We start from the raw sequence: 144,179 nt of genomic DNA, 5'->3' as shown, positions 1-144,179 counted from the left end.
AGGATTTGAAAGAACGTCAAGAAAAGCTTGGTTGAAAGAATCAAGTCATACATTAGATTGAAAGTTTCATTGGATGCAACATCAACACATATGAGGAATTAGCAACAGTAAATAACTCAATAAATCCTTTTGGCTTGTATTTGGGGATGCATTATAGAAATCCAAACAAAGGCTTCTAAAAAAAGATCACTAAACATTGATGCAACACTTGGAAAAGCCAGGACTACTTATTCTAAGTCTCAAAAAACAAATGGCAACATAGGAGGTGAGGGACATATCCTAAAGCAAAAGTCACATGCATCTTATTCTCACGTTGAGAACTACCATGTAATGTTATTTCTGACAGAAAAGAAGATAATAAAGGGAGATAAGCTTTGTGTTGGTTCATACGAGAATGCTTACAAAGTTGAAATTATAGTGCTATTAGTATTAGTAGCTGCACGCATTGAAAAAATTAAGCTAAGGTTAAAGCCAATTAAGTCCTTAATATTAGATATACTAAGATAGTGGCACAAGTGGTGCATTCAACAACTTATGTTCAAGAATCTTCCTATCGGCCCTTGAGTGACTAGCATTCTAGAACCTTCTTGACTACCCCCAAGAAACTATATAGAAGGAAGGGAGGGAATATCTTTGAGCGAGAAAGAGAGACAGAGAGAGAGAGAGGGGTTCTCTAAGTGGTGGGGAGAGGGAGGAAGGCTGGAGAGAAGTGAGAGGTTGCACAGTATCAAAGGAGGAAGATTAGGAGAGGGTTGTGCAGTAGGAAGACTGAAGAGCGAGAGAGATGAGAGGGAGTGAGGTGGAGGAGAGTGATTGAGGGAGGGAGAGGGGGAGGGAGGGAGGGAGAGGCTGAGATAAATCTAGTGGTGAGGTAGCGAGGGAGGGGAGAGGCAGAGTGGTAGGGAGAGGTAGAGCAAGGAAGAAATTAAAGTGATAGTATAGGTTGATTAAGGTTGAGAGGGTGTTAATCTAAGCCCATCAATCCTCCACCTCTCTTCCTCCCATCTCTCCCTCATAATATCTAAGCCCACTGGGAATTTTGTATATTAAAGTAGGAATCCTTTTTCAGGTTGAGAATCGCTAGCAATTGCTAGCTATGAATTTTTGAAGATGGGTGACCCACTATGTCCCCCCATACATTGATAAATGTATGGGCCTAGGGGACATAATATCAATGTATGGGGGGACATTGTAAGAAAACAATACAACGTCTGTGCTCAACAGATAACAGGATCTCGTATGCAAGAGAGAAAAGTAGATAATATGGAGAATCAAAATTTTGATTACTGTAAAACTGATACAATAGATGGCGCTACCTCCCAACCATGCGGTCCTGTGTGAGAAGCTTCGATGGCATGCTGGAAATAGTCATAGTCAGTTAGACCCAATTGGGTGACCGACCCAGTCTGCCCACAATGGCCGACTGGGGGTCGGTCCCATGGTCTCGAAATAGGCCACCGACCACACAATAGAACCGTGGTGCAAAATAGAGCAACTCACCTATGGTTTCCATTTGGCCTAGAGCCATTCGGGATCATTTGGGGCTCCAAACAGGCCCCGCAACCTGAGAGTGGGCTACCTCGAGAAATGCTCCATCTACCTCAGCGAGGTCATTCATGGGATGCCTTCCCGCACTTGCATGTAGCCTAGTTGGTAGTGTGCCAACTCTATTTGAAGCTGTCCAGCCATCAGGCCACACATGGCCCCCATCTAGTGTCCAAACCAGGACCTACCGGATAATCGAGCTACTCAAATGCCTTCTCCTCATATGGGGGCTTACAAGTAGAGTTAGATGGTTCCCGCGTAGTTACACAAGAGTGGAGCATTGATATTGATATTTAACACCCCCCCTCAATGTCCACCCGCAAGTGAACTTACTTTTTCGGCCCAATGCCAAGTCGATGAAGATGCCTCTCCAGCAAGTCTCTTCCAAGAGCCTTCGTGAAGATGTCCACAGCATTCTCTGTAGTCAGACAGTACACCAAGTCGACCTCTCCATCCATGATGAGGTCGCGTACAAAGTGATATTGAATCTCAATGTGTTTTGTACGAGCGTGGAACACATGGTTCTTTGCAATTACCATGCAACTCTGATTGTCACATGATAACTCCGTAGGCTTGTTTTGCACTGCACCCATGCCCCCTAAAATCCTCCTCAACCACACTACCTCACAAGAAGCAAAACATGCTGATTTGTACTCAGCCTCGGTAGAAGAAAGAGCAATTGTGGGTTGCTTCTTGCTGACCCATGACACAGCTCCAGATCCAAGTGAGAAACAGTAACCTGTCACTGATCTCCTGCCGGCCACATCTCCTACCCAATCCGAGTCACAGAATCCAGTCAAGATGTTGCCCTTGGTATGGGTGATGCCATAATCAAGTGTGCCTTTGATGTATTTCAACACCTGCATCCTTGCCCTCCAATGGTTCTCTCGGGGCTTATTGGAAAACCTGCTTAGTACACCAATCACAAAACTGATATCTGACCTTGTGTTGCGCAAGTAAATCAAACTGCCCACAAGCCTTTTGTACTTCGCTTCGTCCACCAGTGGTGATGAATCCTCATTTGAGAGCTTCACGTCAACCTCCATAGGGGTGCCAACTGTCTTGCACTCAGCCATGCCAAATGCCTTCAGTATCTGTCCAGCATACTTCAGCTGTGAGATGATCTATTTTGGCTCTTGCCAAACTTCAATCCCCAAATAGAAATGAGTCCGACTGTCATTTCAAATTCTCTTCCTAGCAACTGCTTTGTCTACGAGATCTTCTCTTCATGGTTCCCTGTTATGACAAGGTCGTCCACATAAAGGATCATGATCATACACCTGCCTCCTTTTCTATGGATATACAAATTTGCATTAGATGGGCTCCTCCTGAACCTGTTTTGCAAAAAGTAGGCATCAATTCACTGGTACCATGGTCGTGGGGCCTGTTTCAGCCCGTAAAATGCCTTCTTTAGTTTACAGACTTTACCTTCTAAACCAGCGATCACAAAACCTAGTGGTTGTTCCACGTATACCTCCTCCTTGATATCTCCATTCAGAAAGGTGAAATTTACATCCATCTAAAACATGGGCCAACTTTCCTGTGCTGCTAAAGCCAAAACACTACGAATTGTGGTTAGTCGAGCTATGGGAGCAAAAGTATCCTGATAATCAAAACCATGTACCTATGCGAATCCTTTTGCCACGAGCCTCCCACGAGCCGAGCCTTGTACTTATCCAACATGCCGTCAGACTTGTACTTGGTCTTGTACACCCACTTGATGCCAATTACCTTGTGTTTTGGTGGTCAATCCACAAGGTCCCAAGTGTTGTTCTTCATTATGGAGCCATACTCTAACTACATAGCCTCCATCCACCTATCATCACCCTGTGCCTCTTCAACACACTTGGGTTCTTCAGCACAAATCACCTCTGTCCATCAAAGCGTAGTTGACCAAGTGTTCCTGCACCCTTCTTTGCTCCTCTAATCTCTTGGACCGGTGGTGTTCGAATGGTTCCTCCTCAATGGCTGGAGGTTCTTTGCCATCCAAAAGCTGCTTTACCCACTTCGGGAATGGCCGTTGCCATTGTGGTTCTACAGGCTCTTCTTCCTCTTCTTTATCTTGAATCCTCCAAAGCACTGTTGGGGGAGTTCGGTCTATTGTTGGTGGTTGTAGTAGATGGATATCCTAGTCCTGGTTGTCTGGGAAGGAAGCATCCTCCATTTAATAGTTTTGGAAAAGAATTATAGATTTGTACAGAAAAAGGGTACATTTTATTTAGGAAAAATTTACAGATATCGGATTTTGCAAATAGCTGTCCTTCAACACACATGATATAGAAGGTTTATACAAAGTCACCCCCACCTCCCCCCCCTGACGATTTCAAATGCTGCCAAATCTCCCATGGCTACCATCCTCAAAACTAAAACAGTCCTACATGCAAAATCTGCACCCAAGATGGCTATCTTCTCCTCACAAGAACCAAATTCTAGGGTTCCTGATACTATTCAGATTGGTTATCTCTTACTCCCATTGATTCACTACCTAAAGCCTCACCAATTCAATTGCATTTCTTGGATATATAAGTTGATCGATTCCACATAATGGATGTTCTCTACACCTAACCGGATATTATAGCTCTTAGATTGCATATTATGGCTACCATGTCAGAGACTTTGATGGCATGCCCTCATGTCGCTGGGATAGCTATTAGCAATACTCATAAAACCCAAGTACCCCATCATGGAGCTCGATGTCTATCAAGTTAGAAATCATGAGGTCCGATAACATTCGTCAGTTTGGAAGGCAAACGTAGTGTTTCAACTTTGCACAAGTTGATGTGGATTAGATTGCTAGGCTTGAAAAAGCTGTTGGAACTGACTAGATTTGCCAAAGCTTGTTGCATGTGCTATAGCACCAATTTTGAAGAAGAATATATTAATCACAAGATAATTACTTGTTGATTGATAGCTATTGTGAAGGACAACTTTGGTAATTTAATCTCCAAATCACCTAAAGATATTCTAGCAAGACCTTTTGATTTTGGAGCGAGACACTTAAACTCAATGGATGCACTCGATCCACGAGCCTTGTATGATTGAAATTTACATCCATTGCAAGGTATTCATGGTTGCAAACACAAAGGGAATGTTTGATATTAATGCTTCAATGAGTTACTTTCTCAAAACATGCCTAAAAGCTAGTTTGTTGTACATCTCAAGATTTTACTCGATCTTTGTAATTACAACAATCATGGGCGGCACCAAAATTCCCTTAACTCTTAAAAATCTTTGCTATTTTAGACTTTCTTTCACCTTCCAAATGATTTTATTCAAACAATCACCAATAAGAAGGGTGTCGTCCTTACATTGGTGAAGCATGAAAGAGTTACCTTGTCTAAAAGAAGTAGATGTGCAACTTTGATCATCAAAATCTTGAAATTCACTTTTCACAAAAAAAAATTACATCATTAGAGGGAAAAATAAAATGCATCCTCAAAGCTAGTAGGAGGGGTTCTCAATACCCATCAAAGGAGTGTGATAGAACGGGCCAAAATTAAGAGGGTTTTTAGGGCTACCACATGGGCAGCATATATGAATAATTAAAAAATACCACCATAATGGCTGAGGCAGATTTTCGAAGGCTATCTACTAAAGTTTGAAGGCTTCATCAAGCATTAAAGTTTGCCAAGCCTTCATAAGAAGTAGGAGAAAATTTTTGGCTTGCAGATGAAACTCAAACTTAAATTTCAACCTTCATGGATAGAATGCCACCTCAATGGAACAAATTGCAAAAGAAGGTCGTCTCTTGTGAAAAGCCTTCAAAAATATTTAGTATAAAAGAATCGAAACATGCCTCGACCCTCACGCTTCCAACTCCCCACAAGTCGAGGCCTTTCAACCCACTATTCTAATTTCTAAGTTATAACCAAGTTGATAGACTAACTCCTGCCTACTTAGTCTCGACTCTCACTGAGCCGGTCTATTTAACAAGGCGATTCAAATCTTACATTACAACATACCTTCAAGTTTAGACTCAAGAGTCATTCACAAACTTAAAACATTCAAAGTTCAAATGATACTATAAAGCAACACATTCAAACTTCGGCACTGTTTCCGAGACATATGACAATACAATCATTTATAGTAAGTCCTCAAATTTGAAGCTCTTCCATTGTATATAAATGGGCATAAAGTTCTCCTTCCATTAATTTCCAATAAGCTTGCATTCCTCAGGGCACCTCAATCATTGAATGAAGTCGATTGGGAGAAGATTTATGAGGTGTGGTTGAATATGAAAAAGCACAAGCCTCACTGGCTTGATGCGTAAAGGCCTTATGATGTATTGAAATGTTGAAATGTGTAGGGGCCTCAATTTGTATAAAGGCCTGTTGATGTGATGAATATTTTAGAAACATTAAAAGCTTATTTGATTTTAAATAATTGGATGCCTTAAGCATGTCTGTTGTAATATGAATTTGAGTGAGTTGAATGCCTTAAAGGGGAGGAAAACTTCAAAATAATGCCATGGAGGTCGAATTCTATTGCAAGGCCTCATACAATGAATGGCCTTTCATAGAGAAACCAAAATTTTCAACTTGGCCTTCAAATGTAACCTTCCAAAAGAATGCTAGGGCAGGCCTTCAAATTTCAGCCTGATTGGTGCACGTTCATTGTTGGTTGCCTTTTTGTTTTGTAGTTATGAGGCCGGTTGGGCCTTCTTCATCCTGAATTATGGGTTTGTTTTGCATTGCATTAGCAAGGGGGAAGATCGCTTGGTGGTGGAGGTAACGTCTGGGAACGTCCCACGCCATTTAGGGTGATGAAGGCCATATCCATCCCCCATGCTTGGTGTATGTCGAGATGACAGTGCACAAACCACACTCCTGCAAACATCCATCGTGTTTCTGAGCCATACGTATGAAATGAAATGATAATTGTTATTTCTTCCTTAGAAAGCTTGATAGTTATTCAGACGCATACCTGGATTGGTAGCTATAAATCGGACTGCAGCCCAGCCTCCGGCTGGAATAGAAATGGTGTTCCTTGACACGGGATTGACTAGATTGAACTTAGCAGGATCTGTGCTCGAATTGTAGTTCCCGTTCCCGCTGCCCACAACGTAGAAGTTATGCCCGTGAAGATGGATAGGATGTGACTCAAAGAGAACGTTTGCGGTATTTTGATAAACTATTTGGATGCTGGAGTTGAACGGAAGGACCTCCACGCGTGTACCCGCCATACCAAACTTGTCGGTAGGGTTCACACCTGTGTAGTTGTATTTGAAGAGAGGAACACTGGGAAAATCTGTCGTGTAGACGCCACTAATATTGTAGTGGTACGCCTGAAAGGACACATTGAATCAGATGTTGCTTGAGTGATTATTGACGATCATGTACCCACTTTACCATATGCCCAAGAGTCTTACCTGAAGCAAGGAAATGTTTGGCGACACGAAAGTAACGTTGTTCAGGGCCGTTCTGAGTAGGGTACCAGGGAAGGGGAATCTACATGTTATGTTCGCAGGGCAAGGCTGCAAGGCGTAACCCACAGTATGGAGGAGATCCTTATTGATGGTCTTAGGGAGATCTTGGTAGTTATTGCCTTTCCATCCTTCCAGAGTCTCGGTGAAATTAGCTTGGAAAGCAGTGTCATTATATACTGGAAAGGTCGGTAGAGTCAAGTGCGAAGAACCAACGGCCCCGTGGTACTTCAGTTTAGCTGTTCCAGGTGTTGCAGGAAATGGAACGAAGGCAGCATTTGGCGGGGAATAGATGGAAGCTGCCATATAGTATTCTCGGATTTCTTGGTTAGCCGTCAACAAAACGTTTGTAGTCTGCCCGGGAGCGAGAAGAATGACATCGGTGGTGTACTGTTCCGTATACGTGGCATCAACCTCTACGACTGTCAGACTGTGATTAGCCACTGAAAAGAACATATGGAAGTTGAGGGCAGCATTGATTATCCGCAGGAGAACAGTTTCTCCCTTCTTGATATGGTAGATGACTGTGCCTGCATCACAACGACAAAAGAGATCTACCATTAGCACCCAAAAAGATTGGAATACTGCGTTCCCTTTTTGTTCCCTCCATAGTTTGGATTTCGTTCGTGTTAATTTAGGAGTATCGGTCCCCGGAGCTCTGAGCTGAGTTACCGTTACCGTTTCTCGAGCAATTGTATAGATCGCCAGACTGACCATTGATTGTAATGGCATTCGAGGCGTTATAACCTGAGTTTGGGGGTGTCAGTGCCTGCGCTATGACGTCCTCCACCTTTGCATTCCACCATTCACCTGAAGGAAGCAGATTCAATTTGCGAATGATCAAACATATCACATTATCGACTCTCCAAGCTGTAATCCAGAGTCCAGAGTCCAGTATCCTGAATTATGGGTTTGTTTTGAGAGAGTGAGATACGCCTATGTACAAGAGAGACAGAGAGAACTTCTGACCTATAAGAATAGGATGTGGCTCCTGGTGAGGCGTGGGGAATGGATACGAGGTGTGGGGCTTTTTGCGTATGATGAAAGCTCCATAGACAGTGGCTCTCAACCAGCTGAAATGAGCGTGCCAGAACAGAGTGCCCGTTTGTACAACGATTCGAAACCTATGGACGTAAGAATGGTTTGTTTGAAGCGGACATTGGGTAATGTAGGCCGGCCCATCGGCCCAGCCGGAGAGTAGCTGACGGACTCCATGCCTGAAAGAGTGATCAAATAGAATGTTAAACGAGGGTGATCCCTTAAACGCGATCGAGTGTCTGGCAGAAAAAAATGGCAAGCTGCAGCATGAGCCTCTAACTTGATGTGGATGTCGATTCATAGCGTAGAGTCTGTCTTACCAGTGAATGGTTACGTTGGACGAAACCAGGTTAGTAACCTTTACAATCACCCGATCTCCTTCCGTCACGTAACTTGTTGGACCGGGGAACTGTCCGTTGACAGACACGATACACTTGGTGTGGCAAAGGCGAGTTACGTTGGTGTATTGTATCTTCAAGCGACAAAATGACGATCGTAAGATACAAAGTGGAACTTATAGCAATGCCGGACCTAAGATTAGTTTTGGCCTGCGGGTTTGCGAACTGACCTCAAAGTTGAAATGGCGATTCTTGGCTGAGGCTACATGGGAGAGGGTCATTGCAACGCCCAAGAAAGCTAAGATCTGCAAGAAGCTAAAGTGACCTCGGGGTAGCATCGTCACGATGGAAAGTAGGAATCAAAGTATTGAGGGTGAGATTGGATTGCTTCAGTGGGTGCTGAAGCTCAAATATCCGAGAAGCAGGATGTAGGCCGTAGACAATGATATGAAAGGAAAAAAGTTCTCGAAGGGGAAGCAGCTAGCTAGTACTAATGTGATATTAGCAGGGGGATGGAGGGAACTCAGTCGATGAGGGAGCTAACTGAGTGTCGAGTACTTTTGTAGGAGCAGGCTGCAGCCGACCTCGACGGTTCGAGATGAACGTACATCGATAATAATCAATTGTAATGGCGGATTCTTCTTCCAACTAGCGCCAAGGTTCCGGCAATGGATGAATAAATATTAGGAAACATGGATCCGTTGATCAATACGACAAATATGCGGGCTGGAAAACTTGAAAGGAGAACTCGCTAAAATGATCCTTTGTCTCACATTCACTTGGAGGATTCTTATTCTTGGAGACTAGAGGAGTAAGGGCCATGCTGATTTTCCATATCTGGAAATTCTGAAGCATGGCGAATTTTAAGAAGTATTCATGAGATGGCTTGAGCAGGACTGTCAAGTACCTTGGGAAAAAAACATTTGCATTCGTTATTTGCTAAAAAGTGTGATGGTCTATGCACCTCTTTTTCCTTCCTTTTTGTACTTCCCATTTTGTTTCTTTATAATAGAAAACAAGATGAATGCTCATAAATCATTCATAAGGCCTCCCTGAGATGTGGAGGGTGTAAAAGAGGGAGGGGGAAAGCTGAGAGATGAGAGAGGGGGGGGAGAGAGAGAGAGAGAGGGAGAGAGGGAGAGAGAGAGAGAGAGAGGGGAGAAAAAATAGGAGGATTTCTAGGGAAAAGAGAGAGCGAGGGGATAGTTAGACTCTAGTTGCATAAGAATATGTCCAAATTTGGGAGAGAGAATTTTTGGAAACAAAAATTGTAATTTCACTTCTTGAAAAAGAGTTTCATTACTAAGGCTACCTTTAAGGAAGGCCAATAATCCTATTTAAACTCATTCCATAAATGCAAATGATCTATTACTTAAGTATTAGAATTTGGCTTTAGACATTCTCCAAACACTCCATAAGATCCTAATTATAACATGCAGGCTTGTTAACTTGCACCACTTGTCTCGTTTTCAATACCATTCAAATATAGTATAGATTTGCACCCTTTTATTCAAGGTGCATTCAAAAATAGTATATGCTAGAGGTACCTCAAGGATCAAAATACATGCCCCATCCGCCATGTGTTGCTTGACAACATCTAGTTTGCTTTAACAAGTAGGCGAGTCTATTTGCATCCCTTAGAAGGCCATCATTCAATAATATAAAAGAAAAGAAATGTGAGATGGAGGACCAAGCGCCCATAGCATTTCAAAAAACCTCATACTCATTAAAGTTCAAGAGCAGTTGTATGCAAGGACAAAGAGTGGAGTGCTTTCATCCAAAGTCAAACCAAGCTTTCGAAAGCTTGGCTCCACCATCTTTACCAATATGAGCGTTGGGGAGTAGATCTAGAATATATCATGTCTCTTCCACTGCTTCTCGAAGAAGTGCACTTGCAAATTGTCTCTCGGAATGCCTAGCGCATATTCATTCATGCTTTTAGTAATGGAAATCTTCTGACCTTGACAGACTATTTACCCCTCCTTCACATTCACCTCCTATACCAACCTAGTGAAGTTACTAAGAGCATCCAAATTGGGCTTTTCAAGAGCGAGTCAAGAGCTCCTAGATGTCATGATTTCAAGATCAATGGAGGAGAGGCTCTCACACTGTGCTACAGAGGGGAGAAAAGATTGTGTGAGGAGCTCCCAGAGTGTGCAAGGGGGGAGGAAAGATCATGTGAGGAGCTTTCAAACTGTACAGACACGTTTGGGAGCTTAGTGTGTCTAGGGGAATCCATTATGAGAGGGGATAGAAGTTGCAGGAATAGTGCAAGGGAGAAAGAAACACTGAAGAGGGATAGAAGACGAAACAGTGAAGGAAATGAAACAGCGGAGATTTAATTTTGCAGTCAGAGTGCAAGGGAGAAAGAACCGATCGAGAGGGATAGAAGATAAAACAGTGAAGGAATTGGAATAGCGGAGGCTTAAAAGTTAGTAGCTCGACTACAAGGAACTGTCAAGGTGAGAGCCACCACAATGATTGGCCTAAATTTTGATTAATTGAAGGCGGCAATACTACCTTGCACAACAACACAAAGCAACTATAGACGCGCTTGATAGACACACAAAATAGTGGGCATGTCTATAGGCGTTGCTTGAATAGAGAAATTACGGGTGCGTCTAACAGCGCGTCTATTTGCACATGTATTGACATGTCTATTAGCGCATCTACACTGAGAAAATAAGGGCGCATCTAACACTGCGTCTAATAGTGCGTCTATTTGCGTGTGTATAAGCACGTCTATTAGTGCGTCTACACTCAGAATTAGACGCATATTTAGATGCAAAATAGAGAATACAAAAAGTGAGATTTTGATATAGGTTGGTAAATGTATATCACTACTTTCCAAACATTGCCCATGATTACCAAAGCACATAATTTTAACAAAAACATCAATGCTTTTTTGCAAACCCACATATACAAAAATTAAGTGAGGTGAAAAGAAAGAGACAATATGTAAAATAGTTTTGCTAATATCAATGATGGGCTAGGATTCAATCTCATCCTCAATGAGATCAACCCTTGCCAAACTATCTACTTCAAAATCCAAACAAGTGTTTAGATCTACAAATACATTCAACCCACTACTACTTGTGCTACTCATGTGCTCATCGAAATCAGCATCACCAATGGTAGGTTCTTCCTCATGGGTAATGGCCTCAATATCTATATCTCCTATCTCATGATCATCCTCCTCTCTCGTATCATGGTCATCATCACCTCCATGGCCATGATCATCCTCCATATGCTCCATATTAGTAAATGTACTATACATCACTTTGGAACGTGGCATAATAGGTATGATATGCCACCATCTATTATTATCCACCATTGGTTGATAGACAACCTAATTCAAACACAAATACAATCATGTTATTTTTCTTGCATTGAAGGTATCAAATATTTAAAAGTTAGTATTTTTATATGTGTGTACAGTATATGTTCACATTGTTGCGGTAGTACTAGTGTGTCCTTCTTACTTTGCCAAAACTGTGGAGTCAATAGTTACAAAGCCACTTGCATGGCATTTAATTGTTGCATTAGGGCCTCTTTCCACCACGTCCTTAAACCACTTTACATTCAAAACATACACAAAGAAGCGTCGAAAGTCAAGCTTAATAATATCTTGGATTATGCCACAATAATCATCCATGGCTCCATTGGCACTACTACACACGCATCCTATTGCGACGTTTACGTACTGACGATTAGCGCCCGCTTAGCGTTAATCGTCGGTATAAAAATCAGGTGTCGTAAATCGTCACTATATAGCGACTTTTAATAAGCGTCGCTATATAGCGACGTTAGTACAAGTCGCTATATAGCGACTTTTAAAGGTCGCTATATAGCGACCTTAGTAAAAGTCGCTATATAGCGACTTTTACTAAGGTCGCTATATAGCGACACTGAGGCTATATTATAGCGACGTTTTACAGAGAGGTTTTTTTTTTTTTTTTAGCCTTAAAATTTATTTTCTTCCAATGACAAAATTTTTTAAATTTTCATACATGTTTCAGCTCATAGAGAAATAAAAAATGAGAGCATGTACATCAAGCCTTTGAAGCTCATATATTCATGTCCAAGTTGGAGATGAGAAAAATCAAATTAAATAAGAGCATTTACATCAACTGTTTCATCTTGAGCCAAGTCTAAGGCGCCAAGCAAGTCTATCTCCAACTCTATACCGAGTTGATCTCCTATATCATCATCGTACTCTAGCATCGTACGTTCACCTAAAAGTATTTGATCATCTTCTTCAATTAAGCTTAAGTGTGGTGATTGATCTTGACGATTGTTGTCTTCCTCGTCGATATCGTGATCTCCATCCTCCTCCCATGCGATGTCATTATGCGCATCTTCCTCTTGCCTCATATGGTGATCTATATCTTCTTCGCTAGATTCATCAATTGGATCCGGATTTGGTAGTGGCATCTCCATATCCACATCTCGATCTTCAAAAATTTGCTTACTTCGTGGTGCAACTTGGATCACGTACCACCATCTTGGATCAGAACGATCCGGATGAAAAACCACCTATATTGAAGATGAAAAATCACGTGCCAAATGTCGTCAATTATATATATATCAATGGACTTAAAAAACGAAAGCTTCGACTAATTAAATCATTAGTATGCACCTGCTCACAGTGCTCGGGAAGAACAAAAGTATCACTTTCATCGGTCCAATGTTTGGTGGAGTCTATTGCAAAGAGACCGCTACCATCTTTTCTCACAGTTGCATGGGGACCGTTGTAAGTAGTTCTAAACCATTTTACATCAAGAATGAAAATAGTAAATCGTCTGAAATCAATTTCATAGATGTCGCGTATGGTTCCACAATAATCCAACTGTGAGGAGAGAAGATTGGTATCCGAAGCACTTGCTCGGCTATCTTGTGTGAAGTTAGCCATGACTCCACAATCATACGTGACTCTCTTTGAATCGATGCGTTCTATGCGAAAATGTCGTCCATATGACCATAATGCACTGTACTTTTGTACTGTAAAAGAGCATCATTAAAACAATGAAGATGCACCTATTTTATAGCATATATTGCCACAAATAATTACTTAATTACATCAAGAGATAAGAAACTTACATGCACCATACATCCAGATGATAACTCCCGCTCGCGCTCGTTTATTGTCTCTCCATCACGTTCGGCTTTACGTATAGCTAGTTGTAGCCAATCAAGTGACATGTGAGTAGGGAGAAGAGCCAGATCTCGTGGATATGGTTGTGATCGCCTGTACATTACTCTGAATCTCGTCCTTGCATTTATTCTTTCTGCTTTGGCCACTTCATATCTCTCAATCCACTTCTGCATCTCAGGGCTATTGAGGATACAAAACTTATTGAATTTCTCCATTTGCTCTTCGCTCATCTTTCTTTCAATCCCTTTTCCTTGGGGGACCTCGCCAATGATGCGATCATCATCCTTGTTGTGCCAAGCTTGCGGCATATCAGGATCCGTGGATGCAAGAAACTCTGTGATATATACTAATGACTCTTGCACAAGCCATCCCTCTGCCATGCTTGCTTCTGGTCTTGCTCTTTTTCTTACAAACCCCTTTAAAGTTTTCATAAACCGCTCGAGAAAAAACATCCATCGATTATGAACGGTACCTGCTATAGCCACCTCATCAACTATGTGCACAAGCAAGTGGACTTGAGTTGTCATAATGCTTGAGGGAAAGTGCTTCTCAAGCAAGCATACGGCTTCGATGGATTCCACCCTAGCCTTCTCGATGCTCGATATAGAGATCTCTTTTTGAGATATCCACCTATTTCACATGTCCATGCATATGTAAGATATTTGAGATATCCACCTATTTCACATGTCCATGAAGAAAATAGATAATGCGAATTGATAGTAAGCATACCTCACAATACCACAGATCTTGAATATAGCATTTCTAACATCTTCTTGTAAGCACCCTTTTATTGTAATTGGAAGGATGAACTATCAAAGCAACAATGAAATCATGTCAACAATATAACATAATAATAATTACGCTAATGCATCACTATTATCGGTACACTAATTCTACTTAGAATACCTGTAAGACCTTGTGCCAATCATGGGACTTGAGGCCACTAAGCTTATTGTCCTTTGAAAATGCTCCTTTCAAGCAACGCATGTACCCTGTCGGTGTTTGAAAAGAGGCAATGTCTGCCTTGATCGCTGCCTCCTCCCTCGTAGAGAGGATCCACGTTGCTTTCGGGAGGACAACTTTTCCTGAAGCATGCACTTGGGGCCACAAACGAGACATCCTATTCATAGCACGCAAGTCTTCTCGCACTCCTCTCGAGTCCTTGGAACCAACCAAGTGTGCCCAAATGGTAGCCCCCACATTCTTAAAGATATGCATGGGATCCAAGAGATGATTGATTTGTAACTGACCCCAATAAGGAAGCTCGTGAAAGATCGATAGCCTCTTCATACCAGGAGGAGGTTCCTCTCCATTCTCCCTCCAAGCTTGAATCCAATCACTTGCTTTTAAATATGATGGTGGTGGATCAAGCTGACCTCCACGTGCGAGATGGTCGAGCGGAAGGTATCGAGCATGACCTTCATAAACATTTTTCCTCATGTGTTTGGAGTAGCGTGCAAGCGATTTCAGAGCGGGTCCACAAACAGGACAAGCATGGTACCCACTTGTAGCAAGCCCTGCACGCGTGCATGAATATGTTAGTACAAGACATGCGTGCAAAAGAGAGTAAAAAAAGCATAATCCCTCATTGTACATGTAAAGACATAACCACGTACCTGCGCACTCTCCATATCCTGGGTAGTCATGCATGGTCCACATCAAGATACCCCTGACGGAAATATCATTGGTATGCCTAGGAGCTCTGGAAATATCAAAGACCTGCACTCCTCTCCATAATATCTGTAACTCCTCTATCAAAGGTGCCATGTACACGTCCATGTTTCTTGCCTTGTACTTTCCTGGCACAAGTAGTGCAAGCATGAGGTGTCCCTTTTTTATTGTTAGCCATGGTGGGATATTGTAATTCACCACGACTATGGGCCATGTCGACCAAGATGTCGAGCGTAACCCGAAAGGATTCACGCCGTCCATGGCTAGCCCAAGATGTAGGTTGCGTGGCTCTCTCGCAAAGTCCGGCCACTGATTATCTATGTGCTTCCAAGCCGCACAATCTGCGGGAATCCTCAATGTGTGATCAGTGGACCGATGAGATGCATGCCATGTCATCAACTCCGCTATGGATTTGCATCGAAACATGTGTTGTATTCTTGCAATGATGGGAAAGTGTCTTAAGACCTTTACCGGTATCCTCTCACCCTGCAAGTCATCTCTATATCGTTGTTCCCCACACTTTGGACAACTAGCCAAATCTCCATGCTCACGACGAAAGAGAATACAATCATTACGGCAAGCATGGATGGTATCATAATCCATACCCACCATTGTTAGCATCTTTTTCGCTTCATCTCTTGATGCGGGCATGGTATTTGGTGCAGGCAACATCTTTTGGAGCAACCTATGACAAAGACACTATCCAAATGATGATTCTCAAAACAAACAATATCCAAATAATGAGTCAATCAAATTAATGCAAGGGCTAACCTCATTAAGGCCGAGACACTTGTATCCGACCACCCATACTGTACTTGTAGATTCAAGATTGAGAGACAAGCATGTAGTTTAGACATCCTGGCACCCTCGTACAATTGTGTTGATTGCAACTCTCGCATTTTCACCTCAGACTCTGACATCACGTGTACGTGGGATGTAGTGCCCCTAAAAATGGAATCCATCATGTCGACCATACCCTCGTCGTCATCTGGGAGACTATAGTCTTGTTGAAAGTGAGAAGGTATATGTGTACCCTCGTCACCCTCGTCATCCTGTCATAAGCTCATTCGTGTAAATAGAAGATCTTCTAATTCCGGGTATACAATAAGATTGCGAACTTAAATAGCTTTGACTTACCGATGATCCATCAACATGTGCAACACCAACGGGGGGTACTGGTTCCGGCTCCTCCCCATACATCCGCAAGTGGCGCATGATAATACGACGTTGATGTCGTACTTCTCGCTTGCAATGAGTGCAATGACAATATAACCTCTCCGTAAGCCACTTCGTGCTCCCGGGCGTTGGCGCATCATCGGATGAGCTTCCACTCGTCCCTTCCATCTACACTTATAAAACCAAAACATAAGCATGAAGAGGAGATGTACACAATTATGAGCATAGCATGTTTAATTTGAGCTTCTCTTGAGGCTATATAAAAAGAATGACATCGCTATATAGTAAGGATTGAAACAAAAAATCCTATATAGTAAGGCTGTGTAGTAAGAGGAGATATTGACAATTATAGGCATAGCATGTTTGAGTCACAAGAGGCCTCATTAAAAAACAAACAGTAAGCGTCGCTATATAGCGACGCTCTATTCCGTCGCTATATAGCGACGATTTTAATTGAAAGCGTCGCTATATAGCGACGTTTTCAATTAAAAACGTCGCTATATAGCGACGCTGTGGGTTAAAACCCGAAACGTCGAAACCCGCGGCGTTTTGCTCAAAGCTTTCCTAATCTCTAAACTAAGCTCTCCAAAATCTCCTCCCACCTATTTTCACTGACCTCCCATCTATTCCAAGCAACCTCCTACCCTATTTCCCACTCCTCACCCTCCTCCTACCTCTTGTGCACCCTCTCTCTCCTTTTTCCCTCTTTGGTTTCCAGAAAGAAAGTTCTTCAAAAGGTGAGTTTTTTTCAACAATGTAGGTTGTTTGTTTGTTAGCTTTGGTTTTGTGAGTGTTTCTACTTGTATTGCTAAAGTTTTAAACTAGTTTTCATGCTTGATTAGAAAGGATTCAAACAAAAAACGAAATTTCAAGAAAGAAAGAAAGAAACTCACCTCTTCTTTATGTATTTCTCTTCCTTCTCTTCTCCTCAATCTCCTCCTTTCCTTGTCTCCTCAATCTTCTCTTTCCTTGTCTCCTTTCAAGAAGTTGCTTTTGTGATCTCCTCTTTCCACTAACATCTTATTTGAAAAAATGGGTTGTTTTCTCTCTTTTGTAGGGCCAGTCCACTACACCGAGCGGGACATAGTCTCTCTTTTGTGGGCCCAGTCCACTACACCGAGCGGGACATACTTTTACAGGTAAGTGCTTCCTCTTCTTTCCATTTAAGCTTTTTGTTATTTGCATTTGCCTGCAGCTAGCGCCTTAAGCGCTAGCTGCAGTGATGGGCGTAGGAACCCTCTCTTCCCCCTTCTCTTTTTCTCATTTTCCCCCTTCTCTTTTTTCCCTCTTCTCTTATTCTCTCTTTCCCCCTCTCTCTTTTCCCTTCTCTCTTTCCTTTCCCCCTTATTCTCTATTTCCGCATCCCTCTTATTCTCTTATGCTTATGCTTCTCTCATTCCGCATAAGCTCCTCCTCTATTTCCGCATGAGCATAAGCATGAGCTTATGCTTATGCTTATGCATAAGCATAAGCATAAGCTCATGCTTATGCTCATTCATGAGCATGAGCTTATGCGTAAGTTTCCGCAAGAGCTTATGCGGAAATAGAGAATGAGAGAAGCATATGCTTCTCTCATTCTCTTTTTCCGCATAAGCTCCTTCTCTCATTCCGCATAAGCTCCTTCTCTTTTTCCGCATGAGCATAAGCATGAGCTTATGCTTATGCTTATGCTTATGCTTACGCTTATGCATAAGCATAAGCATAAGCTCATGCTTATGCTCATTCATCCGCAAGAGCTTATGCGTAAGTTTCTGCAAGAGCTTATGCGTAAGTTTCCGCAAGAGCTTATCCGCAAGTTTCCGCAAGTGCTCCTTCTCTTTTTCCGCATGAGCATAAGCATGAGCTTATGCTTATGCTTATGCATAAGCATAAGCATAAGCTCATGCTTATGCTCATTCATCCGCAAGAGCTTATGCGTAAGTTTCCGCAAGAGCTTATGCGTAAGTTTTCGCAAGAGCTTATCCGCAAGTTTCCGCAAGAGCTTATCCGCAAGTTTCCGCAAGTGCTCCTTCTCTTTTTCCGCATAAGCTCCTTCTCTTTTTCCGCATGAGCATAAGCATGAGCTTATGCTTATGCTTATGCATAAGCATAAGCATAAGCTCATGCTTATGCTCATTCTTCCGCATGAGCTTATGCGTAAGTTTCCGCAAGAGCTTATGCGGAAATAGAGAATGAGAGAAGCATACGCTTCTCTCATTCTCTTTTTCCGCATAAGCTCCTTCTCTCATTCCGCATAAGCTCCTTCTCTATTTCCGCATGAGCATAAGCATGAGCTTATGCTTATGCTTATGCTTATGCATAAGCATAAGCATAAGCTCATGCTTATGCTCATGCTTCCGCAAGAGCTTATGCGTAAGTTTCCGCAAGAGCTTATCCGCAAGTTTCCGCAAGTGCTCCTTCTCTTTTTCCGCATAAGCTCCCTCTCTTTTTCCGCATGAGCATAAGCATGAGCTTATGCTTATGCTTATGCATAAGCATAAGCATAAGCTCATGCTTATGCTCATTCTTCCGCATGAGCTTATGCGTAAGTTTCCGCAAGAGCTTATGCGGAAATAGAGAATGAGAGAAGCATATGCTTCTCTCATTCTCTTTTTCCGCATAAGCTCCTTCTCTCATTCCGCATAAGCTCCTTCTCTATTTCCGCATGAGCATAAGCATGAGCTTATGCTTATGCTTATGCTTATGCTTATGCATAAGCATAAGCATAAGCTCATGCTTATGCTCATGCGGAAATAGAGAAGGAGCTTATGCGGAATGAGAGAAGGAGCTTGTCATGAGCTTATGCGCAAGTTTCCGCAAGAGCTTATGCGCAAGTTTCCGCAAGTGCTCCTTCTCTTTTTCCGCATAAGCTCCTTCTCTTTTTGCGCATAAGCTCCTTCTCTCATTCCGCATAAGCTCCTTCGCAAGTTTCCGCATGAGCATAAGCATGAGCTTATGCATGAGCTTATGCTTATGCTTATGCATAAGCATAAGCATAAGCTCATGCTTATGCTCATTCATGCTTATGCTTATGCTTATGCTTATGCTCATGCTTATGCTCCTTCTCTATTTCCGCATGAGCATAAGCATGAGTTTCCGCAAGTTTCCGCAAGTTTCCGCAAGCATAAGCATAAGCATAAGCATAAGCTATCCGCAAGTTTCCGCAAGAGCTTATCCGCAAGTTTCCGCAAGTGCTCCTTCTCTCTTTCTGCATAAGCTCCTTCTCTTTTTCCGCATGAGCATAAGCATGAGCTTATGCTTATGCTTATGCATGAGCATAAGCATAAGCTCATGCTTATGCTCATTCATGTCCATGAGCTTATGCGTAAGTTTCCGCAAGAGCTTATGCGGAAATAGAGAATGAGAGAAGCATATGCTTCTCTCATTCTCTTTTTCCGCATAAGCTCCTTCTCTTATTCCGCATGCAAGTTTCCGCAAGTTTCCGCATGAGCTCCTTCTCTTATTCCGCATAAGCTCCTTCTCTTTTTCCGCATAAGCTCCTTCTCTATTTCTGCATGAGCATAAGCATGAGCTTATGCTTATTCATGAGCATGAGCTTATGCGAAAGTTTCCGCAGGAGCTTATGCGGAAATAGAGAATGAGAGAAGCATATGCAGATCTCATTCTCTTTTTCCGCATAAGCTCTTTCTCTTTTTCCGCATAAGCTCTTTCTCTTTCTCTTTTGCGTGAGCATATGCGGAAATAGAGAATGAGAGAAGCTTATGCTTCTCTCCTCCTCTATTTTCGCATATGCGGAAACATGAGCATAAGCTCATGCTCACCCATGAGCATAAGCATAAGCTCATGCGGAAAAAGAGAAGGAGCTTATGCGGAAATAGAGAATGAGAGATGCTTCTCTCCTTCTCTTTTTCTGCATAAGCTCCTTCTCTTTTTCCGCATGAGCATAAGCATGCGGAAACTCATCCTTCTCATGCTTATGCTCATGCATGTGCATGAGCTTATGCTTAAGTTTCCGCATAAGCTCATGCACATGCGTGAGCTTATGCGGAAATAGAGAATGAGAGAAGCATAAGCTCATTCTCTATTTCTGCATAAGCTCATTCTCTATTTCCCACTCTATTTCCCCCTTCTCTCATTTCCCCCTTCTCTCATTCTCTATTTTCCCTCATCTCTTTCCCTTTCTCTCATTCTCTATTTCCTCGTTCTCATTCTTTTCTTTCCTTTACATCTTCTTTCCCTCTTATCTTTCCCTCTTCTTTCCCTCTTTCCTTTCCCTCTTCTTTCCTTTCCCTCTTCTTTCTTCTTGCCTATGCCTATGCCTATGAGAATGCTCATGTTTGTTTATTTGTTTTCTGTTTTCGTGTTTGTGTCTATGTTAGACATGGGATCACGTCGCTCATCGGACGAGTACGGACAGCCTCGCAGGAGGAGAGCTCACGATCTATATGCTCCAGAGGACTTTGATTCCTCTCAGGCGACTACCCCGAGGACTACCCCTGGTCTGACTCCTCTCGGTCCTAGCACTGTGACTACCCCTGGTCCGACCCCTCTTCCACGTAGCACTGCGACTACCCCTCAGGGGACTCCTTTGCTAGCCGCGCATGGCTTTGTTGGGACTCCCGACGAGTTTGTAGCGCAGATGAGCGATGAGGAGGCAGCGAGATTCTTCTCTCTGCTCTCTCAGAGGACCTCCGCAATTCCTTCCCCTACACCGACGGGTGGACGTACAGCCCAGCCATCCCCTCGCGCCCCTTCGACTGCGCATGCCTCCTGCAAGGGAAGGAAGAGTAGGATGGGCGGCTCATGTTGTGCTGACTCAGGAGATGTAGACGAGTCAGCACACTCACGCTCCTTTAGGTCTCCACTTGGTCCGGAGACACAATATCAGTCAGGTCCCTTTCCCTCTCCTACTCCCACAGCTACTCCTCGGAAGCGGTCGCGCAGCTTCCACTCCTTCAGACTCTGCTACCGTCAGTCCCTCTTACTCATCAGGGGATCTCTCCTATCAAATCACATCTGCCGGAGAGATAATAGAAGACAAAAGGGCAAAGCAGTGATGGCCGCCATGAGGCGGTTGATGAGTCATCACTTCAAGAGCGGCATAAATATCGATTGGCGGTATCAAGATGGCCAAAAGAAGCAGGCGGTGATCGATGAGTTAAAACTCAGATTTCCTAATCCGCCAAATGTGGAGTTTAATAACAGTTATATGCTCGAGCGCATGGGTTTGGTCCTAAAGCATCGCAGATCAACCATGCGTACTTCCATTACAAAGGGGTTGTCTAAACCCAGCTGGGCAGACAAAGCTGATTGGAAGTACTTCAAGAAGCAACATAGGGACCATCCTGAAATGTTCGAGGGTCAGAGGAGGGCTGCGAAGAGACAGCTGGATGTCGTAGGTACTTCGCACTTTGGTGCAGGTGGACGGTATGCGTTCGAGGCAACCGTGGTAAGTTTACTTCTTTCCATTTAATGTATTGTTCTATTTGTTTTACTTACATATTACATGCACTTTAGCTAACTCTAACTCTCGTAAATTGGATCCACAGCAAGCTGCGATGGGTCGTCTTCCTACGGATGCAGAGACGCGGCGCGCATTTCGGATAGGAACCAAGCCGTGGTTCATTGAGCAAGAGGCAATGGGAGCGACAGTCGATTGGGCTGAGGTGGCTGCTCGCACGATATAAGTTTACTCCTGCTTGTAATCTCACTTTTTAATTTAAGTTCCAATCTAATTTTCGATTTATATGGTTCACTCTCAGGGTCAAAGCTCAAGCGTCCCATCATCAGAGACGAGCGATCAACAGGGGCAAGGATCGGACGCAAGTGCCGATGACGAAGGAGAAGACGGAGGTGTCGGGGACGAGGGAGAAGATGCAGGTGCCGAGGACCAGGGAACAGCCCAACAAGACGATTCGGATTCGGATTCGGATTAGTAGTGGTAGTAGCATTTTTCATATCCGCTCGTTAGAGCCATTTTGTATCGCCCTTTCACAGGGTAATTTTGTTTCAAACACAGTTGTATATGTATATGCATTTCTTCCTCATCGTTCACAAGAACAATTTTGTATCACCCTGCAAGCAAGGGAAATTTTGTTATAAAAAACTTTCTTTTGTGATTACAAAAAAAAAAAAATGGTTAGTGGGGCTAAACAGGGCTTCCTTTTGGCCCTGTTTAGCCCCACTAACCATTTTTTTTACCTTCTGTTAATCGTCGCTATATAGCGACGTTTACCAGTGTCGCTATATAGTGACGATTAACAGAGTCGCTATATAGCGACGTTTACATCGTCGCTATATAGCGACGTTTATATCGTCGCTATATAGCGACGTTTACATCGTCGCTATATAGCGACGATTAACAGCATCGCTATATAGCGACGGTATATAGCGACGCTCCTTTTCCGACGATTTAACGACTTTTATAGCGACCTTTGCGCCCGTGAAAAAAAAAATTTTAATGTAAAAAGCGTCGGTATTTCCGTCGGAAAATGGCCTATGCCTTGTAGTGTGGCTCCCTCAAAGCTAGCAATGACGCCGCAGTCTTGTGTGTTTCTCTTATCATCAATCCGTTGTGTTCGAAAATGCTTGCCCTTACACCATATAGCATTGAAGATAGTGCACTTCACCAAGACAAAATCAATTAAATAAGCAATCTAAATTATTGAAAGCTCCTAACTTATGCATAACATTCTATATACCGACCTTGCTCATGCATCCCCTAGCGTACTCCCATTCTTCCATTGTGATATGCATCCCCTCGCCTTTCTCTGCTTTCTCCATTTCGTCAAGTAGCCAATCCACATGAATATCCTTTGGAAGTGCTCTTAGATACTGAGGGTATGGCACATGAGATCCATGGTGTGTACGAAAGAGGGCCCTTTCTTCTTGTCTTCTTGCCTTTGCATCCTCGTATCTTGTCACCCATCTTTTCATCACATCACTATTAAGCACGCAATAGAGGTTGATATTATTAAGCAACTCCGTGTCTATTACTTTGTTGTGTCCTTTCCCTTGAGACACAATAGAGGTCATTCTTAGGTCTTCATCATCTTTCCATAGTCGTGGGAGAGAGCTATCCACATCAACAAGAAACTTAGAAATATATACAAGTGACTCTTGTACCAACCAACCCTCGGCCATGCTACCTTCGGGTCTTGCATTTTGTCTCATGAAACCCTTCAAGGTCTTCATGAAGTGCTTGAGGAAGAACAACCATCGTGCATGTATAGTACCGCATATAGCAATCTCATCCACCAAATGCACTTTGAGATATAATTGGCTTGTGAGAATAGCACATGGAAATGTCTCCTCCACTAAACAAACCACCTCCACTGATATAACTCGAGCATTCTCAAGTGTGGTGGGATCTATTTCCTTTGAGCTTACATACCTAGAAATGAAAAAGTACACCATATTAGCAATATGAACACCTTGCATGGAGCATTGATACGCATCACATTTTGTATCATGTAAAGTACCTCACAAGCTTGCATTCAAACTTGCATTGCTCCATCCATAGATGGTTTGCAAGTTTAGTAACTCAAGGGAGGCACGTAGAACAGAGAATGTGCACCCCTCAAACAGTGGAGTTGATGCTGCGGTAAAAAGATTGTCCTGCTCCATGCTATCGTCCCTCCCTTCGGATTGATGGACATATAAATCCCGCACCATATCATCAAACACCTCCTCCTCCATGGCTTCATGAGGTAATGGTAGAGAGCTACTATCACCATCACTCCATGCATTTATAACGGTCCCTCCTGAAGATCCCACCTCGTATCGTCGATGCTTCACCTCCTCATGATGAGCATAGGGCAACATATGCGGGCGTGGCACTGCATCCTGTATCAAATTAAAACGGGATCATAACTCAAACATATGAACACCCATAGGTATCTCAATCAACCTTAACTTTTTAACACTTACCATGTTTATGGTCGCATCCCATTCTCCATACTTTGAGATGTGATTGAGTGTAATCTTGCGTGCACAATACATGTTTCCTCGACATCGATCACACATACATTTGATTTTTTGCTCCAACCACATTTTGTGATGGTGGATATGGAGGGATTCATCCTCACTGGAGCTACTTGTTGAAGATGAAGATATCCTATAAATAAATAACCCAAAAAATTTGCTCTTGTATCAAATATTTAATCTTAAAACTATGTCGCGTGTCTTATAATACCGCGTCTAAAACCGTGTCTAAACCGTTCTATGGTGTGCATCTATAGGCGCATCTATTTGATTTGCTCTGTTCTATGGTGCACATCTATAGGCGTGTCTAAACCATGTTGTAGACGTGCAATTAGATGCGCTTATAGACACAATTTTCAAACCTACTTTTAGCGCGCTTGCTTTTCTTCACATACTTTCAGCATCGTGCGGCTTACTTTACTATTAATAGACATAGTTCCGAGCATCCACACTTATCTCCAAGCACCCACACTTATCTCCAGGCTTACACAATCATCTCCAAGCACACAAGAGAAGAGGGTGAACAAGGAAGAGAAGAAAGAGAAGCAAAGGGTGAACAAGGAAGAGAAGAAAGAGAAACAGCTTTGAAGAAGGACAAGAAGCTTCCATACCTCTATCCAAGGTAAGTCTCTTAACAGTTGATCTTCTTTGAAAGTTGCTCTCTTTGGATTCGTCCTTTGTTGTATCCAAGAAACGAATGTTTTTGGTACTAGTGTTGTGCTTTTGTGTCGGGCGCATGTCCTTTTTGAGTTTTTAGAATAGTCCGTCTGTCGGAGTGCATCTATAGATGCATCTAAGAGCACATCTAAGAGTGCGTCTATAGACATGTCTACTCTGTTTTTGGAAACAAATAGCCGTGTTTATAGATGCATGCTGTTATACGTGAAGATAGATGCGCTTTGTTACTTTTCCCTGACATGGCCTTCCCTTCCCTTCCCTTCCCTTCCCTTCCCTTTCCTTTCCTTTCTCTTTCCTCTTCCCTTTCCCTTTCCACTTCCACTTCCAAGAAAAGGATTGCATATTGAATGATGGAAATAAGTGATTGCATGAATAAAGAAAGGGATTGCATGAATGATGGAAAGGGATTGCATGAATGATGGAAAGGGAAAGCATGATTGAAAAAAAGGATTGCACTCTATATTTTCCTCTCTTTTTCCTTCTCTCTTTTATCCTCTCTTTCCTTCTCTTTTTGTCTCTCTTTTTCTCTCTTATCTCCTCTCTTTTTCTCTCTTTTTTTCTCCTCTCTTTTCCTCTATTTTCCTCTCTTTCCTTCTCTCTGTTATCCTCTCTTTCCTTCTCTTTTCGTGGTAATTTTTCTCTCTTATCTCCTCTCTTTTTCTCTCTTTTTTTCTCCTCTCTTTTCCTCTCTTTTCCTCTCCTTTCTCCTCTCTTTTATCCCCACTTTTTCTCTCTTTTTCTCCTCTCTTTTCCTGTCCTTTCTCCTCTCTTTTATCTCTCTTTTTCTCCTCTCTTTTCCTCTCTTTTCCACTTTTCCTCTCTTTTCTACTCCTCGGGGGGGTCATTCATCATATGTAACCCTATCACATGAGTTCAACAGAAGGATATTTTTAATATTTAAAATTTACAGAAATTAATATACATAAGGCAGTTTTTAAAATGAATTTGGAAAAAATTTACAGATTTGTATAGAAAAAGGGTACATTTTATTAATGGAAAAATTACAAATAAGGGATTTTACAAATAGGCCTTGAACGCACGTGATATTGAGGGTTTATACATAGTGAACCCCCTGAGTTCTACTCTCTTTCCTTCTCTCTTTTTCTCTCTTTTTCTCTTCTTTTTCTCTTCTCAGTTCATCAGTAATCTTCTTTTTCTCTTTTCTCCAGTTCATCATGTGGCCAGGAAGCTCTTCAAGCTCACCTGATCTTCGAGAGACCATCTTTCGGAGTTATATAACCTTTTGGGGCACCCTCCCAGTCTTGGGGAGTTATACGGCTACATGAGGGTACTCTAAACACCCCCCAAGAGTCGGCACTATAGACTCCAAACCACCCCAACCCCACACCAGTTGAGATTACCCTAGCAGAGTCAATAGACCTCAGTCGGCTACAGAGCCGAGCCCCTTCCCCCATGTCATCTTATGCCCCTTCCCCCATGATGTCAGAAGGCCCTTCTGTCTCACAGAGCTATCGACATACTCCCGTGTAGTCGACCCTCGGTTCTCTAGCTGCGAGTGGTCCACGTAGTCCCGTGCAGTTGAGAGTCGCTTCTCCAGCTACGAGTGGCCAACGTACTAGCTCGACACGACACAGTAGCAGGCGTAGTAACAGGGAGAGCGATGGAAGATGCATGGCACAATGCTTTGGGAGGGGTGGTGGTGGGGATGAGGATGATTCAGATGATTTAGACGTGCCTCCGGGTGATGGTATGATCTACTATGACATCACTTAGACAGGAGGCATCTTGATGGATGCACGGGGGAAGGACATCATGGCCTTCATGCGCTCTGTAATTGCTAACAATTACAGAGATTTCTTTATTCACTACAAAGACCATTCAAAGAGGTTGGCTGATGAGACCCTCGCTGCTGTTCGCTCTAGGTATCCTAACCCCCCAAATGTTCAGTTCACAGATAAATGGGCCAAGTTAAAGATTGTTATGATACTTAGCAATAAAAGATCTTCGCTTAAGAGGCAGGCACTAGCGGAGCTTGCCAGGCTCGAGGGAGGTCAACCACCAAGGGGCCTACCCCACACCACTCACAAGCATGAGTGGAAGAAAGCAATGAAGTCAGCGAAGGAGGAACCCAGTCTATAGCACATGGAGGCACGAAGGATCCAAATGGAGTAATGTAGAAGCGTGCATTTTGGAGCAGGGGGTGTTGAATCATAGGAGGCCCAATTTCTAAGTATCGATCTCAAATTATATTGTTTATGTAGTTTATTAGGAAGTTGTTTCTTTGTACTAACCTCTCCGCAAATTGTGTCATTATGCAGCTTGATATTGTGGGCAGGTACCCTACTCCTGTCGAGACAGCCTACCACTTCCACCATCGCAGAGGAGATACATGGAGGCACTTCTATAATGACGGGTTGATTACTAAGGAGCAGTATATCTAGGCTACTGGAGTGCCCCTCGAGGTATTTGAAAGTAATTAAATAATTTCAATATTATAAGTAAAGATTTGATTTTTCATACATTGATATATGTTGTCCCTTGTTTATAGGACCCTACACAAGAAGATGAGGAAGAAGACAAGGAAGAAGGAGGCAGAGAAGGGAGCGCAGAAGGGAGCGTAGAAGGGAGCGAGAGCATGGAGAACTTAGATTAGTCGTAGAAGTAGTGCTAGCTACACTTTTTTATACTTAAAGCCACTAGCTTGGCTTCGTCCCTCTTGTATATACACTCCTCTTATTTTTGGTACTTGAAGCCACAGGACGTGGCTTAGCTTTGTGCTATATGTACATACGAGCACTTTTTGAGCTATGAGTTAATATACACTCTTTTTATTTTTTTGGCTTTCAATTTTCTTGTGCAACGTTCTATCAATTAATGCCTTGTGAACTAAACATTTTGGAGTTGTAATGTTTTATTTGGAATTGTAAATGTCGGCTATAGACATGCTTGCAAGAGTGCTAATTAAAATGCGATTGGTTGTAAGAATTGAATTACACAATGTGGAAATGGGATTCTTGTAACTATATAGCATACATAACATACACAGCATTTTGTTGAAGCACACAAAATTTTAAAAATATTATGTAGCGCATCTATCAGGGCATCTATAAATGTGTCTATATACGCGTCTGTCTATTCGAGGACGTCTATTTGCGCATTTATAGATGCGTCTATAAATGCATCTATAAACGTGTTTATGGATGCGTCTGTCTATTTTTTAAAATTTCTAGTAGAACATCTATTTATGCATCTATATGCGTGTCTATAGGCACGTCTGTCTGCTATGTAGATGTGCCTTTAGACGTGGGTCTGTAGATGCATTAATAGACGTGCAAATAGATGCGCCCATAAGTTTTTTTTTAAGTCGAGTAAACAAATCTGTGTGTGCATCTGTAGGTGCTTTGTCTTGTTGTGTTGCATGGTAATGAGATAAGTAATTAGGCTTCATAATTTATGTCTGTGGTAATTACTGCCATCTTTCATCGCTGGTGGCGTCTAAGATTACCAGCCACGTTTATGGTGGCAGCTAAGATTCCATCGATCTAGCAGTTAATTACCAACCAATGTAGTGGCCCGCAATTACTCACCTACCAATTACCACCACTGGGCTAGTTACCACTACCAGGCTTGCATGCACAATTACTATGAGTGTAGTAAATTACTAGCCAATCACCGGGCTTACATGCTCAGTAGAGTACATGGTAATGAGTGATTAGATTTGATTAGGCTTCATGATTTACTTTTGTGCTAATTATTTCCCGATGGTGGTGGCTCTCATCAGCCATGTCTGTGGTGGTTAAGATTCCAACAGGCTGGAAATTAATTACCAGCCACTGCAATGGCCCACAATTACTCACCTACCAGCTACCACCACCGGGCTTGCATGATCAGTAGAGTGCAGTTAATTACTAGTCACCAGGTGTGCATGCTCAATAGAGTACTAAAGAGGTACTAAAATGCATGGTAATGAGTGATTAGAGGTTATTAGGCTTCATGATTTATGTTTGTGGTAATTACTACCCAGTGGTGGTGACTCTCATCAGCCACATCTATCGTGGCTAAGATTCATTACCAGCCACCGTAAGTGGCTTGCAATTACTCACCTTCCAGTTACCACCACCAGTTCATGGTTACCAGCCACGTCATACTTAATTGCCGTTGCCATTAGTCAGCACCTAAGACCATTCCATCAAGCTGGCAGTTAATTACTAGCCACCGTGGTGGCCTGTAATTAATATGGATGGACACCGAGCGTCCAAGCCTCCAACCACTACGGTGGCTCAAACTTTATAATATATAAGATCTGTGGCATTTGGCATTTTGCTACGTTGCTCTCATCTACCCCTATTTTGCTACTTTGCACACTCTGCTACTTTGCTCCACACACCCTCCTCTAGCTCTCTTCCACCTCATCTTCACCATGCCTATTGTAATTACTACCATCCCTCAATGCAACATGATCCCAATGTTATCTAGCTTCTCATATAAGGTGATTGTGTCGCACTCGATAGGATTGAAAAATCTGGCTCTTTTGGACACCCTTCATTCCCTCGGTCGATTCCCCCTACATCTGCATGTCACCAGCTTGGATTACATGTGCATAGAGGGACTCTATATGGCTTTATTGTATGGGTTCCCCCTAGATGTTAATGAGGCACTCAGGATTTTCATAGCAAAGTACTCTCATCTTGTTGGGAGGGCTGTAATCTGAGTCCTTGCAAGGTGCATGGTCTTTAGCCCTGCCATCGTCTCCTCCATTGGCTCCTCAATAGCCCAGGGGATTCGCATGGGGGAACTTGTGATATCACGTGAGTGTACAATAGGGGGTTTTTTGAAATGAGGAATAAGCTTATACATTAGGGGTGGGGGCCCATTTTATTTTTTCCCAATATTGAATTTAAGTTAGGGGGCCCATGGCATATTTAAGAGGGGGGGACATAGTATAGGCTACCTTGGGTAACTAGTTTGAACAAGTTTGGTTTTGTGTATGGTTTTAAATAGTGACAAGGAAAGTAATCTAAATTTTCTTATTGTGTATTCTAAATTCTTGAGAAAGAATGTAGATTTAAGGAAAGGGGGGGACATAATAGAATTTTGGTGGTATCTTATAAGCTTAAATAGGGGTGTTTTATCATCCTACATGGATCTTAAATAGGGGGTTTTCTTGAAGTTCATGCACGCAGGTGACGTCCCCCTTTAATGAAGAGTGAATCCCCCGGGCTCAACAGCAATATCATAAATTGCATTTTCCTTGGTTCCATAAGGAAATACATTTTCATTGGTACACTTTATTTATATAACTCCAAGAACCAGCGTGGTGGTTGTCATAGATCTCCTTCTGTTTGCCATCATGATGGTCATCATAGATCTCCTCCTATAATACGTAAAAATAGATAATAGAGCCATAACTCCAAGAACCAACAATGCGATGGTCACTCCAAGACAAGCTTGAATTTTCTTGATCAACATGGGCGTGCTACCCAATGATAGGTGGTAAAGCTACTGCAAAAGGTTGGGCAATGACACCGTACACGTGGTCAAGCTGCACTGCAACGGTGTTTAGAATGATTGATTATGTCTCATTATTACGCCAAGAACCAACACAGTAGTCTCTCCAAGTATATAGTAATTAATATAATATTTTAAGCATAGAGTATGGGCGATACAGAAAAAAATGTGATATATAGCATGCTCTAACAAAGCTCTGTAGCATAATAGCATGTGCCAACACAATCTATGTAGTTTATATATACTTATTTTTAAAAAAATTGGACTTCGTTTGGATTTTTTTTGGGAATTGGTCACCTCCACTCAATATCACTTGGGGAACTCCAAAATTGATTTTTTTGGAGCACTAGAAGTGGGTCATTTTGACACAAAAATTTCTTAATAAATCTCAAAATTCTCCATATTTATAAGTGGTGACCTCCATTCAATACATCATGATGGGTAAATTTGCAACAAAATGGTCACCTCCACACAAATATGGAGTACTAGGCGGTGTATAGATACACCATTTGATTGGAAAGAGTTTGTTGAATTCAACATAGGTGTATAGATACACCATTTGATTGCATAACATATTGTGGATGCACATGTGCTCTACGTCGATACCACATAAGATACGCGATGTTTCTTACGTGGATGCCACACATAATATACACTATTTTTTTGGAACAAGGCATACAATATGTTATCCTATGCAATGTTGTCTATTGGGGGGAGCGAGAGGTTAGGAGGTGGAGGGAGAGGACGTGGAAGGGGGGAGGAGGGGCGGAGGTGGTGGAGGGGTGGAGGAGGGGGGAGGGGTGGAGGAGAGGAGGGGGAGGGGAGGGGGGAGGGGTATGGGAGGGAATACATATGTTGCACAAATCAAGAAAATTTGATGATTTGTGCAACAAGTTGGGTACACCCCCACTAACCTGTTACTTATGCAACAAGTTGGGGATGCACACAACCTATTACACATTCAACACTTTGGAGGTGATTACAACCTGTTGCACAAATCATCAAATTTTCTTGATTGATGCAACATGATGATATGACCCTAACCTGTTGTACATGTAATAGGTTGGGGGTACACTCAACCTATTGCACCTGCCACCACATGTTGCAGGTGCACACAAACTATTGTGCAAATCATCAAATTTTCTTAATTTGTGTCATAGGTTGGGACATTCTAGTAGGTGTTTGTTAACACTATCAAAAAAATACTTTGAGAAATTAGTAGTTCCTTACTCTCCCTTTCATGTATAAGATGTTATGTTAAGTTTTCACAATCATTCCTTATACAAGAGGTTATGTTAAATTTCACAATTGTCCTTTGGTGTATAAGATGTTATGTTAAATTTTACAATTTCTATTAATTTTTACTTTCAAAACCTTGAAAATTTGTCTTAATTTTTTATCCTTATTTCCTGGAAAATATGTATAAAAATGATTTGAAGAGTGCACTTTTTCAATTTACTTACAAAAAAGAATTTGGAGAGTGATTGGTCCAAAATTAATGAAATGTTTGTAAATTTATGCTTGCTTTGTTTTGGTTTTTAAATAGGTTTAGTTTTAATAGTTTTAGATTTTAGGGTAATTGTTTACTAACATTTTTGTATTTCTAGTTTGAGTTTTTAAATAGTCTTAGAATTTCAAATAAGTTTTCAATAGTTGCTAGTTTAGCTTTAGCTTGTTCAGCCTCCATTTAAAGCCTTGTGGTAGAGGCTCGAAGGTTCACCTCTAAAGATTTAGTGTACCATATACATTCAAAAGAAGGGGTATTTTAATTCCACTTTTGGGAAAATTTTAACAAGATTACAATATCAAGAGGTGTTTTTTAATTCAACTTTAGAAAGAAATATGTTAGTTCATAAGTAAAGTGGGGTGGCTTTATTGGGGGAGAATTTTTAGTTGAGGGGTTTTTTTAATACCCCTTGAACCCTTGTGATAAATAGGACTTCTTAGTAGTGCATCCCCCAAGGGTGGAGGATAGAGCTTTGATCCTATGAACCCCAGTGAAGGGCCACGTGGACTCCAACTAATCACACTACTTTAAAGAGAGAATGCATACCCATTAGTAGATCTCCTACCATCAACACTACCAGCCCAATCTGCATCGACTGTATACCCATGCAAGCATATTCCTCCTTCCCTTGCATAGAACAAGACAACATTCATTATGTCTTTCACATATCTAAGTATCCTCCTCACTGCATCAAAGTGACTCTTACAGGGCTTTTGTATGAACTGACTCACCACACCTAATGCATAAGTCAAGTCTAGCCTAGTGATGGTGAGATATATTAGGCTTGGAACAACCATCTTCCTAAACATAGTGACATCCTATAAGTAGTTACCATCTTCGCCTTTTACTCAAGAGGAGTTTCAGTCAGTTTGCATGTTGTCATACCAGATTTTTCCAAAATATCCAAAGCATATTTTTTGAATCATCCAAATTCCATGAGTATCAATTACCTTAATACCTAAGCTGTCGTAGGTCTTTCATGTCAAATTCCCTTGTAATTGCTTCTTTATGGCTATAATTCCTACATCATAGTTTCCCATGATGATCAAGTCATCAATAGATATGATTATGATCGCCATTTTAGACTCTTTTAGACTCCTCTTGTTGCACATACTAGGAATAATCAGCTTTGGAATGCCCAAAATTTCATTTCAGTAAAAGAGTCTTCGCACTCACTTAGATCCTTTTGTATTTTGGTTTTGGAGGTGTTCCAAGGAGACATGGGCTGATAAGGTATTTTGTGAGCTTTTATTATCCTTTTCTATATAGATGTTTTTTTTTTCTATTGGATCGGGCATAGTGTTAAAGTTTGCAATATCTTATCTGTACTATAGGCTAGTTATGGTACAGAATACAATGCTGGTAGGGGTTACAATTGTGCTAATTTCTTGGATTTAGATCTATGTTGTATGGATTCCTAACCTAAAAAGGAGACTGAGGACTCATTTACATGTTGAAGGGCCTTTGAGTTTTGGTTTTGCAAGTGTTTTGAGGAGACAAAAGCTTCAAGTAGAAGTACCTGTCATTTATACTAGTTTTCGCACATGTTATCCATGTATTTTGGGTGCAAATAAAGGCATTGATAATTTTGGAAACTAGATATGCTAGCCTCATAGTGCTAATGTTGTCACATTATATCAAAATTGGACCATAAATGCATACAACCAACTCATCAAGAAGTAATCTCAGCCTAGTTTCTTCACATGCATTAGCTCCGTGCTAGACAATGCGACTGTGGGTTGCTTTCTTCTACTCCAACTAATCACACCACTTCCAAGGGAGAATGCATACCCATTATTATATCTCCTATCATCAACACTACCAGCCCAATCTGCATATGTATAACAATGCAAACATATTCCTCCTTCCTTTTCTTCGAAAAACAAAATTGACTGTGGCTTTCACATATCTAAGTATCCTCCTCAGTGAATCAAGGTGACTCTTGCAGAGCATTGTCATGAACTGACTCACCACACCTAATCCATATCTCAAGTCTAGCCTAATGATGGTGAGATATATTAGGCTTTAAACCATCTTCTTGAAGATAGTGACATCCTGCAAGTAGTTACCATCATCAACCATTTTTGCATTTTGATCAAGAGGAGTTTCAACCAGTTTGTGTATCGTCATACCATATTTTCCCAACATATCCAAAGCATATTTCCTTTGAAGCATCCAAATGCCATGAGGAGTATCAATGATCTCAATACCAAGAAAGTACCTAAGCTATCCTAGGTTAATGTTTGTAATGCACTTTGCATCGAACTAATCTAACTTCTCATCAGATCGAGTTAGTGTGGATCCACACTATCCACCGTGAGTGCCATGTATTAAGGAATTAATAGTCTGTAGAGTTATCGCAGAGGTAACACGGATTCCTAGAGGTGCAAGTACCCACAACCCTTCCGTTGCAACCGCATGTTGTATATCCATGAGACCAAGTGTCTCTTGATCATTCTATGCATATTTTTGTATTTGGATTACATAGAGTTGTCTCTTCTTTTGTAGTATTATATCTTCGTGTGTGTTTTGTGTGCACCTGAGTATGTACACAATGTATTCCATAGTGCCTTTCGCTTAAGGCATTACAATTGTCTGAGTCATTGGCTTCACCCTAAAATACTCTAAGTTATGCTTGTATTGGTTGCCTGACCTTTTCTTTACAACCTTAATGCTTGGTAGTCATGCTTCCTTTTACAAATTGCGACTAAGTCTTCTTTCACATATCACGTTGCCAAACCCTTGTGAACTACCAAAGTTCCAACTGACCCAAAAGTCTACCTTCAAAGATTTTATTATTTACAACTAGCCCCCTCTTCACAACTCTTCCTTTGCTTCCCTTACACTCACTATTAATGGAGCCAAAGGACTTTTTGAGCCCTCATAACCTGACTAGCTCTATAATTATATATTAATATTTTAATCCCTTTAGCCCAAAGAATCAATAAATAAGCAAAAATTTAGTTCCAGTTACTTTCTTTTTCGATAATTTGCTTTAGATATATTTGTGTCTTCTTTAAGTTAATGCATTTCTTTCATTTATTCATTTCAAGTTTTAAAGGATTTTTTTCTTGTCAAATTTGTCCAATAAATTCATGTAGTTTTTGCTCTTAGTTCCCCTATTTAGTAAATCGATGCATTCAATTTAATTATACAATTAATTACCTTAGTCAACTCATTATAACTTTCATTTATTCATTTTCCCTACTAATAGTAATTTATTATTGTTAATTTTTTAAGAAATTCCTTTAAAGGAGTGTATTTTCCTTTAGTCTTATCATTTTAGGTTTGGGCTTGATTGATAGGTTGTTTGGGATTGATTTTTTTTTTTTACATTTATAAATTTCATTTATTCACTTAGCCTCATATTATATTACTTAAGTACCTTGCCCATCTTTTATTCTTCTCTCTCTCCTTCCTTGGGAATAAACTAATTAACTAATTACTTACAAGTTTTTTTAAAGTTTGGAGCTTTCATTTAGTTTCTCCTTGTTAATTATTAATTTTATTCCTTCTAGATGCCAATCATGGGTGTGGATTACACCCCTTTGTTATTCCAAAAATTGCCAATCATAGGCATGGATTACCCCCCTTGACTAATGTATTTTTTTAAACAAAGGGGGAAGAAAGTTATAGCTTCTTTTCACAAGGGCGTGGAAGCAAGGGGTGACATTGAATGGAGGCTAGAGAGCTGGATGTTCGAGAGTGAATGCAAAAGACAAATAATGCAAATTGTAGAGGTTCATGCATCTAGATTGCTCTCCTTAGCTTGCATGTTGCAACAGCTCATGTTGAGACTGGCGTCGTAATTAAATCAAAGATACCATGTTGAAGTTATCCAGTTGCTTTGAGCAGAGCCTCCACTCCATGGACCTATAATATAGCTACACTCATAATATTGGCTTGATATTATCTACATTATGCTCAATCTAGGAGCAAGGTAATGAGGGTTTAAAGAAGCCTCTAAGTGGTGTCAATGATTTTGCAAGGCTTGGGATGCAATTCCTTTCAATACTCTTGTGGATAGAGGACTCTACTAATTGTGAAGTCCACTGTATTGGCTCTTGGGACTTGCTCCAAGGTTTCTTTAGGTAGTGAAATGGAATTAATCTCTATTTCTTATTAGCACCCTACTGATAGCTTATCTTCAATCAATTTTCAAAGCATAGTTTATAAAGATCTTTTTCCTAAAAGAAAACATCCAAATTATTTTGAAATTTGACACTATTTTATTTAGCATAATCTATCCACCACTAATTAATCCCACCATTATGGAAACAACATCACTTCCCCACCATGTAGGAGCACATTGCTTGACTTGCCCCACCCTTTCACTCAAATTCTCTATTCTTCATTGTACTAAACAAAGGAATTATACCAAATAATAATTATTTATATCCATAAAATTTTCTCTTGAAGAAGGGCTAATTATCCTAGACAATACTAAAGCCCTTGACTGCAAATTTTGCAAATAGTGCAAGGTCGACAAGCACACCATAATTCTAGCATCAAGAGCCTCCAGGACTAGAATGCCTTGCTATTTCATCATATTATGGTACCGCCCCCTTGCCCCCCCCTAACCCCCTTCCTTTTTCTAGTCCTCCCAATTGGCAAACTAGCAACACTTTGAATCATATTCCCAAGTTGCTCTCTGCTTTCTCGCTTAAGTGCCTAGCAAAAATGTAAAAGCAGCTTAGCAATGATAATAACGAAGGCATGCTCATTAGCAAAGACAAATCCAAGCCTATAATGAAAAAGAAAACCCCCATAAAAGAACATGGAAAAAAGATGTATCAAGTTGCTAGGCATAGATTCATGCTCATTCAGGCACCAAATGCCCTTAGATCATGGCCTCATTTAGAAGAGATTTAATAATGTAGCAGAGGTGCACCTCTCTCAAGTTGTTAGCATAGATAAATAGGCCTCTTAATCCCTACTAGACTCCTATCCCTCATTTTGTCACTATAGGGGGCTCCACCCACATAATTGGCTAGTCATCTTGCTCCCTCAAACAAATGATCCACAAAAGGACTTCTGATACAACTGACCAATGTCACCAAAAATGTTTCGAGATTTATAAGAGGTTTTGTGTAGAATTATGTAAGATCTTGTATGTAATATAAGGTATTATTAATGTATATAATTTTATGGAGACTCTCTCTCTCTCTCTCTCTCTCTCTCTCTCTCTCTCTCTCTCTCTCTCTCTCTCTCTCTCACACACACACACACACACCCTTAAACACACACACATGTGCACACACAAGTATGCACGCATGCATGCATCTCTCTCATGCATGCACACACACACACACACACACACATGCAATTCTTTCTCCTCCTTTTGTTCTCAACACAATGCCCCATCCCCCCCCCCAAAAAACAAAAAGTGTCTTCCCCTTTCCCCCTTTTTTGCTCTACTTTTTCCCTATAACGCCCTTTTTTCCCCTTTTCCCCCTATCTTTCCCCTATTCACCCCTACTTTCCCTATTTTCCCCTTACTTCTCTCCTATTTTTTCAAAATTTTCCCCTATTTTTCTCTAACTTTTCCTTTTTTTTCTCTAGCCCCCTATTTTTCTCTTAATTCCCCCTATTTTTTCTCTATTTTTCCATATTTTTCTCTAAATTTTCTCTACCCCCTTATTTTTCTCTTTCCCCCTTATTCTCCTCTACTTTTCCCTATTTCCCTCTCTCCCCCCTATTTTCCCCAAATTTCACCTATTTTTCTCCTAAAATGTGCCCCCTATTTTTCTCTACTTCTTCCCTATTTCCCCCCCCCCCTTTTCCCCCTATCCTTCCCTAATTTTCTCCTATTTTTTCCCTATTTTTCCTATTTTTCTACTATTTTTCCATATTGTCCCCTAAATTTCCTATATTCTCTCTCTCTCTCTCTCTCTCTCTCTCTCTCTCTCTCTCTCTCTCTCTCTCTCTCTCTCTCTCTCTCTCTCTCCCCTCTCTCTCTCTCTCTCTCTCTCTCTCTCTCTCTCTCTCTATCTATCTATCTATCTATCTATCTATCTATCTCTCTCTCTCTCTCTCTCTCTCTCTCTCTCTCTCTCTCTCTCTCTCTCTCCCCTCCCCCCTTTTTTTCCCTTTATTTTTTCCTTTTTTCCTGTTTTCTCTCATTTCTCCTAATTTCCCCTATTTTTCTCCCACTTTTCAATCTCCCAAATCCCTAATTAAATCACCCCCAAACCCCACCCCTAACTAGTCACGTCCTTTTCGCTCCCCCTAACTACTCTCTCCATCTAACCATCTAACTACTAGTTATCTCTCTAACTTACCCCCCCCCCCCCCGGCTGCTCTTCTTCCTTCTGTCTATGCCCTCTAAGTACTCGCCCCCAACCACTTGCTTTTTGTCTACACCCACACCCTCTGGCTACCAATTGACTGCACCTCATGCACTATAAGGCATACTTCTCCCTCTCAGCGCTTCCTACACCATTGCCTCTCCAAGACCCACCCAAGCTCCCCACGGCCTTCCTTGCTCTAATGCCTGAGTTCCCAGTTCTACAACCCACGGAAAAACTACCCACTATGGCCCTCACTGCCTTGTTTTCTAACTACACTACCAGTATCTCTTGCTCACTTTTTGCCCTACAAGCACCCGGTCTTGTTCCATTGCTCCTCTCGGATCTGCCCCCAAGCATTCCACAGTCTACTCCTTCCACGCTGGAACATGGTCACCCCAAACTCTTTACTCAGTTTGCTACTTTGCTCAGTCCATGCTGCCCTCATCGACCTCAGTGCCACAAGCTTCCACTCAATTCGCCATCATTGACTATGGATTCACAGTTTTTTCCCTTTTTTTAAAAAAAATTATTTTATATTGTGATCTTTTATTAAAGCACTCCCCTAGGGTAATCTGATTATTTCCAACCCCTCTCTTCTCTTAATTATTTGCCCTCTTTACTCACCCCCATCCCACTTCTTTCTTGCCCCCTAATCCTAAATGACCTTCTTTGCTCACCCCTTTTACTCACCTCCCTTTACTTATATTCTCCCCTCTTACCTATATAATTTCCCTCCCTCCTTTCCTTTATAAATTAAATCCTTTATAACCTACCCCCCTCCTTTCCCCTCCTTTCTTTTATTATTTCCCCTCCCTTGAAATCTCCCACCCCTTCTATGTATATGATTTCCCTTTAAAAGCCTATTTTAGTTAATTTCCTCCTTCTATTACCTTACCTTTTATTCTCCTTGCCTTTGCATTCATTCTCTTTTTTCTTTTCTTTTTTCTCTTGCACTAGTCCTTATTGTATTTTGTTTATTTCCTTACCTCTTTTCTTCTAAACTAATTTCTCTAACCCTTAGTCCCCTTATCTCTTTCTTTTCTCCTCATTGATTTTCTCTTATGACTAATATTGATTTTTTCCTATGACAAATTGGTTCTCCTTAGTCCCCCTTTCTTTCTTTGTTCTTATCACTAAATTTGGTTTTTCCCTCCTTTAAATATTACTCCCCTTTACCTTATGAAATGCCTATGTTTAAGGTCCTCTTCAAGACCCTCTTTTTCCTATTTGTCAAAACTCTCCTTACACATGCACATCTAATTCATAACCCCCTTTTTTTCCTTACACCTACAGTTAAATATACCATTCATATTTATTTCATATTAACTCAATTCCTAAAAACCTCATCTTTTTTTGCACTTATAAGTATACATCGAGGTGTATAAGTTTGTGGCTAAGCTTCTATTTTTATTGTGACACACACACACAAGTGCATGTGTGCATGCACTCACACACACACATGCACAAAGAGGCAAGAGTTAAGACTCTCTCATACACATAGGTAGTCGAGAGTCAAGGCTCCTCTGTGTGTGTGTGTGTGTGTGTGTGTGTGTGTGTGTGTGTGTGTGTGTGTGTGTGTGTGTGTGTGCATGTGTGTGTATGTGTGTATGGGTATGTGTGTGCATGCTCCGTGCATGCACGCATGCGTGCATGCATGCACGCATGCGTGCATGTCAAAAGTTCATGAGTCATCATAAAATATAATACATGTCTTATAGGTAACACTGAGTAGCTACTAGCATAGCTTACTAGAGCCTAGAAACCAAGCTTCAACGTCCTACATGTAGCATAGTACACTCTAGAGCTAGCTGCTCAGGCCCACTCCAAGATCTATTGTAATATCTTGTACCTCTTCAATGTGATTAGCAAATGATGTGTCCTTTGAAGAGCAAGAAGAGGAATCATCCTCAAACCAATCCATGGTTTTGACTCCTCTAAGTTTGTAGGGCCCACTCTAAGATCTCCAAAGATCTATTGTAATATCTTGTGCCTCATTACAGTAATTATCAAATGATATGTCCTCTAAAGACAAAGAAGTATCACCCTTGAATTAGTCCATGGATTTGACTCCTCTGAGTCCATCATGGATTTGACTCATTTGAGTCTGTCATGTTAGTCTTCTTCTCCTACTTTATGGGCTACTCTAGCTCTATCCCATGAGACTCATATCTGCCTCCATGTGATCAGGATGCCGATGCTCGAACCGATACTTGTTGTGATCCTCATTCTCGAGGATGCTAATTGCGAATCGAGGGAGGAGTCTCTAATAATCCTAAGTCCATGGCAACTGTATGTGTATCCTTTGTAGCATCAACAATGTACTTGTGGTACATGAGCTCTTGATCCGTCAAACATGTTCAAGTTTTAGAATGGATCATATCATCTTGCAAGAAGTTATAAGCATCATCTTTCTCTCAATTTCATTGAATGATAGACATATCAAGAGGTTTCATCTTCTTCTTGACAGAAGTGACTTGCTTTGGCCTCCACTCAATGCTACAAGAATATGTACTTCTCAAGCAGAGGTTGGTGTTTAAATATACCAATCTATGAGATGCTCTGTGCTCAACTTGATACAATTTACAAAGTATAGAGAATTCAATTCTGAAAACTTAAGGGAATTTTTCAAGATGTTATTAACTATATTTATTAATTAAGAACTTATTTGTTTAATTTTTTATGTGTATGTAAGCATATATGCACATATACTCTCAGCTGGACCCTGAGTGCAAGCTTGTGAGAGGATGTAAAGAGCTACATTCTACAATGAGAGATTCCAAAATTTCTCCCACCAACTCAAAACAAACACTTTGTTGTCTCTTTCATTGGCAATTACATAAGAGGAATGTCCCATGTTATTGCAATGATCTATAATGTCCCCTTTAATGCCATTCCAATACAAATAAGACAATATAAATAATTAAATTAGTATTGAGCATACCATGTGTCATGTCACATGATGCATCATGATTTAAGAATTCAGATTTATACATGTGGCCACTTAGAAATTAGCACTAGCATGCTAATCTTAAATCACCTCACTTGTTTTGAGCTATTGGGTGCATACTTTCTTGAAGTATTGAGTCCATCCATCTCATCACAAGCACTAATCATTCATTTTAGCAAGATCCATCCATAAGGGATGGAGCATATATGAAACAGTGTGGATTAGCCTATGGAACCAATCCCACCTCTTCCTCCAAATCCCTAAGTCCTCAGAATTTAGAAATAGGAATCTGGATTCAAGAACTAAACTTTAAGCATTAGAGCTAGGAGAACTTAGTATTACAAGTTGCAATCTATAAAAATTCTTTGTATATATTCTTTGGTTGAGGATAGGGCAATTCTCTAATGCCTTTTGAAGCTTGTGCATGGAATTGTATTAAATGCCCATCGTACAACCCTTATGGTCGAAGAGACAAATCATGAAGTACATGAACAATGGAGTGAAAAGTTCTTCCTAGCAAAAATGATTATTGAAAAACATCCCCTCAACATTCTGTCCACCAACATGCAATCTCGAGTCCCTTCAATCCGGCCACTTTGGACTAGTGATCATAACAAACCTATGAAAATTGATCCCTTTGTAAGTTAACAATAAATTGAGCTCCTTGTAAGTTAATAATAATAAATAAATAAAAATATGGATTCTATAGAAGACTATACTAACTACCCTAGAGACCATACTGTACAGTCTACACTCTATTCCAAATTCCTGCAAAAACATCCTTGTATTAGTAAACATGCATCTGACAACAACCATGCATGGATCTTCCTCAATTCTTAGATTAAGCTCCTACATTGGTTTTGGGATCAACTACTTCGAACCCAATCGAGTGATTGTCATTGGTGGTTCTTTCGATTCCCGTTCACTAACTACAACCTCTATTAAATTTTTGGGATAAGAATTTTGGTGCTCGACCAAATTCTCAGCCTTCATCTTTTCCTGGAGCTCGGTGACAACTTGGAACACATCAATTCTACCAACAGACAATCATTGCAATTCCATTAGTTATGAATCCACATCCTGTGGGAATTGATATTTGACTTCCAAGTCTTTAAATTAATAGCTCCTTGGGAATTTTCTTGGATTGGTGGGAATTTGAGATTTGGTGTCCCTACATCAGTACTTACCTAGTCGATGACCTCAATAAGTACAACTTAGCATCCTAGATCTACTTCCCATCAGGGACATTCGACATTGGTGTGATTTTCCTCATAAAAGAAACATCTAATTGGCCTTTTTTTCTTATTATTATTGCTTTTCCCTTTGTCATTAATGTGCTAGGGCCTTGGCGGCTTCCCATCTTTAGGCTTGGTATCAATCGACGCCTAGTTCACATCTAGAATCTGATTTTTGGCATATCAGTCATTGTGAGCACACTTCCCATCTTTAGGCATGGTATCAGCCGATGCCTAGTTCACATCTACAGTCCGCTTTTTGGCATATCAGTCATTGTGAGCATACTTGGTACATGCCTTGTACTTTGTTCAGCATTCCTCTTCATTGTACCCATTCTTGGTGCACTTATGGCACCATTTTTCATTTGAGTCAAGCTTCTCTTAGCAACCCATTCCCTTCACAACCTCTTAAGGGTGGACTTCAACTTGTCCTACTTCGGTGGCATTGTCTCGCTAGCACTTGCACTTCTCTTCTTTTTAATTTTAAACTTGGCTCCACCACTTTTCTCTAGGGCTACTACTTGATTCAACATGTCTTTGTAAGTTTTAGTCAGATTGACTATTGCTGGTTTCTGTATATCCACCTAGGTAAAACCCATTAAGAGCCAAACACATAATGATTTATCATCTAGAGGCATACTAAGCTAATTGATGAGAGCTTGTATCCTTAGAAAAAATGTTGGATTGACTCGCCTTCCTCCTATTTGTGCTCGCTTACCTTGGTACAAACATCCTCCTCATTGATTTCTTGCCTGAAGCATTTCAAAAAGGCATTAGTCATATGCTTTCAATCTCTAAAATAGCCAATGGGGAAATGATTGTACCATCTTTGAGAAAATTTTACCAAGATGCAGGGAAAGTAATTCATATACTACTCCTTGGTCGTGGCCGCTTTGAATGTGACAAACCTGTAAAAGAACTCTAGAGATGACTGTACAGATCTTCATTGTCAGCTCCTTTGAAATCTTGAAATTGTCCCTTGATTGGAGGATGTCTCTTCAGCTTGGTGGCTACCGGCTTAGGATCCATTGGGTATTCTTCATCAAGGTTACCATAGTACAGTCAAAAATTTAGCCTGCCATGTCGACAAGCACGAGTATGTATATGCTCCTAGCATCGTCTTAGAATAGGCAGCTCAAAAATAGGTCTGTGGGTCAACCACATCGACCTCCCATAGGTACTCATCATTCCTCGATCTGATCTCTGTGGTTCTTCTTTTTCTTGGCTACATGCATTTGAGACTTGATACTCAGTAACTTGGCAATGAAGCAGAATGACTTGGCACCTGATGCCCTAGTACTATTATCTATTGTGTGCCTTGGCTTCTCGATCTGAGCCTCGGCCTTGGCCATGGTTTCATTCTTGCTCCACCTCTATCTCATGGGTATGAAGCATGCCTTGCTTCTGTTTCAGATAAGTGTCCTTCTTATGACCCATGTACATGATTCAACTTAGGGACTAGTTCGTCAAATTCTTCAAAATCCTGACTCTCTGTGGATGGCTTATCAGATTCTTCTAGCCAACACTTGAAGTGTGTATCTCGATCAAAGCCTCCAAGTGGATTCGGACACCTTTGTGATACACCATTCACTCATGGTGTCGGTGTAGTAATTAGAAGTTGCCTGTGGCCAGGTCTTTTTCCTCGAGCTCTTCAATGTACGTGGCTCTCTTCTACATCCTCCTGATTTTCATGGTTGTTCATCTCTGGCTCATACTTCATTATAACTCTTTGGATTTGTTCCTACCAACCTTCTTTGTCTTGGACACAGGTGCTCTTCTCTCCTAGCTGCTATCTTTGTCTTCACTCCCATTTTATATCAAAAGTCTCTTAAATACTTGGATGATATGAAGGTTGTCTAGGAACACTCTTCAACATAGACACCAGTCGTCAAATAGGTTTGTAGGATTCTAAAATGAATAGATGATATATCATGGAAATATTGTGCGTGACCAAGTAATTGTCGTAGCTCGTCACTTGTCTACAGGAACTATTGCTTGGACTTGCATGTGCAATCAGTCCAATCCTTCTTCACTCAATCCACAGATCACCAAATGTTGACACTCAGCTCTACTCAAAGACTGGTGACTCAGTGCTTGGTGCCCAGTGTGTGCTCGGTGCCTCGTATGAAGATGCCCTCTCTTGCACTCTAGTGATTTCCTGGCAAACGTCTTACTCGGTGCTTAGTTGCAGAATTGCGTCGAGGATAACAGGATTTGTGCTAAGTGGGAGAAACCATATGAAGAGGGTGAAAGAGCGTGCAATCAACCACTACAAGCATTACTTATAGTTCACCAGTTCCCCTCTAATAGATGATTCTATCGATCACCATCCTAATTCCTTCCCAAAAACTTTGCTAGACCGCTCACTCCTATTAGACCATCTACTTGGCATCCTCGTGACCATCCTTGCCATTTGGAATCATGCCACTTGGTGATTCCTGTCATCAGGTTTCTTGTTAGACTAACCAAGGTGCCTGGTTTCCTACTGCATGGATTGGATCTTGGTTGACTAGGGATCAACATGCCTTTTTTAGCACTGCCCCACCAAGGGCAGACTAAAGCAACCACAAACTTGCCATTTTGGATACGCGTCTAAAGCGGATGTCTTAAAGTGATGTTAACCTTGCCCTCTCTCGCTCCACTCAGTCTGCCTTGCCTCTTGTCTCCCTCTCCTCTCCCTTTGTGATAGGAAACGCTCATGGAACCTGCAAATCCTTGAAAGCCATGGCAACACTCTTCGAAAATATGCACAAACTCTCAAAACTCACAAACGGAAGAGACAGAACAAGCGTGCTGGGTACAATCTCCCTCCATAGGTGTGGTTCTCTCCTTCCACCTCCTATGTATTTTTGTATTAATGAGCCACCACTTCAAGAGCGGCATTGTACTGATTCGCGGTATCAAGATGACCAAAAGAAGCAGGCGATCATCGATGAATTAAAACAAAAATACCCTAACCCGCCAAATTGGAAGTTTAATGAGAATTATATCCAAGAGTGCATGGGTTTGGTCTTGAAGCATCATAGATCAACCTTGCATACTTCCATCGCAAAGGGGATGGCTAAACCCAGCTGGGCAGGCAAAGCTGATTGGAAGTTCTTCAAGAAGCAGAATAGGGACCATCCCGAAATGTTCGAGGTTGAGAGGAGGGCTGCGAGGAGATGGTTTGACGCTGTAGGTACTTCGCACTTTGGTGCAAGCGGACGGTTGGCATTCGAGGCAACCGTGGTAAGTCTACTTCTTCTCATTTAATGTATTGTTCTATTTGTTTTACTACATATTACATGCACTTTATCTAACTCTCATAAATTGGATCCACATCAAGCTGTGATGGGTCATCTTCCTACAGATGCAGAGACAACGATGCACGTTTTGCATGGGAATAAAGATGTGGTTTATTGAGCAGGAGGCAATGGGAGCAATGATTGATTGGACTGAGGTGGCTGCTCACACGGTATAAGTCTACTCCTACTTATAATCTCACTTTTTAAATTGTTTTATTCTTTAAGTTCCAATCTAATTTTCAATTAATATGGTTTCACTCTTAGGGTCAAAGCTCGAGCATCCCATCACCAGAGGCGAGCGATCACGAGGGCCAAGGATCAGTGCACCTGATGAGGGTCAAGGAGTAGGCGCAGCTCACGAGGACCAAGGATTAGGCCAACAAAACGAGGACGAGGACGAGGATGACGACGATTCAAATGAGTAGTAGTAGTAGTAGTAGTGGTAGTGGTAGTGGTAGTGGTAGTGGTAGTGGTAGTGGTAGTGGTAGTGGTAGTGGTAGTGGTAGTGGTAGTAGTAATAGTAGTAGTAGTAGTAGTAGTAGTAGTAGTAGTTTGCATATACTTCGCCATGTATATCATTTTGTATATCGACTCGTTTGAGCGATTTTGTATCACCCTTTTCGAGAGGGTAATTTTGTAATAAACAATGTTGTATATCTTCGACATGTATATGCTTTTGTTGCTCAATCATTTCATTTGAGCGATTTTGTATCACCCTTTTCGCAAGGGAAATTTTGTAATAAAAAACTTAAGGACCCTCGAGAGCAGTTTCTTATTGACCCAACCCTACCCCTAATTGTATATGAGTGTGTATTCCTTCCTTTTTCAATAGAGTTGTACATTGCCCAATTATTAGAAATTGTTTCTAACTTTCAAAATGGAACATGTTTTGAGACCATGCTCCATACAGAGATTGTTAAATTGTGAAAGGGAGAATAGTATAGCCTAAGATCCACATTAGGGCACATGTGGCCCAACCCTATCCCAACACCTAATTGTATATAAGTGTGTATTCCTTGATTTTTCAATAGACATGGAAGCTCCCATTTCGTAGCGCAAGAGTTTCCTTTCTTGCTGGCAAACGGAAGAGGAGCTGAAGGGGAGAAGCCAAAGAGCTTGGGGGAGCAGAAGAGTAGGGCATGCATCCAAATGGTGTCATGAAGCTCAAGTAGATTAAGGGGGAGCAGAAGAGTAGGGCATGCATCCAAATGGTGTCGTGAAGCTCGATCCGGCTAGCGACAAGTGGATTAAGGCCAAGAGCGTGACCCACACATACACGTAGTATTTTGCTGAGGCTTTGATCACAGAGGTCAATAAAGATAGCCAGATTATGAGAATCCATGCAGCGATGGAGGGAGGCACAAGGCTGAACTTGTTCCAGAAGCGAATGGAGAAGACCTGCATCTACCTAGCTTGTTAGGTACAACCATGTCTCTAGTAGGAAACATTGCCTAGTTATTGATTAGTCTCTCTAGTGTGGCCATGAGGGATGCCATTAGCTGCGTGATAAAAATGATGGATCTCACTAAACTAAATGCTGAAGGATTAAATTAATGGGATAATTCCAATTCTCATAACATGCCTCTTACTTGAAGTCGCAATTTCCCTCAATTGCGCGAAAAAAAAGTAGTCAATAAATTAGGGTACTGGTGAAAATATCGCTCGGGCATCCACTTAGCATCCTCAATGGGGTGGTTCTTAAATGTAAGAAGATAAATAGGATACGAGTTTCCACGTCTCATTTGAGTGATTTGTTGATCAATGATCTGGTCTAGCTTTAAGAGTTGGGTCTCTCCTTGAAGCAACGGTGCATCATCTAAAATAGGTTGAACTGGTGGGTCTCCATGGAAAGGTTTCAGGAGATGCACATGAAAAGAATTATGAATTTTCCAATCGGGTGGTAATTCAAGCCAATAGGCATTGTCATTAATGCACTCCAAAACTTTAAAGGGACCATAGGATTTAGGGGCAAACTTAACTACAAGGTGTGTCTCAATACTCTTAAGTCTGCGCTTCTTAATACGTAACCTGACTAGGTCACCTTCAGCAAATACAACTTTCTTTCTACCCTTGTTTGCACATGCAGTATACACAGCTTGAGCATGCTCAATAATCTTTTTTATAGTAGCCAAAATGCTAGAGAAATCTTCAATAAATCGATCAGCAGCCTTTACTTGGTGCTTAAGGTGGGTCAATGGAGTAGGAATGGTCTTTCCATAGACAATTTGGAATGGATATTTGCCTATAGCAGAGTGCTTAGTGTTGTTGTAGGCAAATTGTAATATGTGTATAAATTTGTCCCATTTGCCTGGCTGACCAGACACGTAAGCACGTAACATGTCACAAATAGTATTTTGTGTGACCTCGATTTGGCCATTAGACTCGAGATGAAAAGCAGTGGAAAAATCTAACTTCGTACCAACATTGTCAAAGAGTGCGGTCCAGAAGTTACTATAAAATTTACTATCCCGGTCTGACACGATTACTTTTGGAAGGCCATGGTATATAAAGATGTATTTGATGAACAAATGAGTAGCCTGAACTATGGTAAGGTCTTCTTACAAGGAATAAAGTAAGCTTGCTTGCTAAATCTATCAATGATAATCCAAATCATATCAAAACCTGAGCTAGCTATAGGAAATCCAATAATAAAGTCCATAGAAATATGCTCCCATGGGCCATTAAGAATTGGTAAAGGCATAAGTAAACCTTGATATTTGCCCTTGTAGCTCTTGACTTTTTGACAAATAAGACATTGTGCAACAAAAGTTGCAGCATCAACTTTAAGCTTAGGCCAGAAAAAATCTTGAATTACAGTCTGATATGTAGCAGCGACGCCTCTATGTCCCATGTAGGGTGGCTGATGTACCTCTTCTAGTACCAAGCGCTGAAATGGTGCAGTGACACAAACTCTTTTTGTAGAATAGATAGTCATTATGAGTGGAATACGAGGCCATAGGGGTGCTACTAGCTTGCTTAATCTTATGCCGAATTTCTAAAAAGTTTCAATCAGTAGGATAGTCCACCTTCATAGGCTCGAAAGGGTCTCCCTCAATGATTGAGATATATTTTATGCTAGGTCAATGGCTCAATGCATCGGCAACTACATTGTCTTTGCCTGGTTGATATTGGATCATCGGTTTAAAGCTGTCAATAAAGGTAGCCCATTTAATGTGCCGATCCGGGATCACTGGCTAAGTAAGGAGATTTCTAAGACTCTGGTGATCAGTCTTAATGAGTAACTCATAACCCATAAGATAGTGTTTCCAGAGTTTAAGGGCATGCACCATAGCGGCTAATTCTTTATCATACGTGGAATAGTTTAGCTCTGCTAGTTTTATTTACGTGACTCGAATGCAATTGGATGGTTATCTTGCATGAGCAAAGCCCCAAAACCCTGTCCACTAGCACTAGTAATCATGACAAAGAAGGGTCTCATAAAGCCCAGCATGGTCAAAACTGGTGTGTGCATCATCGCACCCTTAAGTCATTGAAAAGCTAAAGTGTGTTGCTCACCCCAAGAGAAAGCACGAGTCTTATGTAGTAGTTCGGTCAATGGATGTGCCTTATGTGCAAAATTTCTAACAAATCTATGATAGAAGCTACACAGACCTAGAAAAGATCATAACTCATGGATATCTTTAAGTTGTGGCCAGTTTACTATCACTTCTACCTTCTTGGGATCACTCGAATGCCTTCAACTGAAACAATGTGTCCAAGATATTCAATTTCACGCTAGAAAAAAGAACTTTTCTCTGGGTTGGCATACAGTTGGTTCTCACATAAGAGAGAGAAAACAAGATTCAAGTGTTTCTCATGTTCCTCTCGACTCTTGCTATAAACCATGATATCATCAAAGAAAACTACCACAAAGTCTTGATATAGTAGGAAGATACGATTCATCATCCGACTAAATGTGGCAAGTGGATTGGTCAATCCAAAAGGCATAACAAGAAATTCATAGTGACCAGTTTGGGTTCTAAAAGCAGTCTTGAAAATATCAGGCTCAATCACTCTCACTTGATATTGTGGATCCTTTCAACTTGTCGAGTAGATCATCAACTCTCGGAATGGGGTATCGATTTTTCACTATGATTTTATTTAAGGCACGATAATCGATGCACATTCGAAAAGTCTCATTTTTCTTCTTGACAAGAACAATGGGTGTCCCAAATGGTGAGCTACTAGGTTGAATTAGGCCTCTAGCCAAAAGATCTTCTATTTGGGATGGAATCTCTTGCTGCTCAATAGAATTGTGCCTATATGGTGATTTACACGATGGTGCGCTACCTATCCTTAGGTCTAAATTGAGGTAGGCTAGGGGGTAAGTCTTCCATAAAGCAGTCGTCATAGGTAGCTAGAAAATGATCCAAAGGCTGTTGCTTAGTTTTCTTAGTCTCAAGACTAGCTTCAATCTTATTGACCATAACCAGATATGTCTTCTCACATTTGCGCAAAGCTCTTTTAGCTTGGGTATGTGACAATATAGGCCAAGAAGGAAGATTCTTGTCGCATTTTAGAGTCATAGTCTCAGTGCCTTGAGTTAGAGTAATGGTGCGTTCAAGATAATCAGGTTTGGCATTATGATCAACGCACCAAGGCATCCCTAGAATGAGATCTTGCTCATGTAAAGAAGCAACTAAGAAATCACGACCCTCAACTAATGGACCTAAAGTCACCTTAAGATCCTTAAGCATTTGCAAACAATTATAATTCGATCCTTGAAAAGCTTATTTGACTTTATATTTCTAGCGGAATTGGCAGAGCTTGGGGAAAGAGGAGGAACCACATGTACAATTGGAGTGTTTAGAATAACGCCTGTTGGAATGGTGTGAACGTTGAGAAGATCTAGCAACAGAATGAGATGTGGGACAAAAGTTTTGATGCCCAATAAATTGTTCGCAAATGGCTGGAGAGGCAATGCCAATCTTCTTCAACTTCTTGCGGAGGGAGTATTCTGTACATTGGCGTCAAATATATACTTGTACCATTTGAAACAAATTTGCAAAAGTAAAGTCAGCCACAATTTTTTGTACCTCTGTGGGGGTATTATCTATATTGATAATCTTTGTTTGGGCTTCAATAAGTGTCATGACAGCTTTGCCCAACCGATGAGGTAAATTGTACTTGGAGTCGGTAGAGATGGTGAATATTAATTTCCCTGGCTATTGTTTTTCCTACTCCTTTAAGGTACTTATTGTCAAACTCATGATGTAGGTTTCTTTTCACAGGACATGATAGAGGCACGAAGATTTATAGAGCGCAAAGACCAAGATGAAGAGGACCCCCAATGAAAGGAGGAGTTACTATGGGCGTATAAGTCGACAAAGTCAAGCAAGAAGTGTGTAATCCAAGTGTGTGAAGAGGTCTACCATTGTGCAGCAAACTGGCCTAAAGGGTTGGGAGATGCTTGCCATAGAGAGGTTGATAAGATAGTTAAGAGTCTGCAATTTCCTTGAAAAATCAAAATGTCGTGTTTTGAAACAATAAAAATATTGCAAACATTTCTTGGACTTGTGGACTTTCTCATGGTGCTTGTAATACATGATTTTGTATTGACCTGCTTCCATGTTCGTGCAATAGTGCAGTCATATGTAACAAAGAAGTACGAAAATAAGATGCACTTTTACCTGAATAACACTTACCTGAAGAGGTGTAGTCAGCATCTTCAGTGTCGTCCTCATCCTCGCCCTCTTGCTTGAAATATTTATCATGGGATCCATCATCAATATAGTTGATTCGTGCGGAGTTGTTGTGCTGGCTATTACCGTTGGTATGTCCATTAATTCTCCCTCCATTGCCTCTATTGTTGTTGGTAGCATTCTTTGCTTGGGTACCTGTCTTTTGTGTAGCAAGTGGATTCTTTGGACATTCATAAGAGTGGTGTCCCTTCTCTTTGCATTCGTAACATGTGACAAGTTCTTTGGTTCTTTGATTAATACGTGACTTAGCAGGTTTCCAATTAGACTTACCATCATATCTACCAATTTTACCACTTACACCCTCTTGCTTGAAGTATGAAGTATGCTTCTTTGCTCGAGGGGTGTGAGTAGCAAAGCTTCTTCCCTGCTTTCTTTCTGACTCTAATGCCAAACCCATAGCATCAAAAGCTGTAGATGGTCGAAGCATACGTATATCAGCACGAATAGTAGGGCGTAAACCCTCAACAAAGGTATGACATTGCTCCTTTCAGGGCACTTTCTCAATAGTTTGCAATTGAAGTAGAGAGGAAAGATATTTCTTGGTGTATGTGTCCACACTCTCATTATCCAACTGCCTCAATCTTTGCCATTGCCTGCGAGTATCCTCTTCAAACTGTGTAGATAGGAAGCGCTTTTTGATTTTATCTTTGAATGCTTCCCATGTCTTTGGAACATGAGTGCTTTTGGCAACCACACTCCACCATAATTGTGCACTGCCTGTCATGTGACTCGCAGCAAGTTTTACCTTCTGAATCTCTTCGTACCATTCTCCCAAAAAGTATTGATTGAAACAACTAATCCATGCAAGTAAAGCTTGTCCATCTCTTTTACCAGCATATTTTGAAAAAGAAAAAGTTTTGCGATTAATCTTACCAGACTTCTTCTTATCACGAAGCTTGAGTGCTTTCAAGATGGGGCTCTCGAACTCACACGATTCTAACAAGTGAATCCACGTTGCAAAATACAAAGCAAAGCTTATGTCCGATAGCACTTGTAGACTGCCTCCTACTCTTGTGAACACTTACTTTTGAGATTCTCCTCTTCCAAAATCCGTTGGATTGCTCCCTTGTTTGCACTTTTGCCTTGAATGATATCTTTATGACTAGGAACTTCAAAGAATAGAGCAACAAAGTGACTTGATCTAGTGGATAGTCACCACTTGTTAAGGGGACTTGAGCTAAAATAGTATTGGGATGGAGGACCTCCCGGGAAGTTTTAAGAGCAATCTCCCAAGGCTTCCTCACGCGCAGCCAATGGTGCCTTTAGTGCCAAGTATGCCAAGGACTATGCCTTGTTCGTCGCCTTTGTCATACGCTTGGAGAGCTAAGGCACGGGTATGCGTTCGCAAGCTTCGACCTATCTACGTGCGATCGACTTCTTTTGCTGCGATTTTATTTCCCTTCATCGCACGTTTTCCTGCCTGTGAGCCATTTTGCGCTGCTCACTTCTGTTGCTTCGAACTTCGTTGCGCACTTGTACGCAGTGTCCACAATCTGATGCGTGATGTGGTTTCTTGTTTGACGACGCGAGGTGCGTGTGCTTCTCCACACTATGGACGACGAAATGCTCTAATACCAGTGCGACGAGAAACGCTCATGGAACCTGCAAATCCTTGAAAAACACAGCAACTCTCTTCAAAAATACACACAAACTCTCAAAACTCACAAACAGAAGAGACAAAATAAGCATGTTGGGTACAATCTCTCCCCATAGGTGTGGTGCTCTCCTTCCACCTCCTATGTATTTTTGTATATTCCTCCAAAAAGCTTCCGAGCAAAAATCATACAAAAGCCTCTGTGCTTTCCTCCATGCACGCTTTTAGAAAAAGCCCATCCACCTTCTAGAATAGCTGGCTTTTTCTAAAAATAAAGCTTTTTTTAACTTTAGTTTATACACTTAGCCAAGCCACTAATATTCCAAAATTCAAATATGTACATAAGCTTTTGTAATATCAAAAATTAGGCATAAGCCTTATTCATTCCCGCATTACTGGAGTTGCATCTACGCACCCAAAATATGGTGGATCATGCTTGTCAGATGCCATCGCCCAATCAATTACTCTTCCCCTGGATTCACACGATCAATAGTAATGAAATATTTCAAGCATAAGATAACCTTGGAATTAATTACCACAATCAATCAACCTTTCAGTATTATAGCAACACGAAATCAATAAATCACAAATGAATGGTGCACACATGCGACACATGCCATCTCATGGTACACTTGATGCTACACATGAATAAAATAGTACGGATGGTGCACACATGCTACACATACCGTCATCGCGTAAGTGGTGCACATAATGCTACACACTCATACAGTCGTAGCCGTATATCCAACTATGTAGGAGCACACATGCATCACTATGAAACAGTGAGCACACATGCATCAACTGCGTGATAAAAATGCTGGATCTCACTAAACTAAATACTGAAGGATTAAATTAATGGGATAATTCCAATTCTCGTAACATCCTTCTTGCCCCATCTCCCTCTTTTGAGAGATGTGAGCTAGAAAACCTATTTTTTCGAGGATGTGCACCCGGTACCCTGTGCCTCTTGTTTCTTTCTTTTTTTCGCTCGTGTACTTTAATATTCAAGAAGTAATACATGTCTCTTGAATGACTTTCAAAATCTAATCTTAAGCTTCTCAACGAGTGACATCTTGCATGTGATAATGAGGTCTGCAAAGATGATGCAACCTTATTTGTGAAAAATATTAGCATTAGGGTCTAGTGTGATTATTATCCTATCAATGTTAGACTTTATAGGTGGTGTAATGAAATCTATCATGTTTACATGGGAGTCTCCTTTGGCAAACAACCTTGCCTTATACTTATCAATGGCCCCATCATCTTTAATTTCCTTTTGTAAAACACTTGCATCGCACAATTTTCCCAAATGGAAGATTAACTAGGTCCCTAGGTGTGTTTAACCAAGATTTTTTGTGATAGCATCTGCATATGTCATGCGATTCTGTCTTTTTTTGGGCTTTTTTTTTTTTTTTGGTATTATTTCTTACAAGAGATGAGGTAAACATTTGAAGTTTCGATTACACTTAGTCCAACCTATCGATAAGACACCTGCATTTTCAACTACAAGTGGTGAATTCAACCAGTACTGCTAAGCAAATGGAGATTATACATGAGTTATAGACTCAAGGTCTATTGATTTATCTTTTGAAGTCTTTCCTTGCCATCTTAGTAGACAGTCTATTTGCATTATTGTCCGCCTTTGCAAGATCTAAGTCTTTGCTCTTTAGTTAAGTATTTGTGAGTCTCTGAAATGCACACTAGAAGTCCTTTCAACTTATTGGACTTTCTAAGGAACTGTCTCTTGTAAAGTGAGAATTTTATGAGCTCCTTCCTAACCAAAGTCAAAAGCTTCATCTCCCCAATCAATTCTAGTAGATCTTTGTTGAATTTATCAAAGGTCTCACTCCTAAAATCTTATGCTAAATTCCAATTGTCTAGTAGTACTCTAACCCTAGCTTTCTTTGAGTTGAGCTACCTTTCCAACCTGCTCCTTTACTTCCTTTTGATCTTGCACATGAAGAGCTCTTCATTTCTCCTTTAAGCTTCTCTTGAATCTCTCCCTTAGGCTTCTTATGCAATTATTCTCTACTCGAAGTGATCCAAGCAAACCTTGAAAAGTTATGATCGTTTCTTTGCTTGTGGAAAAACAACTTTGGAACAACAACCTAGTAAAATTTCAACTAACTATAAAATTCTTTTCCTTGTTGCTCTGATTTTAACTCTTGATTTTTGACATCTGCTAGTGTCTCTACACATCATTTTGGTCAACTTTTTACCTCTTTGGAAACCTTTTTTTGTTCCAACAAATTGTGCTTCAATGTCTTAAGTTGATCGTATCAACGTAATTCGATTCTCCAAGTTCCTTAATCATTTATCCTTAGTTGGATGTGGTTTAGAAGACTAATCCTTTCATCTCTTGACTCTTCTATCCCAAAGTTTGATTACAACATAGTGATGATGGTCTCATTGAAGATGACGTCGTTACTTAATATGACTTTCTTTTACATTAGATGGTGATTAGATGGTGCATTATGTAGGCATTACTTTGCTCTCAAATAAAGCCTCAACTCTACATGTGCACCCTCAAATATCTTTCGTACTCTTCACAAAAATAAGAAATGGCACAAAAATGGCACTTGCAAGTACTACGTATCACTAATTATGTGATCTATTAATTCTAAAGAAAATCCCAAGTGTTGAGAATTTTTTGCAAAATGCAAGCCAACAACATTTTCAAGCCATTTTGACTTGTGGTTGCTCCAATTCTGGTTGCAATCCTTGGAATAAGCTTGTATTTGGTAAAGCTAAACCAAAAAAAGACAACCCCCTTTGTTTCTTCAAGGCCTTAAATGTTGCTCATTCCTACTTCAACACAGCATAATTGGTTGTGGATGCACATTGATGCAACTAGAACAAACACACACTTGTTATATGGTTTTTTGCAAGTTGGCACACACATCGACACAAAAGGCAACTTGAACAATCACCACATCCATGGAAATGCTAGACTGAAATATGAGCAAGATATGAAGCAATTAAATGCGCATGCTAGTCTTTTATAAACGATTAGTAGGTTACCCAATTTATTTGATCACCACCAAACGAAATGTCTTAAGTCGATTATGTTAGTCAATTTAAGACACATTCAAAAAATGACTATTGTAAGGCAAACCAAAGGATCCTTATATATCTATACGATACCTTGCTTTTAAGAAACATCCAAAGCAAACAACTTTGTCATAATGGTGAGAGAAATAACAACTAACAAGAGGCCACAATTCAATGTACATTTGAACTTAGCAACAATTCAATTCACATTTGAACTTAGCAAATGGAAATATTTTATGGGTGAGCAAAAAGAAAAACAAATTGTTGAATATATGGCCACTGTCATTCTGTTTGCAACTATCAAAACTTTGAAAAATTGCTTAGTGATATTGGCATCATATGATACAGCTTCATGTTGTGAGAATCATTTTGGCCTTAATGCTATTATGCTAGAAAAACATCAAACACCAATTCAGAGAACCGAGTGTGAATAATGGACAAAGTTTAAATTATTATTTCATATACAACATGGCATTGATACATGTTCATACATCTCAACAATGAGCACTATGTGCAATATGTTGCATCCTAAGCTCAATTTGTCATTCTTGAGACAATGGTTCTAGAATAACTTTTGAAATATACATGTGCATGCAAAGAAGATGTTCAAAGTCTTGTTACCAATACTATGTCGCATCCAAGGATCTACCATCATATTCTTACGTACACTGGGTGTGATCAATATCTACCATAATATTTCACTTGACCACATTGAGAATTGCAACATTACAACCAATTTTATCTAGTATAGACTCCTATAAACTCACCTTGAATTAGAAAGGACAATCTAATAAACACCTTCACCACCCTACTACAAAAGCAAACATTGATTCTTTACAAGCTTCCCCAATGAATATGATGTCTATAAGTAAGAAATCTCAACATCTTGGACTCCACGTCATGACAAACATTTTACAATAACCCTACTTAATATTTTGAAGTATGCAATTTATTTGACCCTAACTCTTCGACATGTGCCCTTCCCCCTTTGTTCCTCTTTTAAAAATGTGATAAGTAGCTCCAAATAAAAGTAGCAATGCAAATTTATGAGAAATCTACATGATGTGAATCTCGTAAGAAATCCAAGGGAATTTTTAACTCTTGCTCTCGAATACAAAGCAAGTTTTTACTTGCACTCCTATTCGAGTGAGTGCCAAAGCACAATCCTTTAAGAGAATCATTATGCCAAACACACAAATCTTCCATTGAAACCTTTTTAGCATTCTACTATCCTACTTTAAAATGCAAACTCCTATTAATTAGTTTAGAAGGACACGAGACTGGGTGAAAAGGGAGCAATCCATGTAATATGAGGGGAGAGGACCACCAAGCAATCAAAAGTGGGGAGGGGATGGATGGATCCAATGAAATGGGTATATTAATGGAGGGAGAATCCATCACACATGGGAGATAGGGGAGGGGCAAAAAGGGAAGCGAGGAGGGGAGGGAGGGGGGGGGGGCGGGGGGGGGGGGTGTCACGAGGGTAAAGTTTTCCCTTAAACTTTTTCACTTTTTCTCCTTTTCCTTTGCTCCCCGGTTTGGTCCCCTACCGAGATCCCAAAGTACCCACTTGATCTCTCGGAGTTGCCACTGACTTGCTGACTCGAACCTCTGCTGGACTGAATGTCCTTCACCTTCACAAACCTGCCTGGATCCTTCAGCTGCTCAAAAGAAGAGCATAGATCTCTTCCCGAAAACTACGGTCCTGAAGATCCTCTCTTTCCCAAAACACTTGCTGAACCGCCGTGGAGCAAAAGTAACGCCTGGGGCTTGCTCCGAAAGCTCGGTTCGAGTGCGGGAAGACACCTGTGAAGTCAGCTCCTCAAAGCTCCTTAACTGGCTAGTTATGACTAGCTAAACTTAGCTGGGGCTAAGTTAGCAAAACCGCCAACTTGATTTGGCTACGCCGCCAAAGTTATCCGTCCCGCCAAAAAGGGAGGCCAACCGCCGGGATTCGAACTCAGGACTTGGAGGTAACTACGTGCAGAGCTTTACGTTGGGCTAACCAAGAGGGCGGGTGATTGCTATTAGTAACAATAGACCCCCACTTGGTTATATCGTGTCCTTGCTTCCCCACGCGCGCAAACCTTTCCTCTCCGCAGTCGACAAGCGGAATCGAACCTGCAACCACCTGCTCATGGAACCGTCACCCCAACCACGGAGCCAACAGCTTAGTTGATGTAACCAAGCGTCCTTTGGTACCTATACCCTGTGCATCCGATCGCGGTCACGCCAAAAGGGTCGCTCACCCCGCGCGCAGGGATTCGAACCTGGAACCTTGGAGCTATTAGTCGAAGCACTTATCGTTGAGCCAACCACGGGGACCTAGTCACGATTGGTGTAACCAACTAGGTCCCATGACTTATATCTTGTACTCAGTTAGTTGGCAAAAGGGGGTCGGCCCCCTCGTCGGCTCGCGACCTGTCTCCCCTGCCGAAAATCGAACCCACGACCTATAGGCTAGTGCTCGAAATACATCACGGCCCGGCTAGCCACCGGGGCCGTGGCCTTGCTTGCCTATATTACTCCACGCTATAGTTATATAACAGCTTTTGGTCCTTAGAGCTATGGCGAGCTCGTCATTGAACCGGCTATCCGAAGCGTCGCCCTTCCTCTCCAGATCCTGGGGCACCCGCGGAATCGATGACACAAGCAATGGAGCTCGCATCAAAACGTGGCCGAGCTGTTCGTCTCTTCTGTCAAACCTCGTCGAGTTCCGACGATGGATTTCCGTCGAGGTTCAAAATCTCCGTCGAGCCAAAGCGAACAATCCGAGGCTTCGCTATTATCGTGGACTCGGCCTCGTGATCCGGTCGCGCGGGCGCTCTCCTGTACCAAAGGGCTCCTAGAATGGAGCCTTAGAGCTCCTAGGCTAAGCCTTCCGACCGAAGCGCGACGTAACTGCAGTTCCATCCGCTTCCGTCGGTGGAGAGCGAGGTCTCAGACGGCCGGTTCTCGGTTGTCTGAGCCTCGCACGTCCCGCTGCTTTGCCAGGGAGATATTCGGAGGGGTCTCCGGATCCCCACGAGTTTTCGAGTCAAACGAGCCACTACACGCTCCGCACCGCGCTCTGCATCATCAACAGAACTTCTTGAGCGATCACCGCGATCCACATGGCTTCGCCCAAAGTCTCCCGTTCGCGACACCCTTTCGTGGGCTTCTTCTCCAAGCCAAGGGGAACCCTGGCTCGAAGGGTAGCCCTGATCTTCACCTACAGACACCACACTCGACGAGGGGAGGGGAATACGATCCAAGCATCTCATCTATCTTCATTTCAGAACCAAATACTCAGGGACTTTGTATTCCAAAAAGAAGAGGGCCCTGTGGTCAAAACGCCACAGGGTAAGATTACATGGAAAGCATCCTCTGATGCTGAAGCAAAACCTCACACTCTCTCAGATACAGCAGGAGCTCGCAGCTCACTGTCTCAGCTCTGACGACCTCTGAGTTCCCTGGCTCAGTCTGGCTGTTCTGTTCCGTTCTCTTCTGTGTGTTTTTTATTTTTGGAGGGAGTATATCCCCTTGGCTCCAACGTTCAACCGCCTTCATTAAGGCTCCAATCCTCATTTGGTACACCTTCCAACAGTCACTTAGAAGGACCAATCAATTCAAATGCCCGTTTGAATTGAACCCTTTAGCCATAGTTGGGGAGTCCAACCTTACCATGGGCTGCTCCCCTTGGTTAGGTCCTAGAGATGTCAAGGGGTTGCTTCCCCTTTGACCCAAAAGAGGGCAAGGATCTCCTCCTTGCTGTCGATGTCGAGTCCGGAGGGAATGATGGAGGAGGGACGGACTGAGGCTCAATCCCTTGTCAACGGGCCACCCGTTACCGGGGGGGGAGACAATTCGCGGAGGTTTCTCTCTAATGGCGCCTTTTTAAAACTTTATAACCAATGTAAGCTCAATTTAAGATATGTTTTTTAGGTTAGTCGTAAGGCCAAGTGAGATTAAAAGCCTATGCTTTTACAGAAGTTAACCTTCTCAAACTACAAAATAAAATGTTGATCCATAGCTAAGAGATATTTATTTTGGGTTTGCAAATTCAATTTTGTCCTCATGAGGAAGGGGATGTGCATCCCTTGGCCTTGACAAATCCTCATGGGGGAGGGGGATGTACATCCCTTACCACATTAAATTTTGTCCTTCGAGCATATAGTTAAGAACCTTTAATTTTTTATGTAATCGACCCTTGTAAGACAAACCTAATGGACGAATCAAGTGCGACCAATTATGGCCCAACATGATGTCTCCCCTTTGCAATTCAAAAACAAAGAATTAGATGTGATAATACTTCAATACTAGCAAATGCATAGTTCGATAAAAAGCAAAGGAATTTTTTGTGGGCAAGGTTTGGCTGCGAGAACATCCTAGGATAAGGCATTTGTGGTCTTAATAAGAAAATTATCAAACTCATAGGAAATTGAACCTTACACATTGTTAACTAGACAACATGGCAAACAGGTTTGGCTTCATCAACCAAACAAGTAAAATGAAGCAAGCATTATAAACCATACCTGAAGGGCAGTTACAACTCAACAGAGGCCAACACTTCGAAGGTAGCTTTTCTGCTTAGTCAAGACCAATATGCCAATAAATAAACATTTTTTAAAGAAAACTTTGCTCCATCATTGTGTTGGCTTGTTCTTCAAAATATCACCACGTTATCACTCTTTTCTTTTAGTATCACCTGAAATGCGCATAAATTCTCTCGAATGTACCAATGCCATACTCAACAACCAACATCATGTAGCTTAAACTTACCACATAGAAAAGTCGAATGCCTCACCTTATGCATATTCTTCCAAGGTCAACAAGAAACCGAGCAACTGCCCTTGATAGCATTCAGCCACCAATAATCAGTAACGCCTTCCACCTGCAGTTGATAGGAGCACTTTTGCTGCTTTCCTATTTTTCTTTGAGCTGGTTTGGCTGGCCGCACTAGGTCCATTGGTGCCGTTATGTGCTACTGGTGCTGGTGGAGCTTGTATGATGTCGGCAAAGGACATAGGTGATTGTTTGCTGGCTGCAAACCATCACACAGCAATAGGCATGGATTTATGTCGGTAGAATCTTTCACAAATAAGACCCTGCCAAAGACTTGGAACATGCAAGCACTCGCCTCCAAGAGGCAATCTCATCAACTTACATTGATCACATGATTGTAAACATGCATCTACCACATCAAAAAAACAAAAAGATAACAGAACATCCCATCCACTTACCAGTGTCCCCTGAAGCAGTGTACTGTTTGGAAACTGAGGCTTCCGAAGATGATAAATGAGGACCCTTGGAGGGTGTCAGATCTGGTGCATCATAAGCTGAAGCAAAACCTAATCGTGTTACTCGTGAAAATAATTTTCGCTGGTCAACAGGTACTCTTGCAGATGACAAACTTGTCCCACCATTGTTCTCTGCCATATGGAAAAAAAACATTGAATCTAATTCTTATATGTGGTCCCACACAAAAATGGAGATTATATTCACCTATCAGATAGATGATATTCCAATGTATATTATACAACAAAAAAAATAACTATTTTCCAATAATGGAAGGCTATCCCATTCAATATATCTGACGTATGTCCATCAACTATTCCATGTGTTCACTGCAAAAGTGATAAATTCCTGCATGAAGCCAAAACTAAGGGACATGGCATAAAGTCTCTGGATCTTTTCTTGAGGCTGTAGAGAAATACGAACAAGCAACCTATCAGACACTTCGTGGATCCTACAGAGTATCCCGATTAGGATCACCATGCTTGCTCACTGATCACCTTGAATATAGATTGAACAATTAGGACATCAGGGAGTATGCCATTATTGTAATCAGGGAGTATGCCATTACTGTATAATGTATGACGAATCAGAATTAAAATCAAACTGATTGCAAAAATGGAGAGAGAAGAAAAGGAATTTTCGAATCGTAACTTGAGTTGCAAAAGGTTGATACGCAAATTAAGGACCTGGCAATGGAACCAATATTAAACATTGTTTGGCATACGAATTCAAAGACTCTGTTCACGGACATAAATAGAGCAGTTGTTCGTATCAAAAGGGCAGGAATAAAGAACAAATATCACAAGACATGTTTGGATGCTCCCTTGCTGATACTTTGATTCAGATCTTGACGTACATAGATCATGCGGTGCTTTCATCCTCCTCTGCAGAGGGCCTTCAGAGACATTTAGACGCATTATAGTCCTTTTGTGAGTCACATGATTCAAAGGCAAGGTTATGATCTTCAATACTACCCGAGCAGCCATGCACAGAGATCAGTTTGCCTTTGATGGATCGCCAGTTGAGATTGTTTCGTCTTACACATACTTAGGGGTTCTCTTTTTGGGTCCTATTTTTAGGATGAGACCAGCGATGCAGGTCTGTCTCAGCAGAGAATATGCCTTCTAGGATGAGACCAGCGATGCAGGCCCGTCTCAGCAGAGAATATGCCTCTTTAACCAGGCTGAAGAGGCAGTGCTTCCATTCGCACTGCCCTAGCAGCTGAGGGTGACCAGAGATGCTGGTAGCCCACACAGGCAGGTACAGGTAGTTCGAGAAATTGGGACTCTACATGGATAGACTTTCCCCCTTCAACGCATCGTTCCTCCCACTTAGGTACCACAATGTCAACCGGGTCATACGTGAGGACCACCTACAACTACACACATTCACGACCTGGTTGGACCAAGTGATCTCCCAATGAAGCTTGGCTTCTAGGATTCACCTCCCCCATTCACTAAGGATCTCTATTAGGCAGTTCTAGGTTTCTTCACATCGACTCCACATTGAGATTGGATGAGTTGAGGGAGTACCCTAGGAGAGGCACCTATGTACCTTGTGTGAGCTACAAGAGATCGAGTCAAAGAAGCATTTCATCTTCAAACATCCAGTGTACTACGAGATCTAAGGCCGCTTTTACTATCGCTTCAGAGATAGCTTTCGGCTGCTCTCCCACTTCCTCACCTTTCCAAACCCAAGATACCTGGCCGCCTTCATTTATGAGGCAATTAGACATCGAGAGCACCTACTCACATCACAAAGGTAAGGACAGGACGCACAGAATGACTCTTCTCAAAGCATGATCACATAGGTTTTCCAGCCGGACCACATAGGTTATCAACCCGCAGGCATCCAACACAGGCGGGACCCAGGGCGAGTGATGCGACACACCCGATAGAGGACGGACACGCAAATAATACTTGGAGACATCCCCTCCATGTTCAAGGTTGAGACACGACCGATAGGGGTTACTGTATCCCTAGTCCGACGCATAGCCTCTGCCAAGAGATCCTGCCGAGCAGCGTCCACAGATAGATGACAACACTCTATTTTTGGCTTTATACTACTACTGCCTCACCGGTCGCGAGGTCCTCCATGACACTGGGCCAGAATTTACTTTGTACTTTGGACATTGATGATACTGATGATGGGGACGGTCATACTGATGTTATGTTATGACTCTATATTGATGTTCTTATGGCTATGTAGCATGCAGTATGGACGTTGATGCTCGCCACATCTTCAGCCTCATAAATGAAGGTGTCAAGTTTCTCATAGTCTCATAGACCCATCGTCTTCCAAAGACTTTAATAAACTCTCTCTCTCTCTCTCTCTCTCTCTCTCTCTCTCTCTCTCTCTCTGTGCGTGTGTGTAGACACCCTTTTTTTTTTTTTTGGAACCAGTAACTATAAAATTAACATGAAATCAATGTACATGACATTAGACTCCAAAGGAGAGCCTAATGAAAGAACTCAAAAATAGTGAGAAAACACTTCAAGGCTAGTAGCATCCAAGTCCCTCGCTGCATAACTATCATATAAAGATTGCTTGAGGGACATTCTGAAGAAAGCATATGCCTGAGGAAACTGTTGTCCCATCCTAAAATGCAATCTCTGTGTCCAAATAGTCCATACTACCCAAAAGCGAGCCCAGTGAAAGAAAAGGAGGAATGGAGACAGCTGAGATGAGAAGCATCCAAACATCCAGAAGAGTTTCCCGAATCTGATAGAGGGAAACCGGAGCCGCAGCAAATGAGAGACATGAGTGATCAATATTCGAGAGCGCAGGCAAGACCATAACAAATGGGGAACTGTCTTATGGTGATGAGAGCAACGGGGGCCAGAAGAGGAAGCAATACGACATGCTTCCAATTTCACCTCAATGGAAAAAGTTCCCACTATACATCTCCATAGGAAAAGCCTCTGTTTTAATGGCAATTTAGCTTTCCAAATTTTCCTAAGTTTTGATTGCCACCAAGATAAAGGCCTATCCAAATTCCAAAGAGTGTTGGCATGCTTATCAATCCATGGTGGTGGAAGAAGAAATCTGTAGACCATCGAGGATGTCAAATTATGCATTGAAAGTGAACAGGTAGCAGGAGACAAGGAAATCAGATTCCAATCCAGTAATCTGTCCTGTACAAACAGCGGAGGAACAGGAACAAATGGCTGCAACATAGTTGTAAGTATTCTCCAAATGGGCCTATGATGCAGACCCAAGGGGAATGACCTGCAAGCTTGTGGAAATGAAAGCACATAACCATGTTGATCCACCACGTCTCCGACAAATCTTATGCCCAATTTCATAAGATTATATGCTTTGATTGGTGCCTGTAAAGCAAGAGGCGATTCAAACACCTTGCTCCAATGGATGCTTTCCAAACGAAGAGAGTTACCATGATGGGAGGAAGCACCTGACCATTTAGCATAAGAGAGAATTCTCTTCCACTCATGAATAAAAGCAGTAGAAACAGGACAGCCAGGAATTTTCCCCTGAAATGTGGTCATGACTGCTTCCCAGTGATCTGTAATCCAATGCCCATATGCATGGGACTTCATGTTTCCACACATAGCTGCTAACATAATAGCCCATGGCTGTTTTTGCTGAAAGAAATCAGCAATCTTAGTGCTCTTTCTTGCCAACATATGAAACTGAAGATTGAGAATATTCAGTCCACAATGAGTCTTAGGAGAACAAACAGACTGCATGGGAAGTAGTCGCAAAGCCTTTTTGTGAGATTTGCTTTTCCAAAATATCTCCATAGCTTGGGACATATAGGAAGCCAAATGCTTAAAAGACCAGTGAAGAAGAGGCAAATAATTGCACATATGCCATAATGATAGACTGGACTATCCGAAGTCGAACATGTAGAGGCCAAGTTGACAAGTGCCAGTATTCCAGCTTCTTGTTAATCTTTTTTAGCACCCATTTAAGCTGTTGTTGAGGGGTAATATTCCAGCCAATGGGATACCCTAAATGCCTCACAATGGTATGGGAAGAAATAATGTGGCCTGGCCAGAGAAGTGCATGCCAATCAGCTTCTTTCAATGCTAGAAGATTCGATTTCTCAAAGTTGATATGCAGTCCAGCAGCTATGCCAAAATCATTCAAAGTATGCATCAAATGAGAGAGGTCACTTTGAGAATTCCTGGGCATGAAATATGAATCATCAGCATATGCCTGTGCAAGAAACGGCTGTGCCCCTGGAATTTGCAAGCCATGAAGCTGTCCTGTATCTGCAAGATAGTCCATATGCAACAATAACGGATGAGTAGCAATGGCATACAGTAGCGAACTAAGAGGGCATATCTGTCTCACTGAACGGGTCATAGTCCATGTCCTTGACAACCCACTACCAAGCAGACACTGTGCAGTGGCATGAGAATACAACCAGTAAATAACATGGACGAGCCGAGGGCCAAATCCCAATTTATGCATAGTCTGAGAAATAAAATCCCAATGGACAGTATCAAATGCTTTCGCAATGTCCACTTGCAGAATGAGAACATCTTGTTTAAGATATTTGGCATACTCAATTGCAAGCAAAACATTGGAAATATTGTCAGTAATCTGCCTTCTGGGAACAAACCCATACTGCCTGGGATGAAGTCCTGCTTGCAAGATAAATCGAACCCTAAGGACAATCATCTTGGCAATGAGTTTGTAGATGACTGCCATAAGAGATATGGGCCGCCAATCAGCCATTGTCTCACACAACCTTTTTTGGGGGATCAATTTAACAAGGCCATGTTTCCAAGAAGGGGGAAGAGATTGTTCTGCCCAAGCATGATTGATCATAAGAAGAAGAGTGTGCTTGAGGTCACCCCAAAATGCACGGAAAAATTCAACAGTCAATCCATCCCAACCAGGAGAGCTGCCTTTACGTAAATGACTCAAAGCATCATCTAATTCATTAAGCATAAATGGCTGCTCCAATGCATGAGCCTGTTCTCGAGACAATATAGACTGAACATGCATAAGAAATTGAGACCTAGCTGCGTTCACTTGCATCGAATAATCAGGCTGAGAAGAAAAGAGATTGACTAGAGCATTGCGATTCCAATTCAGATTTGGAGGTGGTCCAGGTGCCATCGTCTTGCCTGATCCTGCAAATAGCCTCCTTTCGCCTATCCGCATGCAGGCTTTTGAAGAAGGCCTTGGAGGAGCAGCCCTTATCCAAAAGGGGTTTCACGCGAGCTCGGATTTGCCACTTCTTTAATTTGCGAAGATCATTTTGATGGATGATATGAACTGCAAAAGCGCAAGAATCCTGTTCAGAGGAGGTGAGCTGTCTATAAGAGCTGATTACATCCATTTGTTGCTTGTGAGATTGAGCCCATTTCAGCTTAAGCCTGAGGTTTTCCATGTGACTCTGTCCATAATCTTGAATAACAGCCTGCAAGCGATGAGCAAGACTGATCCAAGCAAAATCCATGTCCTCCTGAGCATGTAAGAGGAGGGGGCCGACAGCCACTCTCACCATGTTCTGAAATTGTTGATGAAGCAAATAAGCACTATTAACATGGAGTAGGCGACGACCAAAAAAAGGCATATCATCTGTCAAATGTGCTATATAATGTCAAGCATACTGGAAAGTGATCAGATAGCAAGAGGGAATGATCAACCCATAATGCACATGTGAAACTAGCATACTGCTGAGCATGCAACAAATACCATCTGTCAAGTCGAGCCCAATAATGAGTATAAGCATTGTGACGGTATGTATAACCCATATCTCTATCCCTTGTTGAGAGCCATAAATCTCTGCATGTAAGAAAGAAAGCATATCCTCCCAATGTCGAAGCTCAGTGGGGATCATGTGAGAACGATGAGTGGTGTTGTCTTGCATGGCAGGCGAGTTATTAAAGTCTCCACACAAAAAAGCATTAGACAGCCATGGATATTGCTTGAGGGAGACCCACATTCGAGCTCTTGTCGCAGAAGTTTGAGAGGCGTAAACCGATGCTATTTCATAAAGATCGGCATGACAGATGCATCTGATTACCATCCATCGACCCTAGGGGTCGTTGTGAGCAACCGTGGGCTGCATATCATGTTTCACCAGCATGCATACCCCCGGAAAAGTGCATTGTACCAGCATAAAAGATGTCATAACCAGCAAAGTGGCCTTGCTGGCCAGCCAAGAAGTGTTGGTTGTGTTCCTATAAGGAAATTACATCGGGGTGCATTCTATGTACATAATGCCAAAAAAGTCTCCACTTATTGACATTGCAAAGACCTTGAACATTGTATGTAATGCAAGTAATTGAAGCAGACATAAAAGATATGTACAGTCGAGCCAAGAAACATAGTAAAGGTATAAGCTGTCAGGCCTCAGCCATGACATCGACGTCCACCTGGCCTCCTCGATCAATAGCTCTATCGTCCTCATCATTGTCACATACAGGAATGCCCTTCTTGAGCACATCAACCCACAATCGAGAAGTCAGGCTATCAGCAGGGGTAGAGGCCTAACCAGGGGTGGAAGTAGAGGCATCCCAGTGCCGAGATTGTAACGGTCGTGGCTTAAGCGCAAATCCCTTTTTGGGTTGCTGCCAGGCACCCTGAGGAGAGGCATTAGATTCTGAAATTTTACCCTTTCCCTTATCCTTTTGCTTGGCTGAAACCTGGACCACACTTTCTTTGGGAAGAACAGATTTAGATGCCACGTCACCCAACTTGCTAGGCGTTGCCTTAGGCACTGGACCATAAGTTGGAGGGGTAGTATTTTCTGGAGCAATAGCTGTAGGTGGGAGCTGATGCAGTATTGTAGGACACTGTGAAGCTAGATGGCCAAATTTATGACAAGTAAAACAAGCACCTGCAAATACTCCCCATTTCAAGTCAAAATATTTTTCGCCCAAGGGAACATCTTCCACCTCTACCGCAATGGAAGGAGGGGTTGGGTGATATGTATCCCAAAGAACACAAAACCGATTTCGATTACCCCAAGGACGGGGTGGGCATACAACTTGCCCCAAAGTAGCTGCCAGACTTGGTAGCTCAGTCCTCATATAATCCGGAAAATCCACTACCTCAACCCATTCGGGGCAGTGATGTCGAATGAGACCATGATAATCCTTATTTGGCAACCATGGCACGACATGCACCATTTGTCTGCCATAGAATAGAGGAGACATCTCCAATATCTGCTGACGATATGAGGCATCCAAAAAGTGCACTTCATAAAAACCCCGAGAAGCAAAGTATACTCCTTCAACAAAGCAACCTCCCAACAAAGCCTGAACCCACTGAGCCACATCATTTGCAGAAGGTCATTTCCCAGGGAAGAAAATGATAACTACTTGCTGAGAGAACTTCCGGAGAGGAGTAACCAATGAGGGCAGCTTCAGCTTATACTTAAGGGCTGGGGGAGGTTTGGCCCACTCCTTCCGGCTGCGGTGGAATTCGTCCTTGAGCATGTCGAAAACATAGTGAGCATCTTCAGAGGCTGAGGTAGAGAATTCGGCTTGCTGTCTTTTAGGGTCCCGGGACAAGTCCTTCCGAGAGTAGCTTTTAATATGGTCCTCCATGGAGGTGAGCAGGGCAGAACTGATGAAGCGAAAGAGGGCAGCAGGGTTTATGCACAGTTATGGACAGGTGATACACAGCAACGAGGAGGAAAGCAGATGGCAAGAAGGGGTGGATGGCAGCAACTAAAGCAGGCGAGCAAGAGCGGGGCGAACACCAACCGGGCTGTACGGAAAGGTTTGTACGGACGAAAATAGATTGTACGGAAATATCCAGCAGAAATTGTACGGAAGAGGCTGGGCTGTACGGAGAGGCTGACAGGGCGCTGAAAACTGCAATTGTACGGAAGCACTGACAAAAGACGTACGTACACACAGAAAAAAAAACAGAGGTCGGAGAAAGTGTGCGGGCCTGCGCTCAGATCTGCGCAGGGATGGCGAGTTTACCGTAGGCACTGGTACGGTCGTCCGGAAACCGTACGGCCACCGTACAAGCGTACGGACGGAAGGGGGGCCTGCAAGAAGATCTTGGCGGAGCGCTCAGCTTGCTTCTCTCTCTCTCTCTCTCTCTCTCTCACACACACACCACTCTGGTAAACTCTCTCTCTCTCTCACACACACACACACACACATATATCTAGAGAGAGAGAGAGAGATGGATCTGGGAACATGTCCAAACTCATCTTCTAAAAACACAACACATAGAGTAGCTTTACTCTCATGATAGTCACAAGTTTGAAAACCATAATCTTCATCACACATAGCAAGGACTAGCTACTATGACATCCCCACAAACGTCATCATTGCCAACCGGGGGGGGGGGGGGGGTGTGCACACGCAATTCCACACAAAAAAAAAGCGCGCGCGGTGTGTGTGTGTGTGTGTGAGAGAGAGAGAGAGAGGAGTTAAGATTGAAGGAAAAATTACCTTCAAGATCTAGACCCAATGGCAGCTCCTCTCCGTCAATGTAGTCCATCGAAGCAACAAGCTCAGATGATGGGAGAAACTGGGTTGGAGCTGTAGATATCCTTCCTTCTTTTAAGGATTCTGCTTGATCCTGTCCCCCCCCCCCCCCCCCCCCCCCAAAAAAAAAAAAAGCAGCCACAAAAGCCAACAACAGAGCGTTACATTTAACACCACAAACTGTAAAAATGGTAGCTTCTTGCATCCAAAGCAGCACGTCTACCAATAGACTCCCGATGGGCAGGGAGATAAGCTGTGTACAGGGGAGTCGAAAGTTACAGCAGCCGCCTTCACTATGTTTGGTCCAGTATAAACAATGATTAGCTAATCACACATTGGTCGAATTTTGAGTTTACAATTATCTTTTTGAACGCAATGGCTGAAATGCAAGGCCAAAAACAATGACGTTTGTGATGACAGTAATGCTTAGGGAACACGTCATGTTATTTTGTGTCCTAGATTTCATGTAAACGACACCACAACCAGAAAAATTATCACAATGAGCAAGAAAACTGCTTTTAAAATGCTGGTCTGGAACATCTGGCCAGATGGATTTAGATTTTCAAGTATCTACACTTGATATCCACCATCATCCACGAGTTTCATTGGCCGCATGGTGAAGTTAACAAATTTGTACTGTCTTCAAATTTAAAGTATTAAGTTATGTATATCCAACTTGCTAATTGACCATGTCAATTAGTTTTGTTGGCCATTTTGTCAGCTTAACAAATTTTTTCTGTCTTAAGTTTAAAGCATGAACAGACTTCATATTTCATCTTTTTCTGGAGTACTTTTCACCCTTCCCAAAAAACTTCCAAATAATCAGTCACAATGAGGTGTTTCATTAGGATGAACAATCCAAAAATACCTAATGTGTCCAATTTCCATTCCTGTGAAGATAGGTATGAAAGAAAATATTAGGATGTCACACATTCTTTACATTGGAGCAAGAAAGGCCAGACTAACAAAAAAAGGTTGATACACACAGAGAAAGACTTCAAACTAACGAAAACATTTGAAGGATACTTTCTATATAATCCCTAAAATAGATTGAACATAGATGATAACACTGTAAATTCATTGGCAAATTAAAAATGAAGGTAAATGGATATTTAAACAAATCATAAAATGCATGTATTGGTCACCTGCTTCACACGCCTCCGCCGACGATTCTCACGGACTTTTATCTCTCCAATAAAGGGGGTGAACGCTGAGTTTGGTAAAATTCCCCGGAGGTCCACCTCACATAGCTGTAAATAAATACTGAATTAAAGCCAAGATATTAATAACAAACTTAATTGTCTACCACAGCTGACATTGAGATCTTGTGGTAACTTTTAAAAGTCTAAACTCTAGCAGCTGGTTGCCGAATAGAATGCTTGCACCTACACCAATTTTTATGTATTTCCGAACGAGATGTCCTTGGTGCCCTAACTTTAACACCCTACAATTGACAACGCTTTAGCTGGACATTTTTGGAAGATGGTCTCACGCTCTTGCAAGAGCGTCGAAGGGAGGGATGTTGTGAGTAATGGCAGCAAGACAAGAGAAGAAGTGGGCTATACATACCAAGACTGCAAAGTGATTATCCTAGAGAGAGCAAAACAGTGTCACAAGAAACGTTTCTAGATTTTGGCAAGCGTTTCATCTAGAAACTGGTTTTTAAAATGTATTTTATATGAATTATATATCAAACATAAATAATTCTCAAGATTCTCTCTCTCAAAAGAACTCTCAAATATGCATTTACACACTAAGCACTCTCAAAAGAGTCAAGACACAGGTGACAACCTGTACTTAGGGCAGTTCGCCCATTTCAGTGAAACGTTTCGACATGACGGTCTCGGGCCTATGGGACAAGGACGGAGAATAGATTGAGTACTACAGTGTGGACATGTAATGGTACCCTTTGGTCTAGCTGAGGGGGCTTTTCAAAGCCTACACCAACAGAGATGTGATTTTCTACATTGAGACACATGAGATCCCAAAGAAAAGGATGCCCATAGTGACAGGATAAACCTCGGAGTCGGCTCATATGAGACAAACGAGGAGAGACAGCTGAATGTGCTCTTTTGATCACATCTGAGACCACTTATATCAATGATGCAAAAGGAGGAGCATGCATGCCACATGTGGATACAAGTTCATGCAGCCACAGGTCACAAAACATGGCCAACAAGGGAGCACTGCATGACTTAATCATATATAATGGCCTTCACTTATGCGGAGGGCTCACATGTTTCCCACATGGAGGGGGTACAAGTACAGTAAATGACTTGATGGCATCCCCGGCATTTGTGTCACATGTATGTGATCTCACTGTCCCCCCCCCCCCCCACATGGCGCTGACCACTCCTATCTAGCATTCAACATATACCACTAGCCACAGGACGCAACCCGTTGGCCCCCACCAGTGTTCACATACAGTTTGACAATGCCCTTGATGCAGTCTATATGAGCCACTTGTCCCATGAGCTACCGACCTCCCTTGAGGATGATGCAAACCTCGCCCATGTCTCAGACACAATGGTATCCGTGGTTTAGTCTACTGCCGCCATATCTTTCCCTACAACTCAATCTACAGCACGTCCCCTAGCTATGAAGATGCCCCAGAACCCATGCTTTGATGATGAGTTGAGAGATGAAATCTCACCTCACATGTGGGCAGGCTTTGGGCACCTTACGACGCTTGAGGCAAGGTGGATATCACAGCACTTAACACACCGTAAGAGACGGGCTTTCCTCTCACATGGGATGGATGAGGTAATCGGTTCTTTTCGAGGAGGGGGTCCCACTACTGGATGGGGCCTTCTCTTTGAGAGTAAGACACCTATCCCCATCACAGATCCAAATGTCTAGCAAACGTATGCAACCTCACTCTAGGAGGTCTCGATCTAGGCACCATCTGATATGCCTTCTTTACTCACGTCCACCACATCCTATTCATTGCACAGGATATGCAAGCTACACAGCGTTGGCTCCAAAACCGACGAGCACAAGACCATGAGGGGTTGTGGACTCAGTACTTTGCACATGGGTAGGAGGTTTGTCTTTAACCTTGGCGCACACAATGCAATAGGCCATAGCTTCCCCCCCTCTTGGAATACCACCACCATCGTGCCAATACACAAAGCAAGGGACCCCATGGACACGGGGAACTACTACGTCTTTAACCTTGGCGCACATGTTCAACGATGCAATAGGCCATAACTTCCCCCCCTCTTGGAATACCACCACCATCCTACCGATACACAAAGCAAGGGACCCCATGGACACGGGGAACTATTACACCCTCATGATTGGCCACACACTCGCCAAGATCTATGGATCTGTACTAGAGAGAGAGAGCGAGAGAGAGAGAGAGAGAGAGAGAGCGAGCAATTAACTCTTATAAAAAGGCACATGGGCAACGAGCTTTGGGCAGCCTGGTTTCCAAAGGCAACATTCCACTTTTAACCACATCTTCACCCTACGAGCCATCATCGAGGAGGCGAGATCAAGATCCCAAAAAGTCGACACATACTTTGTAGACTTTCGAAAGACCTTTAAGACAATCCCACGAGCCTGCATGATTAGGAGACTCCAAGAGATACAAATCCCATGGGACATGATCTAGGGAGTGTTAAGCCTATATAAGTCATTCAGAGGGAGAGCATGGACCCCTGGAGGCCTGTCAGATTGGATTGAGAGCACACTCGGAGTGAAGCAAGGATGCCCCTTCTCACCGACACTCTTTGGGCTCTACATTGACGAGATCACGACTTTAATTGATCGCCTAGGAGATACAGACACTACTATACGCAGATGTAACATGTAACGGTAATCTGATCGTGTAATTCACAGCAAGACCTTCTTTAAACCTTTAGCGAGGAATTAGCGTTGTTTACCATAGAGAGAGAAAGGAGATGAGGATAGAGAGAGAGTAGAGTCGACAACCGATTGGGTCCCTGTACCCACTGAGGACCCCCTCCCCCAATCAAGGGAGAATTTGCTTTATACTTGAAGAACTGAGAAATACAAAGAACACTCTTCGAGAGAGAACGGAACGCACTTCTGAAGAGCTCACTGTGCACACGTATAGCAAACCCAAAGACCTGAGAGGCAACGCCGACCAATACCGAGACCTTGACGCTATCCACACTGACGATGTAGGACCCTTCTGCAAGACAAGGGAGAGGCTTGTGCTGTCTACCAGAATGCCAGGTTACTGCGTGAGTGAGAGAGTGAAAACTAGGAGTGATAGATCCTATGAGAACTAAGAGATGACTGAAATATAGAGCTGAGAGTGAGCTGCGTAAACTGTGAAAGAGAGCTGAGAAAGCTGAGGAAACAGTGTCCAAACCTCTCTCCGTTTGCTGGTCCAAACCTCCGACTGTTGTGCTGCATGGTCACCTTCAGAACAGGCTGAACTGATGGCCAAGGGACTGAGGCTAGAGCAGGGCCAGATCTGAGGATCTCAGGGGCTGCACAAGAGGCTGAAGTGGAGCTGTAGGAGAGCTGAAGGCAGGAGCAAACTGAATGATAAAAAAGGGCAGCAAGGGGGCCCTTTTATAGGGCTGGAACTGAGCCAACCCAGTCTGTAAACAGCGGACTGGGTCGGTCTGTTTTACAGACTGGTTGGCCTACAACCAGCCTATAAAAGCCCTCCCTGGATCATTTGCTAGGGGAGTTTTTGGGCAGCCTTTGCAGGCTGCCTTCCCTGCTTACCTGTCCAGCCTTTGGGGTCCCTAAAGGGCTCCTAACCTAGGCTAAGACCTAACCTATAAGATGGAAACACTTAACCTACTGTTCTCCAGTGGGTACTAGTGAGCAAGAACTGAATTACTGACTTGACCTAAGGCTGAGAGACTTACCTGCGTAGCTTGTGCCTGACTGTCCCTAGACAAGGGCTCACAAAGGGGTCACAGCATACGACAAAATCTCCTATTTGGGAACTATAACACACTTGTCGATGTAGCCAGTGTGTCACCTTGCACCCAAGTGCAGGGGTGCATGTGACAGCAGATGGCAGTCCTCATTTCAGTGGCAGTCCTACACAGATACCTAGTCAAGACACAACTCAATGAGGGCAAGGAGCTCTGGATCGACTAGAGAGACAGTGCTTTCAAGCACACGTCCTAGACCCCCCGACAAAGGGATGGATGGCTATCTGATACACTAGTGAGGCCGACAGCCAAAGCGCCCTATCGGCAACTAACTAGTGGAGATTCAAGAGGCTACTGGTGACTACATGGTCTAGGATGATTCGGAGTAAGCCCTCGGTCCCTCATCAGATCATACAAGCAGAGTTCTATATGACCCCACTTCAGATTATGCCATCTTTCACTCGATGACATATATTCACAAGGTGTGGGTCTTGCCTTGTTGGAGACTATTGTGGTTGGCACTAGAGTCATCCAAACGACTAGCCGAGAGTGAGGTTGGCACGACCTGGTACACACGCATATCCAGATGGTTTGACAATCAAGGGATTCAAATGAACCGCCTTCCCCCCTTCTAGGACAAATTGGACACACCGTCCTTCCGGATCTCACCAACCAGGTCAAGTCGATAAAAAAGGAAATCTCAGCAGAAATGTACAATAAAATCAACAAAAGTGAAGTATATGGAGAGGGTAAAGAGCAGGAAAAAAAGGCTGCTAATGCTCGATGCCTACGCATTGGAGGACTTCCTGAAGGGTGGCATGAAGGGCGCCTGGCAGGAAAATTCGATAATATTATAGCAGCAACCCCTCAGATTGAGTGGGACTTAAAGGATATATCCATTGTGCCTCATATTGGGATACAAGCTAAAGTGGTTCTCAACGATAGGAGGGCAAGAACCAAGATTATTATGCAAACAAATAAGCTGAGAGGTACCCAGGTATGACTCAAAGGAGCTCACCCGATTCAGCTCAAGATGAAATCCATAGAACTGAACAAAGTGAAGGACGCTCGCAAAGAAGGAAAATGGGCTGTCTACAAAGATGGAAAAGCACTTATTAAAGACTTTTAAATCCAAACCCAAGGACTCTCACTCACAAACCAATTATCTTGCTTAGTACAATGTAGCTAATCCATAATAACTTTGGGAGTGGTATACGCACTTCCAAGAGACCCTCAGTCTATAACTGATGTTGGTGTTTATCCTTTTTGTGTGTGTGCTTTGTCTCATAGTCCCGCGAGGGCTTCTGAAGACCTCTCTCTCTCTCTCTCTCTCTCTCTCTCTCTCGCGTGCGCACGCAGAAATGTTACCACAACGTAAACACTCTCATCTTCACTGTGTATAGTCACATCAAGGCCAACAATTCTACCGTTCACTGCAAGCAGACTTGTTGGTTTGCATTGTGATCTTGCCATTGTGTGTTGTGTGTTCGATCCTTTGAATGAATGACTTCAAATGAGTCATATTTAGCTCCTTGGAATTAGGTCCATGAAGTGAAAACTCTCTCTCTCTCAAACACATCAGAATAGAGGATGAGGAGATAACCGACATGAGGGCAGCTTGCATCAGTGAGCAAAGCCGACACAGGGCAGAGGAGAGGGTGCCACAAAGGAGGACAAGAGCACCGCATGATAGAGGTTCAGCCCATCGCCGCTTTACTCAGAGGAGACCAATTGACCCGAGGTGTCACCATTGATGCTGCCCATCAAAAACAGAGATCCCGGACGGAGACCACGACCCCCACCACGACAGGAGACAACTCGACAGTGCTACAATACGTGACATCTTTGTTTCCTATCGGAGAGATACCATGACTCCTGTATATATCCTCGAATCCTTCCCACTGCCTACTAAAGCCTCCTAGGAACTCTGAGAGTGTGCTTCTGAGTTTTTGAGATCATAAGCTTAGCTTAGCACTCAGCAAGGGCCTTAGCGAACCCTTTGCTTCAGCCCACAGCGGCTTGTATGAGCTATTCTATTGATTGTACTTTGTCTCATAGGCCCGTGAGGCCTCCGAGACATTAATATAATTCTCTCTCTCTCTCTCTCTCTCTCTCTCTCTCTCTCTCTCTCTCTCTCTCTCTCCCCCCCCCCCGGCGCATGCACACACATGCCTCGCTTCCTCACTCTCCGTAACGCTTAGTCGCCGTCATTGTCATGCAGCCCCTACTCCATGACACTGTCGCGTGGCCTCTACTCTCAAATCCAATTCACAGATTAAGCATTGACTGCTCCGGTTCAATTGCAGATCGTGGGAGTTTGTGGTTAACGAGTCTCTTTTTCAGTTCAGTTCACTCTTAAGAGGCAATTCCAGTGCACTCTGGTTTTCAGTCAACTCCACTTAGCTTCAGCTAACTCACTGCATCCCTGGGTTGGGCTTGAACCCCTAACCCAACTCGAAAATGAGTCCAACAGAAGGATATTTGATTCATGCATGCCACCTCGATGCAGCTCAAACAAAGGAACATCAAACTTACTGAAGTGAAGGAAGCACATAAGGCAGGAAAATGGTGGTCTATCGTGATGAGCAAGCATTAATTAGAGACTTCAAATCCAAACCCAAAGACTCTCACTCTTAAACTAATGTTATTAAGGTCATTTTATGATGTTTTAGAATGTAGCTATGCTCTATAACAAGTCGAGAGGAGCTGAGCTTTGTGTACCCCCTCGACTCTAGTTATCTAGATGCAATGAGTCACTTTTTGGCATTGTACTTGTCTCATAGGCTCGCGATGCATTCTACAAGCATTCTCATTCTCATTCTCCCTCCCCCTTCCCCCCTCCCCCCCCCCCCCCCCCCCCTCTCTCTCTCTGGCGACATACCGGCTTTAACCCCTATGTCACTACTTATCACAGCCATCCCCTTGGAGCATGATCCATCCACTAGCGGTTGTGCTACTCTGCTAGAGCTCTCTCATAGGGTCGCCGGTAAGGCTGCCCCCTCTTACCAACACTTTTCGGCCTCAAAATCGATGACTTGGAAGAGTGGATGAGAAAACACAAGGAGGGTGTTTGGATTGCAACATACACTTTGCTAATGCTTATCTACACAGACGATGTGGTACTTTTCGTAAAGATCAAGGAGACTTGCAAGCACATTTGGATGCATTGAGAGAATTATGTAGACCCTCTGGAATGCAAGTCAATATAGATAAGACAAAGATGATGGTGATTGGAACATGTAATAAACATGTCAATGTCACCTTTGAAGGAGCACCCCTAGAAACATTCAATACGTATAACTATCTAGAATCGGATGCATTGAGAGAATTATGCATACACTCCCGAATGCAAGTCAATATAGATAAGACAAAGGTAATGGTGATTGGGACACGTAATAAACAGGTCCAATGTCACCTTTGAAGGAGTGCCCCTAGAAACATTCAATACGTATAACTATCTAGAATTGGAATGCAAGAACAACTGGAAGAGACACCTGCTTCTACTAGAGTTGGATGACCAAAGCCGCATTCTTTGCATGTGTGGAGAGGAGGATTTTGGGAGGCTTAAAAACTTTATACATCTTCCCAAAGAAATGCAGGAAGCCACATCTATGGAATTGGGAAAAGAGGTTTTCTATACACTATGCTTGTGCAGACAGTAATCCTTTATGGCCCAGCTTGGGGCACCTGGACTAGAAACTTCACATAAATGTTTCCTAATAGGGGAGTTGGGTTAAGGCACAAACTCCCTACCCCATCCTACTGACTGAAACAGGTATGATACCTCTAGAAAGGGAAGCATTATGTCAATTTATGGCTTACCTCAACAATGTTGAGATGGACGCCAGTAGGATAGCACATAAGGTGAAGGAAGCCACGCAAATCACGGGATGGTAGAGGGAGGGAATGAAGTGGATGGAATAAGTGGGAATAACAGCTGCTGATATACCAGAAGACGCATGTGGAATAAGGGACATAGTGATGCAGAAAATGTTACAGATACTATGGCAAAACCCCAGGACAAAAAATGCAGCTCTACAAACAGGAAATTAACTCAATGGACAGCTATGAATGCAGAAATACCTCGGGGAAGACATATCAATATTTAAAAGGCATATAATCTGCAAAACCAGAACCAGTTCACATGGTCAAGCTATTTTAAATATTTTCAACATTTTAGAGCTTTTATAGAGCAGGCCATGGTGGTGCACATAGAGTGAGGTGAAAAGGGGCAGGTGCGTAAGACCCAGGATCCCCAAAGAAGGGACTTGCAAAATCTGCCCCGCAGGGGAGGTAGAAAATGAGCAACATGTACCTAACATGTAGAGCCTACACACACATCAGAAGGTTATGAGGACTGTAAAAGTAATTTGAAAAATCTGCTCGATCAGCCAGCCAAAAAGTTAGGAAGCTATTTGAAAGAGGTTTTGGTACACCGCAACAAGTTACTAGGACTAGCACACAAGCTAGCCCAACAAATACTAGCTACATAGAGTTTGTAATATTTTCTTTCACTGGATGTAAGGCAATCACTATTAGTTAATAGTAATCGCGATTCCCATAGATCCTGAAGGGTCTCACAGGGACTTTAATACAGCATATCATACTCTCTCTCTCTCTCTCTCTCTCTCTCTCTCTCTCTCTCTCTCTCTCATCCACAGCCCGTGGCCATGCAGACAGCGCAGGAGTACACGCAGGCAGCCCAGGAGCAGCCACGTGGCAGCGCTGACATCAGCAGCTGCCATGTGGCCAGTCGGCTGGCATGTCAGCAGGCATTCAGCAGCCAAGCCCCCAAAGGGCCAAAAAGCAAGCAGTAACCGATGAGGTAATGCAGACCTACAAGACCTCTTCTCCTACCCCCCAATTAATTAGTCTTTGCAGTCAAGGATTTTGTTCACACGGAAGTGCAGAAGGAAATGATTGTAGACGTGGATACTAAGGCGAATAAAACTAACATTAGCTGAGATCAAGGAGCATGAAGACAAATGCAGCAATTTACTGAAGATCAAGACACGAGGCCTTTCTGAAGGCTGGTTCGATGATGAGGATACATACAAAGAGACTCTACCACATATCAAAGCAACCACCCCCAGCATTGAATGGCTAGAAGAAGACGGAGACGGGATAGCCCCCAAAATGTAAATTCATGACTGTAGAGGATATGCCACAATGACATTTAGCACACGAGATATACAAATCAGGCTTCTTCACCAACCTCACAAGCTGAAAGGTACCAAGATATGGAAAGCCAAATAACTCACATGAGCTCAATTGAACCAAAAGGCAACAGAATTAGCCAACTCTCAAGGCTGCTAGAAAATGGGTAGTATGTTATGAGGGCGTGGTCAAAGAGTTCAAGTCCAAGCCAAAAGACCCTCACTCTTAAACTGCTCTATGGCCGTTTATTAATGTCCACGGGAAACCAACAGGGTCTATGGGACAACACGTGCTCCTAAGATGCCATGCGTATGCCCACATCAGAGAAAAATCAGGTGATAGTAGAGACAACCTCAAAAATCTGTTGGAACAGCCATCCAAAAAGCTAGGAAACTGCTTAAAAGAACTCTTGGAATACCACAGTAAAGTACTCAAACTAGCACAAAATGTAGTTCATACTGCCGCGGCAGCGCGCCTTTCTCTCGGAATTTTGCTTTAATCTCGTGTCGGCTTTTGGCCATGGGAGGAAATAAGGAATATCATATGTACACCTGATCTAAGGGCACTGGAAAGACCAGAATCCTCCGCCGAGGATTTTTCAGCCAATACTCACACCATAGCAAGCTTTGTAAAATTTCCTTTCACTAGATGTATAAGGTAGTCCCCCCATAGATCCTTAAGACGAGCGGACCTTCATAAAGCATACCATATCTCTCTCTCTCTCTCTCTCTCTCTCTCTCTCTCTCTCTCTCTCTCCCCCCTGCTTGTGACTATCTTTATATCTATCGTAATGGCACTATTACATTCTCCACAATATGTCTTTTCAAATTGCAAAATCAAAATCTAGGCCTAGGTGCAATTGCACGCATATCATATGCGTTATGCGTATGAAATGATGAACAACAAAAAGAGAAACATGATCGTTACCAAAGGGAAAGAAGTGTAAATAGGAAAATTCTAAATATATTGCAATAGAAGTCACCATTCATATTGCATTGAAGAATAAAGAAATCATGGGAAAATTATGGAAATTTTGTAAATGAACAAGGCTAGGAATGCTATCAATCACCCATAGAAAAGGGTGTACCAAGCCCTTAAAACTTCAATGAGAACTTAGCTTAGCAAGGACTACTATGAAATTTCATTACTTACTTAAGGATAAGTATAGGGCAAGAAATATAAAAGGCTACGGATGTTGACTATATTGAGGACCCCTAAACGCCCCTCTATGCTCAACTTCGAAATCATCAACGTATTACCAAGTCACTTTCTACTTACAAAGAAACCAAGCTTGGACAATCTTACCCAAAAATTAGTTGTCAAGGGAAGATGGCTGAGATATCGATACCGCTTTCTAGTTGCTTCTGTTTGAGTCTGCCCTTCCATTTCAATTATTCGCCCTTGCAACCTATTTAGAGATGGGCAACAGCATCGAAGTTATAAAGCTTGTAGATCATACTAAACTATAAACAAATTCATATACATTACATTGTAAGTAGAAAGGGAAAATAACACTATATAACAAGCCACAAAATGTTGACTTTTCAAGATCCTATCCAAAGCGTTCTGACAAGTTAGCTGCAAAGCAATTGAGAAATCAGAAAGTAATTGGACTGATTGGACGTGGATGTGGGAGCCAATCTATGCATTATCTTGGCTGCACAAAGCTTGTGTTTGGGATTGGAAAAGATTTTTTGACGGGAAGACAAAGAACTCCACAACAAATTTGCAAAAACTGATGTTTGTGCTAAAAACGGATGTAGGGGAGAGCTTATTTCACTGGAAGGTCACTAAGTGGAAAATAAAGCAACTGTTTGTTGGCTTTTGCTGACAGCAAGAGAAAATACATATAACTTGTTATACATTTTCTACCATCCACACGCCTTCCCAATCTACATCAATCAAGCTATGAAGATTACTATATCCAGCTTAGAGACGTTCTCCTTCTCTGCCCGCTATTCCAAATAGAGGAGGCGACTTCAGGTGGTGCAAATCCACATCCCCTGAATGGTTTCTTGGCACATGATGAGCCAATTGGAGATCCCCTTCACGGATGCGGAGGTTCTTGAGGCCTTTAAGGCCCTCTCGATGTGTCCAAGAGAGAACAGCCTCTCCCCATTCTTCTTCAACAGAGCTTGGTCAACCCGAAACACTTGGATTTCTAGAAGATTTTCAACTCTGGCGGCAGCCTCAGCATCTTGCCTATAGATGGATTTGCATGACTATGAAGGGGGGGGAGAGGATAGACGTTCCACATCAGCGCTCGTTGACATACAAGATCTTGGACACCGCCTTGGTCATAAGGTTGGGCCCCCACCACCTTAACATCATCAGTGGCATGCAGACAAGTCTCATCCAAGAGAGGAGTATTCTAGGCCTCTGAGTGCACGAGGTAGGAGCCTTGGCCCCTGGCGACTCTCCTTTGGATTTTGAGAAGGCCTATGGCAAGGTGAATATGTTGAAGTTTATGGCATCCCATAGTGAGAGGGGGCTACTTTGTGGGTGTGCCCATCTCGAGGGTGGCTAAGAGGATAGATTCCAAGCTGGTTGTTGGCTTGTTCAAGGTTGGCTGGCAGAGGCAAATAGACCCGTGGTTGGCGCAGCATTGGGGCCCATTTTGGGCACCCACCCAAGTCAGGTCACCCAACCTGCTTGGTCGGTAACGCTGCAGCCCGATCTGCTAGTCAGGCCAGGCTGACCTATTGGTTAGACAGTCACCATCTCATAGTAGGCCGACCAGACTAGTAGGGGACTATAAATAGGTTGCCCCCTCTCTCACTCGTGTGGTCACTTGAAGCATCATTTCTCACATTGCCTCCCTTGGCTGAAATTGTATTCCAACAGATATAAAGTTGCCATTGCCTACTTCTATGTCGTTTTCTCTCTCTTTCTCTGGCATGCTCCCTACATGCCCTACTTTCACACGGTATAAGAGCACGAGGGCAACGAGGACCTAGAGGGACGAGAGAGCGTGGAGCTCACGCAGTCCAGGCTGTGTGACATAGACCTAAAGCCGAATTGAGGGGCTGATCTGTGATTGCAAGGGCTCCAAAGTGTAAACTCTAGGAGGGGGGCATCGGTGGAACCCGGGCAAAAAGTCATGTGATAGGGCGCTGGCAGCTGGCGGCATGTACAACTCTCCGAGGTCTCCTGGCTATAGCTCTATGGCAAACAAGTGCCACAGTTACTCCCGTGGGTCATGCGCCCGATGTAAGGTCCCCTAGCATGATCCGTGCCTCAGTACGCTGGCAAGTTTGGCGCGTCTCTGGCTCTAGCTTGGGTCACCATGGTCATTCCCTCTGTGAGCCTTGCCGATCAAAAATATCCGGTTGAAAAAACTCAGTAATCATACTTTGAGCAACATCTAGATGTGTGCCCTGGTCTCCCGCACTCACTCTAAGCAGTTGCTCCATGTGCCGAACGGCCTCATGTATGAAAGCTGCCAAGCACTGCTGGTCTGGGTAGGATAGGAGCCTAGGTAGGGAGCCAAAACCATCTATTAAGAGGCAGTGGTACCAGCCCCAGATCTTGTAGTACAGAGGTACCTAAAACCGAAATGCTCCTCTGACTCGATCTCTCGGGAATCACACAGAGTATAGATGCAGCCCTCTATGGGTATGCCCTCCGCTCGACCGCACTCTATATGGAGGGGGGGTGATGACACAAGGAACTTCCTTGTCACGGGGGCATGAAATTCTAAGTACTTTAATGTACTACAAGACTGTGACAACCTTAATAATGTGTAATTAAACGTGGCATGGTGTCTAGCACATAAGCATAATTAATCCCTAGGCCCAAAGGCATTCCAACGAATTAAAAGAGTGGTTGTTGCGAAATGATGACGTGGCATTTTTAATGGGGCCCCCTTCACAATGATATGCTTTTCCCTCTATGCGTTTGGTAGAACGGGCAGAGCTTAGCACTTCTTTTGCTAGTCGAATTTGCAAAAGTGGCTTTTTCTGGACCTTTTTGCTTCTACAGCCTCCAGGGCCTCTCCTCTTGCAAAGCTACAGCTTTTTGTTGAATTTCGAGTGGTCCCACGCGCTAGTTGACTGGTTTTTCTCAATTTTGGTGGACTTTTTGCGATGAAACTTCTCCAAAACCTTCTCAATGAATTCCTCTCTGAAGCACGCTTCTTTTGAGCCCAAGAACTCCCACTTCTTCGAGACAGAAGTGCTGCTTTTCCTGGGCCTCTCCTCTTGCAAAGCTACAACTTTCTGTTGAATTTCGAGTGGTCCCACAAACTGGTTGACTGGTTTTTCTCAATTTCGGTGGACTTTCCGACGATGAAACTTCTCCAAAACCTTCTCAATGCATTCCTCTCTGAAGCACGCTTCTTTTGAGCCCAAGAACTCCCACTTCTTCGCAACAGAAGTGCTTCTTTTCGCATTTTTCAGTGGAATTCTTGCTGGTCGGCTCTTGTAAATGCTCTTTCTTCATGCCTCTTTCTTCATGCCTTTGCACTCCTCTTTGGCTGAGAATGCAATTGGGCATTGGCTACTATGTCCTCTTGGCGATTGAGGACTTGGTTCGAGTTTTCACGGCTTGGTGAGTTGTGATTTTGCTGCTGCAATTTCTTTTTGCCATAAGCTATTGGTTGGCCTCATGTGCCGCCTCTTTCTTGGTACACAGTTGCCCAGGCAGTGCTACATGAGTCATTCTTTGGTTGGGTACTTTGCTGATTTTATTTTAGAGCTTTGAAAAGCTTTGTGAATGCCATCTGGAAACCACTCAAAGAGAGTGCAGCTGGGGTGCAATGCGACTGCATCTGGACAACCAATGGAATTGCACTCGGAAAAGAGAATGCGTTTGGATTGATCCTATTTGTTAAGTGCACTTATGTGATGGTGTTCTATGCTTGAAAGCCTTGCAAAGGCTCAATGAATTGGGACTGCGTGCTCAGCTGCAGGGAAGGTCTCCCAGATGCAACTTGTAATCATTTCATTGTGAAATATAAAGAAATACCAAAAGGGGAACCACGATGTTTGGGGCCAATCGGGTGCACTTGTCTATGTTTGTTGAGCAGGGGCATTCTAGCCTCCATCCCTTTTTCAGTGGTTTTGTTTGTGAATAAATGGATAAATGCCAAATGGTGATAATGCAATGGTTAATGGTTGTGATATATGCTTTGTGAGCTGTAAATAAGTGCTGAAGTGATGAAAGGTTTAGTTCCACTGCCCTCTGAGTGATTAGAGGCCGGTTTCATTGGTTCCGTTGCCAGGACACCACACACTCTTCCTCAAGAGGTGGGCCTCAGTAGTTTGGTGGAAGGATATCTTTGCTGTACTTTTTGACAGCTGAATATTACAGCCATAAACATGGTGAGTACCCATGAGCAAGAGAGCTCCACAACTCCTCAGAGGAGAAGGCAGGAAAGCCTTAATGATCCCACTAGTGTACAGCTGTAGGGAGCACAACAAATGCCTTTTGAGCAGGCCACACATGAAGCTACAACTCAGCTCAACGGTGATACTAGTTCTAGCAACGAGTCGGATGATGCTACTATGTTGAATGCACAACTTGCAAGTGCAATGACTGCTTTGACTCAGCTGACTCAGAACTTGGCTCAGATTGTGCAAACAAATGCCAAGAAGAAATCAAGAAAGCACAAGCACGGAAAGAGTGTGTACACACATGCATCAGTTTCTCATGGCGGACAGCACACTCATGCATCAATTTCCCATGAGGGACAGGCATCAAAAATGACTCAGAAAGTGACTTCCAAGAGAGAGGAATCCCCCAAAAGAGCACTTGAGAAAGAGGCACAAAAAGTACAACCAGTGCAACAGTATGAGCAACCAGCACAAGGCCTTGGTTTGGGTACTTCTACTCCTCAAAATAATAATGTGCAGTCCATAAATGTGGCTCAGCCACCTCAGCCTTATTTGAGGCAGCAACCTGAATATTTTGGTACAGATTCTATCTTTGATGCTATGTTGATTTCACCACCAACTGGGCATAGAAAGCAAGCCATGTATGACAATGTGGGAATGCAACCAAGCATGCAAGCCACAGCACATGCTCCCATGCCTAATGTTCAGCCAAGCATGGCTCTCCCTAGTGAAGGGAATACTGCAAAAATACAGCCATCTTTGGGACAGCCAACATCAAATGTATATAAAGAATTTAAGGATGGTGGTTCTCATGTCAAGTTTGAGACATATAATGGAGTACAGGACAGGTGCAAAGCCCTCACATTCCTTCAACAGTTTGATGCTGCATTTCTTGGGGGTTTGTTTACAGAAGCATCCAACATGAGGAAGGTTGCCACATTTTTGAAAGGCAATGCACTTAAGTGGTACACCAACCTTATGCTTCATGGAGATGCACCTGCTACTTGGCTGGAATTTAAGCAAGTGTTCTCTTCTACTTGGCTTACTCCAACTTTTGAAGTTGAAGTACTTTCACACTGTCATGACCTATCATACAAACTTTGCAAGAATCTTGATGATTACACCAAGAGGTTTTGGGATGTTTTGCTGCCATTGGCCAAATTGTTTCTACAGCATGTCTTCAAGTATCATGGGATGCATGAATCCATAATCAGTGATAGGGATCCGAGGATGACCAGCCTCTTTTGAAGAGGGCTGTTTGAAAATATGGGCACTACGCTGAATTTTTCGCATCTTTTCACCCTCAGTCTCATGGACAATCGGAGCAGGAAAACTCTACCATCTTGGATATGTTTAAATGCTATGTCTCAAACCACAAAAGCAAATGGGAGCATTATTTGCCTTTGCTGGAATATGCTTACAATAATACGGTGCACACATCCACAGGTAAAGCACCTTTTGAAATAGTGGAAGGTGCCAGGAAGATACCTCCCATTTTGCATACAAAAGACAAAATCTTCGAAGCTGATCGTTTTGTGGAAAGCCTTGAAGAGGCTTACAAGAAGATCAAATATGCCTTGCAAAGAAGTCACGACAAGCAGAAAAGAGTAACAGATAAGCACCACAGGGAATTGGTTTTCACATAAGGTAATTGGGTTTTGCTGCGTTTTCAGAAGGCAAGGCTGAAAAATAAGAAAGGTAAGGAAAGGTTGTACACAAAGCTGAACATGCGTTACTATGGTCCTTTCCAAGTTTCTGAAAAGATAAACGAGATAGCTTACAAGCTGAAGTTGCCTCCGCATTGGAAGATACATAATGCCTTTCATGTGAGCTTGTTAAAGCAATATCATGGAGATGTTCCCGAGGATTTACCTAATGACGTACAGCCTGAAGTGAAAGAACATGATGAACTTCTGGTCCCAGAGTAGATTCTGGCACACAGAGATAGAAAGCTCAAGGGTAAAGTTATCCGTCGCTACTTGGGAGAAATTGTATTTTATCGGCCCTACTCCTCTGAGTCCCATTCCTGAGCTGTTATAGCAAAAATGATGACATTGGTGCTCTCCGCAAAGCATTAATTCCCCAAGTATCGTGGGATCAAGATCATGGCGATCATAAACAATAAATATATGTCGAACTACATTGGTGGAGATGGAGGGGGGAGGGGAGGAAGGTGGTGGAGATGGAGGGGGAGGGGGGGAAGGAGTGGTGGAGATGGAACAGCTTTACCTTGATGCTTTCCAGTTAGAGCCGACTGCGGTCCGGGCTCCTACAAGTAGTTCAGCAGAGCGAGCGTCTAGAGCATTACCTGGTGTTCGAGAGGGGGATAGCATTTCCACTCCCTCAATACAGACAGGCTCACCGTGATTTCATGAGGTCGCTTGATGACACTGTATGTTTCATCCGAAATACTGAGCTGACAGTATTTCTACTGTGAGACTTCATGATATTGATGCATCTTGACTATTGATCGCCGAGGATCACATAGATTTTGAGCAATGTATATGGATAGATGCATGCCTCTCCTAGCCATATTTTCACTGTCTCTATATACTATAGCTGCGGCTTTCTTGTATACTCTTTCATGGTATATTTCATCCTCGCTCCTATGTTTTGGGACAGCAAATTGTAGTTTGTTGTTTCAAGAGAGAGGTATGTCACGGGGGCGTGAAAATTCTAAGTACTTTAAATGTACTACATGACTGTGACAACTTTGGTTTTAAAAGTCCAAGCGTGGGCTTAATAATATGTAATTAAACGTGGCATGGTGCCTAGCACATAAGCGTAATTAATCCCTAGGCCCAAAGGCATTCCAAGGAATTAAAAGAGTGGTTGTTGCGAAATGATGACGTGGCATTTTTAATGGGCCCCCTAGAGAGCCATGTACCTTTAGTGGCCCCACCTAGAGTTCCAGGTGGCTCTAGTGCCTTCTACATGCTCCTTTGCCATTCCTGGACCTTCCTGGGGCTTCTAAACTTCACATGTGTGGTTTTCTCTCTCATCTTCTCCTTTTGTTGAGATTTTGGACTGGTTTTTCAGCCTCCTTCAGCTGAATTCTGTTATTCTTCATAACTTCTCACCCGTTTGGATTCCTCGAGTTCCGTTTAGCCCAATGGCTTCCCCTCTGCCTCCCCTTCGCAGTGATATGCTTTTCCCTATGTGCGTTTGGTAGAACGGGTGCAGCTGGAGGGCCAAAGGCCCTAGAAGTTTGGACCAAAGGGCCCCAGTTTTAGAGCCCTTAAAGGGCTGGACCAGCAGCAGACTGGTCGGCCAGCCTGTTCGGCCAGTATGAAGCTGGCTGGTTGTCTTTTTGACAGGCCCCTGGGCCCCTGTAAAAGGAGAGGCTTGTTGCCTCATTTGATTATCACTTGCAGCAGCAGGAAGCTCTTTCTTCATGCCTTTGCACTCCTCTTTGGCTGAGAATGCAATTGGGCATTGGCTACTATGTCCTCTTGGCGATTGAGGACTTGGTTCAAGTTTTCACGGCTTGGTGAGTTGTGATTTTGCTGCTGCAATTTCTTTTTGCCATAAGCTATTGGTTGGCCTCGTGTGCCACCTCTTTCTTGGTACACAGTTTCCCAGGCAGTGCTACATGAGTCATTCTTTGGATGGGTACTTTGCTGATTTTATTTTAGAGCTTTGAAAAGCTTTGTGAATGCCATCTGGAAACCACTTAAAGAGAGGGCAGCTGGGGTGTAGTGTGATTGCATCTGGACAGCCAATAGAATTGCACTCGGAAAAGAGAATGCCTTTAAATTGAGCCTATGGGTTAAGTGCACTTATGTGATTGTGTTCTATGCTTGAAAGCCTTGCGAAGGCTCAATGAATTGGGACTGCGTGCTCAGTTGCAGGGAAGGTCTCCCAGATGCAACTTGTAATCATGTCACTGTGAAATATAAAGAAATACCGAAAGGGGCGCCACAGTGTTTGGGACCAATCGGGTGCACCTATCTATGTTTGTTGAGCAGGGGCATTCTAGCCTCCATCCCTTTTTCAGTGGTTTTGTTTGTGAACAAATGGGTAAATGCCAAATGGTGATCATGCAATGGTTAATGGTTGGGATATATGCTTTGTGAGTTGTAAATAAGTACTGAAGTGACTAAAGGTTTAGTTCCACTGAAAAAACCTTATACAATGAGCTGAATGGATGAAGCCTCTAATCATGCATCCATACCCAAGACGACTACAACATAATCCTAGAAACACCAACACATAAAATGTGGCATCATTGCGAAGAGAGAAAAAGAGAGAGAGAGAGAGAGAGATTCTCAAGAGGCCAAATATGAACTATGGAATTAAAACAAAAGATACAATATGTATAGAGCGGGTGTGTGCAAGTGGGTAGTGATGACCTTAATGATCATTCTTTACCAGTCGTTCAATGCCCATGATTTAGCCGTGGTGATGGGCATTGATTCATCCCCATTGTGTAAAGGACTATAGTGCCAAGCTAGAAGAGGATGTGTCCAAGTCCAGCCCAATCAATGACATAGGACCTTTCTAAACCAAGAGTCTTCAGGAGAAATGAAGGCTACCCAAGAACCTAGTAAACTCAGACTCCCTCCGCATGTATATAAATGAATAGCTCCCTACATTTCTCTCAGCTGTCCCCCTGAAACCGGCCTTCGATAAACAAAAGGGCAGTGATGTTCTTCTGCTCAATCATAAACTTCATAAATGGCCACACTCCAAGCTTCAGTCACTTCAATCACTTAGCACAACTTAGAAACAAGCTTCAACAACAACAAAGGTGAGGTTAAAATGCCCCTGCTCAATGAAAATAGTACACAGTGCACCCACTGGCCCCAAATGCCCTTGCACCCCTTACAGTATTTATTTAATGCTTATGAATGGAAATGCTTTACAACAAGGGTTCAACCTTGCACTGTTCCTCTCTGCAAATCCTCTACTTGTCTTCAAGGCATCTAATCCAAGTGCACCACTAGAATTCCCACTGGCAAGGCATACGCAGGCATTCACTTCTAATCTGACACAACTTAGAGGCATTCAGGCATCCAAACCACTGGCAAACTAAGCTCAAGGCAGCCTCAAGGCTATACATGCATCCACACTATCCTTAGGCCTTCCCCAGGATCACCCTTGCCTTTGGGTGCTTGCTGGAACCTGTAGGAGTCCTGAAAGGACTGCACACAACACGCATGTACTACAAAAAGCTGCAAAGCAAGAAAGAACAAGTAAAAACAAAACCTGAAACCAACTCCCGCTATCTTGGTAGAGGGGCGAGCTCCTTCCTCGCACTTATCCTCTATCTAGGCACCCTGCAGGGTGCAAGTGTCTTCCAGCAATCAGGAGAAGAGAGAAATGAAGGTAGAGAGCCGAGGGTGAACAAGAAAGAGCTGTAGAGGAAAGATGGTCCACAAATTTGCCCCGAAATGACTGCCTCGAGATCTGTGCCTGAGCCCTCCTAAGAGAGGGTGCCAAAAGCAACAGGGAAAGTTCCTCTTGCAGCCTGCACTGCTCCAGAACAGCTCCAAAAGCCACCATGCAGCCAGAAACATGTGCACAAAGGTCCAGCACAGTAAAAGACAACCCCGGGTACCTGCTGGAGGCAGCTGAACACGTCTCTACGGATTTCGTACAAACGTCTCTATGGTCCATACAAAAATTTTCAGAAAGTTCAGAAATGACTTCTGGCACTTCCTAGAAATGCGTACTAGCCTTAGAACAGTCAAAACAGACTTAAAATGGCTTAAAACGGCCGAAAACAGGCTTGAAACAGCTAAAACAGCTCAAAAACTGCACAAGAACAACTAAAAACATCCAACACCTCTGGGAGAGTGAGGGGAGAGAGATGGAAGGTGGGGGAAGGGCATGCATACACATGCATGACAAATGGCACCTCCTCCTTGCCATTTTCCCCTTCATTAAAGTCCTAACCCCCATACCAAGGACAACGTTGGTTGTCCTTGGGCCCAACTTTTAGGCCCCTCTTTTAAAGCCTTTGCCTTGCCCCTAGGACCTAGTGGTGCACCTAGACTTTGCCCTTAGGAACTTCTAGGAAGTGTGCACTTCCTCTAGCCAGTCCCTCACGGCCAAACCATTACAACACTTAACCATGCTTAACCTCGGGTTAAGCGTAGGTTGAGTTACTAAGATACTATACATCACTTTTCACGTCCTCGTGACACCTCCTCTAACTCTACATAGTTGAAATCCCCTTTAATAATCCAAGCATTCACATTTAGAAAGACATTTTGTGAGCTGTGCCCCTCTGCTAGCAACATAAACTTTGAGGATCCAAAGGCGAAGATTCCCCAACAGAATCACATCACTCCCAATCAGCTCCCCATTATCGAGGACCTCCACCACCAAAACCTACCTAATGGAAATACATATTGCTTGACTCCGGCCTCCGGCTTGGCCAAATCTCAAACATGTGACTAAGGAGCAAGCGAATGCATCTCCTCATATCCGTTGTTGAGAATATATGCTCCTAAAGCATCAATACATCCATTAAACGCCCAACAAGGGCTCGTTGCAACTCCTACCTCATATTCAATTGCTGCAATTGACACATAGTCATGAGATCTGTGCCGTTCTAACTTACTCCTGTCCAAATCATGGAGAGGGAGAGGGAGTGGAGAACAATGCCCTCCTAAAGCTAGAAAAATATCTAATTGACCTGCCTTAGGAAGATGTTTTGAGGGTGAATATATCTAGATGAGTCCAAGAACATGCCCAAACTCATCCTCTAAAAACACAACATAGTGCAGTTTCAATCTCATGATAGTCACTCATAAGGTTGAAAACCATAAACTCCATCACGCATAGCAGGGACTAGTTACTATGACATCCTCATTGACGTCATCCATGCCCAACAGTGGATGTAGACCATAGTATAAACATATGCTCTCAAACATACAAATCCACGCACCCACACATACTTGAGCATCCATTTATACAAAGTCTTCGTACTGAGTTTGTGTCGGCACTCCGGAGGTGAAGGGCAAACTCAACCATGACAAAGGCTCGCACTAAAAGAGAAGGCTAATCAAAAGGTAGTCCAAAATCTCTTCATTCAAGCTGCAACTGCTTGTGAAGACTAAACGATTTCAATTTAGTCTCTCCCAGATGAGCATCTTAATCTAGCTCTTTAGGATGAATAGTCCAAAAGTTCATCCTTCAGAGCTTTTCAGTTTTGAGAGGGGATGGGACCATGCCTAACCAAGGGTCAACTAAGACGACTTGAGCTAGCACAAGATGGGCTAGAAACAAATCCAACATGGATGCCTTAATGACAACAAGTGCTAATAGTAATAGTTCACAAAAGAGTTGGCAGCCTCATGGAGCCTATTAAAATTACTTGGTTAGGTAGCCAGATACAAACTTGTTAGCTTGCCTTTCACATTAATTTAAAACAAATATATCACAAAGAGGTTGAAGAAGAAGGGCAATAGAGTGGAAATGATGGATTAGATGAATAATCAAGACACGGATACAATTTTCTATATCTATGAATATTGTACTACATGGTTAATCGCTATACAGGCCGGTAAGCATTTGAATTAACATTTCTCTATCTACGAATATTGCCTGACATGGGTTAATCACTATACAGCCTGGTAAGCATTTGAACACACTTGTTGATGTTGTAGCATAGTTGCGGTTTCTTAATGCATTTCAGCAAATGATTTTACAATTTTCTATTCTACGAATATTGCACTACATGGTTAATCACTATACAGCCCGGTAAGCATTTGAACTCACTTGTTGATGTTGTAGGCTAGTTGCAGATTTCTTAATGCATTTCCGCAATTGATTTTGTACACAAATAAACTACTTCTTCATTTTGACCGCCACATACCCCAAAACAAAAACATTCACTAAGGCCCGCCAAGCAAAACCACATAGCATAACAAAAGGAACCCTACAACAAACAGTGGATATTCTGTGTCTCTAATGTCCTCATTGATTCCATGTCGCTTGCTTCTAAAGTAGCACATGACCTTGAAAAATACAGTTCGATTTCTTTGGGAGGAGCATGATTCCAACAAAATAAAATGCTTGATAATTAGTCATTGGATGAATGGTGTTTTGTCTCTTTTTTAATGGAAGTAAAGAAAAGTAAGTTTGGCATGAGTGTGTGAAGTGCGTGCGCACAAGAGAGGCTTTGCAAGTCCGAGTGCGAGTGTTGGTAGAGGAGTGCAAATGCAACTGCGAGCATGGCTGTAAGCATCGAAGTGCAAGTGCAAGTTTGGATGCATGGATGCACATGTTCGTGCAGAGGTTAGGAAGCATGTGTGAGCGCAAGTGCATTTAACTAATAGCTTAGCTATTCCCAAAAATTTTCTAATAAAACTACCAAATCACAAGTACAAGCTCAAGGTTGCAATAAAGTTTCCCATCTCTATATGCTTTTTAGCAAGTCTGTAAGTAACCAGAACTCAGTTCAAGTGAATAACAAAGGATTCAGGGTGCATGTGATACCTAGAAGGCAAACTCTCATAACCTCCATAGTGTTGAAGGAGACACTTCATGTTTAGTGGATGCAAGATAAGAGGTTGCCCATCTGCAGACTGGGGACATGTAAGAAAAAGCCGTTTAGACCAGGCACCAGCGATCAAAAACACCCACATTTAAAACCTATTGATAAACATTTGTGAAAGCATCCATCTAAAAGCACTGATGACGTCATGCTCAACTATGACCATGTACTCGCATTGCGATAAAATCATAAAGACCTCTTTATTTAAGAAGAAATTCACAGATTCCTGAACAAATCACAAACTTCTGGGGATGATTGACCACATTTTCTAGGTCTTTATGTCACTTCAGCGTTTCCCTGACAAAAAAGAACGAGATTGTCACACCAATCATAAGTATCTGGGAATGCCCTCTAAAGACATGCAGACCAATGTTTCCATTCACACAGCCAAAAGTGATGCCATCAAACACACTGCCAGGTGGGAAACGTGCCCCGACAGAGGAGATCGTTCCCATCTCTGTTTGCCTTGCTTGAGCTCTGTAAGAGTAGCATAATTTTACAGGGAATAGTTGAAGCTCTGCCTTGAAGAAATTGAAACTCCTCTATGGTGCACTAGCATGGCTTAACCAAAATGAAACTGTTCCAGTCAAGTTTCAACCTGTCCAAGCTGAGACTCTTTAGCATAAGCATTCCCAACAAGAACAAGGCATGCTTCACATCTTAGCCAGACTCTAATCAAAGCCCCAAGCCAATACTAGTCATCTCCTTCCAATACCCTGTTAGAGCTAGTCTTCTCCTGTCTATGTACTAGGGAGTGAGGGCTTCTATGTGGGTGTGCCAGCCCAGCAAAGGGAGTACTATTTGTGTGCTTTCTCAGTGTACTTCTACAGGTAGTTGGGGGTTTGGCCAGGGCACATTGCCAAGGTCAACTGTTGGGGCCAGCCGCCAGTTGGAGCCTTGAGGCCAGTCTGAGACACCAGTTTCAGGCCAGTTTGGGACCCTGACCAGGGCCGGGTCAACTGACCTGACCATGTCGGGTTAACCTGACCAGACCTGGTCAAGTCAATCGGCCAGGCCTGAAGAATATATAGAAGACCACCCAGATGATACCAAAGGATGCCTGAGTAAACTTACACACGATGATGAGGAGCAGCTTGTGTAGTAAGAACAAGATATGCAAGACAATCTTCTCAACAAGCCCAAGAGGAGAAAATATTTGATGCAACACATCCAATGTAATGGGGTACAACAGATTGTGGATGGCAATCAAAAGGATTCCATTGGGTCGATGCTACCCTAAGCTTTTTGCATGCTACTCAAAAAGCCCTACATAAGCTAGAGTCATGTTGCCCCATGTTCCCTCCATATGCATTTGGGTGTGCAATAAGGCTTCGGTGCTGTGTCACTTTGTCAAATGCATGGATGTTTGCTGGATTGTCCTCAATTCCTGCCTGTCTCACAACTTGAAATCTGATGGAGAGGCTCGAAAGTCTATGGGTGAAGACATTACAATGCACTCAGCTAGCTACCTGCAGGACAGTTCCAATCTGACATATATGACTGCCCCCACAAGCAAGTACGAATGCAGGGCACAGAAAGGAAGCCGAATCAAAGAAATCTATAGGAAAATATGCTGTAAGGAGCCACCTGATACAATGTGTAAAAACACTGAAAATGTCAATGGAGAGGCTTGAGGAAATCCGAAAAGGCAGATCAAACGTAGCCCAAATGGGGCTGCGAAAGGCCCTGGAAAGGGGCTATGAAGAGCTTTCTTCCTTGTCTTTATTGTTTTTTTGGGAGGGGTCTCCCTAGGTCACCTAAGACCTTTAGGACTGTTACGACGCTTAGTTAGCGTAATCTAACCCAACCTAAAATTTAACCTACCCCTAGTTAACTTCACCCGAAAAACCTTTAAAAACCTAACCAATCTAAGTAACCTGGCTGCCCTAACCCCAACTAACTTAGACTAAAGCTAACCACAGCAAGCAAAAGCTAAGGTTCTAATGACGGATAGTGATGGGACGTGACTAATGACGGCGGCGGACGGCCCACAAAAATATCACAGCAACTGATGTCGCTGCTGATGCATGGCCATCTGCGTGTCTTGTTAGGACTGTTGCTATCTAGAAACATGTGCTGCCTGTAGGCAAGAGTCCAAAAAATACATGGCTTCCTCATTGATCTAGTTCTGGGCGACAGGAAACATCACATGTGCCTTGCAAAGTCGTTGCACCCATTGGATGGTGCTAGGCAGCAAGAATTTTAGAGGTGCCTACGATAATGTGGATGGCATTGGCGTTCTTCTAGGAGCTGTCCACTAGGCAGATATATCCGTGGATGGCGGGGCACGTCAATGGTGGGCAAATCTATCGAACTATCACTGGCGGTCTGTGGTTTCCTAAACCATGACTTTCAAGGGGGTCTTACAAATCAAATCTTTTGATGTCGGCAGCCTTCACCCAAGATATATCGCATCTATTCCAACAGCCATGTAATCGTACGAACAAATCGTGCTTAGTCTGGTGGCTAATTTCTGGCCGATTTGGCACCCTGACTAGGGTTGGGTCAACCGGCTGGATCCAGCAAGTTGACCTAACCAAACCTGCTTGGGTCAATCCGCCAAGTCTATAGACCTAGTTAGCCAATTCTCTACCAGTCCCCCCAAACAAATAGGGTCATTTGGGGCCCTCTACTCGTGGGAACTTTTGGCAGTCATTTGGCACAGTTCCCAGCCTAGTCTTTGCGTGTTTGTTGCACAGTTTCCTACCTACACCTGTGAGTTGTGAGGTGCAGTACTACCTCATCATTCAGTGGTGCAGTTCTGCCCTGGAGTTGCATGGAGGTTTTCTCAGCTATTCGGCAGAGTTTTTTCCTTGTTATTTTTACGCAATTCCATCTCCTTGCATTCGCATTTCTTTGTTGTCTCAGTTTGCAGATCTGCTCTCCATTCTCTATTTGCATATTCCGCTACACTTTGGCATACCCATGCGTCCCATTACACATAACTCAATGATTCCTTCATACAAATCAAACCAAAGTTCTAGGACTCAACAATCCAACGTTGGTATTATACCTATGGCACGAGTAATGTTATGCTGCATTGTATGGAAAAAAAGTAGGATACGTAAAGTTCTCCAACTTCGTTTTTGTTGTTTTCCCCAGAGAAGTAGGAAGCAAGGGAGAGAGAGGGAGGCATAGAGAGGGAGAGGAAGACAAACAAAATACTAGTGACTATAGCCCACAGGATGCAACAATTAATCACAATCAGTAATCAAGTACATTCTACCATGATATACATACATCAATGTCACGAAATTCAACATATCCCAAGAAATAAAGAGAAATCTTTTTATTATTGACCCTAGCCAAAGAAACTCGACTTTAGTCAACTAGAGCAAGCTTTCTTTCTTCTACATCGTTGGGATGCCCACAAGGGACTAGGTCCAAGAACTAGAATGCAAGCATTACCTAACCTCTAATGGGTTGAAGTGTGTTGGATATTGTTTTATTTGTGGCATGACCTTCGAGAGTGCAAAAAGTCCCATGTTTTAAGGGGGAAAGTGTGCCAAAGTGGACGTCCAGCTTTTAGGAAGGGCCCACTTGGAGCGAATTGCAAGATTTATGGGTGCCACTCCTAAAGAAGGACTAATTCAGCCACCTTTTCCTAGCTGAAAGCTCCAGCTTCTTAGGGCAAGCCAAAAGGCATAGCTGCCCCCTAGTTTATAAATTGTAGAGCTTCCAAGCTCTTCTTATAAGAACTCAAGTACTTTCGTATAATTTTTTGATCCACATGACTTCTTTCTAAGACCACGGAACAAGGCTAGGGGGGGGGGGGGGGCATGTTTTGAAACCTTTTTAAAACGTTCCTAGTTTCCAAACTTCTCACGATTGTGGTGCAGACTCATGGGAGAGGCATCTCGAAACTCATATCAATATTTTAAAAAATTTCAAACTGCTTCTGAAAATCACCTCAAGTTTCAAAGACCTTGCGCTTTTTTAGGGTATCAAGAAGCGCTAGATGTGCCTCTCAGACCCCAAACCTTTGAACTAGATAAATACGGCCTGGAAGAGTTTAAATCATGCAAAAGTGTATGCTTGCAACTTGATCATTGTTACTCAAGATAGCAAAGTTCAATGATCATGAATACAAAGTTTGACTTGTTGCTTCGGCCTTGCCCCTACTTCCTAGGAAGATAAAACTTACATAGTCAATGTCAACGTTCATGTAACACTATCATGTAGCATCATTATTAACAAGAATCGAGGAGTCACTTTTCAAGCAAGCAAAACCATGAAACTTTGAAATTCCAAGTTCAGGTTTCAAGTTTCAAGCTTCAAGCTTAAACATGTCACATGTGGATAGTGCATTGGAAAAGTGGGTGTTTTACCTGGTAGAACGCATAAGAATCTCTATCTTCAACATCTTTTTTCAGGTCCTGCTCAAGAGGCTTATCCACATCTGTCACAACGTCATACTTTTCAGCAAACTGAGGTTCTTCGAGAGAATTTTCTTCCTGAGTAAATGGAATATCTGCATGCTTCAAGGGCACTGTGGATTTTGAGATAGCCCGATGACCCTCTGGACGGGAAGGCCCTCCCCTCAATCTGATAGTTCTACCCTTCCAAGATTCACCCTTCTCTTCATCATCTGATAAAGCATTCGCATAAACCAAACCATTATCTTTCAACTCTGCCATTGCAGCTTCTGTTTCAGCTGCTACATCTACCCTCTCTCCTCCCTGCTGCTTTCGTGATTGAGAAGACCCGGATTCACCCCCTTTCTCATCATCTGAGAAAGCATTTTCATAAACCCAACCAGATTTATCTCTCAACTCTGCCATTGCAGCTTCTGTTTCAGCTGCTACATCTGCCTTCTCTCCTCCCAGCTTCTTTCGTGACAATGATTTGTAGCCCTCTGTATTCCATTCATCTGTGACAGGTAATCCAGATCCATGGCTAGAGAAATGAGTCGTTGCCTCCTTCGTCTGTGCCATGATCCTCTGCCTAACAGGAGGACTGCTTGAAAGGAATCCGGAGACGCGATGCTCTCCCCATGCTGTTTTCCTTTGCTGCAGCTGGTCAATAGCTGCAAACACAAATGGAAGCACATCCATATCCTCAGCTGTTTCTTTGTCATCTTTTGCTGCCCAGCTTGAAAGTTCTGCAATAGCTCTGTTTGCTGTCTGTTCTGCATCTGATGTTAGGGTGAACTTTGAGAAAGGATGATATTGTCCATCCTTGCTGTATGGCAAAGCACCTAAGATTGGATCACTCTTCTCAAATGGGATTATAGATCCCTTTGCTCGATTAAGGAGAGTGAATTCTGCATGATCTCCCACCTGATAATTGTGAACATTATCTACAGACACCGTCCGAAGAGCCTTGCTAGAGATCATTGCAAAACAGAGGGGGCACTTCTTGAAATAGTCACTTCTCTGTTCCTCCTCTCCCATAACAAGGTAACGAAGAATGCAAGGAAAGCAGAAAATGTGGCCACAAGATGTAATCTGGGGACAAACTAGGGGGGTTTCCAAGCAAATTGGACATTGCAGGGGCACAGGTGCAGACACACTGACTGCAGCAATATCTTCCCATTGCAGCATTTTGTCAGGGTCGGAAGAATTGAGCAGATAGTCACCAAAATCTGATACAAGGAACCTAAAGTTGGCTTGCAGAAACAGCTCCTTGTTGTAAGGTTGACTTCGGTGTGGTCTCCGTGTTAATGGAGTCCTGGGTGCAGATGTCCGAACAATTGGATCATACTGGAAGTTTAACAGATGATTTGCATTTGAGAACTGAGCCCTCCTTCCAACAGCTGTTGTGCCGACAACTGTTTGGTTTGATATGCCATCTGAGCCCCCATGCCGGACTAGCCCTCCTCTAGAAGCCACCAGTGTTCTGCTTTGGCCTGCATGCCCTCGTTTAAAGGCTGTAGACAAACCCGATGGCCTTTGTGAACGGTTACTATTTAAAGGCTCGAAATCTTCACATCGATTTCCTTCCAATAGATCCCCCCCATTCAGCCTCTCACTGCCAATTTCTGGCGATGAAGAACTCGGGAAAACGCATGGCTGTAAAAAGAAAGATCGTTGATGAGTATGGTATGTAGGTATGTTTGATATGCCACTGAGATTAGTAGAGATATTTATTGCATAAATGTGCGAGAGAATTGAAAAAAAGACTATCAAGGCCTGCAATTGTAAGCAAGGTCGTCTTCCCTCAACATACAGAAGACAAATGCTTTCATATCGTGCAGGAGGAAAAACAGTGCTCACGCTTGAAGGCAAAGATGACTTTATATTCACCTGTGCCAGTTGAAGGATCGAAATGCCTTGCTTACCTCAGAGAAGCCGAGCACTTGTCTTCCTGAGTCAGCTGGAGCGAGGAAGCCTTCATCTGTGTCAAAACACCAACACACATGAGATACCGCCCCAGCAATACCGTCCGTAGCATTCTCCGGTGACGCACCATCAATTTTGCAGTAATCTCGGATGCTTCATTAGATTTCTCGTTGCTTTAGACCTACCGCTAAAACCAAAAACCATGCAACATGGCGCACAAGGAAGAATTGTGAGTGCGGACAATGGCATGAGACGACGCTGTGCAAAAAGAAATTTCGTTGAGTATAGCAGGCAAGATATGGCAACGATTGCCGGACGGCCATGAATTGAAGCATTTTGCTTCTGGTGTGTCTCCTGATACGCTTCCGGTGCGACGCACGCAGCATATCGCTCGCTCTGTCGGAAAGTAAAAAACCGTAGACAGGACTTACTCGAAGGAGATGATCCAGGAACAAACTCCTGGGCAAAAGGATTGAGCGCGATGCCTGCTGGGGCAGCCTGCGAGGAGGAGGGGGACCGTCGCGGGCGACGGCGGGCGGAGCGGGGGAAGGCGGGGGGGTGGTCATCGATGCGCAAATCCTGAAAGGAGCGGGGGAGGGGCGAAATCCGAGGAGGCGAGGATCCATGTTGGGGGGGGGAGAGGGAGAGAGGATGGGAGTCTGGGGAGGCAAGGGGCGGTACAAGAGGAGGGGGCGAGCTGGACATGAAAGGGCGAGAGAGGGACGTGAGGATCCCGGGAAGGCCCGAGGCAAGGAGAGCAGCAGAGGAGGAAGGAGAAGAAGAAGAAGACGACGACGAAGGAGATAAAGAAGGAGATCTGGCTATGGCGATGGCGATCAGAAGCAGAAGGGAAATCTGATGAGGGAGCGAGGGGACATCGCTGGGAGCCACTTTTTCTGCAAATGAGAAAGACGAGCGCTCTTTTATATCGGAAATCTTCGACGAACATTCCACTATATATCCTTTCGTCTCTTCGATCGAGATCGAGAGCTATGGCGGTGAATTTGCTTGTTTTTCTCGCACCTTCCTTTGACGCTTACCATCGGAGAAGACGATCCAAAGCTTTGATTGCGCTTTTCCGTCTCCCCTGCTGTAGGTTTTCGTATCCTCAGCTCTTGAATTGCTTTTCCTTCGTCTGCTTCGCCAGCAATCCGTTTCTCAGCGCCTTTTTCTTTGCCTTACTCTGCTTCGCGAGCATCCTTGTTTCTCCGTTGCGTAGCTCGACCTAGCTTTTTGCATCTTCCGCGCTTGGTTGCTTCTCCCCGAGCCAACTTTTCTCTGGTTGAATTCTTTGTATCAGGGCATAGCTCTTGAGCTGCGACCTTACCTTCACACAGACAACTTTGCTTTGCAAGTTTTTTTGTAGCATCACCGGAGAAGAAGCTCTCTCTCCTTGCGCCTCCTGACTGCTAGGATTTGAAGTGGCTGATGAGCATGGCGGTTTCGAAGCTCGAAGCCCAGGCCTGATGATTGTATGACGCACAACACATCCCAGCTCCTCTTTTCTGCAAGCACCAAGCTGTAATAATTCGAAGCGATACGCCTACAGACCTTGCCGGGTTGACGATCAACATCCATCTTAAACCCACTCCTGGACTTTCGTTTCTCAAGTGAGAAACCATCGAATGAAGGAGGTTTCAGAATTCTAAGACAAACTAGTACAGTCCCTTGTTTGCCTTCTCTTCATTCAAACAGGTCTTGCCTCTCGAGGAAATTTGGGCAAACCACATATATGCTGATGGAAAGAACAAGTAAAACTCTTCTTCCTGATCGACTAATGGATACGACTGATGTACAGCAGAAAACGCTTCCCCACGGCTTCCCTTCTTGTGTATGGATGCAGACTTGCCGTGTATATATACCTACACTAGGTGTATCACAGGCTTGCAAAGATATTCAGAGTAGATTCAGGGGCAGATTTGCAGCTCCGACTGGATAATTTGCACCGATATGTTGGTGCTTATCAAGGAACAGGTGAGAATGCTAGGTGCTTTTTATGCTGAAAGTTTTCTAAGATACCCCCTCCTCTCTTATCTCGGCAAGGATCTGGAGCCAAGGCAAAGAGGAAGGCATGCTACACATTTATGGAACCTTGACAGACATGTTGGTGGAGTTGAAGTAATAAGGAGGCAGAGAGATAGGGAGAGCAGATAGATACACACACTGAAAGCAGAGACATGAAGACACGAATAAAACCTACAAGACTAAGGGGAGATGGGCGTGAGAAGTGACACACTAGAGCAGCAGCTGAAACCTAGGTCACGCCAGAAGCTTGCTTTTGTTCATGAGGGCTAAGCATAATTCAAAGGGAAGGGGGGGATATTGGATTTCTGTTACAGCTCATAAAGAAACTAGAAACAGTCAGAATTTGAGGATGGCTTATAGGGATAAGCTCCTGGGATACGTATGATTTTAGATGAGGAGGTCCACGGGCTAATCAGAATTGATGACAATCACAGTTTGGCATGATATGGCTCCTTCATCCATATCACCAATGAGTTATCAGATATAAGCAAAGTGGACCTTTTAAGATCAGTCACAGCCAAGATAGGGAGACCCCTCAATAATTGTATCTTTATGTACTGTGCTTCCTCTCCTCTTAAACAGTTCCATTTATAACTGCTCATTTGCTGAAAGCCAGTTGATGTATCCCACTCGTGATATATTTGGACAGGTTTGAGTCCTTGAAATCTAAATCGGTTTTAGAGTAGTTTAATCTGGCTCTAATGTTTTAGGCAGGGCTTATCAAACAGAGAGAGAGAGAATGGAGTTACAATAATCTCCTGTTGTCAGAACTTATGGAACAGTCAAGATAAATTAGTTGGCTGATTTTTACTACTTATTTTTACAAAGGAATGACACAGCCTGCATAGCAGTTGGGGAGGTCTTAGCTCGGCTGGCTGCTCCAAAGATTGGGAGTGATCTTCCTCAATCACGTTCTCCATTTTCCATCTCCTTGATGCTACCATCCTACAAATGACATCTTCCCTGTTTAAACACTATCACCTTCCATCTGCCCGTTTCAATCTCAAGGGCTCGACATCCAGTGCTTACTTCGCATCTGAGCTTATATATGTTCCTTCAGGTAACCTGGTTGGTACACCACAGAGTTTATATACACCCTGAAATACATCATTTTGCCCTGTCTAATACTTAAATTGTACTAGTTCCCTGGCTGTTATAGCCTTGTTTACCTTCGCAATCTGAATGACATGAGTTATTTATTGACATAAAGCTTGCATTTTTAAAAGCTAGGAATCTAGGAATCTGTTTGAACTGATAAAAATCCAAGCCCCTTTGGTCACCATGCAGAGAACTGACAATGTTTCTCAACTCAACGGAAAAGAAACGACAATATCAAAGTGACACATGCTCATACAAGCCACAAAGGGTTGAGGCAAAGGGGACCCTTTGCTGAGTACTATACTAGACTAAAATCAGAAATACAAAGACATATAAACTCGAAGGGACTAATAGCTAGACTCAGTCTCGGAGTAGGAGCCATGGTGGCTCTCCTGTGAGCTGCAAAAATGTCTCGTATTTGTGTGTGTCTGGTCGTCTCACGCTGTGGGGGGGGTGGGGTGGTCTCCGAGCTCTCTGTATCTGGTGGGCCGTATCAATAGTAAGGCCTAGAGCTATAAGGGATTGGACCTCCATCGTGCGTGCTCTGGTCCGTCATTGCATCAGGGGTGGCTCCTGCATCTCTAGCTATATCCTTCCTCCTCCTCGTCTCATCTCACTGGTCCAACCTGCCTGCCCCCATGTCATTGATCTCCTTCTCCTCTATCTCGACATGCCCAGGAGCAGACTTGAACGTGTGGAAGTCTGTGACATGTCAGTGAGCTCAATCCACCTCTGTCTCCTACTGAGCGGCTCTGTCTCACACTGCAATCTGCAGAAGGGTCTCTCTATGACGTCTCATCTCCATTGGGTAGAGACCAACGCAGACCTGGTCCTGAAGTGAATCAATCCAAGGTGCACAGTCTGCAGATCCGTTGCTCCCTAGATGTGCCTACGACTCTCCCTGCCTCAATCCTCAGCTGATGGGATGAGAGTCGTATCTGCCCAATGGCAATCCTCTAAGGGCATGTGGGACTCGCTTGTCCACGAGATACTGGGGTCCAATGATCACTCCTTCCTCTGACACTCTCAAGAAGTGGTCGCGACAATAGAATCTGACCTTGGTGATTCCTGGTCCCCTCCCCATGTTCGTGACGTATAAAGCTGGAGCAAGTCTAAACTCCTAATACGGTTGATCTCATCGCGTGGGACAAGAATCCAAGCTATACTGCAAGGGGGGGGGGGGGGGGGGGGGGAGACGATCCATCTGAATGCCATATCTATCAAACCCATTAGAAATGCATGCACACCAGGCCACGTTAGCCCCACTCTCAACCAGTTGCACAGATGACTCTAGTGCCACACGTAATTGCCTGGAAGATAGCATCAATCTCGAGCGGTGTCATAGCGAACTCTGCCTGTATGATATGGTGGAGGACTGAGGGCTTGCTCCAAATCATCCTGGATCCCATAGTCACCTGTAATCTCTCCAAGTGGCGCCACCCAGTCACTGCTGTCAAATCACATCCCCAGGAGGGTGTTGCGTACATGGCTGTAGGCCTCACTAATGTGTCAAATAGCCATCCCTTTCGTTGGGGGGTCCTAAAAATGCGCCTGAAAACACTGTTGCTCCAGTCAAGCCAGAGCTCCCTACCCTCATGTAAGGCGTGCCCTAGCTGCATGGGTCATTGTGAAGACTAGCCCTATAAAGACTGCCTCCAGATAAGTGTAAGACTGTACGATCTCCACTGGCTCTCCTCTGTAGGTGAAGCTATTTGGATGAATTGCTAGCCGGGAGGTGTTGGAGATCATAACCTTGGTTTTACCAAGGTTAACCATTAGATCCCTCTCTCTACAGAATACCTCTAGGGCATCTAGGTATCTTTGTAGCCTTGCTACTGTGCTGAAGAGGATAGGAGGACTATGTCATCGGTGTACAATAGTATCTATATCGTCAGGTCAGCCGACTGTGATCTTTCGCCTCCCTGGCGATCAATGAATGTCATCCCTTTAGTCCAATTGGTGAGAGGGGGCATCCCTTCTTCATCCCTTTAGTACTCTCGAATAACATGTACAAAAGACCAAAATGGTCTATGAAATCAACAACTACACCAATAAATGTGCTAGCAAGGAGGTGACCAGTTTGCTAAACAATGCTTGCGATGGGGTGAAGCATCCCACACCTAGGAGAACCTACCTATGCAATGATGGAACAAAGAATGTGGTGGTCCATGTTACTCATGTGACATGTCGAGAGCAGTCAGTCACAAGGTACATTAAATCAGTTGCATTTCGGGCAGTCAAAACACTAAGAAATATTTCTGCCCGAAACGGGCAAAACGGGCAGTTCTGAGCAAAACTTCTAGGTACACAAAAATGGTGCCATGCATGTTTTTACCTTCTGTTTGCTGCTGTAGATTTCACCGTAGTTTTGCCGCTCCCACATGCTTCAGCCTCTACCCTTGCCATTGTCTAGCCTCTACCTTCCCTTGCTCTAGCTTCTACTTGCCTTTGCTATAGCCTTTATCCTAAGTGGTATTGCTCTAGACTCTCCAATTCTCTACTTGGCTGCTCTAGCCTCTCCAGCCCAACCTCTAGCCTTGCCAATCCCTTTCTCTAGCATCTACTTGTCATCCCTCTCTAGCATTGCAGGCTGCATCTTGTTTTGTAGGTAATTTGGCCTTTTTGGAAGCCCGGGGTGGCTGTTCTCTAACAACCAGCTAGTCCTCTGCTCCTCTCTCTCCATTTGGGCCTACAATCATAGTTGCTTCCTGAATCCTCCTTCCTGCACTTGTTGCCTCCCTTCCTTTGCTTCAGGTTCAACCTTCTAAGCCCTTCAAGGCAAGATGTATGGTAGGATATTGTTTTCATAAAGAAATATGGCACATCTGGCACAAAGAAGTCAGTATGCAAATATTGTGCAGAGACATTGATGGGATTAGCCCCTCACATTTTATATGGGAGTAAGGCCATGGTACGAAGGAGGCACCCCATCCAGGTATGTTGGGATTTAATCCCACCTCCATCCCAGAGTCACGGATGAGATTCTTTAGGCTGGGATGTTGATGGAGCAGTAGGAGGAGGGCATAGAGGCAAAAATCACATCATCCCAATAAGAGCCAGGGGATATGGAGGGTTTGGGTGTGTCACAGTCACAGCAGGAGAGGCTGCAACATACTCCATCTGCATCGACATCATAGTTACATGAGAGTACCTCTAGTGAGCCTCTACATGCATCCACTCCATTGGCATCCATGGCTGTTGGACTTTCCACTATGCCATTAATTAATAGGAAACTATACTCCATATTGCAAGAATAGGAGTAGTTTTCCTATTCTTGCAATATTCCCTTCAATGTAGCAAGGAAACCTACCTACAAGAAGTTTTACCATGCACTTGTAGCCGCTAGTTGTAACAAAGGCCAATATACATAGTAGTTTTTAGCCTAATGGCTTTGTAATAGTAGTACTTTTAATAGGATGGCATAATGTTGCCACGTGGCATCCTAGGGCAGCCATCCCTTAAGCATCATGGTAATTTGTGCCTAGGACTATTCCTATAAAATGGGGCCTTGTTGTACCTTGCATTCATAACTTGAATGCCATTTAATAGACATCACTTTACATATGAGGTCTGCTTGCTGTAGGTTGAGCTAGGAATCTACATCCTAGACTATTCCCCTCACAAGCCAAGGATGCCCACAGGATGGACTATGCTAAAAGTTCAGTGAGAGCAAGGAACCCAGGATGCAAAGGCTTTAATTAGGCCCAACCCTAAGGAGTCTAATGATAAGAGGGATAAAGTGGTGAAACAATTGTCTCGTGCCATCATTGAGGCCATCATTGTTATCTTCATGGTGAAAAGTGGCCACTTGAGCATAGGAACATTTGCAAAGGTAAGGTAGGTGCAAAGTTAAGTATGATCATGGAAATTGAAGATGACCACATTTAAGATGACCCTCTAGCAGAGCCATGATTTCATGATAATGGCCAGGTGATGTTGAGAATATTCATGGATCCAATGGGAGCCCTATTTTCCATTTGACCCAGGTGGGTCTACCTTATGTGACACCATGATTAATTCTCATTGCAAATCCAATTACTCAAGGAGATGCCAACAATGGAGAGTTGAAACTGTTGATGAATTTATGGATGCTGGCAAAGATTGAGATGGGAACTCTTGTGTTGACGATGATGAACTATTTTGGGACACTCAATCTATCCTATATAGTATCTCTCTAGAGGCTTTTATGGGAGCTCTTATATAGCTAAGATCTGCTTGCTCTAAGCTGAAGTAGGAATCTCCATCCGAGCCTATTGCTTGTGCAGCTCCTAACAAGCCATGGATGCCCACGGGTTTCCAAGTATTCTCTTTAATTATAATTATGCATTTGGATACTCATGAGATCACATGCTCTTCCTGTCCTTTTGTTCTTAGCTTCTATCCCTAGACATTTCTAGCTCATGGTTTAGGGCAGATCCAGTAGGCCTATCAGTTGGCTCAGCTACACAAGTAGAGTAGGAGCATCATCACTTGCACCTACTAGTTTTGAGACTCTCTGCACCACACATCTGAAGAAGCAGGTGGGATTGACTAAGAAATACATGGAAGGAATTAAGGAGGATTGGGATCGGTATGGATGCACCATAGTCTGAATGGAGTGACACAACATGATTCCCGACCCTTTGAGCACCCATGTTGGTCTCGAACCCCGTCGCCCCCGCACCTGCCCCATAACTGTTGGGATATTTGTGATCAAGGGCTTGCTCTAAGGTGCATGTGTGCATCTAGTAGGTATCACATGGTTGTGTGTGTGTGTGTGCAGGGAAGCACACTTAGAACTATCTAGGACCATGGTGTCCTCAACTTTTGTCATGATGCATCTCTTCTCTCCCACCACTCCCCAACATGTGGTATCAGAGCTCTAGGTTCTAGAAAACCCTTTAGCCCCCTAGTTGCCACATCATCATCTTCTTTCCATCTCTCTTCTTCTTCCCTCTTCTGCCCCGATTTTTGCTTAAGCTTGTTCTCCCTTGTTGCTGCACCATTTCCTGAGCCCTTTCAGCTATAGGCTCCCCTTGATAGGATGCACCTATGGCTTAGAGGAATTAGAGAAATATCCTCTCTGTTACCCATGTCGACACTTACTCTGCCCGGCAACCTCACATCATATTCTCTGGTCCAGCCCTCCACAAAATTCGTCCAGCCCTCCTAGCTACTATTGTGCGACCCTTTGACGAAGATGCTGATGAATTTTGAGCACCAATGCTCCAATGGATGAGGAAAAATCAACGAAAAACCAGTCGGACTTACTTAAGCTCTCTTGGGTGACATTCCGCCATTTTGCACCTGTCCTGCTGGCTGGTATACAAGCTTCGCTTTGGCTTCAAAATCCCTCTTAAATTTTCTTCAGGGCGTTTAAATTTAGGTCTCCACTTTTCTCTATTTTTACACTACAGTTCTAGACAGTTTGGGTGTAACATTTCAATTAGTATGCTTATTCAAAATGCCTAGCTCTTGTTACTCTTCTAATGCTTCATATGTGAAAGCAAAAGCCAAAAAAAAGAAAGAAGAATTCAAGGAAGGTAGAAGATCAAACTCAAGCACTTACATTGAAGTTCTCATCAAAGGGCAAGTACAAAGCATGCAAGCATTTTGGAAGGACCAATCATCTTGACAAAGATTACTATAGGATTAATCCTTGTACTTATTGTGGCAAAAACAATCACTCTGAGAAGTTTTGCAATGAGAAGAAGAAAGTCAAGGTAAATATGATTGAAGTAAGAACTCCCTCAACAAATGAAGAAGCAAATTTTGTGGTAAAGCAAATGAAGAAACAAATTTTGTGGTAGAAGAAGATAAAGCTTGGACCTTCTAAAGTCCAACATCTTTGAACCTTTTGTCATCACTTGGTCATGTAGTCAATTTTGAGATTCTCTGCCTGGAGTAGAATTCCAAAAGGAATGTTATGTGTTTTTAGTTCTTATAGTCTTTATCAACCATCTCTGGTCACCATATGATGTAGGCCATGTGATATGTCTTTGCCTCCATGGTACCTCTTGCTGACATGAGAAACTAGGTCCAAACAAAGGCCTAAGATTAATCCTTGTACATGCAAGAGAGAGAACCATTTGGCGGGGGGGGGGGGGGGTTATCCCATTTTTGTAAACCTTGACTCTTGGTCACCCTTGCTAGCATGAGATCCTAGCCATAGATTTATCCTTGACCACCATGAGATGGCATGTGAAACTATGTGACTAGATTATCCTTGATATAGCATGAGGCAACCCTTAAGGGGGGGTAAGTTGGGATATTTGTGATCAAGGGCTTGCTCTAAGGTGCATGTGTGTATCTAGTAGAAGTCACATGTTTATGTGCATGTGTGTAGTGAAGCACACTTAGTACTATCTAGGACCATGACACATGTGAAGATGTAGTAGTAGGTGCCCTCTTAAGGAGATGCCAATTATTTAGAGTCCCTATGGCATAGGGCTGATTACCTTTAAGATGTAGGAGAGGTGCCTATGATCTAGGACACTCTCTCTCCCACTCTATAAATTAGAGGCTTCTCTCTCACAATCAATAGAACACACTTTTGAATTCTTCTTGTGTTCTCAACTCTTGACATGATGGATCTCTTCTCTCCCACCACTCCCCAACAGTAACATCTTGGTCACTTGTTGTGTGGGAACCATCTTCTTGAGGATGGTTGATGCTTCACATCTCAGCCTTCACATTACAAGAGACTGGATGTGGGGTCATATTGAGGCGGCCATTAAGGATGTTGGTGAAGACAATGTGGTGCAAGGCATCACCAACAAGAGAATAGAAAGTCTCTTTGAGGAGAAGTATCCCAAGATTGTGTGGACCCCATGTGCTTCACACTCCCATGATTTGATTATGTAGGGCATTGGGAAGTTGCCATGGGCATCTTGTGGTTGAGTAAGCAATAAGGTATTGAATTATTATATCCACAAGACGCATGCACTAGCGCTATTTAGAAGGAAGTGTAAGTGGGAGCTTGTGAGAACCTTAAAGACATGGTTTGGCTACATCTTCTTGGTTCTTAGCAAGTATGATTCAATTCATGAAATTGTTAATTGTTTGTCATTTTTCTTTTGGAATTTGGAATAGAGTGTAGACTCTACAGTATGGTCTAGATACATCACAAAGGTCAAGCACATGAATAATGAAAGGCTGCCAAAGAGGGCATGGGTAGAAAGTCAAAAGTCCCAAAAGACGAATAAGGGTAAGATTTATTTTCATAGGTTTGTTATGATCACTAGTTCAAAGTGCCCAGACTAGAGGGACTCAAGATTGCATGTCGGCAGACAGAATGTTGAGGGAATTTTTTTAAATAATCATTTTTGGTAGGAAGACCTTTACACTCAACTGTCCATGGAGCCCTTGTACTTCATGCTTTGTCTCTTCGACCATAAGGGTTGTACGATGGCCATTTAATACAGTTCCATGCACAAGCTTCAAAAGGCAATAGAGAATTGCCCTAGCCTCAACCAAAGCATATATACAAAGAATTTTTATAGCTTGCAGCTTGTAATCCTAAGTTTTCTTAGCTCTAACACTTAAAATCTGATTCTAGAATCTAGATTTCTATTTCTAAATTCTGAGGACTTAGGGATTTGGAGGAAGAGGTGGGATTGATTCCATAGGCCAATCCACACTATTGCATATATGCTCCATCCCTTATGGATGGTGCTTGCTAAATTGAATTATTAGGTGCTTGTGATGAGACAGATGGACTCAATACTTCAAGAAAGTATGCACCTAGCGGCTCAAAACAAATGAGGTGATTTAAGATTAGCATGCTAGTGCTAATTTCTAAGTGACCACATGTATGAAACTGAATTCTTAAATCATGATGTATCATGTGACATGACACATGGTATGCTCACTACTAATTTAATTATTTATATTGTCTTATTTGTATTGGAATGGCATTGAAGAGGACTATAGATTATTGCAATAACATGGGACATTTCTCTTGTGTAATTGCCAAGGAAAGAGACAACAAAGTGTTTGTTCTTAGTTGGTGGGAGAAATTTTGGAATCTCTCATTGTAGAATCTAGCTCTTTACATCCTCTCACAAGCTTGCACTTAGGGTCCAGCTGAGAGTATATGGCACATATGTGCTAACCTACACATCAAAAAATAAGCAAATAAGTTCTTAATTAATAAATATAATTTATAACATCTTGAAAAATGACCCTCAAGTTTTGAGAATTGAATTCTTTATACTTTGTAAATTGTATCAAGTTGAGCACAAAGCATCCCAATAGGTTCCAGGTATATTTAAACACCAACCTCTGCTTGAGTACATATTCTCGTAGCATTGAGTGGAGGCCAAAGCAAGTCACTCCTGATGAGCTGAAGATGAAACCTCTCGATATGTCTATCATTCAGTGAAATTGAGAGAAAGATGATGCCTATAACTTCTTGCAAGAGGATATCATCCATTCTAGACTAACACTTGAACATGCTTGACAGATTGAGCTCATGTACCACAAGCACCTTGTTGTTGCCACAGAGGACACACATACACTTGCCATGGGCTTGGGGATTCCTCCCTCGATTCATAGTTAGCAGCCTCGAGAATGAGGATCACAACGAGGATCGGTTTGAGCATCGGCCTCCCGATGACATGGAGGTAGAGATGAGTCTCATGGGATAGAGCTAGAGTAGCCCATAAAGTAGGAGAAGAAGACTAACATGACAAACTCAGAGGAGGCAAAGCCAGACTAATTCGAGGGTGATACTTCTTCATCTTCAGAGGACACATCATTTGCTAATTACAGTAACGAGGCACAAGATATTACAGCAAATCTTTGGAGATCTTGGAGTGGGCCCTACAAACTTAGAGGAGTCAAAGCCACGGATTGGTTCAAGGATGATTCTTCTTCTTGCTCTTCAAATGACATATCATTTGCTAATCACAATGAAGAGGCACAAGATATTACAATAGATCTTGGAGTGGGCCCGAGCAGCTAGCTCTAGAGTGTACTATGCTACATGTATGACATTGAAGCTTGGTTTCTAGGCTCTAGCAAGCTATGCTAGCAGCTACTCAGTGTTACCTATAAGACATGTATTACATTTTATGATGATTCATGAACTTTTGATGCTTGAACAATGAAATTTGATTAAGGGAACATCTTGTGTATTTTCAAATGGGCATTAAAATTTAAAGTTTAAACTAGAAAGTTGAATCTTGATTTTAAATATGGGTAATGGCATATGTGCTTTGACTAATATTTATGCCTTTAAATTGAAATGATGTATGATGTTATCTACTATTATGTATGTGTCTACTTGGAAGTTGGCACTTGCAAGTTTCTAGTGTCCCTGTGTGTTTCAGATAGAGGGACTAAGACACACCCATGCACTCTCTCTCTCTCTCTCTCTCTCTCTCTCTCTCTCTCTCTCTCTCTCTCTCACCTATGACAGCAGAGATAGTTCATTATAATGGCCCCACCTATGACAGCAAAGATAGTTCATTATAATGGCCCAAACGTCTTTTCATTGGATGATGTAAATGAAGGGCTGAAGAAGATGGCTAATGGAAAAGCATCAGACACAATGCAATTGAGTGCAGAACTTATAAAATGGACAAATGAATACACACGAAGATGCCTAGTAGGGCTACTCAATGATGCAATGCTCAATGGTTTTCCACCCGAATGGCAAGAGAATTGGATAAAGCCACTTTACAAAGGAGGGAACCGCAATCAAGTTACCAATTATAGAACCATAATGGTGAGCTCCATAATGGCAAAACTGTTTAGCACAATAATTGAGTCAGAACTCAGCCTATGGGCAGAGTTGCATTAAAAAAGGGCCATTGGACAAGCAGGCTTTAGGAAAGCTCATAGCACTGTGGATCATCTGGTCACTATACGAGATTTAATGGAGGAGAGTAGGCTACAAGGCAAAACCCTTTTTTGTTGCTTTATAGATTTTAAGAAAGCATTCGATATGGTGCCCAGAAATAGTTTATGGGAGAGAATGTTGTAGTTGGAAGTACCACACCAACTCAGGATAGCAGTTTTCAGGCTATATGAGAAGGTAACATGCCAACTCAAGGGAAAAAATGGGCTATCAACAGCATTCTATAGCAATATGGGGGTGAAACAGGGATGGCCACTGTCACCTACATTGTTTGGCTTATGCATTGATAGACTAGAAGAATCGGTTGAGGAGACACTACAAGAAAAGAGCATAGACAGCCCTCAAATCTTGGGATATGTTGTGTCACTGCTGTTGTATGCAGATGATGTTGTTTTCTTCTCACACACAACAAAAAAGGTGGGATGGATGATGCATGTACATAAATTTTGTGTGGAAAGTGGCTTTGCTGTTAATGTCAACAAAACAAAGATGATGATAGTCAAAACAGTACAGCCAGCAAACACACCAAATATTATGTACAATGGCCAGCAAATTGAAAGAGTGCAAACTTTCAAATACCTGGGGGTGGATATACTAGCAAATCACAGGTGGAGTGATTGTGTTCAAAGAAGGATTGATGCAAGGTGGGGTAAGTACTATCAGTTTGAGAATGATTGCAGGAATAGTGACACTATAAGATGGGGTATTAGACAAATCCTTTTTGATGCATATGTTGTACAGACAGTGTTATATGGGGTGGAAGTTTGGGGAGGAAGTATCTCAGCATCAAAATCGGATGATATTGAGAAGATGCAAAAATCATTCATCAGAAGGCACTTGGGAATCAAAATTACCACACCCTACTCAATCATGCTTCTAGAGACTAGCACCAAACCAATTGAAATAAGGGCATTGGAAAGAGTTTTCAAATACATCACGAAGGTCAAGGCCATGGACATACACAGACTACCAAGAAAGGCATGGCAAGCAAGTAGAAGACTTCAAAAAACAAATAAGAGTAAGATACTATCCTCAGGATGGTGGCTAGATATTCATGGCTGGTTCCAAAGGTGGGAAGTTGCCTCATATTTAGATAGCCCCTCAGACAAAATAAATGAGGAGGCACTGCAAAAAGCGCTCCTTGAAGCATTGCATCACAAATGGCAATCAGCTAAGAAAAGAGCTAAGTTTGAATACTATTGCCAACATATTAGTCCCAGCTATTGGAGCACAAGCTCCTTGTGTTGGCTTTTCTACTCAACTACCCTCTGCCCTTTCTCATCAGAATGAGGGACTAGATGTGGTGTTACCTATTTTAAGGCAAGATTTGAATGATATGTCCATTGACCCTTCCCAGGGTGTTGCTGCTGCTCCTGGTCATTCTGTTGATACTACTTTTGCTTGCTTCAGATTCACTACACACCAGTGACTCTAACGAGGAAACTTCTAGCTTCTCCTTTCACTTCTGAGAAGCTCCTCTCAATCTTTTTTGAGGACTCTACTTTCTGTGTTTTTTTTTGTATGGTTGTAAGAGAGGGAGTGCTTATTTGACCAGCACTGTATGGTTGATACCTCAATGGATCATGGCACCAATGGGAGGTGTTGAGATATGGTGCCATGAGCACATGAATTAGAGGCTAAGGTATGGTATAGGAAAGAATTAAAGTAGCCACCCTAGGATGTGGACTACATGATGTAGAGATGTGGATCAAGGATATCCACAAAGAGAGATGTGGATCACATGATCCCACAAGTGTTGACTATTCTAAGGTTACTCTCTATATAAGAGGCCTATCATGTATTGTTGAAAGAGAAGAAATGCACATTCACTCAAGATTCTGTTTATGAGTCCAAGCTAATCTATCTTAGAACCTAATTGGCTTGAGGTACATGTCATGAGCATTCTCTTCATCATGTTTCCACATAGGTTTCATCCACCTTAGAGCGCTCCATAGATCCTGAGGCACATATGTTTTCTCACATGGCCAATTGCTTGCTATGTACTTTGTGACCAAGACTCACTAGTTAATCCCTAAGAACCCTCACTCTTACAAGGTAGCCATGTGCCAATTGGTCCTACTCCATCAGTGTGGTCCCACTAACAAGATATGAAATCTATGACATCCACAGTCATCCCTATAAGCATGGAGAATACAATCGCATTCTTAGTTTCCTATCTCTCACTTTATCTAGTCCTATCAGCATCATAACCTTTTGTATCAAATCCTCAACATCTTGAAATGAAGGCCATAGTATGGAGGTGGCCCAACTAAAGAAATAACAAGCTCTACTAGCCAAGACAAGACTTGATTAGAAAGTTGAGAATCTAGTTAATAAATCAAAGCTAACATTGAGCGTGAACTTGACCCTAGAGACACTATCTTGAGCAGACTCAATGGACTTATAGTACAAAAACTTTTATACTCTTATTGTTTAAAAGATCAAAGACACCCTTAAAAAAACAAAGAGAAAAACTTTAAATGAAGCAAAAGTTGGTGCTCCAAACGTTACCATCCTAAAATCCATTCCTGATGCTACAATGGAAAAACATGATTAAACTGCATCGATAGCCATAGAATTACTATGATTAATAGAGCATTTCATGTACACTCTAGCAGACTAAGGATCCTATCTAGGAATTATATATAGTCATTAAATTGATTATGTTCGGATAGCAATATGGAACTTAGAATCATGTAGTCTAGATGTACAATGCTCACAAAACTTGAAAACATCATAACAAATGGCCAATCGTGAACATAGCCACATATTGCCACACACATCCAAAATCACATGATATTTTATGAATTTAGACTGATTGATCATGATAATTTCTTTGCCATTTATCCTCATCAAAGCTATACTAAAAGGATATTAGCTTCATACGATTGCAAGTTTCCAACTGATGTTGGAATGTTTAGGAATTTTACATGCTCCAACTCATTGAGATTCCTAAGCAGTGCTTTTAGCCAAGGAGTCCATTCAACATCATGAAGGCCATATACAAATGATAGATAAAGGCATAAGATCACAAGAAATAAAGACAAAGCAAAATGCACTATTGGCCTTGTCATACATATTACGAGTTTAATTGACATGTTTGCGAGTTCAAGTATGACTTCAATGAGATCCTTATAGAGTTGAGACTTTTGTGAGTTCCAATTTCATGTTTCTCTTAGAGACAACTAGCATCTATGTGATGGTCATCTGACACCCTAATGCCATGTAATTGAGGAAACCAACTTTTATAAAAAAATCGAGACATGAGTGAGACCAATCTAAGTCAAGAATAGACTTTGCAGCAAGCTTGCATTTCAAGCTTGTTCCAAGCATCAACTGGGCTATTTTTTTCTCTCATCCTTGAGATTGTCTTTGAACATATAAAGAGCATGGGTTGCTTTCCCATCCCAATCAATCTAAACATGAAGATTTATAGCTATACATGCAATAGTCACAATGCCACAAAGTTTCTTTAGACCAAGTCTATTTCCAATGGCTAGAAGTGTTATCAGTTTTGCTATGAGTATTACAAATTGTTATCAAGTTTGTTATTGTGGCCCAATAATATAATTTAGTCACGTTTTACCATAGGTTTGCAAACTAGTGTAGAATCAACTTCTATGAGCTTTTAAATTTAGAAACTATAGTGTTCATATCAGATGATGGCTACTGGTCAGATAGACTAATATGAGCTTTTAAATTTAGAAACTATAGTGTTGATGGCTATTGGTCAAATAGACTAAGATGCTTAGAACAATTGAAAATGGTGAAAAGAGGTGCCCTTACAATGTATCCGATAGTTTGATGACGGTGGCCTAAAAAATATTTCATTTGCCTTTAAAAAGCCTAGGAAATCAGCTACTTTGCATACTTGTCAGTACAGATGGGCTAGTATGGAGTCCAAATGTGTTAGTTACGACCCTTTGAAAGTAGCTTGAAACAGGGCTCTTTGACTTTTACTTTGACATTTGGCTAAGGCAAATGATCCTCAGTTTGCTTTAAAAGACCCTTGCTAATTGAGTGAAATTTAGCGTTAATTGTGTGTGACTAAGTGTTAAATTAGGGTCACCTTGATTTTTGGTAAAGCTAGACCTTAGCACTGGCTTAGTTAAGGTATAGTTAATCCTTGGGCATCATTAGGATAGACTTAATTGAGGTTAGAATAAATTTTTGGTTTGATAAAAGAACCTTGGGTAAGTAGAGTAGGGATGAGGTTGACGTAGAGAGAGGACGAGCCCAAGTGGCATGTGAAGGGCCTGTGAAGCGTAGAGTTAGCCATGCAAAGGTATAAAATGTAGAGTTAACCATACAAAAGTGAAGGGTAGAGTTAACCATGCAAAGGTTCCATGTAAAGAAAAAGAGCAACTGTAAAAGAGTGGTGCAAATATAGGAGGGCATGTGATTGTAAAGTTTACAATCAAGGTGCAGAGAGGGGCATGTGACTGTAAAGGCAAGGAAGCAGATGCAAGGCTATTGCAAACAATGTCAAAGCAAGGGCATATGTGCCATAGTTTGTGATAGGAAAGCCGAAATGGTAGTGTCTGGGAAGATCATGCGAAGAGTTTGAAAAATGACATGGACTCACAAGACTCATCATGTCACTTCCACTTTGTCGTAGAAGCTTTTCATGCCCATTGTCATGTGTCATTAAACTATGTGCGAAACCTCGCACCAAATCTTCCAATCATGTGAGTTGAGGGTGAGTATATCTCTTTAATAAAAAGATTGAATAGATGAATGTGAAGCCACAACAAGGACATTTGATGAAAATGGAGCATTGTTGGGTTGTATGTTTCTACTATCATTGATTTATGTCACACCATACAATAATGTTCCTCCGCATTTTCTATTGATGGACCCTTTTGGATGGTATATTCTAGGTGTTTTAGGAGGCAATGTATGTTCAGCGTCAGCATGCGACATTCTCTCTCTCTCTACCTCTCTCTACCTCTTTGATTTTGCATCAATCCAATTGTACGTTTTGTTTCGTCTTATTTGTGAATTGTTATCTAATGATTGCACTAGTGTAGAACAATTATAGACCAACCTATTAGAGTTGGATATTGTCAGAAAAAAGCATATACCCTCTCAAGAGTGGAGGAAGGCTTCAATATATCCCATAGCTACAGCATCTAAGAAGCATTCAACATGGCCACATTTTTTAGTGCTCTCTACTCAGCTGTACTTTTCTTTTACGATTAGTGTAATTGGCACTATTTATAACTCATTGCACATAACTTTTATTTATTTCATGTCTCTTTGAAGCTACCATTGCTGTTTGATGAGCAATGCAATGCTGCAATGACTTAAATTCGATGAGAGGCTAAGCGGTGGCAAGAGTGAGGATGTGGGGATAACTCCAGCTACATGAATTGAGGATGTGGGGAAAACACAATCTACATGAGGAGGAGGAGGAGGAGGAGGAGGAGGAGGATGCATTCTTAGTGCCTATTTCCACCGACACTACGATGCCCATCTGTGCACCCAGTGTATGTGCAAATGCCATGTAGCATTCAAGCCACCTGGCATTCAAGCTTAGTGGAGGTGGTGCAATGCCACCCGGCATTCAATTCACAGGGTGGCTTTGAACACCCGGCAGAGATGTGGGCATTCCTGCTCATCTTCTTCACGTACAATAATACATCCATCGAGACTTGACTGTCTTGAATTCTTCTAGCAGTGGGCGGCCAAACGAGTTTAACGAGCGCACTCAAATGTGCCAAAGGCTACCTGAATGGAGAGATGGCTTGAACACTTCCAGCAATGGGTGGCCAAACGAGTCTAACGAGCGCACTTAGAGGTGCCGAAGGCCGCCAAGTCTGCATCTATGATGATGCTCCGTGTGAACCAATCGGGGCCCGCACCGGCACCCAGATGGGCGCATCTAGGCTGCAGAAACAAAAGAGGAAGCTGATATGTGGATTTGCAGGGAGGTTATGTGGTAATTACTGGAGGGGGGACTTGTGTAGGTTTACCGTCCCCGGAACCCTTGATATACAAATTTGACCATCAGCACAAGAAACAGCAAACAAATTCGTTTGTTCTCCATTCCTTTGTGTTGCTCGTTCATCCTGCTGCTGTCCATCCCCCCCTTTGATCGATCCTTTGCCTCTGCAGGTCCGCCTCCATCGCCACAACCTCCACCCTTCCCTAAAGGTTCTTCGTTTGCTTCCATCCGGGTAACAATTTCACTGGTTTCCTCATTCCACTCTTTCCCCTTTCTTATTGGGCCCTTCGGGGCATGCTTTCCCCTTTTCAAGCTCCTGCCCTCAAGGCTGTCAGTCATCATCGCACCATGGGAAGATAGCAGGAGGCCTTGCTTTTGATTCTGTTTGCAGAGGGAGCCTGCAATGCTGGATTTTGCGTGAATCATTATCCAGGGAGAGTCTTTGTTGTGGAGCAATTGCCATGAATCGGAGAGTACGGCGTAAAGCCGTGCGATCTAGAGACAAGTCTGTGGGGAGCAGGGGCACCGTAAAGGACATAAAGGATGAGGCCCCTGAAGAGGTGGTTTACGTTGAGACAGAGCGCGTGGTAGACTGGACCAGTCTTCCGGATGACACAGTGATAGCTGTATTTTCTCTTTTGAACTATAGGGACAGAGCAAGTCTAGCGTCTGTTTGTAAAACATGGCGTCGGCTTGGGGCTTCGCCGTGCCTGTGGATGAGTTTAGACTTGCGAGCTCATAGCTTAGATCCAGATACTGGCTCCTCACTTGCTAGTAAATGTGCAAAGCTCAGTAGGCTCAGATTTCGTGGTGCCAATGCAGCTGGAGTGATTATCAACCTGCAGGCAAAGGAGTTGAAGGACCTCAGTGGGGATGGTTGTAGGGAGCTAACGGATGCATCACTAGTTATGCTTGCTGCCCGGCATGGAACAATAGAAAGCTTGCAGCTCGGACCTGAGTGTGACAGGATTACTAGTGATGCCATCAGAGTGGTTGCATTATGCTGCCCCAAACTTAAGCGTCTTCGCCTTTCAGGGATTAGAGAAGTTGATGGAGAAGCCATTGGAGCTTTGGTCAAACACTGCCCCAATCTTACTGAATTGGGCTTTTTGGACTGCACTGTTGTCGATGAGACAGCATTGGCATCAGCAACCTGCCTGCGTTTCTTGTCTTTAGCTGGGTGGAGAAATTTACAATGGAATACAGCATCCCACTCATTAAGTAAGCTGCCTAATTTGATTGCATTGGATGTTTCTCGCACTGAAATAACTGCCGCAGCAGCAAGCAGATTGCTCAGCATGAAAAGTTTGAAGCTTCTTTGTGCCCTCAATTGTTCAAGTCTTGAAGATGGGAGCGGTTCAGTGGTATATCCCAAGAACAAGATCCTATTGGCTCGCTTCACTGATATTGTTGAGGGCCTGACATCTCTTTCCTCAAACGCTGTTGCTCATTCGTCTATTGAAGTGCCTGTGCCCTGTGAGGAGAAGAAAGAGACCACTGCAGTTTTGTGGAATCAGTACGGTTTGAGGCATGGTGACAAGAACTGTGTAGAGCTTACAGAGTGGATGGAATGGGTCCTGTCGCATGCACTTCTTCGCATTGCTGAGACTAATACGCCTGGTCTTGATAGTTTCTGGTTAAAGCAGGGCACTGCTGTCCTACTTAGCCTAGTCAGAAGCATGCAAGAAGATGTACAAGAAAGAGGAGCCACTGCTCTAGCCACTTTTGTTGTTATTGATGATGTGAATGCTACTGTAGACCCTGCTAGAGCAGAAGCGGTGATGCATGGAGGTGGTATTGGTTTTTTGCTCGATTTGGCTAGGTCTTCTCGAGAGGGAGTCCAATCTGAGGCCGCCAAGGTAAGGGTTTCAATGACGTTGATATTCTTTTCTGTGTATCCACATGCATACTGCAAAAATGCCCTTATACAATCCAAAACGTGCAAAACAGAATTGTGTGTCAACATTGCTTTTCTTTTGGGCATCTCCATATTCTCACCTAAAGAATGCCTACCGAAAGTGGATCAAGCAGAGCTTTTGTTTCAACGCTCCAAACAATTTCACGACCTTGTATTGAAGAATTTTTGATAATTGTGTTAATTGATAAGGTTTTACTTTAACGTATCCTCATATCGGCTTTGTTAAATAGCAGAACTTCATCACTTCAAGTCTTGATTTATGTTGTAACACTGGCAGGCTATAGCAAATCTCTCAGTTAATGCAGAGGTTGCCAAATCTGTTGCAATGGAGGGGGGGATCAGTATCCTGGCCTCATTGGCAAGGTCTCCAAACCGATGGGTTGCAGAGGAAGCTGCAGGAGGCTTGTGGAACTTATCTGTTGGAGAGGAACACAAGGTGATGAAGATCTTGGTCTATCTCCTAGCTCCAGTATTGCTCACCATTCACGAGGAAGTGCACAGCTTGTATTCTTATTACAGGTGCCTGTAGCCATGTTTTGCCTGCCTAACTGAAGGCTCTCCTCTGTTTCCAGGGAGCCATCGCTGAAGCAGGAGGCATCAAGGCATTGGTAGAACTGGTTTTCAAGTGGCCTACTGGTGGTGAAGGTGTTCTGGTACTCTATAATATCCCTTGCAAATATACACACTTTTTTGGGTTTTCTTAAACATCAATGATCTGTATCACTAGGCAACTGAACTGAAAAGGCATTTGTTTATTCCAGGAACGAGCAGCTGGAGCACTTGCAAATTTGGCAGCAGATGACAAGTGCAGCATGGAGGTGGCAATGGCAGGTGGTGTGCATGCTTTAGTTATGCTTGCCAGATTTTGCAAGCATGAAGGCGTGCAAGAGCAGGTGCTGTCATCTTGTATCTGCAATGTGAAATTTTCACTATTATCCATCCTGTAAACCCCCCTCCCCCACAAGAAAGAAGAAACTGAAATAAATTAATTGTCACAGAAGAACACGGATTTCTTCAAAATGCCAATTGATATCCAAGAATGACCACAAAGTACGTGTGGCAAGAGGTCGAGCATGTGCACACACCCACCATCGTGTGCATATGTGCATTCAAAATCTTCTTATTAGCTCCCACAGGAAGAGTGATGAAAAATCAAATAAAGAAATGCTTTGAATTGCAGGCGGCCCGTGCTCTTGCCAACTTGGCAGCACATGGGGATAGCAATGGCAATAATGCTGCAGTTGGCCAGGAAGCTGGTGCTCTTGAGGCCTTAGTTCAGTTGACCTGCTCAAATCATGAAGGCGTCAGGTAAATCTGAATGTGATCAACGTAAGATCGATTGCTTGCTCGCAACAACTACTATTCTATTCTCACACACACTCTCTCCCTCTCTCCCTTTCTCTGTCTCTGTCTATGTTTCTTTTGTGCTCCCCCCAAGCTTTTTGTGGGTATTACAATCTTACCATCAGCTGTCAAACATGCACTTTGTGATACTAGAGTATAAACAATCTTGCTGATGAATTCTTTATGTAAGAAAAAAATTCATAATTTGAGAGAGCCTTTCCAGTTCCATCTCGCACAGATTTTATTTAGAACAGAGCCTTTCCTTTTCTATTTAATACATACAGAGAGAGAGAGAGAGAGAGAGAGATTTATTAACATCTGCAGAAGGCCAAAAAAGCCTAGGACACCACCCTGATGGGGGGACTAGAGGTGTCTGTCACAATTCTGATATGCTACTGATGAAGCTAGGAAAGCAAGAAAACAAAAGATTGCATCAAAATAGTAGAAGAAAAGGCTTTTGATGTGGATGTAGTGCTATTCGTGTGGCTTGTGTGCTGTGTGAAAATGCTAGAGGAGTTGCTTCTGGTCTCTATGACTTGAGCAATGTAAATGCCCATTGCATTTGTATGACCCAGCTGTAGGAGAAACTGGGAAATTTGGTGTCACGGTAGTCCGAGTTGTGGCAAAATTTGTGTCTTGGATAGTGGGTGGAATCATTCGAAGCTTTCTTTTAGCTTACATCTCTTTATTAATCCTCCCTCCCTTTTATCTCCTTTTCTTTCTCCTTGTCCACACACTCTTGTATTTTGGATTTTTTTTGTAACAATATTATTTGTAAGATTGGATATATTCTACTCCTATGAAGGTATATATAATAAGCTATAGCATATGCCTTAGTTCTCTGTATCCTTATAGCCCCCCCCCCCCTCTCTCTCTGTCAATGGCACACACGCACATGTGCACATACCTGCGTGATTGCTTGAGACCTATATAGTCTCTCTCTCTCTCTCTCTCTCTTAGAGATAGACACACACACACACAAAGAATACTAAAATAAAATCAAAGTTGAATCTTGATACGTCCCTTGAGATCACTCAAGTTCCATCTTCCCACTTACACCTACCCTTGGCCTATGACGGCCTATGACTCACTCAGACTTTTGTTGTTCTTGATGCCACTAATAAGCAAATTGTCTCGTACTAAATCCAATCATTGGCCCTCAGGGTGTTTCATCCCTGGAATCTGATGAAATACAACTTACACTGACCGGCTTACACTACACTCACCAACACCTCTTCAAAGAGAAGAAACTTTGTAGCTCTTGATTTATGTATGCCACAAAATCAATCCCACAAGTAAGCACGAGACAGATAGACAGGCGACAATGCAGACATACTAGCTCTCAAAAATGTGGAGTTAGAGTCCAGGAATACATTTTCGCCCTGGAGGAATAGGTGGAAGTCACATCAGTCCTGGACATAGAAGGGAAACAAAAGGTATGAGCTATCCTATAGCGGTGAGGATGGATTACATGAAGGAGACTGCCTGCTTGAATACTTCGCACTTGTTCCAACTGCAGCAGTTCCTCCTCGATGGTTTTTACTCGCTTGAGGACCTCAGGGGTGCTCACAAACCGCACGAAACTATCACAACGGACAGATGTTCACTAAGGATATGCCCTCCGAGAAGGAATTACAGGCGTTAAGCACTAGATCCAACCTCTCCAAAGTTCCCTTTGTGAACCACTTTCCTTCGTGCTGTTCCTTGGCGCCATGTGGGCATTCTAGCTTTGTCGTAGTAGCGCCTCTTGCAATTTGCTCTTCGGCAGCTCGTGCACATCTTTATAAATAAAATAAGTGTCACATGTCCAAATTTGATGCCGTCTAAAGTAGTGGCTCGAGCTCGACTAGTTCTATCTACTGAGATGATCCACCTCCATAACAATTCGGTCGGTGTCCATCATAAATACAAATACATGTTACACCATTGGCGTAGAATGTATAATAATGTTCTAATGTCTACTAATCACGGATTAGTGATTTCTCTTGTCATGACACAAACCACCTTGCAAGGTAGCTCTAGTTAGCAAGCACATGCTCGGGATATTTGAAGTTTTGTTTGGAATGAAACATGTTTCTTGTTACTATGGTTCACATAATTTATCTTTGGAATTTCTTTTCATAGATGTGATGGAAAAACATACCCCTTGATTCTAAACTTATGGCTCACCTAATCTAAGAGTTGCTTCTTTGCCATCTTTGAAAACGACTTCAAAAGTGCATATTGGCACGCATGCACCTGAAAGATGAAGGATCCACATGGTGGCACAAATGGTAGGCTGGTCACAGCAACCAATTGTCAAACAAGACTCGCTTTGGCTATGAAAAGATATGTAAGACTTCAATCTTGGTTTTGCCAACATCTGTACAAGGGCAGATCAAAGAGTTAGTTCTTTCAAGTGCCAAATGAAGAGTTTACTAGCATGTGAATTGATCCCATATTTGTGGAATCAACTTTTGTTGAAGTTCCTTTATGGGCCGATTATGCTTAATAGTTTTTGACAACTTGATGTTCAAGCTAGCGTCGAACTTCAAAGTTATGAGCAAAGGCATGGCGTGAAGGTTGCTTTCAACAAAAGTATCAAGATTCAACTTCATCAATGGGCAACATCTCCAACAAATAATATCAATGGCAACACCAACAACAAAAAGATTGGTATTGGGATTGTGAAACATAACAAGAAAAAGTGGAAGGAGAAGGACAACAACAAGCTTTGGTAGTTTGAGATACCAAAAAACAAGTGCAACGCAAAGGGATGTTGTCACTAACACCATGAGGTTGGGTACATTAAGTGCAATTGCCTTCAATTTAAGAAGGTAACAATGGCAGACCTAGTAACAATAGTTAGAACCATTGGGTCAGAGCCCAATCATCATAGAAGAGCGTGATGATCACCATAAGGGTTACTCGTAAAAAAGCCCCACCATGTTCAAGTTTGATGATTGATTTGGATGACATTGTCTCCTCATTTTGGTCAACTCTTGCAACATAGAGAATATCATATCCAATAAAGTGGCGAACCTCGCTCTCTTTGGACCAATAATGTAGAGGATTTGAATGGGGCCTTCACAAGACAAAGTATTGAATTTAATATGGAGCCCTAGTGAAGATTGCTAGATGGGCAGACATTTAGGGCTGCTTCCATCATGGCAATAGACATTACGTTAGGCAAGGACACTTAGAGAAGGTTCCAATCTATGCAAAAGAAGCCATCTGATGTAGAAGAATCAAATATGTCCATTGGCTCAACGCACCTCGTGTGCTTCGGTCATCTTAGTTGATGAGCTGAAACTAGTGCTTCATTGAGGAGCTGACCAGTCCTTTGGGTACATTAGCAAGTCCGATTAAAAAAGTTAAAGAGGAGTTGCTACAAGAATTTTAAGATTTGTTAGCTCCCATCGTTACCACCCTCACGACCCCAAGGTCACGGAGTCGAGCTCTTTACCAATAAAGCAAGTGGTGGCTCAACAAAGCCTAGGGAGAGGAGCCTGATCAACAGTTGGAGAAGTGGTTGTAATATGGTTCTGGAGGGCCAAGCAAGAAAGCGTTACGTGCTTTTCCCATTTATAACTTTCCGTGGAGCCTTTTTGGCAAATTGCAAATTGGGCCCACACTCACGAGAACCCATGAAGGGAGGACTGGTCTTGTCCTTTGGTGCTGACATTGCCATTTCTTTGGTGGAATTGTCTCTATTTTGTTCTAGAATCTGAAGCTATATTTAAGCAAACACTTCAAGGCATGGTCAAAGGCTTCCAAATGGCTGCAGCTCAGACAGGGCATTGAATGACAGGCCGATGACTTGGTGAACCTGCTGTTTGAGTTCGAACCAAAACATTCACTAATTCGGTCTTCTATGGGATGCCATGCTGGTGTTGCTTTCCCATCATACAAGGCTCATAATAATTTTATTGTGGAGTCATTAATCACAAAAGAGGCCTTTTTATACGATGTGTCCACATCATTAATCACAAAAGAGGCCTTTTTATACGATGCGTCCACATCATGCCAGCTCCATTAAACACAAATGTCCATACCTTGTATCTACCCTCTTATCTTGACGAAGTCATAAATGCCGTGTTTCGATAGAAATCTTTGTCTCGATGCGGAAGGCCCTCTACCAAATTCTGCTTCTACATCTTTGCTAGCTCAGTGAAACTATGCCAAAGCCTCTTGGATCTCTTGTTGGGCTGGTGTGATCTTATGCATTGTGATTACACGGTTGTTTTTATCTTTGATGACACCACCCTGCATCTGGAAATCAATCCTCTTGCAATCTTTGTGATAGAACTAATGCAAAGCAAGCTTAGTCCTTGTCGCCTTGTGTAACGAGGAATCTTTGCAATAGTCGTTACTGACCGTGACACTAGTGTTCTTGGTGGCCCTGAGCAAGAGAGCTGCACTGTTCTATCTGCTTTGCCCTTTGTCTGTTTTCTCTGGTTTGTCCTTTGTTGGGTTGCACTGCTGTAAACATAACGAGCGTTTCATGTAAAGAGCGTGTCACATGCATCTGCTTTAAGATCACATGGCATTACTCTACTGTAGGCTGGCACAGAATAGCCGGCGAGCCACCAGGTCTAAGCACCTGTGGCAGGCCCAAACCCTGCATCAGCAGGGCAGCAGCAAAGGGTAGTCTTTAAGGGTTTCCAAGCAGCTATACAGCAGGTAGGAGTAGGAGCAGCTAATCTCTCCTGATGACAGTGTGTGTGTTAATTTCTCGTCCAGGCATGTAGCCCTTGGTTAATAAGTATGCACTCATATTAAAGCACTGATTTAATTTCAACAGGCCTTTTATTATTACTGAAACAAGCACACACTCCAGTTGCCTACTGGGTCTTACGAGTCATCATCTCTTCATGCTCAGGAGTCAGAATGTGTTTGGGAACAAACCACTTGAATCTTGATTTATAGTTTTGCTTAAATTATGGCTACACTTTTTATATTTTAAGAGCTCTTCATGACTAATGCAGGCAAGAAGCTGCTGGTGCACTGTGGAATCTGTCCTTTGACGACAGGAATCGAGAGGCAATAGCAGCTGCTGGTGGTGTAGAAGCATTGGTTAGTTTTCAAATAGATTGGGCATTTGAAGTTATATTTTATAGAAACTAAAGGATTTTGGATGGATGCTTTACTGATTTCTGGATCGTCTCAACAGGTTGCTCTTGCCCAAAGTTGCAGCACTGGATCTCAAGGTCTGCAGGAAAGGGCTGCTGGAGCACTTTGGGGCTTGTCAGTTTCCGAAGCTAACAGGTTGAAGTTTCTCGTGTTCTGGTTTTTTTCTAATTTGCGATGTTTTACAAATCATAAAATGAAGGTGGTGATTCAAATCAGTCAAATCAGTCCATAGATGGTCTTTGCAAGTTTTGGAAAGGTTATGCAGGATGGTTAGAATTTGCAGGAATATATTGTGCTGTGTTTCATTGCCATTTGCAGTATCATATTAAAATACAGCAATAGACCCATATGTTAGGAACTGAATTTTCTCCAGCTGGGCGGGAAATCCATAATTTAGTGGGGTCTTAAGAAGGGGCTTTTAGAGCAAGTTTAGGGAAAAGAGAAGAGTTGTGCCAACTCGAGAGTCTAAAGTTATTATTCTTGCTAGAGGATTTAGTTAGGCAGGTCCAACTAAAATTAAGGCTAAATTAGGGTTATTCAAAGGTTTAGCTTGTTTGGCACGGTATGGAACAGCAGCTAACTTCCAGGCGCTCTTCTTGTGCATTATTATTTATTCAATTAGTATTGAATCCATTGCCTTCTGCATGTTATTTATATATTGCAGCAGTGCTGCATCAAACACGTATACTATATCAGACTGATGGTACAGTGTGGGTGACTTTTGAGTAGCCTGCTTCCTTCTGAAGTCATTATTCTTGCTAGAGGATTTAGTTAGGCAGGTCCAACTAAAATAAGGCTGAATTAGGGTTATTCAAAGGTTTAGCTTGTTTGGCATGGTATGGAACAGCAGCTAACTTCCAGTGATTTTGGCGCTTTTCTTGTGCATTATTATTTAGTCAATTAGTATTGAATCTATTGCTTTCAGTGTGTAATTTCTACACTGCATCAGTTCTGCATCAAACAAATATTTATATCTCGAGTATATGAGACTGATAGTACCTTGTGGGACCTGGGTGACTTTTGAGTAGCCTGCTTCCTAAGTTACTGGCCTATTGATTCACCTCTGAAGCTATGACAACTCAGTATGAATCATTGTATCCTATGTACATTGGAGAGGGTGTTTTATACAATGTTCTACACCCCATGTTAGGCACTCACGATGCTGGTGCAGATCTTACAAATTTTGTGTCCCTACCATTGCAGATGTGAGGGATGTTTTTCGAATTTTGGGTTGTTTATCCTGAGTTTGTTAACTGCATTTTGTGTTACTGCTACATGATGAGGTTGGGGATTATTCCTAGAGTCATCTAGTCGCAGAACAATCTATATAATCAGTGACACTTATGAACGTACTGGTTTTACATAAATTAATTAAAAAGGTCTAGCATCAGGATTTGTTGGAAATACCATAGTTTAATTTCCTCTTTTTCTTGGTGTTTGTTCATCCATCTTTCCCTTGAGCCATGGCTCTAGTATCCTAACCCTAGACAGTAGACTAAATTGTTTTATAGGCTGTACTGTGATGATGTTCGATCCTCTGCTTCATCCCTTCATGAAGGTACATTTTCTGCTTGGAGAAGCACCTTTATATAAAGTTTGCCTTGTTTCCACACATGGAGCGGGCTTGGCAACAAACTGGTACACCACTGTAAAGCATTTCCCTTCAGGAAAGTGGCTACCTTACATATTTTAGAGGACTCAATGAAGTCTGCATCAAACTGTTGCACAAAAGTTGAAAGTCTCTAACTTCACTGCTACTCCACCTTCCTTGTAATCCTTCACCTTACCTTTGGGTGCTAGATTTTCATAAACAGGTGGCTGCAAAAAGGGAGGATGCATAGCATTGACCTCCAGCCTGTCCTGCATTGCCACTACCCATCGGAGGGTTTGATAAACCAGCCCCAGGCATTCCAAACATACTCATGGGAGCTTCAAAATTACCTTGCATCGCACCTTGCATTCTTGACTCCATGCCAATATTCCCATACATTATGTTAGGCATTCCGGGCTGCATACCCTCTTCCCTTTCATTCAGGATGAGAACCCATTGGGTAGTTTTCAAGCATTCCAGGATTATCTACAGCTTGACAAGCCATAGCCTGAAACACCGAACCACCACCAAAATACCCTGGATGCAAAGAGGGTTGGGAAAAAGCTTGCTGACCCTGATTAGCATTCTGAAAATTATTCCCTTGGCCATGCACATCCATACCAGGACCATGAAAAGATTGTTGCAATGGAGCACCCTGTGCATTTGGCATAATTGAGGGCTGTCCATTCAATGGCATCAAACCAAGTGATTGTTTTTGGACCCCACGGGGCTCTCTTGCATGAGCATGCCCCTTTCTCTCCGTACACCTCAAAGTAGTATGCATAAACTCAAGAAATCGTGGGGCTTGTGTGATCTGCATGAGTGTTCCCACCGCACTCATCAATTGTGCCTTAAACAAAGCATTGGCATCCTCCGCATTGTTAGCCTTTTTTGACCCTTTAGACTGAGAGGCACTCACACCAAAAGGATTTACAGCTTGCTATGCCTCAACATTCTGATCATCTTGAGAGGCTCCCTCATGCATAGATTGCTCATCTTGCTCATCCCGTGAGGACTGCCCCTCCATATCCCAATCTTCATGAGTGTAAGATATATTTGCTGAATTTCCCTGCTGTAGTCCAATTATAGTAGGCAATAATTCATTAGAGACAATCACAGGCTCACCTCCTTAAGAAAGATGGTGATGTCTTGGCAACGGAACCTTGAAACCGCCTCAAAGCCAACAAGAGGGCAGTAATAGACAACTAACCAGCCAATGCTTTCATTAAAAAAATACTCAGCAAATACCCCAAACACAAATTGGGCGCTAGAGTGCTCCTACTCAGGAACGAGGACATAGACTGGCCCCAAACCTTGGCACCCTTTTTGGTATTTCTTTATTAATTGGAGAACCTTGCAAATGGCATACGCAACATATTCAACTTCCCTTGCACACTTCCAAAGGGAAATTGGAATCAATACCCAAGCAATAACCCTGTTGGCCTTTGCTCTCATCTCACAAAGCAACGGGCATTCAACACTATTCCAAATGCTTGCATGAAACTTGAATTGTTACTAGCAACCCGTGCAGGGTCACAAACTCCCCTGACTGTCTCAATTATCCATTGGACCACTAATATGGCACTGGACCACTAATATGGCCAAGCAAGGGGTGAAAGCATAAATGATCAACTTGCATTTTGTACTCGAACTGGAAGCATCCACTGTAAACCCCAACTAAGTCTCTCCAAGACTGCTCACAACCAAGGAGCAGGAGCAAGAGGGAGCAACCAGCTTATCTTGGTCAATCATGGTGCATCTAACTAAGCTCACAACCTTTTTTAAAGCATTGAGAGTGGATTCCATGAAATATGAAGATATACACATGATGATAAACAAAACTATGCTATGTCATCGGTCTATGTATTCTTTGTTTATGAAAATTTAAGTGAATATTTTAATAACAAGCATCATAGTAATCTGCTGTGCTTCCAGTTTGTTTCCCTGATCAATGGATTTGTGGTTATAGTGGAATTTGTTGAAGTTTACAGTTCTAGGCATTTTCTAGAATATAAAATATGTGCTTTAGGGTGTAGCGTGCTCTCACATGAAAATTTTGCCTTTCCAGCATAGCCATTGGACGTGAGGGAGGGGTTGCACCTTTGATAACTTTGGCTCGTTCTGATGTCGAGGCAAGTACTGTTGATGTTAACATTGTTTTCCAAAATGAGTAATGTGTGCAAACTGTACTAAAAATGCTGTACATTGCTAATCCTATGTAATGTTGGGCTGCAACCATTTCATGTGTACAGTTTTGTTGGGCTGCAACCATTTCATATTTTAGTGAGCTTATAATGCTTTGATAACACGTTTGCATGTTTTTCTGTTTCAATATTTTTGCATTAAGTTCTTGATCATTAAAGGGAGGTAAGGGCATACATAATGACAGCGATGGGGGTCATTTTCACCTTGTTTATCTAGGTTAAGCTTGTAAGTTCAAGATGTAGTGGGCTTACAAAACAAACTCACATTTATGGATCGTCATATTACATGCGAATCAGTAAAATGGGTTTGCCCAAGAGACTCCGTGGGTCTTTAGAAACCCAGTATAGCTACTTATTTTGGGCACTTATGATGACATAATTGTTGCTTCGCTTGCTAAGTACATCTTCCTTTTGTTTTTCAATTTTTTTTTGTTACTCCTTTCTTCTCCTCTTTTATTTTGTGTGTATTTTGGACTTTTGAACAACAAAAATTCTAAATTTATTGAGCTTTCTAAAGCTGTTGAGCGGAATTAAATCTAAGAAGGTATAGTCATAGCGATGAAGCCTATGTATCCAAAACTCCTTCAAAGTTTAACTTTCCTTGAGGAAAGCAATTTTGAAAACCATTTAGGAAGTGACCGTTCAATGCTGTAGATTCAGCAGCAAGGAAGGACAATTCCACACCATATTTGCCGATGGCACCCATGTCAAAAAGGGAGAAATAAAGGTTTATTAGAAAGAAGAAAGTGTTTTGGATACTATTAGATTCTTTGAATTGAAAGATACTTTTCATGTAGTTAATAAGTCTTTTAAAGGACAACCTCCATCACAACCTCTTGATGCGATTGAGCTTTTGATATCAGAACAATTTCCTTACCATCAAGCAAATAAATGAGAATCTAGTACCTATTGAAGCTTAAGAACCGTACAGTATCAGATGCATAGTAGATGGAAGAGTCTTTCTTTGAGGAGTATTCAGACATGTTGAAGCTTTACCAAGAAGCTAGGTAGTTGAGGGCAACTGTGATATAAGCAAGAGGGGATGTTATGATCAATGATCTCTCTCTCTCTCTCTCTCTCCCTCTCTCCATATATATATATATATATATATATATATATATATATATGGGCATTGATGGAGCCGCAAATGTAAGGAGTATAGTATTGCCATGGCTATGTGATGAATTGTATTATTGAATTATGACTACGAGGATGGCCTTGATGAGGGGGTTTTGACGTAGTGGTCATGTCTTCTAGGACCAAGTGGTACGGATGGCATCAACAAATCATGCAATATTGGTGAATAGTTATTAATAAAAATATGCACTCATGAGTCTAGGTCCTAGGGGGTACGGGCAAGGGAAAGGGTGCATTAGGATGCATACAATGGTAGGTCAAGAGTCGTAGACTAAGGGTAGATTTAAATGGGAAGAGTGTTCTTGAGTGATCTTAAGGGTCAGTAATGAAGGGGTATCTCTCTTCGTGTGTGTGTCTGTGCGCGCATTCTACTCTCCACATTGCATTCGGTCAATGTAGAAAGAGGGTCTCTTCCCTATAGGAGGGCCAATACTGTGTCAAATTCTGCATCATTGAAGTTGTTAGTATTAAGTCTTTCTAGCTGTGAAGTTGCATGTTTTAAAACTTCATAGCATCCAATATCTTGGCAAGATTATATTATTACATACCCTCTTTCTCATCTAGTTTTGACTTAACAAAATCTTTCAATATTTATAAGAAGATAGCTCTCTCTTTGTCCCTCTCTCAGATCTTTCTCTCTTTTTACATACAAAATATTACACTATTTTCAAGTAGTCATTGTTTGGGTGTTATTCCAGGATGTACATGAAACTGCAGCTGGAGCTTTGTGGAACCTGGCATTCAACCCAGGCAATGCTTGGCGTATTGTTGAAGAGGGAGGAGTTCCTGCTCTTGTGCACCTTTGCTCATCGTCTGGATCAAAGATGGCACGCTTCATGGCTGCCCTTGCTCTTGCTTATATGTTTGATGGCAGGTAATCACTTTGCAGTGGGACAGCTTTCTTTCCACTTTCATTTGTTTTGTTTTCTGAAGCCTTGTTGGATCATTTGTGGTGATGTGGGGCACCATAGATTATACCTGCCCCACATAGATTATACCTTTGAGTTTGCCATGATTTGTGTTCTCAACAGTTACTAACTGTAATTAGAGGGAAAAACCTCAAAGGAGGGAAAAGTGTCCCTAACCTACTTATTACATTACATTGGTCTCTGCTAGAATATAATAATAATTCTAACAGTACTTAGGACTTAGTACTACCATTCTGCATTTTTTGCATTTTGCATTGGTGTGGATGCTTGTTGACTAATTTTTAATAAGCAAGTTCTCCAATTCTCTTAAGTATTGTTATACTCATGGATTGTGAGGACACAAGGCTTTCCTTGATAAGCCTCTTATTTGGAGACGCCTGGTCTTTTAAATCCCACTGCAATGATGCACAATGCATGCAAGTATACATTGCACCTGCTTTTGATGACCATCTGAACACTAAAGTATGGGCTCTGCTCATTTTGAATTGCGAAATATGAGTACTTGCAATGTATCGATGAAAATCTCACGGGTATTTGAATTGTTGGACGAAATGTTCCCGGAAGGGTATTTTTCTAGCTGCTGCCTAGAAATTTTTATGGGCACTATGCAATTTCAAAAGGTCATCCTTGTAAACTTTTTGGTTCAAGGGGGTGGTAATGTTTTGTTCATAAAGGATGTAATTAAGGGTAGGCTAATAGCCGAGGTTGAGACCTCGAATATGTCTTGCTGGTTTATTTTGTTTTACCTCATCTGCAAAGTGCAGTGTAGGTCTCATAAGAGAGACCACTATTCATGCTCTTCTTTCTTGTATATGTCCTTGAGTCTCTGCCATTTCCTGTTGTGATTCCTATTAGATGTGCTGGAATATTATGGTCAATGCCCCACCCTGTGAGCCCTCAAATGAGGATGACGACTGGGCGTGACACATGTACTAATATAGGTGAGAGAGGAACACATTGGGCAGAGGGAAGGCCTGCCTGCCACTAAGGCTGAACAGAGGGCTGCCCAGGGGGGCAGACAAGCTACCTCGCGGGCAGCAACAGCAGTTCCTTGCTATGTTCTTTTCAGGGAAGCCTTGTAGGGCACCCAAGTAAAGGCTGGCGATGGGACTGGCTTAGGTGGCTGGTGCAAGCCTAGTAAGGAAAGGCGCCACTGGTTGGCCTGGTCAGGTCGGCACATTGGGCAGTCCACAGAATGCCAGGTCGGCAGGGGGCAGAACCAGTTTAAGTCTGCAGCAAAACTTTAGCAGTCTAGGGCACTAGATGGTGTAGACCTGATCTTGTAGGAGAGCTCATGTGCGTGAATAGAAGGGGGCAGAAGAAAGAGCTCACCCATCAGCTGATACTGAAGCCTACAAGGGCCCATGGCAGCTCAGGAGGATTTACACCAGGTGGAACAGCAGCATACAGAGCCATTTTGGGTGCCTACCTCAGCCTGTGTATGCTGCAGGTACAGTTTTTGGCAGGTTTTGTAACAAAACTTGGATCCGGACACACTTTTTGTGTGTGTGGTGAAACCACTGTATTTATATCAAGAAAACTTTTTACAATGAGAATAGTCTAAAGAAAAGAGTATTCTGAAAAATCAAAAGTAGTGGGAAAACACCTCTAAAGATGATACATCCAAGTCATCATGATGACAAGCATCATACAGAGATTGCCGTAACGATGCTCTAAAAAACTCATAAGGTTGGAGCAATGGGTGCCCCAAGAACACCTGATTCCTCTGCTTCCAAATGGCCCATAGTGCCACAGAATCTGATCCAACGAAAAAAAAGAGAGTATTGGGCCTGTGTTGTAGTAAGCCTGCCAAAGATCCAGAAATATTTCCCAAAACGATGACCAGGGAAACGCAGTCGAAGACAGTGTGAAATACGGTCCAAGAGATCTCTGGACTGAGGACAAAGCCATAAAAGATGTGGAACAGTCTCAGAAGAACTGAAACACCTCAAACAATGAGGATTTGCAATCTTGCGCTTAGCCAAAGTGACACTCACTGAAAAAACACCCACCAAACATCTCCAAAGAAACAATGACCACACACACACACACATAGATATATATATATATATATATAGGCTGAACATCTCAGTGTTCTCTCTTCTAGTTCTGAATTGGTTCCATCTACTTGTGGGAAAATACTGAAGTGAGGTAAAGTGGTGCTTGTATCCTGCCATATCTTCTGCATTAAGACGACTTGTGTTCGTAGTTGGTGATTGCAAGGTCATTGATCTACCAACATGTGGCCTGAGCAAGAGCCAAGTGTTGATGTGTTTTCCAGCAAGGTTCTTTCCTTGCAAAGGATCATTTGACGTGGCTCCATTTGTGTATCTTAGTTTCAATTCCTGGACATGCATGTACTGCACATGTCGTATTAGAGAAGTTAACACAATTCAGCTTTTGTACTCCAACCCAGGATGGATGAAGTTGCATTAGGGGCAACGTTTTGTGAAAATGTCTCAAAAAATGGTGGCTTGGATGGAGCTCGACGACTGGCAATGCGTCATATTGAATCATTTATTCAAGCATTTTCAGATCAACAAGCACTCACAGCTGCTTCAGCATCCTGGGCACCTGTAGCATTAACATTTGTTGCCAGTTCGGCACGAATACAGGAAGCTGGTCATCTCCGCTGCAGGTAATATCTGCTAGCCTGTTCAATTGTTTTAAATTCATTTAAATCCAATCAGGATTGTGTAATATGGAGAAAGCTCTGCTTGAAAATATGGACGCCTGTATTCTTGTTACATTTGCTGTGTATAGTGTACTTTACTTATGATTTATCTGTGGGGCAATTGGGGGATAACATTGCCATATAGTGGTGCTGAGATTGGACGGTTCGTTACAATGCTTCGAAATGGCTCCCCTGTACTACGGGCATGCGCTGCATTCGCTATTCTCCAGGTTCTTTCTGGTCCTCTTGATCTTTTTGTTTGTGCTTGCATATGTTAATCTATCTGGCCTATCAAAGAGACATTACTTGTATTCTGTTGCCTGGAATGATGTTGATGGAGTACTGGCATGATTCCTGTCTGTCTGTATTAACAATTAAGAATATTGCAGTTCACAATGCCTGGGGGAAGGCACGCAGTCCATCATGCAAGCCTTCTTCAGAAGGCTGGTGCAGGACGAGTTCTTCGAGCAGCTGCAGCTGCAGCAACAGCACCACTTCAAGCCAAGGTCTTTGCACGGATTGTATTACGTAATTTGGAACATTGCCCTTCAGATGTCATTACCTAGGTTAGTGAGGTGCTTTGCTTCTTATTTATTGGCAAGCTTAAGAAACCTGCGAGGGACAAGCAAGCAAGCTTGTTGTTGCTTGTATACCCCATCACATGCTGGCAGTTAAAGAAGTGTGCACTCGGTACTGAGCAATGAGAGATATGGAACAAGAGTCAGAGCAGTGACTGTGCATGTTAGGAAGAAAGAGAAGCTCGATAAAGGAGGCTTCCTCGACCTCTGCTAAGTGGTTGTCTGCAACAAAAGACTGACCCAAAGGCAAAGCTGCAGGGTACGCCAGGTTCATAATTAGTATCGATATGCAGTATATGGTTTTGATTGAAGACATAAAGCTGGGTGAGAATTTTGTAAAGCTTGGACAACTTGTTCATCACAATCCATGACCACAAGTGGTCTCAACATTTGATATCCTTCACTTTATCTTTGAAATATGATTTACAAGCATACCTACATGTTTAATCTGCTATAACAATTTCTTGGTTTTGCACATGCCTCTTTTTGTGATATGTGGTTATGCGTTACTTTGCCATAGGTTGGCAAGGTGTTAGAAATAAAGGCCTAATGCTTGCACCTGCAACACAGCGGATTGCTCTAGGTGACTCTTTCCAAACATTTGATGCACAAAGAATTCTGAACCCACCTGTAAAACGAGAGAGAGAAAGAGCAGCACATGTACTTCCAAGAGTACTCGGATTATATCAACCAACAGAGTGGAAAATCGTTCCACGGAGAGCTACAGACATCCAGGGAACCGTCTGGGCAAAAGGACAGCCAGAGAACGCTGTGCAAATCCAAAGTATGCAGACAAGGCAGGTGGCTGGGTCCTTGGCACCTTTTATAGGCAGTCAAAACCCTGACCAGGCTGGCCTGGTCAGTGAACTGAAGCGACCGGACACAGGCTGACCCTCGTCTGTCAAAATTGCATCATCTGCAGCCTGCTTGTACCCGAACTGCTCCCAGGCCAACTCAGGCCTATAAATAGACCTGTCTTCTGCTGCTGCAGATGCACTGCTAATCCTGCACACTGTTCCAGACCAGTGCACCGTTCCAGGAAGTGCTCCAGCCCATTCTGCACACGTTGAAGCTGCCCTGAACAGTAGGTGCATGCTCCAGGGATGTACCTGCCCTACCCAGGTCCGCCGAACCTGCATCCTCCTCATATGGGGGCTCAGTGACCCATTCTAACACCAGGCTCATGGATCAGTGCCTTACGGCACCTATCCCATTTGGACTGTAGAGACACAGTGCAGTTCAGTTAACTCTCCCATCCCAAGCAAGATCCTAGTTGTTTCATAAGTCCAAACTCCTCGTTGCAAACTGAGTCTTCCTGGCTCATGGAGTCGAATGTGGGCGCTTGCTAGCTCACTTTGCCAGCAATGTAACAGATTTTCATTTGCAAATATATACAACCTTCTGAAGTAGTCAGGAGGAAAGTATAGGCTTTGTTGATCCACCATGTATTGTGTGTTCATGCCAATGCATGAGTGGGAGGCGAGGTGGGCAGTGTATGTGCCTTTTCTTCAATGATGCCCCTCAATTTGACGATTAGGGGCGACAGTGGTTTACACGTGTATGCGTTGAATGTGGATTGTGTCGGCATAGGTGTGCATGAGCTTGTGTACACACTCTTGGAGGGAGGGAGGGGTTTGGGGGGGAAGGGATGTTTATGGTATTTTTGGAGGGACGTGGGAGAAGGGAAAGGATCACATACGGGCATATGCACGAAGATGCTATGGCCATGTATGATTGTGTATTGGTGTTAATATTGCAAAGTTAAAACGAGATGGTGTGGACACATGCATGTTGGGAGTGTGCATTGTTTTCTGCGGGTTTAGTAAACTAGTGCTCTTCTTACTGGGGACAAAACTGGATGGTGTAACAGAATATAAGAGGCGGGAGAATCAAATTATAGCGTCTATAGTAGTCTTATTAGCTATAGAGCATCACAAACTTTTGTAGATAAAGGATTTTATGCTGAAAGTTTATGTATTGGGGAAACATGGTGCTTCCCATGAATGTGAATTACTATGAAAGGAAATGAGGTAGTCTATCTACCTTGAATATTGATCTTTGATAAGTCGTGTGATCTTGGCTCTAGTTTGGGTCATCGTAGCAGGCTTCTCTCTAGCCTTTAGCAATGACGTAGATTAGGATCTATCAAGGTTAGACAGGTACCCAACATTTAGAAGGAACCTGTTTATCAATACTAGAGGTAATCCCCTGGTCTATTTAATTACAAATGTATTGAGCTGCTGAATTCCTAGCCATCGAGGCAATGGGGGGTGGTGCATTCACAATTTTTAGACAAACATTATTTCTCGAAACTTATGTAACTTGGTCAAGTCTTGTCATGCTGTTTAGTAGCTGTTTAGTATTAGAGTAAGAATTAGAAGGACAAGGAAGATAATGAGGTTACTTTAGTTTGAATTAGTAGAAAAGGGAGGAGGTGAGTAGGAGGGTAATAATTTTTAACCATTTTGCTAAGCTTCTTTCCCAACGTCTTGATGTAGCCTATTGTGAATGCCTATGTGTGGGTAAGGGATGTCTCGAGTCAAAGTCCCCTAAGCCTTTTGTGTGTAATTTTGAAGCTTTCCATTCGACCTTAGCTTAATTGAGTTACTTGAGAAATCAATTGAGCTTCTCCGTTGAAAAATAAAGGCCTTTTCATGTGAGTTTCTCCTTGGGTTAATTTATATGTATGGAATAATTTGTTGAGATTAATTTAGAGGTTTGACTAGTTCGAAGAGTGGATCTGATGGTGGAAGCAACATTCGTTTGGAAGAAGGTAGAAGGGAACAAGACACTATAGTTGCCATTTGAAGGATAGAGATGACTAACATGGCTTTACCGAGTAGTAGTCTAGAGGGAAAAGAGAACTAACAAGAGTAGACAATCCCAATCAACTCTAAACAAGGAAAGATTCCTCACATGAGGTGATTGCTAACATAGTAGTTATGCAAGACAAATAAGGATGGAAAGTAGAGCACCATAAGCTGAAAAATCTAGTAGAAGAAACATGTGCTAACTCACACTAGCAAAGGATAGAGAGACCTCAGCTTCAGCTAACAACAACACATGTTTCACAATTTAATAGTAATGAGTGCTTATTCGAATAGGAAACCCCCCCCCAGCCCCCCAGCATGAAAAAGCAATTAATTAGTTACGGGTGTGTGTTGGGAGGGGGCATAAAGGATAATTTAACTTAAGGGGGGGGAGTATTAATTAAGGGTTAAAGGGGGTGGGGGGGGGGGGGGGGAGGGAGAGCATTAAAGAGGGGGAGGGAGAGAAGCTTACGTTAGAGGGGAAAGGGGGAGTATTAAGGGCATTAAAGAAGCTTACGAGAGAGGGAAAAGGGGGAGGGAGAGAAGCTTATGTGAGAGAGGGGGGGGACCACATGAAGGGAATTAAAGAGGGGAGAGGGATGAGGGACCATTATATAATATTACTATATAGCTTAATTAATCCTCTAATGGATCAAAGCTAGCTAATTAATTGGTAGGGAGCATAGATGCGAAAAGCTATAACATGTCGTCTTACGATGTTTGGACTGTGGCGGTGTGGTAAAGATAACTAGACATTAGACCAAGTAATTAAGGTCAAATTTTCTCGCCTAAAGTTTTATTTCAACAAGGAGCTAATTAAGAGATGGTAAGCATATGAGACATTCATAGTCCTTCATTGTATAGTACATTACATTAGTTCTTTAAGTTGTTGTATCTAAGGGTCAAGATATATATAATTACAACGAAAAACTTTGCACATTGCATTGGTCATACAATAAATAATCCATGAAAAGATAAAAACAATCCACTTTTGGACATGGATATGTCTTGCAACTTGCATTAGCTTTACCATTCTCTGAGCAATGAATTGGTCCATGGAATGTTCTATGCAATCCAAGAAAAAGGTGGCATTCATGATGGCATCTATGGTCAATCTTGCCATCTTTCCCCCAAGAAAAAGGTGGCACCCATGATGGGAACTATGGTCCATTACCGATATATTGGCAACTAAAATGGAAGGAATTTAAATTGAACAATGGCAGTGTCAGAATCTAGTCATTGACTAGGATTAGTTATGAAGAGGTTATTCTTTCTTGATTGTCACTAACTATTTTTGTCGAATTATCTAATTTATGGATTTAGGAGATGGCCATTTTTGAAATGCTAGAATGACTTAGGTGAGTATTGGTGGTATACTTGATTGCTTCCATTTGAAAATGAAGAATTGCTATCAAAGACTATGATTGCATCCATAGCAGTCCTTAATTGTTGTTGTGAATGATTTTGTGCCTATTTTCGAGTGATTTAATCTTTAATAGTAGCTAGTATCAAGTGTAACCTGAATGGGTAAAGGTGTATATATTCTACATCATGTTCATAACACACTTAGTGTATAGTGTAGTCATCTCTTGTGCACTCCACTCTCTCGCCCCTCGATCCTCCACAGCACATCTCCCACCTAAATTAGTATTAGCAACCTCTAATTGCAATTGAAAGGATCATGTAACTAGTGCATGCATATATGATTATTGCACATCTATATGTATAAGTATATGTATATGTATATGTATCTGTATACATATATGTATATGCGTTAAGAAAGACATGAAATTTGGATACTATAGCTGCACCTCCCACCTAGCAACCTATATTAGCATTCAAAGGTCATGTTCATGTTTATCCCTACGCCCTCAAAGTCCTCTCTAGAATGGTGCAATTGACACTATCATCAACCACCCCTCTTAAATTGCACTACATAAGTAAAGGGTACACACAAGATATGTTTTTGGATTTTCTGGTGGATATGGTAGCAAACAAAAACAGAGGAAAGTATGTGTTAGGCATAGTGACTATACGATGGAAGTCTTTACAATGAGCATATCTTGTACAACTGATCCTTCACTTTCCCTTAAGTTGCAATTGGTGAAGACCACGATGACGTTGAAAGTGTGTGGACTCGTGGAGGGAAAATGGTTTATTGATGATATCAACATTGGCTCTTGTGTTGGACATTGAACCAGCTCTATCCCTTCACTAAACACTTTTTTATGACTGAAGTGATAATGCGATTCAATGTGTTTGGTTCTAGCATGAGACATAGGGTTCTTTGCTAGTTGGATGTTTCTCATATTATTAGAGTAAAAGAAAGAGTTCTTATCTCTAATAGAAGCCTTCTGGAACCAAATTATTTCACATCCAACATTGGTGGATCCTTTGTACTCTACTTTGATTGAAGACAAGGCCATTGATTAAAGCTCTTTGCTATGAAAAATCCACAAAGCCAATATTAAAGCACTATCCACAGGTAGATCTTCTGTCATTTACACTTCTAGGCCAATCAACATCAATGTATCCATGAAAACATAAGTTGGATGACTTGGCATAATGCAAACCATAATCTCCTATACCATCTAGGTATCTAAGTACTCTCTTTGCTGAATGAGGTGTCTTCTTGGGAATCTGCATGAATTGGCTGAGAACACCAATTGAGTAAGAGATGTCGGGTTTGGTGATAGTCAAATAGATCAAGCTGCCAATGAGGTGTTTATATTGATGAGGATCATAGCCTAGAGAATTGTCAAACTATTAACAATTTCATGTTGCTTTCCATATGAGTAGGGAGTGGCTTGCAATCATGTAGATGAAACTACTTAAGTACCCTTTGTGTGTACTTGCGCTAAGAAAGTGTACCTATGTCAGCCCTCCATATTTCTATCCAACGAAAATCATGGAGCTCTCCCATATCCTTCATGTCAAACTATAAGTGAGATGTCCTTTTGCTTCTAAGATGAGATCTCCATTGGAATTGGTGATGATGAAGTCATCAACATAAAGAACCATAAGAAGGATGTATGCCAAAGTCTTCTTAATGTAGAGGGATGGATTTGAGTCCAATGGTTGAAAAGCAAATGTCAAAAAATGATAGTGAATCCTTGCATTCCATGCATGGGGGTGCCTGTTTCAACTCTAAAGACACTATGCAACTTATAGATTTTCTTTTCCATGCCATTGGCAACACATCTTGGAGGCTTTCATGTAAATTTTCTCATCCAATAAGCCATTGAGAAAGACATTCTTCATGTCTGTCTAGTGGATGAGCCAATGAAAGTGTGAAGGAGGAGCTATGGATGTCTTAACGGTGGTCGTCTTTTCAATTGGTGAACAAATGTCTTCATAATCTTTGGCCTACCCATTGGAAAACAACTTGTCTTTGTACTTGTTAACTTCTCCATCTAGGTTGAGCTTGACTTTGTAAACTCATTTGCATCCTATGGGTTTTTTCCTTGCAAGGACGTCTCTCAAATTTGAAGTTTGGTTCTTCAAAAGATGCTACTATAAAGCTTTCATTGCTTCTTGAAATGATGTTGGTTCTTCAATTCCATCAATTTGGCCATGAAAGCGAAGTTGCTCTTATAGGTTTACCTTTCACGTTCCTTTCCACCTCTCTGTGATATCAATGATGGCCATGTTGTGTCCACTTTGTCAAAGACCTTTTCTTTGCCTTTACACTGAGTGGTCACCATAGATTGTGCACTACCTAATGGTGCAACCAAAGAAATCCTTTGTATTATTGGAGCTGATGGCTTAGTCAGTATAGAAATTGTAGTAGGATTATCAAAATATGATGAAGGCTCATCATTTTCAAGGGTACCAAAGCTTTGAAGTTGAGGTGCCCATAACTTTTATGCCACAATATACTCAAGTATGCATCTTGGTTTATATGATGAGTTGTTAGGGCTCTTTGAATCGGAACTACTGAAGACATTTTGGACATATGGCCAATTTCAATAGCTTGAGAAATGATAGAGTTGGGATTACATTTCCTAACTATGCATCCATATTAGTTAAAGAGAACCTCCATTTTAGTTTTTGTCATCTGTCCAACTAAAAGGAAGATTTTGTGCTATTGTGGGGACATATAATGCATGTTCTATCCTCTTTATGATGCTTGCATCAATGTGGGGTATCTCCTATACTCTTTGCGGTGTTTGCATCACCCATCACAACGTTCTATCGAGGATTTTTGTTAGGGCAGAGTTTTGAGAACCATGCCCTTTCTAGTGTCATGGGGTTGCTTACACTTAAGCCCCAATGTGTCCTCATCTTTGTAACTTTGAGTAGTTGGCTTCTTTGAAAGAGCATACTAAGAGATGTGGAATTCATGCTAATAGTAATCTTGAGACTTATCCATAGGAATATGACCAATGCTAAGTCTCAATACTTCTTCTTACATTCTGATACCTAATATCCTGGGATACCGCAGAGTATTAATTACAGTTGCTGCGGGTTTTGCTAGGAAAACTACATTGTACCTCTATGCAAAACCATTTGGGTGTTGATTTTGATGCTTGATGAGGATGGAGATTGTCTGCCATGGCTATGAGAAGTATTTCGCTCGCCTTCTTTGTTGAATCGGCTAGAGTTCCTTTGTTTTTCTCTATGGAATTCTCTTCAAATGTTTGATTGAAAAGGCATAGTCATGAATTTTTGAATGTCTTCTTATGTGCCCTTGCATAAGCATATCTGACACGAGTTCAAATGAAGGTGGTGCATCTCTAGTGACCATTGTAGTCACAAACCGATCATAATCTTTTCCTATTCGATTGAGAGCAATATAGACTAGCCTTTTTTGATTTGATCTCTTGACCTATTGAAGTCAAATTATCACCAATGTCTTTCAATCTAACAAGGTAGTTTGGTCCTATGTCAGTTTGTAGCTTTGAGGCAATCCTCTAGTAGAATGATCATGGACATATTGTTTGCACTGACATGGCTCTCAGGATCCTTCCATGCATTCATGGAACATGTTTGGACTCTAAGAGTGGGTAACATAACATCTTAACATTGAGATTGACACCAATTCATTGCTAACTATGTCTTATCATCCCAATTTGATTGTCGCTTTGCTAGATCT

At 42.5% G+C, this 144,179-nt stretch overlaps 3 protein-coding genes across 3 annotated transcripts; 1 reads left to right on the top strand and 2 right to left on the bottom strand.

The window, feature by feature from the left end:
• Positions 1 to 6,240: 6,240 nt before the first annotated feature.
• LOC147886879 (laccase-4-like) lies at positions 6,241 to 8,624 on the bottom strand. Its single transcript, XM_087394805.1, has 7 exons — positions 8,574 to 8,624; positions 8,326 to 8,477; positions 7,937 to 8,184; positions 7,646 to 7,777; positions 6,914 to 7,497; positions 6,469 to 6,829; positions 6,241 to 6,371 (listed from the first exon to the last, which is right to left on the bottom strand). Exons 1-7 carry the CDS (start codon positions 8,622 to 8,624, stop codon positions 6,241 to 6,243), a joined length of 1,659 nt encoding a protein of 552 aa, XP_087250931.1.
• A 51,802-nt stretch (positions 8,625 to 60,426) lies between these two features.
• On the bottom strand, positions 60,427 to 102,135 carry LOC147886878 (RING/U-box superfamily protein). Its single transcript, XM_087394138.1, has 9 exons — positions 100,308 to 102,135; positions 99,876 to 99,931; positions 97,924 to 99,606; positions 93,538 to 93,626; positions 81,062 to 81,164; positions 70,880 to 70,984; positions 69,699 to 69,828; positions 61,248 to 61,436; positions 60,427 to 61,048 (listed from the first exon to the last, which is right to left on the bottom strand). Exons 1-9 carry the CDS (start codon positions 100,579 to 100,581, stop codon positions 60,882 to 60,884), a joined length of 2,796 nt encoding a protein of 931 aa, XP_087250264.1. The 5' UTR covers positions 100,582 to 102,135; the 3' UTR covers positions 60,427 to 60,881.
• A 16,639-nt stretch (positions 102,136 to 118,774) lies between these two features.
• On the top strand, positions 118,775 to 136,670 carry LOC147886877 (protein ARABIDILLO 1-like). Its single transcript, XM_087394120.1, has 12 exons — positions 118,775 to 120,646; positions 120,983 to 121,141; positions 121,278 to 121,358; positions 121,467 to 121,598; positions 121,886 to 122,013; positions 127,017 to 127,104; positions 127,202 to 127,296; positions 130,821 to 130,884; positions 132,792 to 132,967; positions 135,439 to 135,660; positions 135,842 to 135,926; positions 136,086 to 136,670. Exons 1-12 carry the CDS (start codon positions 119,249 to 119,251, stop codon positions 136,260 to 136,262), a joined length of 2,805 nt encoding a protein of 934 aa, XP_087250246.1. The 5' UTR covers positions 118,775 to 119,248; the 3' UTR covers positions 136,263 to 136,670.
• The last annotated feature ends 7,509 nt before the right edge of the window (positions 136,671 to 144,179 follow it).

Source organism: Dipteris shenzhenensis, chromosome 23 (genome assembly GCF_047967505.1).
Source record: "Dipteris shenzhenensis isolate YYH24624 ecotype China chromosome 23, Dip_SZ_1.0, whole genome shotgun sequence".
Lineage (NCBI taxonomy): Eukaryota > Viridiplantae > Streptophyta > Polypodiopsida > Gleicheniales > Dipteridaceae > Dipteris > Dipteris shenzhenensis.
Note: the sequence above shows the minus strand (reverse complement) of the source record. Positions and strands in the feature narration are given on the sequence as shown.

Coding starts and splice junctions, on each gene's coding strand:
- LOC147886879 (XM_087394805.1), bottom strand. CDS start 8,624: ATGACCCTCTCCCATGTAGCCTCAGCCAAGAATCGCCATTTCAACTTT. Junction 7,498..7,645: donor ATACAATTGCTCGAGAAACG/GTAACGGTAACT, acceptor GTTGTGATGCAG/GCACAGTCATCTACCATATC. Junction 6,372..6,468: donor ATTTATAGCTACCAATCCAG/GTATGCGTCTGA, acceptor GGATGTTTGCAG/GAGTGTGGTTTGTGCACTGT.
- LOC147886878 (XM_087394138.1), bottom strand. CDS start 100,581: ATGTCCAGCTCGCCCCCTCCTCTTGTACCGCCCCTTGCCTCCCCAGAC. Junction 99,607..99,875: donor AAGTGCTCGGCTTCTCTGAG/GTAAGCAAGGCA, acceptor TTCTTTTTACAG/CCATGCGTTTTCCCGAGTTC. Junction 81,165..93,537: donor TATGAGAGTTTGCCTTCTAG/GTATCACATGCA, acceptor ATCTCTAAATAG/GTTGCAAGGGCGAATAATTG.
- LOC147886877 (XM_087394120.1), top strand. CDS start 119,249: ATGAATCGGAGAGTACGGCGTAAAGCCGTGCGATCTAGAGACAAGTCT. Junction 121,359..121,466: donor CTGGTGGTGAAGGTGTTCTG/GTACTCTATAAT, acceptor TGTTTATTCCAG/GAACGAGCAGCTGGAGCACT. Junction 121,599..121,885: donor ATGAAGGCGTGCAAGAGCAG/GTGCTGTCATCT, acceptor TTTGAATTGCAG/GCGGCCCGTGCTCTTGCCAA.